This window comes from Cupressus sempervirens, chromosome 10, assembly GCF_028749045.1.
Source record: "Cupressus sempervirens isolate cs-2001-9-10 chromosome 10, ASM2874904v1, whole genome shotgun sequence".
NCBI classification, from domain to species: domain Eukaryota; kingdom Viridiplantae; phylum Streptophyta; class Pinopsida; order Cupressales; family Cupressaceae; genus Cupressus; species Cupressus sempervirens.
Window position 1 is genome coordinate 179,865,522 of NC_143127.1, and position 144,179 is coordinate 180,009,700.

The 144,179-nt window shown below is 37.2% G+C and overlaps 1 protein-coding gene across 1 annotated transcript; it reads right to left on the reverse strand.

Annotated features, from left to right (window-relative positions):
* Nucleotides 1-15,895: 15,895 nt before the first annotated feature.
* SFGH (S-formylglutathione hydrolase) lies at nt 15,896-111,623 on the reverse strand. The gene is made up of 7 exons (XM_089804298.1): nt 111,371-111,623; nt 70,865-70,982; nt 70,671-70,718; nt 70,250-70,446; nt 69,972-70,070; nt 69,779-69,844; nt 15,896-16,457 (listed from the first exon to the last, which is right to left on the reverse strand). Exons 1-7 carry the CDS (start codon nt 111,509-111,511, stop codon nt 16,275-16,277), a joined length of 852 nt encoding a protein of 283 aa, XP_089660424.1. The 5' UTR covers nt 111,512-111,623; the 3' UTR covers nt 15,896-16,274.
* Between the last annotated feature and the right edge of the window lie 32,556 nt (nt 111,624-144,179).

Sequence of the window (144,179 nt, forward strand, 5' to 3'; positions counted from 1 at the left end):
CTATTAGATCTATAAATAGAAGTTGAGTCATAGATGAGGAAGGGTTCATGGAAGAACTCTTCAATCTTGGCATTATTGCTTTGGGTTCCTTTCTCTTTAAGATCTTCAATAGGGTGGTATGTTCTAAATTCCCCCCATCTTGGTTGCAACATATCATTCATCTAATTCACAAGGTTGGGTTAGTCATAGATCAGAACAACTACAGGAAAATTATGATTGCACACACACTCTATAAGCTATATGCTATAATATTGCATACTACTCTTTCAAGGGTGTTGGATCGACTACATCTCAAGGAGAGAGGTAAAGTTAGTTTCAAGGTATACTTTCACACTATGGATGGCATTCTAACTCTATGGGATACCATTGAGGATTCTAGATACCATTCTATGAAAGTCTATTATTGCTTGCTAGACTTTTATAAAGCTTTTAATATTGTTCCTCGAGTTGTATTCTTTTAGAGACTTTGGAACTTGGTGATTTTGAAGATTCTTATGATGGTCATTATGAGGTTATATGAGAACATGGTGGGTAGATTTAGGACTCCACAAGTTTTTTCAAATCCTATGCATAGAACCATTGGGGTGAAGCAAGATGTCCCATCTCCCCTACCTTATTCAATATGTATATTGAGGAGTTGGAGGCTTTTCTTTGTGATGCAGGAGCATCCTAGGCATGCTTGCATTAATCCTGCATGTTTGGAGGGATTTTGGCTTAAAGTTGTGGAGCTCGGCAGATACTAGTTTTCAGCATGGTCTGGGAACTCAGCATGGTCTGGGGAACTTGGCATGGTCTGGGAACTTGACATGGTCTAGGGAACTCGGCATGGTCTAGGAACTTGGCATGGTCTGGGGAACTTGGCATGGTCTTGGGAACTCAGCATGGTCTCTAGAACTTGGCATGGTCTCTAGAGCTTGACAATGCTTGGGAATTTACTGGTGCTCGACTTGGTTTTGCTAACACTCAATTTGATCTTGGTTTCTGTTGATTTTATCTATGAGCTGAATTTTGACATCTAATTTATGTATGGGTATTTAAGTTAGTGTTGTAGCCGACTTGTAGCTGGGCCAACTTGTGGCTTAGTTGGGTATAAGTAAAGGTTTTTGTAGAGTCTTTGGGAATTTTTTATCATCTAGCTTGGAGAAGGGGATGAAGGGTAGATGCAAATTTTGAAGAGCTAGGGTTGTGGCATAGGAACCAAAGGATTGCTTAGTGGACCTGAGGGTACAAGTATGAATTCTTCTTGGTGTTCTTATCCAGTTTTGAATCTGGACTGGCTGGAATTGGTGTGTGGTAATTAGATCCCATGGGATCTTGCAAAACTGGTATTGTAATTATTGTTTGTATTTGACCCTAACTCGGAAGGCCATATAGTCAGGCATATTGCATGTAATCAATTATTTTATGAATAAAGAGTTGTGATTTGGTATCAGATCTTGCATTGTTGTTGCTTTTTGGTGTGTTTCCAATGTGTGGTTATTTATTGGGGGTTTGGAAATCTCCTTTGGGGATTCTCCTCCCTTTCACTACGTTAGGTGGTATCAAATCCAAGGCTATTCTTGAGTGTGCAAACAGATCATCGAAGCTGAGGCAGTTTGCATCAGGATTTGTAAAGGACGTTGATCTTGTGGAGTTGATTGATCTTCTAGATTGGTGAATCTATTGCTTAGGGTTTGTGAATATTTTGGAAGATGCCTCCAAGAATATTGGACCATAGGGAAATTGATGATATTAGTGATTTTATGGAAGAAAGGATCTCAAAGAAGATTAGAGCAGAGTTTAGATATGAGATTGTATTGATGAAGAGTAACATGATTGTTGAAATTGTGAGTGTTTTAGGTGTTGTACCTAGGCATGTGGGTACTGAAGGAAGTTATGAGGAAGTTGTTGAAGACTTTTAATTTGTTGGATCTAGTGGTGAAGATAGAACTAATTGCATGGAGAGACCTACTAGAACTAGGGTTGGTTAGTTTGCTAGACCTGTATCTTAGTTGAAGCTAAAGCATAAGATGGAGATTTCTAATTTCTTCGGTACTTTGACTCCTAAAGACTTGATTGATTGGATTGGTGAATTGGAAGACTACTTTGAGCTTAACGATATTGAGGATCCACTCAGAGTGAGGTTGGAACAAACTAAGTTGAAAGGACATGTTGCTCTTTGCTGGAAAGAACTACAAAGAGACAGAGAAGAGGAAGGTGAAATGAAGATCACTAGATGGAGATTGATGGTGACTCAATTGAACGCTAAGTTCATTCCTGGTGATTATGAACTTGATTAGTTTAAGAGGTTGTAGAATTAGAAATAGAAAGATATGCCTGTGAAAGATTATACCGAGAAGTTCTATAAGTTGACTATTTGGTCTGGTCATAGAGAATTGTCAAAGGAAAAGGTAGCTTGGTACATTAGTGGTTTGAGATTCAATATTTAGGATGAGGTTGGTATGCTGAATATTTCATTAGTTGAGGATGCTTATTAGTATGCCCTAAAAGCAAAAGATAAGTTGAAGAGGAAAAGTCAAGGTAATGTTAGAGGGAAGGAGAAGCAAGATAGCTTGGCACAAGCTAAACCGGGTGTTGAAGGTGAACTGAAACCTTCTTATCAGAAAAGGAGGACAGGTACAGGTGAGTTCATAGGTAATTGTTTCAAATGTGGGAAAGAAGGGCATAGGTCTTTTGAATGTCCACTTAGCAGGACAACTGTTGTTTTGAATGAGGTTGTAGTTCAAGACAATCAGCCTAAGCAAGGAGAAATTTTTTTTGGCTTGGCAAGTACTAGTTGGTGAGAGGACATTGGATTTTTGTCAAAGGAATAGTTTGTTCAGGACTTGTTTTAAGTCTAGTGGTAAACTCTGCAAGGTGATTGTTAATGGTGGTAGTACTCTACAAGGTGATTGTTAATGGTGGTAGTATTGATAACCTTGTTGCTAAGGAGATGGTTCAAAAACTTGATTTGAAGAGAATGAGACATCCTTATCCTTATAGGATTGGCTGGTTGCAAGGTGAGCATGCTTTGGAAGTGAGGGAGCAATGCCTTTTTTATTTCAAGATTGGGTAGTATAAGGATCAAGTGTTGTGTGATATTGTGGACATGAATAGTTGTCATGTGTTACTTGGTAGACCTTGGCAATATGATTGTAGGGTTGAGCATGATTGTGTTAGGAATGTGTTTACTATTGAGAAAGGTGGCAGGAAGTTTTCCTTGATTCCTTTACAAAATGAAGAACTCAGTAGGAGGAACCTGAGTATTGGTAGCCAAGTTGAGTTGGCAGATTCTGAGAAGGTTGGAGATCAGCATGGAAGGCAGACCTATAGCACACCAAAGATGGATGTGAAGAAGCAGAAAAAGAACAAAGGAAAGAGTGTACAAGTTGAGGACTTGGAGGATATGTATGTGAAGAACCAATTTGGGATTTATTTGTTGAATCCCAGAAGATGTTCTTCTAGCTACTAAGAAATGTTTTAGAACCTGGAGTTTCTAATGCAGGAGTATCCTAGGCTTTCTTGAAATCATGCATGTTTGGAGGGATTTTGGCTTAAAGTTGTGGATCTTGGTAGATATTGGTGCTTGGCATGGTCTGGGAACTCTGCATGGCCTAGGAACTCAGAATGGTCTTTGGAACTCAGCATGGTCTTTGGAACTCGGCATGGTCTCTGGAGCTCAGCAATGCTTGGGAATTTGTTAATGCTCAGCTTCATTTTGCTGACACTCAGTTTCATCTTGGTTTCTATTGGTGTCGAGTTGTCTGTGAGCTGACTTTTGGCATTTAATTTATGTATGGGTATTTAAGTTAGTGTTGTAGCCAACTTGTGGCTTGACCTAAATTTAATGTAAGGGATTTAATTTAGTTTGTAATGAGTTGGGTAGACTTGTGGTTTAGTTGGGTATAAGCAAAGGGTTTTTTTGAGTCTTTAGGAAGTTTTTATCATCTAGCTTGGAGAAGGGGACGAAGTGTAGATGCAAATTTTGAAGAGCTAGGGTTGCGGCATAGGAACTAGAGGATTGCTTGGTGGACCCGAGGGTACAAGTGTGGATTCTTCTTGGTGTTCTTATCTAGTTGTGAATCTGGACTAGCTGGAATTGGTGTGTGGTAATTGGATCTTGTGGAATCTTGCAAAACTGGTATTATAATTTTTGTTTGTATTTGACCCTAACTTGGAAGGCCTTACAACTAGGCCTATTGAATGTAATCAATTATTTTATGAATAAAGAGTTGTGATTTGGTATCATATCTTGCATTTTTGTTGCTTGTTGTTGTGTTTCCTTTGTGTGGTTATTTTCTCAAGGCTTGGACATCTCTTTTGGGGATTCTTCTGCCCGTGCACTGCATCACTTTGCATGCACTCTCTCAAGGATAATGGTTTCCTCTTACATCAGACCTTGATCTCCATTTTTATTTTTGTTGATGATGTATTTCTCTTAGCCTCCTCCCTAGAGTTCCTTCATCTGCTACTTGTTGGCATGGTCTCCTTTATTGACCCATGGAAATTGGTGGTTAACTTGGGAAAGACTTGGTTAATGGTCTTCAACTGCCTCAAGACCTCTCATCTCAACTTTTTCTTCCAAGGAATGAAGGTTGAGATGTCCTCCTCCTCCACATACCTTAGGGAGAAGTTATTTTATCCTTATTTCAGCACAAGACCTATCATACAACCCTACATCAACAAGGGGTATGGATCCCTCACTTTGTTCAAGAGATAGTGCTTATTTCATCATTTTTTAGACACAATGTTGATGTAGACGAACTTGTGGTTATCTCAATATTAAGCTTAACTAGCTAGCTTAGTCACAAAGCCATCCAATGGTTAAGAATCTAAAGGGCCTTCCCAAGGTCACCCTAAGTACTTTTCTCATCTTCCAATTTTTCTTGATGACAATCCTTTTATACTCTTAAGTTTCTATGCAACACAACTTTTCTTAACTAAGAAACTTGCTCCTTCCAAAAGGAATCTACAATAATTCCTCCACCAACTAGGACCTATGGTTCTAAATCCCTTCATGGAACTCAAATAAGTGGGACTCAAATCCTTCATTCAATATTTCAATGGGTACTAGTCAAACTTACCCAATACTTCAAGGGGCTAGGAATAGTCCTAATAGGCCTAATCCAATTAGCCCTGCATACTGAGTTTTTGGCATTTAACTTTTCAAACATCATAATAACTTTAACATCTAATGGAATATTATAACACACATTTTGAATCTCTATACAATATCCTATAATTATACTTGGTTTTTAATCCTAGTTATTAGAATCTAAACTGAGCAATTTTAGGGTTGGTAATCAATCTAGACATAGTTTTACCAACAACGCTTACAAACCATCACTAAACTCTTTAGCTTTGGGTAAATGCATTTGATTCAAGTTTTTAAATATTGGAAACCTAATATATCATTAGTTTCCACCTTTTAATCCGATACTCCTTGCAAACAATGTATCTTCCTTGTTTCTTAGTTCACCACTACCCAATGCTCAACCTAGGGCATCATGGTAAAAATAGTGACTAAACTTTTCTAAGCCCAAAAATGTTAAAAAAATGTAACCTATACAAATATACCTAGCATTCCAAGAAAGCGTTTAAGTTTTGACCATGGATTGCTAGGGGAAAATGCATTTTTATGTACAAACCCCAAAAATTTGAGGGTTTCAGAGTTATGTGGATTCAAGAACACAACTCTCTTCACGTATAGTACTTAAAAACCTCAAACTCGGCGCATTAAAAAGCTAAGAAAATATTTTATAATATCCAAACACTAATTTCACCAAATCAATCAATGTGAAATGAGTTCAATATGGAAAATTGTTGAAAACTAGTAAAAACAGAGAAAACAATTTGAAATTCTTTCCTTGATTGATCCAACTAACTCCAAAAATAGTTTCCAAGGCATTTTGATCTACTCTTGGATCATTTGTACCCATTCCCAACTTATTTTTGGGCTCCAACTTTCATTCTTGCAACATTTTGCGAAAAATTGCAAAATTGTAATTTTGCAACTTTTGTGCAACTTTGCATTTTTGCACTTATACTACTCCAAAGTTATCCTAATTGAACCAACTCATCTAGATACCATTATAAACACTTAATTAACCTTGTACTACCCTTCCTACAAAAAAATTGCATCATGAACACTCTTCATGGCACAAGACCCTAGGATTGACTAAGTTCATCAATGAGGGTACACAAACCAAAATGGGTCTAATGAGGCTTAATGTTACAATATTTGATGCCTTTATACCTTATTACACCTCTAATTACAATTCACTACAAAATGGTTAAGGTTCTCCTACACCATACTCCTAGGGTGGGAAAAACCCAAGTCCCTTGAGTGGACAAGTCTTGAACAGTGGTTTCGTTCTCTATGATGTCTTCTTTAGTCATCCATGTGGCTTCAACCTCAAGTAAGTTATCCCATTTCACCAAGTACTCCTTATAAACTCCTTTCCTATTCTTCTTGATGACCTAGTATCCAGAATGCACTCCAACTGCAATGGTTGGCGAGGGAGATATTTTACCCATTCTATTTCATTTGAAGTTGCAACACCAGTTTTTCCTATATCTGTGATGTTTCTTTTGAAAGGATACAAATCACTTACATTAAAAATAGGTTGAATGCCTAATTTAGGAGGAAATTTCACTTCATATGCATCATTTCCAAACTTATACGCTATCTTCAATGATTATACCTTCTTCATATGTATCATTCTAGTTTGTCCCTAAGGCAACCTTTCTTTTCTTAAGTAAGCTATTACTAGATCACCTACTTTGTAATGTACTCTCTCCTTGTCTTGTCTGCTTGATCTTTGTATTTATTTGCACTTTGTTGCAAGGTATTCTTCACCTATTCATGTATCTTTTTCAATTTTTTTGCCAAGTTTTCTCCCAAATCACTTCTCTTATCCATTATTATCAAATGTCTTAGTTCCATGATTACCCTTGAATGGCATCCATAAACAATTACAAATGGATGCTTGCTAGTACTTATGTTGACTTAATTATTATATGCATATTCAGCTTGACCTATAACCAAGTCCCACATGTGGCCATGTTGTTTGGTAAGACTCCTCAATAAGTTTCTCAATGATATGTTTACAACTTTAGTCTGACCATTAGACTATGGATGATAGGCTAATGAGAAAGACAAATTGGTTCCTAACCTTTTCCACAAAGTCTTCCAAAAATGGCCCACAAACTTTGAGTCTCTATCACTAACAATAATGAGTGGAAGTCCATGAATTCTAACAATTTCTTTAAAGAATAGTCCTTCTATGTATGAGGCGTCATTGGTAATCCTACAAGGGATAAAATGTGTCATTTTACTAAATATGTCCACCACAACATACACATTGTCAAATCCTCTAATAGTTTTAGGCAATCTTTGGAAAAGTCCATACTAAGGCATTCCCAAGGCCTAGTGGGAATAACCAATGGTTGATAGAGACCTTCATCTAATGATGTTCCTTTTTCTCTTTGACAATTTGAATATTGTTCCAAAAAAATTTGACATCTCTGTGAACCTTAGGCCAATGGTAGAATCTTTTTACTTTCTCTAAGGTCTTGTCTAAGCCAAAATAACATCCAAGACTTCCTAGATGTTTTTCATTAATGACGTTTTTCCCTCATTCAAAATTGATGAATGCACAAAAAATGTCCTTTAAACAATTTTCCATCCTGCAAAATGAAGTCAGATTAATCAACATGGAAAGCATTAGTGAGTTCAGTACACACTTTATGGGCTTTTGTAAAAAAAATTCATCCTTATACAATTCTTTCAAACCATCTAAACATGCACTTTGCAATTGAATCTCCTATATGGTAAGGACCCTTCTTTGCAAAGCATCTACAACCTTATTTGTAGTACCCTTCTTATGTTTGATGATGAAAGTGTAATCATGCATTTTCTCTACCCACTTTAGGTGTCTTTGGTTCAACTTCTCATGTCTATTTAGTAACTAAGGGCATGATTGTCAGTATAAAAAATATACTCTTTAGGAAACAAGTAATGTCTTCATCTCTTTAGGGATTGTACCATGGCATACAAATCTAGGCCATAAGTAGAATACTTGTTTTGCATCATTGCGGTTCCCTGAAAAGAATGTTTTTGGATGGTCCTATTGACTTAAAACTTCTCCTATGGCCAACTTGCTTGCATCACACTATACTGGAAATACTTTGTTAAAGTTTGGAAACCTTAAGGAAGGTAACTCTGCAACTTTCTTCTTCAAGTTCTCAAAACTATCATTAGCTTTATCACTCCACATAAAGTGACACTTAACTCCACCTTTGATGGTATTAAGGATAGGAGCACATATATGGATAAATATTCTTATAAACCTCCTACAAAATGATGCTAACTAATGAAAAATCCTCACATCCCCTACTAATTTGGGAGTGGGCTAATTAAATATGGCCTCCACTTAGAGGTATCCATTTTCAAACAACCTTGTGACATTGTAAAGCCAAGGTATATCAATTAAGTTTTAAGTTCACTTTTTTCCAAGTTGATCATAAGCATTTCTTGGTGTATCTTCCTTGGAACCATGTCCCAATGCTTGATATGTTCCTCCTTAGTCCTACTAAATCAAAATGTCATCAAGATACACTATCAAAAAGTTTTCAATAAATTCAACAAGGACTTCATTCATTAGGCGTATAAAAGTACTAGGTGCATTTGTGAGCCCAAATGGCATCACCAACCATTCATACAATCCTTCATTAGTTTTGAAAGTTATCTTCCGCTCAACCCCTGGCCTAATCCTTATTTGATGATATCTTGATTTCACATCCACCTTAGAAAAATAGCTTCCTCCACCTAAGCAACACATTAAGTCATCTATCCCAAGCATAAGAATCTTATATCTAATTGTGATCTTATTTATGGCCCTTGAATCAGTGCACATCCTCCATTTACCATATTTCTTAGGTACTAACACTGTTGGGATTGTAAATGGGGTTAAACTATTTCTTATGATTCATTTATCTAACAATTCTTGCACTTGTTTTCCTATTTTCTCATTTTGTGTAGGTGCCATCTTGTAGGTAGACTTGTTAGGTAATATAGATCCTAGTATAAGGGTTATTTGATGACTAATATCTCTCATGGGAGGAAATACATCTAGTAATACATCTGGTATTTCCTTGACTGCTATATCCTTATACTACTCCAACAATTTTTGGACTTTTGCACGTACTTCAGGTTGAACCTTTATTTTCACTATCTTTTAAGGTTTGACCATGATAGCATAACCTTATTCACCTTCTGATTTCAAAACCTTAAGTAACTCTTTACCACTTAGTAGCATGATACTAGAACCAACATGTTTGTCTTCTTCTTGATCAGGCAAAGTATCCATTTGATATTTCCTACCCTGATAAAATTAATTTCCTACCCTCTTTGGTTATCATATAAGATTTTCTCTCCCCATCATGTATGGAAGGCATCCATAGCGAGTATGCCACATAACATTTTGTCCCTATAATCTCCAATCTCAAATTCTACCCAAGTTTGTTCATATACAAGGACTTGTTGACCCTTATTGAGCCATGACACCTTATAAGGATTAATATGAGGTAGTCTCTTCAACTTTAACTTCTCTAGTACCATTTGTAGGGGTACAATATTTTCAATAGAACTTGAATCACCTATAACTTTACATATCTTACCATGGGACTTGCATGTACTTATGAAGAGTGTCTTTCTTTGTGGGGTCTCCTTCTGTTGTGTTACCTTCAACAATGTCCTCCTTAGCATCAAGATCTCACCTTCCATGACTAGTCCTACTTTCACTACTAGTAAAATCACCCTACAACCATCTTCCTCTTGAACTAGGTGAGTTCTTCTTTCCCCTACATGTGAACTAGAATCCCTTTCTGGACATCTCCTCATGGTGTGTCCTACTTGACCACAGTTGTAACCCCTGTTAATGAATACCGTGGTAGCTCTATTTTGATTTCCACACATCTCTAGAGTTACTTCTTCCTCTATATCCTCCTCTATAAGATCCATCTCTAATATTAACTTCTCCATTGTCTTCTATTTGTATGGTTTCTCCACCTCCATAGACATGTTACCTCTATCAAAATTACCTCTATATCTATACCATCTACCACCTCTGCTTCTTTGGCTTTATCCTCGTCTTGTATTGATTTTTTCTTCAACCCTCACTATCAATTGAAAACACTTGTGAATGGTGTCACCAGCTAGGGCACTTATCTCATCAGGATATTACCCCTCAATCCATTCAAATACCTAGATAGATTCTCCATTTCATTCTCTTATTTCTTGGCCCTCAAACTAAGTTTGTGAAAATCCTCTATGTAAGTATTCAAATCCAAGTTTCTTTGCTTTAGTTTTTTAATCTCTTGTGCATCTATACTTCATAATCTATAGGCAAGAATTGGGTATTTGATTTAAATTGTGTTCTTTTCAAAGAATTGATCTTCTTCAATCGAGCTTTTACTATTTCTTCTTGCATGATGTTCCACCATACCAAGGTAGAACCTTTCAATCTAGTCTTTGCAACACTAACCTTATTGTCTCCTAACACTCCTTTATAGTCAAAATGAGGGTTCATTGCATCTATCCAATCTAATAATTCTTGCCCATTCAAATTACCATGGAAGACAAACAACCCATCAAAATGATCTTTGCTTGTGGATTTAATGCATCTATGAATACCTTATATTCTTTGGCTAACTTTGGAAACACAATCACCTATATTGTGGGACTCTATTCTTCTTCATTATTTTTTATATCTCCCCATTCAATTGTCTTTCCTTCTCTCTTCTCCTTATCTTTCTTGGATTCTTGTTGATGGGCTTTAGTAATCATTTCTTGCACCAATTGTCTTTGGCCTCTGGATCCATTTTTTGGGGAGGCATTATGCTAACCTCTGAGATTTATGGGAACATTGATTCTTGAGTGTTTGGCATACACCAAACTGATCACACCAATATTGGCTTTGATACTAATATGATGTTGAGGAACTTGTGGTTATATCACTCTTAGGCTTAACTAGCTAGTCTAGACACAAAATCATCCAATGGCTAAGGATCTAAGGGATCTTCCCAAGGTCACCCTAAGTCTCACCTTCCAAGGTTTCTTGATGACAATCCTTTTATACTATGAGTTTCTATGCAACATTACTATCCCTAACTTAGCAAGTTGCTCCTTCCAAAGGACAACTGCCACAATTCCTCCACCAACTAGGACTATATGTTTCTAATACCCTTCATGGATTTCAAATTAGTGAGATTCAAATTCTCCGTTCAATAATCAAATGGGTTCTTCTCAAACTTACCCAATACTTCAAGGTGCTAGGAGCAGTCCTAATAGACCTAATCCAATTAGCCTTGCATATGGAGTTTTTGGCATTTGACTTTTCATCCATCTAAACAACCCCAACATCTAATGGCATTTACTGACACCCATTTGGGAGCTCTATACAATATCCAAGAATTATACTTGGGTTTTACTTGTAAGTCCTATAACCTGAACTGAACAATTTTAGGCTTGATGGGCAATCTAGACATAGTTTTACCAATAACACTTACAAACCATCACCAATCGCTTTAGCTTGGGGTTCCATGCATTTGACAAAGGTATGTAAATGTCTAAGGAAACCTAATATGTTATTAGTTTCCACTTTTCAATCCACTGCTCCTTGCAAACACTTTATCTTCCTTTCTTCCTAACTCATCATTACCTAGTGATCATCCTAGGACATCATAGCAAAAAATAGTGAATCAACTTTGGCAAGCCCAAAAATGGAACAACTATAACCTATACAAACATACCTACCATTCCAAGAAGACATTTTAAGTTTTGACAATGGAATGCTAGGGGAAATGCATTTTTATGTACAAACCCTAATGTTTTTAGGGTTTCAAACCTGTATGGATTCAAAACCATGACTCCCTTCACAAACAAAACTTCAAAACCTCAAACCTTGTGCATTAACTAGCTAAAATAATGGACTTTAAGATCCAAACACAAATTTCACCAAATCAATCAATGTGATATGAGTTGCAATATGGAAAAGTGTTGAAACCGGTAAAAACAGAGAAAAAAACATGAACTTCTTACCTTGATTGATCCTAGTAACTCCAAAATCAGTTTTCAATGCCTTTTATATTCTCTTGAATCGGGTGTTCCTGCTCCCAACTAAATTTTGGGCTCCAACTTGTATTCTCGCAACATTTTGCAACTTTTGTGCAACTTTGCATTTTTGCACTTCCATTGCTCCAAACTTCTCCAAAGTGACCCAAATCATCGAGAGACCATTCCAAATACTTAATTAACCTTTGACTACCCTTCCTTAAAAAAATTGCATCATGACCACTCTTGGTGGCTCAAGACCCTACGATTGACTAAGTCCATCAATCAAGGTTCACAAACCAAAATGGATCTAATGATGCTCAATCTTACAAGATTTGTTGCCTTTAGACCTTATTACATCTCTAATTACAATTCACAACAAAATGGTTAAGGTGCTCTCACACCACACGTCCAAGATGGTCTTCTTGGACACTGATTAGACCAACTGTACTTTACAGTTTTGTGATTTGGGGGCCTTATCTCTTAAGAGTCAGAGGCTTTTGTGGAGAGGGCCTAGATGACTCTTCTTAGATGTACCATCAGATATCATACTTCCACTCCTTTCAATATTATTTTGGTCAAGTTTGGGGTGCACCCTCTCATACTCAAGACCACCTTTGACATGTTATGTTTCCTCCATCATCTTCGATGCTTTGTGGACTCCACTAAGAGGTGGCACAAGTACTCTTACCTAGCCTCTCATTCCTCGAACACAATTGTGGACGTTGATTCCACTGGCCAAACTCAGTGTTGGTTTACCCATGTTTTAGCTCTTTTGAGGTTGGCGAGATTGAGATGGACTGCCTTCCTCCTTTTTGGTACTCCTTGGATGTGCCCACTCATCTCCTCCCTTCCCACCAAGAGCTAAATAGGTACATCAAGATGCATTTATAGGTACTATATCTATAAGACTTTGGTATATCCCCATGGTGGGCTGCAACCAAGGATGGCCATCAATGTTGAGCAATTTCTTGACTTACAGAATAGGGTTATTGTGTAGGCTTCTTACCTATCCCAACATTGGACACACGTACTTTGTATCTCTTTAAGGTTTTTCAGAGTGGGCTCTCACTAACTTCATCTTTAGACAAATTAGCAAATTGACAGGGAGGACCAAATTTGTTGGCTTTGTGACATGAGAGAGCCTGAGATGGAGACACTTTATCTTTTGTTACCCCATTTTCTGTGAGATTAGAGGGAGGTTCTACAGCCTTTTTAGAGGGTGTCGATCTCTCTCCTTCAAGTATATCAATCAATAATGGTTGGCCCTTTACCTTTAGGAGATTCCAAGGCTTTGTGGCCACACTCTTGAGATTCAAACTTAGTGTCCTTCGAGATAGACCACAAACTAGCTCATCAACTCTTTCTTCTCAGTGGTCTCTTTGGCTCAGGATACCAAGTGCTCACTTGGTCTCCCCACTCCTAAGCACACCAAGTCTATGAGACCTCGCAGAGGTTACTCATGGTTGTAGCTCTACACTTCTAGGTGTCCTCAGCGGTGGCATAAGACTTCCTCTCACCCTAGGCTACATCTGACAATGTTAGACTTCTTAGCAACGAGGCACACCTAGTTTGTGATCAATGGTGTAATGTCCCCATTTTGAGCAAGCATCAAAGTCAATGGATTTAGCCATCATTGGGTCCTTGTAGGCTAATACAAATGATTAGAGGGCCTTGTTGTGGATTTTGGCTTTGTTTTGAGGGACTTGCTACTTATAGTAAGTCGTGAGAGTTTGTTACTATTTATAGTAGTGCAAAATGGTGACGCCTTGGGTCAAACTATCTTAGTTTTTTTTTAGAGCTTTGACAATAAGAGCATAATAAAAGTTATTAATTAAGTTTGGCTTAATTAAATAAGTTTAAAAGCTTCTTGTTTTGATTGAATGGTGTTGAAGAAGGCTCTTTAGTTAAAAGTTTGCACAAGAAGACTCTAGCCATTAAATTATAAAGGAGTTATTATATTTAAAAGTTGAATATGCTTCCAAATGCAAAATCATAATTTAAGTGAAAGTGTGAGCATAAAGCCTTTAGAGTGAAAGGTGTGAAGGAGAAGCATTTTAGATTGAAATGTTATGAAAGCAAGGCTCTTGAGATAAATTCATTGATTCTATTATCTCTATGCAATTGTTATTTTGATGAAATTAAGGAGGGTTTGAAGTTCGGAGAGAATTGTGAGTTCTCCTCATTATTTTTTTTTCCCTTGAGCTGGAATTTGATGCCAATGAATTGTGCATGCTACTGATCTTATTTGGTCTTGAAATTCAAAATCAGTCGACGCTTGAACGCTAACGTGACTACTAAGAGAGTAGTTAGATGTTTAAAGGCATGAGAGTTTGATGTTGGTTGTTAGAAGTGACAAATTCTGTAATTATTTTGCACTCTGAATTGGCCACCAATGCCAATGAACCGTGCTTGTTTCTACTACTATGGACTAAAGGTAATTGTCTTGAAATTGCATTTTGAAATCTGTAAGTGTTTGGGCATTCAATGGTGTTGTTGAATCGTTGTTATACCTAGAGGCCACGTTGAGTTTTTAAATCAATTTATGTGAGCCTGGAAGTGGTATGGATAGACATCGTTCTGAGTTGCTTTTTATTTGTTGTAGCAGCAATTACTTCTTTCACATCTGTGATCTTTTTAGAGCAGCTTTGGGGGTTTAGAAGCAGTGTTTGATCCTATAGTGGCAGTGTACCACTTCTTTGGGCTACGATCAGATTTCTGGTATTGACGTTTGGAGTTAAGAGGAGTTGTGATTGGTGTAGGCACATTTCATGATTGTTCATCGCCAAACTTGCAACGTCAATCTTCTTAAATCAGGGTCTATTAAATAAAGTTGTTTTGTATGTCAAGCTTGCATTATAATAATTGCAAATTTGGTTGATTGCAATTAAATTATTGAGCTGGCATTTCATATCAGTCTTTACTTTGAGTTTAGTATTTCAGCATTTCTACATATATGGAAAAGCGAAAAAAAACATATATCTCCCAAGAAAAATTGCAAAACTTCAAAAAGCAAAACAATTCTTCAGCATAATTTTAGAGTCAGCCAGCAGGGCTCATTACAGATGGTTGCCTCTGGCTCTTGTTTGTTTGTTGTTGGTTTTGCTTCTCCCCGAGCACTGTTTGGTGTTCCTATTGTTTGCTAGCTTCTCTTGTGTTGTAGTGGCAGTCCCTTAGACCCTCTTTCTGGTCTCTTATTGGACATTAATAAAGTTATCCTATCTACATATATATAATTGCTATTTTCTACTGAAAAACAAAATATTAGGCATGACCACCAATCAACATCTGTAAGCCTATATCCAGAAAAAAAATGTGTTTAGATATATTGATGAACGTAACTCTTTACGTATCACATGGTAAATCACTGAGCATTTCCTGATGGAAAATTGTGACTATATTCTTATATTTTCAGATGTTGAAGATTTAATTAGGTAAGCAGAAAGCCAACCCCACAGTGAACTCACAAGATTTTAAAAAATGCAGCTAGCCTTTCCTAAAGTATACAGTGTGAAACCTATAAAGTGAATGCAACAAATCTGTCCCCAAATATGCAGCAGTGAAACCTAAACCTACAAAACAAATGCCACCAGTCTGTCCACAAATTCTGAAGCTAATGAAGTTTTGACTAGAAAGTTATAATTATACAGTTCCACTGACCTAATTTCTGATGCATTAGTGGCTGACATAAACAACTAAATATATTGGTGTAACTTTAAAACTACAGAAAGTTACAACTAGAAAGTTACAATTATCCTGACTTCATATCCGATGGATTGGAGGCATGCATGTACAACTACATTGTTATATAATGTTTTTGGTCAGCTTATTTGATGCACATTGTTCCATTCTATTATACATGGTATTGGCAATCACTGTTATAAAATTAAACCATGATATGTAGCTTTCACAACTAAAATGCTCCTAGAGGAGTCCAATTTCACTAATGCCAGTAGACTATAGAGCCTTCATAAACAGTGATGAGGAGATCATAATCATCTCACTAGCTCCCTCCAATTTCGAAACATTTTCTATAAACATCAATAAGATAAGTGATATGCCACTTCTGCATTACATATGTTGCAGAAAAGCAACTCCAATATACTTTCATAAAGGTCCGTAATGTTCCATTACTAGAACTTTGCAACTGATGTTAATAAAGAACACCTAAACTGGCTATTTATGAAGCATGAAGAGCTTTTGAATGATGATGAATGTGTTCATCAATAAAGGTCGCAATAAAAAAGAACGAGTGATCATAGCCAGGCTGCAACCTAAAAATCACTGGAACATTGATACTCTTACATGCCTCCTCAAATTTATGTGGCAGCAGCTGGTCTTTTAGAAACTTATCTTCATCGCCCTACAAATCAAAAAAAAAATTCTTAGAGATTAAATCAACTATCAAGATAACCAAACAGAAAAATGCATCCAAGAAATCCAAATAGTTGTCTTACCAATATCCATCATATCTTTGTTTTCCAAAAACAAAAAGCAAAAAAAAATTACAGGATTTACAGCATTTTATATCGGAAACTTGATGAAATTTGATGCACAAGAATCATCAAAAAAGAGTGCATGTATTGCATAATCATGATAAGGTAATGTTAACAAAATGATGCTGTTCAGATAAGAAGCTAATTTCAAAGAAAATCGGTTTTTTCCTTGGTTAGAGGTGACCTGACATTATTTGGGCTGGTTAAGGCCAACCAGATTCGATTATAAGCACAAATCAAACTAATATGTGCGTGTGTGTGTTCAAGGTTAGGACTTTCTTATTTCTTCTTTTGCAGTAGTCTTCTAAAAAGAGCAGGGACACAGCGAACTCTACTTGCAGTAGTTTTGTTGATGGGTGTTTTGTGACCACACAAACACAAGATAAAAAGCCAAGGTATCCTATCCTCTCTTGAGCAAAATCTTGTGTATGCTAAGATTGTGAAAGATCGTACAGGTAATTCCAAGGTTCTTTTTATGTCAGATCTTGATATGTGAACACACTCAATGCTTGATACAAAATGCTGGTTACACAAAAGGACTCACATTTGAATCATTCTTCACCTTTTCCACATTGTTGGCTATAACAACTTCATCGAATATTGCAATCTCATGATGCTTCTTCTTTGAATGGCACAATTGAAATGTACTAAAAGTTAAAGGGGAAAAGGGGGAAAGAAATCTAGCCTTATTCCTAAGAACAATGATAACAATGGATAATGCTCCAATGGACAAATTCCAAGATAATCAAGGTGTGCTTTGCTCAATCAACTACTCGTCTACAAGAAGTGCAATCTTTCGAGGGTTATGCAGAAAAAATCCATATCATAATGTACACCATCATAATGAACAATGCACATTTATTGATTGAAGTTGAGTGTTAATATAACAGGGGTGCGAGCTAACTTTACATTGCAACTTATAATCGATAGATGCAAAAAGTGTGGGCCATGAAAATTCATCAAACACCATAACAGTCTACATTGAAATCAAAGCACTTTATCTAACAATTGAGAAATTGGAAGAACACCATGCAGTGAGATAAATAAATATGAATCCACCATATCTTTAATGAAATCAATTTTTTTTACTTTCCTAAGTCTTACAACAATGTCTTCGTCTTCTCCTATCCTACTTCTAGGAGCAAGTGCTCCTTACTCCTAACAAGCTGACAGAGATATGCCCATTTTCTATCTGTGAATGACAAATGAGAAGACATGGCCTTTTATAGAGCTCCTTTTACAAGTGAATGGACAAGATTGGTTTGGAATCAAGGGCCTAAATTTGGCCACCTCAGCCCTAAGATTAGGTCATAGACTGAGAATTTGTCATAAATAAGCAGGTCCACATCGACCAATAAGAAGAGGTCACTCACTTAATGGAAGAGTGGTAAGTCACCCCCTAATGAGGCAAGATTCCCACCAAGTCATTAAAGCTCTTTCTACCAGAATAGGCTATGCTTGATTCCCTTTTCTAAATGCAAGGAACCTGGACATGTCAACTTGAATACCCTCGACTGATTGGTGAAGACGGTTGGGTGCCATGTCAGCATGCTACATTCCATATAAATTTGGTAACATATCATGGGCAATATTTTCTAACTGCATCATTTTGTGACCAAGGTCCTAACTTTGATGGACTCTTTTGAAACTCTCTCTCCTTAACCATTTTCTTTGTTCCATGTATTTGTTTGGGAATTCACCTTCTTGAAATGAATAGGACTCCCCTGTCGATGATTCATTTTGGAACTTCTCACACAGAACTGCCTGATTATGATCTTGGATTTTTGGAGGAAAAAAAAAGCTGTCACAATCTTCCTTCTACAATTATACTTGAACGTTGATCTTTGAGGTCTTGAACCTTGAATACCTTGAACTGGATTGTCTAGAACTGGAATTCTGGAATTTTGAAGTCTGGAATTTCAATGCCTTGAACTAGATTTCTCATGTTGTCCTTGTATTTCTTCATCCTGGATCTTTCTTGCATGGATCTCTTTAGAGAGAGGGGGTTTCCAAACCTAGCCAAATTTAATCCATTCCTTCCATTTTTTCCCTTGAGCACACCTTAGACACTTCCAAGAATTTTCCTTGGTTTTGGGCATACATTGGATATGTATGAGGAATCCATACTTAAGGCAAATTATATTGTTTCCATGCATGCTATGCCTTGAGAATATATGAGGTAGATGAAAGGATTCTCTCGACATTGAATCCCTGTTCATGGTCAATTCCCTTCCTTGGGCACAGAGAGGACAAGGAGGTGGATTTTGACTTTTAGACAAATTCCTCACACATGGTGAATTAGCGCTCTATGGCACAAATTGGGCATAAGAAACAATTTTGCAAATTTTGGAGAGTTCCATGGACTCTTGAAATCAGCGCCCTTGGGAATATCTTGGGCTTGGAGAGGGATTTTTGGTTTTGAGTGTGGATTCTTGCGTGTGTGGAATTAGCACTCTAGGGTGCATATTAGCATTGGAGGTGGATTTTTGAAATTTTGGAAAATTCCTTGGCTTCTAGACATTGCAGCTCTTGGGAGCATTTAGAGCATGGAAGTCGATTTTTCCACTTTAGAAGAATTCCTTGCACTTATGAATTTGGTTCTCATGAATTCCTCTTTTGGCTGCTTTCAAGTATGTTCTCAGACAATATATTTTTTAATCAACAGCCTGCTCACGCTTCCGGATTTAGAACTAGATATCTCTTTGCATCTTCCCCTGTAAGTGCTCAAAATTAGGCCATTTCAGGATGTAACGAAACTAAAAATGTCCTTACTAGAAGAAAGAAATATCCAAAAAAAAGAAAGTTCACCAAAGCATTCAAGATTTCACTAGCATTCCCTTTGCAAAATCAACTTTCTTTTCTACTCAATCAAATTCACTATTTTCACAATTGTTTCTTTGTTTACCGTATGGGGTAAATAGATTAATGCATACAGACAATAGACAAGAACAGTAGTACTCTTTTTATTATTCGCATATGCCAAAGAGATTACATATTGCTTACAATGATGATTACAATGATCTTGGATGGTGTACATATACTTTCCGAAAAACCTTCCCGAAGGGGTCCGTTGGCTACATAACAAGAACCTTCCCGAAGGGACCTGTCAGCTACATAACAGTAACCTCCCAAAGGGACCCGTCGGCTACACAATATCTACCGACAACATCATCCCCCCCAAAAGAAAAAAAGTCGTCTCCGGACGACAATTGCAAAATATTCGAGATAGATCAACAAAACGGGATACATTAACTGACTAACTATAACAAGATAGATATGTTTCCGTCACACCACTTTCACATTTGTCCTGTGTTTGCACCAAATTGATCTCCAAAATACATTGCATCTACAGCCTTTGCTAACACAATACTGTTTCCTTAGCTAACCTTAATAGCCACCCATGCCGCTTTCTCTGCTTCCAACTCCTGGGTACACTGAGCCAAGTGTCGCTATACCTTCAACTGGATGATCAGCTCCTCCCGAGCTCTCTATGCATCCACCAAGACAGCTTCACGTCCAACACCTACTCCAAGTGCCTCAAAGCATATCACCCTTTAAAGGCTTGCTCTAGTTCTCTCTCTACCTCTCATACACAGACACTCTATGCCTACAGCAGTTCTAGGTCTCATCAATTAGTCACACTTCCCATGACTGATAACTGCACCGACTGGGGGTCTAGGGGGCATCGCCTGCAGCGGGGTCCAGGGGCAACACCCCCACTGCCAAGACCAAATTAGCAGTCTGAAAGCTACACAAAACTCCATGGAACACACCATTTTTGGCATTTTCTTCCGATTCCACTCTTTCTGGCAACTGCTTACATTTTACTACTTGTTATCGTCTTTCCCTTCCCTTGGGCATCATGCATTATTCATTCTGAACATTTTTTATGTCATTTTTTTTTTTCATTTTTTTTTCTTTTTTTGACAAAAATTCTACTGCTCCCTGCTATTCATCGACGACGGAACAGGTCGCGCCTGATATATTTTCAATTTTGAACCATTCACCATTTCTAGAATTTCTTGCCCGTCCAATGTCCACAACTTTATTGCTCCATTATCACCTACTTCCCAAATCTGGTATGGCCCAACCCATTTGACTTTAAACTTGCCCGGTTTGATTTCGTTCCATCCGTCATACTTCAATACTAGCTGGCCTGGTTGGAACTTGTTTAGTTTCAAGTGTTTATCATGCCACACTTTGCGCCTGTTTTACGTCACCTTCGTGGCCCATTGTGCCAATAGCTACTTCTCCTCAAGTTTGTTCAAATTATGCAACCTTTCCCTCAGGCTTTCCATGTCACCCAACTTATTCTCCCACGCGATCCTCAGACTCGGTATCATAAATTCTATCAGCTACCACTCCTTGCCGTCAATAACTGTATTCTTGATTTTAGAACCTTCATTCCGTACTGCTGAAGCTTTTATTAAAACCTTACTCTTTATTTCCTGTGCAAACCATATGATGTGTTTTCCTTGTTGCTGACACCTTTCTACTATATTTGTGGTTTGACGTAACATTTTCTTTCTACGCAGTCCATTCACTGTGATCCGTACGGTGGAATCTTTCCTTTTTCTGGGTTCGTACTATATGTTCTTCCCTTCAGCTTCAACTTTAACCGCCTTTCCTTCTTCCGCTTCTCTGTATTCCTTCGGACATTCATTTCCCTCTTCTTTCTCACCTTCGTCGACCCTTAACATTTTATAGCTCGGAAAGAGCTCGTAATCCTCCATCTGCTATTGTTAAAGGTCGTTCACCGAATCCAAATCATCGTCCGCCGATCCACCTTCCAACTGTAGGACTCCTTCCTCATTGGGTTCCAATCGTTTCTTTCCTTCATCCTCTGCTTTGGAATCAAATGATATGGCTTCTTCGCCCACCATTTGTGTGTGTGAATCAATAATGAATTTTCATCCTTTGCTTTCCATTGATACTGTATTCTTCTTCCAGTCATGCTTAACCTTTGCTTGTACGAGCCATCCTCGGCTCAGAATGGCGTCATATCCTTTCCTCTTCAACAAGATGACAACGAAATCAAGCAAGAACGGCTGTGTTCCAATAATCACTGGTTATGCCATCAGGATTCCCAATGGTTTGATCCCGTGCTGGTCTGCCGTTAGTAATTGGAACGTAGGTGGCCACAACGTTGGCTGTCCCAACCTCTTCCAGGTGTGTCTTCCAGTAAGACATTCACGCCTGACCTGTCATCCACGATTGTGTCTGTCAGAACAGTTCCCAAAATTCTCATCTCAACGACTGTCAAATGTTGTTCGAATTAGAGGGCTAGCAGCATTGGATACTCTGCACTTGCACCACTTTCCTTCTCCCTTCCTTGTTCTGCTAGCAATTTAGCAGTTGGACCGATGTTTGTGTCGATCGGAGTTGAGGCATTGTGAGCAGTAGATCGTTTATTTTGACTGGTACTTCAGTTTGTAATATCTGTCGTACGATGTTTTGTTCCGCACAGTTCCTTGCTGAGGTACTGGTAGTGTCCTTCAGGTGTGCTTTCTCTGCCTGCGTTGTTTTCTGAATTTCCGCCCATGCTTCCTCTAATCTCTTCTTTTCCTCCGTCAGGTCGAGATACAGTTTTGCTTGCTTCCGTGTGATTGCTAGAACCTCCTCTTCATCTGTCCCGATGGTGATCAGATTCACTCCTGATTTTTGGCACTTGGCATCTTCATGATCTCCAAGACCGCACCATCTGCATAATAACTTCGATGCATTTTCCGTTGTACAGTCTCGAGCAAAGTGGCCCCACAAATTGCATGCTTGGCATTAAACCATCGGGCGGCCGTTCACATCCTATTGAATTCGACTGCGGCTCCCATTATTATTGTTGGCATTGTTGTTTTGCCCTCATCTATTATTTCTGTACCCTCCTGACATGGCACCCTCATTACTGGTGTTTTTGCTCCCTCTTGACGCGGAAGCCTCCTGGGTCAGGAGCACTTGTTGAGGTCCTCTTGTTTTCATATTGAAGGGGCATTCTTTTGTGGAATGTCCCATGATCTGGCAAATCTCGCAAAATTGGTTTTTGGACAAGATCCCTTCGTGTGACCTTTTGTCTTACATTCTATGCACCATAGCTCATTTCCCTTCGTCTCTTTCTGCATGTTCTTAAATTCCTTCATCATTCAGATCATATTCTTCTGGAGAGCTCGGACCTTCTTGCTGCCCTTTCGTCATCGTTGCTCTCTTCTTCCGAAGACGCATCGTCATCGAAATCAGATGAGCTACTCTTCTTTTTTGTTTTCTGCTCACTTTCTAAGTTCATCGCAAGATTGTAGGCTTCAGTGTATGACGATGACAACACAATCTTCATTTTCTTCCGTAACTTCGATCGTAGTCCTTTAATGAACCATCTCTTTTGCAACCCATCTGTCGGCTTACTTTCCATTTTGTTTATTAATTCTTTTAATTTTCTGGCATATACTCGAACTGTTTCATTTTTTCCTTCTTGTGTGTTGTATACCTCTGCTACAATCTCATTGTCGTCGTGCAACAATTGAAATTCGGTGATAAATTCTTTTTTAACTTCCACCCAATTGGTTGATTTTTGGAAATCTGTGTCGGCAAACCAATCAATTACTACACCCCTTAGGGTTGCCAGAAATTGTTAGACCCATTCATTTGTGTCTGTTATGCCATTCACCCTCCAAATTGTTTCGCATGTCTTACAGTGTCGGATTGGATCGGCTATTCCATCACCATCAAACTTTGGCAACTTTTCCTTTGGTCCCGCCATTACTATTCAAGGTTGAGGGATTTGTTGTGTACCTACATTGTTTTGCACTCCCGCACTGTTCTGCACTACCGCACTGTTCTGCACTCTCGCGTTGTTCTACACACCCGCGCTGTTCTGAACACTCACGCTACTTTGAACACCCGCACTGTTTTGAACACCCACGCTGTTTCGGATAGTCGTTTTATTTTTGACAGTCGTGCTATTTGGTGAAGAAGGGTTTTCGTCAAACAAAGCTGTCCGTTCCGGAAGTGTATCTCGGACGAAGAGTTCACTCCGCACTCATGCTCCCTCGGCACTCCGAGCCATACCAATTAATCCCCTTCCATCTGGATTCTCTTCCCTCGGCGTATGCAGGTTAAGAAATTCCTCCCTTGCTTCTTCCACCGATTCCAACCGCTGTCAAGTCTCTTCTAGCAATTCCTCAGTGCTTCAGTGTCCGTCGGCAATCTGCTGAAACCTTCGTCTACATTCGGCCTGTTGTGCTAAAATTAAATTCCCTTGTGTTGTGCGTACTTCATCCTTTTCCTTCAGCTTATTCTTGTTTTTGTTCAACTGATTCAGCATTAGTCTTCATTCCTCTACCTTCGTTCCAGGTCCATCGAGCAACAACGCCAAATGTTTACCGTATGGGGTAAATAGATTTATGCATACAAACAATAGACAAGAACAGCAGTACTCCTTTTATTATTCGCATATGCCAAAGAGATTACATATTGCTTACATGATGATTATAATGATCTTGGATGGTGTATATATACTTTCCGAAGAACCTTGCCGAAGGGGTCCGTCAGCTACATAACAAGAACCTTCCCGAAGGGACCCATCGGCTACACTATCTACCGACGACATTCTTCTCAAACAAAAGACAAATGAAAGCTAATTCCATACTTTGCATGAATTATCAATGTATTTCAAGGGTCATTAGATGACACTAACTGCAAAAGAGTTGGCTTATCAATAAAAAGAAGAGGTCCCCATTTACAATGGTGTGATCTGTGAAAAGGTCACAACAAGTCCCTCATTCATTTTCCTGCAACACCTTGAAAATGGGTCATTAATAGGAGACAGTGAACTTTCACAAGTTTTGAAGACTCATATTTAAAATCTCCCCTAAACAACAATGAGCAACTAAACACTTGTGTTTCTATTGAAAGGAAACGTGCTATCAGAGGTTTGTATTGCAATATCCTAGCCCAAATGTTGCAGCAATGTGGATTCTCACTGGGCATGTCCCTAGGACTGGCACCTCTTGCTGCCAGTTCTGTGACCACTTCAACATGCAGGATGCAACACTTGTTGGCGTTTTTCCTTGATGTCATTGATGGTTTTACCGTCATTTTTTTGTGGAAATTCCTTTGTCATTTTCACATGAACTTAATGGACAGCTGGCACATGTTGATCATTGACAATTGAAGAGAAACATAAGTATTCAAACACGGTATTCACCTGCCATGTGTACACCAAAACACTCATATCTGCACCCACCATGGTTTTAGCATTGGAACGTTTTTATTCCTTGGTAATGGCAAGCAGATAGTGAACAGCAGGGGTATTGAGGACACCTTTCATTAACACAAACAGAATATTTGTTTAAAATAAGCATCGTTCTACCAGTGATTTGGATTTGATGCGAACTGGCATTGGAATCATTTTCTACCGAAAAATCCTTGCAGCAGTTGCATGTTTACTTCCAGTTATGCATTAGTCCCAAAAATATGATGAAGGCCTGTTTCGGCATCGAGTTTTTGGTAGAATGAATGCTGCATATCAGTGAGAGACTGAGTGCAATAAACGGATTTTGATTAGTCTTTATAATCGCTCCCAGAAAATCATCTGTCAAAGGTAATTGATATGAGTTCAAACCTTTCTCTGTATGTTGACAGCAAGTTGGTAATGTCATGTGTCTCAATTTTTGAAAAATGGCAGGCAAAAAGGATTTAAAAGTGCTGCAAAATGGGGTCCTTTTGAAATACAAAAAATTATATTCAAAATGATGCAATAAAAAACGAGATAAGAGTGTGTGCAGACAGAAGTTGGTGTGTGATTTCTTGTCTTGAACTAAGTATGTATGTGGGTGTCAAAAATAATTTTGTTTTATGTAACAAGCATTGTTAAAAATCTGGGTGAAGAAAACAAGTTCTGGGTTAAGTCTATTAGAAACAGTATGGATGCCTATAAGTTGTAGAGGTGATATCGGGAATCAAGCACTCATTAAATTCTTGGTCTTTTGTTGAATAAGACTAAAGGTAAAAGACAAAAAAACTTGAGCATAGCTAGAGCACTCTACGTTGAGCAGAAAAAGAGTTGCTTTGATTAAGTACCTCATCCACTATTAGTGTGGAGAGGTCCTTTGCCTCTTAAATGGCAATCACTATTGCATCCAACTTTGAGGGTAAACTTTGAGGAATTTTCTCCAGTATTCTCCTCTCCTCCATGATTCCTCCATTTCTCCTCAACTAGTTCAACAAGAGACTTGTGTGTAAACATGAAATGGACTCACTGTCCTCCATTTGGAGAGTCCCACAAACACTTTGAAGCATCTGGAGCTTCACCAAATCGACATCATAAGTCCCTTTGTAACTTGTCTGGAGAATTTCCTAAGCCTCTTTGGCAAAGTTAGTCGCTGCTATACTGGGAAACATTGCCTCTATCAAGATTGCTTCTCTCAAACTCAATGCCTTGGCTTATTTCCTCTTTTACTCCTCCGACTAGGTCTTCTGGTTGTTTGTAAAGCAACTTAGTTGGGTCAGTCACCTCCACAAACCTACTAACCTCAAGCTCCCACAAATAGTTTGCAAGCATGATGGCCTTCATCTTCTTTGCCTAAACATCATAATCTTGTCTATTAAAGATAGCAGTTGCTGCCAGCTCTTTTCTTCATCTCCAACAATGTCCCCTACACAAGAAACTTCAACATCTACCCAAACTCACAAGAGTTTAGGGTCAAATAGGTCTGATACCAACTGTAGAATTTTAAAATCCATAAAATCTAAAACTACAATATTCTAGTACCAGAACAAGAACACAAAATGCAGAAATTGCAGCTTTATTTGACAATCACTGGCAATGCACAACGGAAGACCAAATAAAATAGAGATATACAACTTCCTTTGTTGCTTTCTATTGAATCACAAATTAAAACTATTACAAAATTAACAAATGACAAAACTCCAAAAAACAAACTACAGATAATAAGTTGTTTGCAAAAATCTGGAGCTGCACCCACCTAACAAAGTTTGGAATAACCACTACTCTATGCAAAACTCTTTACCCCCAGCTGCTGCTGCAAATTTTCTTTTCCCCAATCAAAATTGTTGTTCAAGAAAACAGTCTCTAGACCTTCTAACTACTGGGAGCATCCTTCCCATTTGTCTCTTGTTGTTTAGACAAAAAAATTCCCCATCAAATTCAAATTATAAACTGAACTACCACAATAGATTCCTTTGTAATATATGGTTGTTGGAGCTGGAATGTGAGGAGCAATTGGGAGGATGCAATCCTAATGTCTGCAGGCAATCTCTAGGTTGCATTTACTCCTGACAATTAGTTGAGTCTATGGGAGCGCAAGGAGAAGCTCAAGGCAAATAATATATAATTTCAACATCACTACCTAATAAAGAAGTTATTGAATGGACACACTATTTATAATCACCAAATATTTCAGTCACTAGACAGAGATTATTAAAAAGGGTTATCACAAAAGTTATTAAAAGGGGTCATCACACTTCAGGTATGGGATTCTAAAAAGTAGATTTTCTTATGTATTTTATTGGTTTTGATTTTTAGTTGACATATTCCAATATATAATGGCAATTTGAGAGTGGAGACACCAGTGAGGTTGAGCATACTGCCCCGCATGAAGATCTGGGGGCACTACTCCGCAGCACCCCTGGTGGGGGGTTTAGAAGAACTGCCCCCAATAAGATCGAGGGGCAGTGCCCCAGGTGCCAAGGGGTGGAGCTCTCGCCACCTAGCACAAACTAAGGGCTTTGAAACCTTCAATAATAAAAATCACAATCTTTTAACTGCAGGCAAGAAAAATAGATCATATTAATTTTGGATGAGTTTTTAATGCGGAACTCACAATTTTGTTTACTCTTTTATAAATAAAAATCACTGCAAATATTTCAGAAACTTGATGGGGATCTTTTGGGCGCCAAGAGTGCTCAAGAGTAAAGAGTTTATGATGAGTTTAGCAACCTTGGTTTTTAGTAAGAAATAAAAATTATAAAAACAAAAATAAAGAGATCTGCATTGTTATCTGAAAAGCCACGTAACCAGCTTTCCCTCAAGAAGTTGGGAGATTTCCATAAAATTCATGGAAACACAAAAAAAATTATTAATATTTGTTTTGTCCAAATTTGGATTCATTGAAAGCATACAATTTTGGTAATAAAACTATTAAGTCCAGAGAAAAAAAAAGAATTGTACAAATTTGGAATCATGTGGATCGATATTGAGCATTAGTGAAAGCTTTCCAAAGCATTAAAAAAAAATTGCGCTTTGATCAACAATGAAATTTCCCATCCAATAAGAACTCATCTTTTTATCATTTTTGTAAGTTCTACTAGACTACTTTAGTTGGCTAACTTAAGACTCCAACCAATTGATTATAACTTATTTATATATTGTAGCAAAGATAGTGACCCATTCACAAATGAAATATAGATGACTAAATTAAATAAATCCCTTCAAAGCATAATGTAATGTACCTAACTGTATGGTACCTGAATTTTCCACCGCATGTCACATACCACAGCACTCGAGGGCAAAGTTCCCAAGGGAAATACACAAGGGAAGCACCTGAGGGAAAATACCCGAGGGAGATACCCGAGAAGAGCACCCGAGGGAAAATGCCCAAGGAAAACTCTCGAGGGAATTACCAAAGGGCAAATACCTGAGGGAAAGCACCCATGAGAAAATACATGAGGGAAGTACCTGAGGGAAAGCACTAATGAGAAAATATCCAAGGCAAGCACTCAAAGGATGTACCTAAGGGAAGCACCCAAGGGAAACTACCCGAGGGAAATACCTGAGGGAAGAATTCGAGAGAAAATACCTGAGGGAAGCATATGAGGGCAAAGTACCATCGACACCTTTGGCCCTCAATCAACTGCACTTGGCACTCTTCGACTTTGGATGGTAACGTTCCACTCTTATCATAGATAATTACTCCATCACAAGATTACTGCAATATAGCAATGAATCGTCAACATAGAGTATACACCAATGACATTAAATAGTCAAGAACTTGATACTTACAATTAACACGGTAGAGATAGACCTGATAATAAAGTACAAAGTGAAATATCTTAAGTGATATCTCCAATGGCATACAAGGGTGAGGAGTTACTCCCACCAAAATTGCAAATGCAGAATAGAGAGGATCTTGCACCTTCAAAACTGCATGCAAGCTACCTCTAGCCTTCAGTTTCAAAAAACAAAAGAAGACTCAAATGCATTACATAGTTATTTATAATGCCCAATCATCTCCTTATAAAGGCATCCAAGAAGTGTCTAAAGATTTACAAGAGGCTGTAATTATTTTATTAATTTGGGTCCCTTTTTTATTTAATAATTTAATTAATTAATTAGATAAGTCCTTATGATAGTTAAATTTTTGGACCACTTAATCAATTAAGCTAACTAAGACACTTATGCAAATTGGGGACATTATAAATCCTCAAGCCCAAAGATTGCTTGCCCTCAAGCAATCCGCCATCAAACAGTTTGCCAACTGGCAAAGCAATTGGGTTCCAAACCAAGCACAGGCATTGGTAGTAGTATCTGTTGAATGCTTGATTTTGCACCACTATCAAGCATCACCTACAAATCTCTACCAAGTTTCCACTGCGCCATTAGGATCCCATTGAATCCAGTCATCAAGCACATCAATGCAAAGATCCAAAGCTTTCATGCTATCACTCTTATAAAATCTCATAACTTCGATAGATCTGGTTTCCATGAGGAAGCCCCTCACATGAAGAGATTGTAATCATGCACATCTAACATATAGTTTTCCCGGGTCTTAATTAACAACTAACATAACCAAGAATTACAATTATTACTTCATTTTAATAGGAAGACAATTAAATCAGTTACATTCACATGAATGAGATTAACGATTAAATTCAGTTGAGCAAAATTTCATTACTAAGAATTGAAAACACCATCAATGAATTAAAATCTACATACCATGAAATTCGAGACCAAAATCAATCTAGGGATGGTTCTGCAACCACCCAAGTTAGTCCACAAACAACCACCCAAGTTAGTCCACAAATACCACTATAACAATATCAAATGACGACTACCATCCAATACCGCTATATCAAAATCAAATGACGATTATCATTAAATACCATGATATCAATTAAGGCATCACTTACCACTATATCAATTAGGTCATCAATTACCACTGGATCATTTAGGGCAGCAGATACCACTGTATCATTTAGGGCTTCAGATACCACTGTATCATTTAAGGCTTCAAATACCACTATATCATTTAGGGCATCAATTACCATTGGATCATTTAGGGCATCAGATACCACTGTATCATTTAGGGCTTCAGATATCACTGTATCATTCCTTTTCTTCCGATTTGCTAAACTGTGGCATTAACAAAAGATTAGAAAATATGCTCATAATCATTATTCTTATATATGAAAAACTGAAATAACAATCCTATAGATATATTCCATATTCAATTAGAAGATCAACTGATCTAACTGGCTGCCAATTATATTGACGATAAGAATTGCTTTCATTTAAAGAATAACTGTAACGATGATACAACTCAATTAATTTTACCTTCTACTTGAACATACATCATAAAAATAAAAAATACCTATTTCCGACATACGTTTAAATGCATAGCTTATCTTTATCTAATGCACGTCCGACATCTTGTGGGGAGGGGAAACATTATCAGGGGCTTAACAACCCAACCTCGGACCATAACTTATCCCTATACAATCTCTAACGAGAAAAGCCCTCCCTACCCAGAATAGACAGGGAACATCTTGTCAACCACTAAGTATCCTAGTATCTAATCACACCACTCGACTTGACAGTAGGAGAATACAATAAACATGATCATACATGCGCTATTAAATAATTCATATTAAAAATGATAAACATTGTTATGTCACATCTGATTCTGTTTCATGTTATTGCAGGTGCCTTTTTCTCACCTCTTCACCCTTTTCCTTGGCTATACAGTCGAGTGAGTCCCAGGTGTTTGAATCTCAGAGCAACCAGCTCTTTCTGTTGAAAAAATATTATATGTTTCCAGCTCATCACAATCTGTGATTCTAAGAATGTTATCTCTAAGACTTGCAAAATAAATATCATTGATTCTGACTTTCAATGGTATAGATAGAATATGGTAGCATGTCACCGATACTTGGCTTTATTCATCTTAACTAATGATATTATAAACAAGGATGATTTGCTTCATAATCCGGAATTGTATCTTAGTGCTATAAAATCAGATTGCATTAATAACTGATTAAGAAAATATAATGCTATGTTTGGATTTTTGGTTAATCACATAACCTCGAATAATCTGAAGGGAAGAATGGAGTTTTGCTGAATGTTCAATAATCCGCCTCAGAAAAGATCTTGGCAGCAGTTTCAGATTTTATAAATTGAACATATATTTGTAACTTGCAGCCCCTAAACTCTATTTCTTCTTTGAAAATCTGGATATGGTCAATCCGATGGCCTTAGTCTCAATGTACTTCAGATCTGATCGTAATTGCTGATTAATATCCTCCACAAACTTGGGCTTGTTTGAGTATAACATACAGCTGATGAAAATCGCACTACTTTGCTTCGACTCGATCTGCCCTGAAAATAGAAGTTGGGTGCCATGAAAATATAAATCAGGTGCCATGAAAATAGAAGTTGGGTGCTTGGAATAAAAAAAATACTGCCTTCCATCTCCTTTGACTTCAAAATGTATAATGAATAATGTGACTCCTTGGCTTCCAAGAAGTCGTAACATAAAAGAAATGTAATGGCCCTAAATGTGCCAAGTGTTCAATCGGTTTCAAAACAAGAAAAAAATAAAAAGGATGGAAGAAGATTTGAAGATTATAATTCGAAAAAAAAATTATGGTTTATATTTATCTACATACAAAGATATATTTGTCAGGTGGCATCATTTTATTATTAAAAAAATAATATTATGGTGTCACTTTATATTTATCTCTGTGTACTTACATAGGTATATATTAAAATAATATTGTGAAAAATCATTTAAAATCTTTGGAGGTACATATTATATTAAATTATTTTAATTTTAATTATTTTATGTTTTAAATTATTTATTTAATAGCTCATGCGGTTTCATCAATTGTGTCTTGATGTTCAAGTCGCCAGGTCCTCAACCAATTTGCCCAGTGATGGTGATGCTTCTATGCCTAATTCTTTTCTGACAATGCTTCCACCCCTTCGACGTGCTTCTTAAAAGAAATTCTCTGCAGTTAATCATATTAACAGAACAAGTTATTTAATCATAAATAATCATAACAGCTAACCACCTTTTCAATTCCATGAATCCATGATAAATAAACAACTAGCATGCTATCTTCACATGAAATTATAATGACTAAACATCTTACCATTTGCAAGATTATAACAAATTTAACTGTCATCTGACTTCATGTGAACCTCAATGGCTATATTTTAAATTAAATCAAAAATTGGGATGTAACAACACACCTCATGCTATGATGTCCCCACTCTAGGCCAATGGGAGTAAGAGTGAGACATGGTGTTTGTTGCCATGCAACTTTTTAGGGTTTCCTATTTTTTAGAGACCAAGTGAATTCTTTTTACTTAGTCTTGGAGTCACCAGCTAGACGCACTGAGGCCCCAGCTTCTAATGGATTCAATTTTGGAGTTGTTTTAAGGGGGGTATGATTTTTTATAAAGTTCTTGCAGCCAACTAGCCTTTTTAATAAATTAAAATTAAATGACTTATTAAGTCATTTTAATTTTTATAACTTAAAAATAATGTTCTACTAAGTTTGTGCCTAAGTGGAAAAGGGAAATTAGGGTGAAAAGGGGTTTTCCCAACCCTAATTAGGTTGCAGGTCAGCCCTATATGGGTCATTTTTGCTCTTGGAAAGGACATTGATTATTTTGCACGCATAATATTTTGCTCTCATTCTTTCACCCTTACTATGGCGGCTTGGGTTTGGAGTCTTCCTGGGAACGCATACTCTGCAGGATTACAATGACTTTGAGTTGTGAAAGACCAAACAAATTGTTGCAGCCGGTCAGCTTCATTTCAGAGGTCAAATTGGAACTGTTTTATTGGAGACTCGGATTTCTACAGACTGAATTTTTGTTGTGGTTTCTCATTCATTTATTGCTGTTGTTATTTTTTACTATGGTTTGAGGTCTCTTTTTCCACAACACAGCTGCTCATTTACTTGACATCATCTACCACTGGTTGGGCGTCCTACTGTTTAAATAAGAGCAGATCTGAACATTTTTGCTGAAATTATTTCAGATTTGTAATTTCCAGCACTTTGATTGATTGCTTCAATAAAATTAGGCTTTGGACACGGGTAAGTTGGAATTCAATTGTTTTTATTCAGTATTCAATATTTGTATTTGAATCTCAGCTTGTTATTGTTTGGACAGCTCGAACTCAATTCCAAAATAATCAAAAAAAACCTCATTCTGCAACTTTTGTCTGATTCTGAAAGATCACACAACAAATCAAAAAAGGAACAAATTTAATTTTAAAAAAGGTACAGAACAAGGGTTGAACTGATTGGGTTCGTCACAGTGGTATCAGAGCCAAAATTGTGCCATCCTATAGGGTTTGAAATATGCGTGACAGAAATGAGGAAGATTGAAAGGCCAGGGAGGTGCTAAGGGGACTCATGATAAGGCAGGTTTAAGTAGCTGATGTGCTTCAGCAGTTGAGTGCAGCGGTACAGGAATTATCAGGACACGGAAGATTTGGTCCAGACCTGGAAGAGGGCAGCGTTCATGGCATACCACGTAGGGCGATAACGCCAACATGCGCCTTTGATAGGCCCACACACCCAAATTTCATTAGGGATGAACCACACACTGAGGAAGGTAATATTGAGTTTGTTGTTAATATCATGACATTGCATGATAATCACCTCAACCAATTAAGGATCATGTAATGCCCCCTTCTCCGCGCTAGCCTTAATGGCACCTAGTTGGTCTATCTTTCCATCTAGATAGGCTAATGGCATATGTTTTAGGATGCCAGCCAGTAATAGGAGATTGGGTTTCAGTTGAGATTTAAATGGGAAATCCTAAGGTTTTACTCACTTTATTTTATTGGATTGTAATGTAAAGTACTTTATTATTTAAAGTCACTTTGGGCCAAATTGACTTAAGTAACTAAAAGACGAAATAGTTTTTTATCCCATATTGCTTAGTTGTTTGCATCTCCCCACACTTCGAAGTGATAAAAGGAAGCCTATTGCATTGGGATTCACACAATGAATATATGATAAATATTAGCAAATTGCTACAAGCAGTTGCTTTAATGTGAGTGGCAGTTTTAAGGACGAAACCCCTTAAAACAATAAGGGAAGTTGGACATAACCCCAACTCCTCTTAGAGATTACTTACAGGTTGGCAAAAGTATTGGAAGAGTGATATGTTATTCCAAATCAGGTCTGTCCAGACATTAGATATCTCTTCATATGCAAGTGGGGAACCATAGGAGTCATCAAGGAAGAAGAGCAGACCTGTGAAAGATAGATAGGTATTGCAACAGTAAGAATTATCACTCAAAACTCGTGATGTCAATTGTAGAACGATAGCAGGGAAGTTTGGTTTGGTCAGCTATCATCTTTTCTACGTGGTTAGGAAGAAGTAGTTTAGCTTTGAGTATGGTAGTGGCAGTTGTGGGTGAAGCTAGGTGGTGCAAAGGCGTCCACTGGAAGTAAGAGTTAGCAGGCGGGTGACAATCACAGGCCCAGGGCTCACGGCAGAGGCTCCACACTCCCATGACGCATGCTCATCATACAGTAGTGCTTTCGCATTATATTACAGGGACCGTTGTGGGATAGTAAACCGACAAGGGCAGTTCGGTTGGAACTGGCATTGCAACATTGGGCAGTCACAGTCCACTCCAAGGTGACGGATTGGATCTTTTGTAACCGCAGCCCGTACAATTGAGCATCCACTACGACATACTTCTGTGGTGAAACTAGGTTAGTATACTGCATTGTCTAGTGTTGGTGACAAGTTATGTTGTGAGTGAAAGATTAACTCTATTGTTTCTACTGCATATTCGTTTAAGACAGTATGTTGTTGTTGGGCTTGAATTTCTTATATCAATGCAATTCTGGAGTTAGTAAGTTGTTGTGTTGAATAATCTTGTTTAAAAAACATTCTTTTTGGATATTAATCTTGGAAAGAATACTGCCATAGTATTAGCACATTCAGTGTTCAATTCGCACACCAACTGTTTGTTAAAATTCCCCGAATATAAATTTCATTTCTTCAACAAGATTAAGGGTGGGAATATTTCAGTGGTATCAGAGCTACAGGTCCTGCCATCTTGTGGGTTAAATAGGGAATAAAATGACAGCGGGGTATGAGGAAAAAACTCTATAATTTTAGTCACCTCCAACCGGAACAAGTAGGGTCTTCTAAACAAATTGATATTGAGGATAGTTATTTAGTAGATGAGGAATTGATTTTTGAACAGGTGAACAATCTAAACAGACTAAACAAGTTGATCAGTTTGAACAAGCACAACAGGTAAACAACATTCAAATGGCATGTAATGAAATTGAAGCGGACAGGAAAGTGAGGGAAACATTGCTGGCTATTAGGGATGAGCAGAATAACATAGTTGATGCTCTTCAACAACTTGCAGTCAATATACACCAATTAGCCCCTATTAACAAGAGAGCTCCGAGCCATTACAGTGGTGGTAGTAGTGTAGCGGGATCACCCCAGGCTATTAGGGCTCCCAACGAAACACTAATAGGCCTTTAATGCCATTTTTTAATGCAAAGGAAGAGGTAGCACCACCAGCAGCACCAAATTTACTACCGAACAATGTTATGGCAATGTATGATGAATGGGATTTGTTTTCTGATCCTATTAAACAAAATATGTCCTTTGTCCAATATCTAAATCAGAAAAGGGAGTGAGATAGACAGCAGCAAGATAGGAGGCCTAGAGCACCGAACAGAGACTTAAAGCATGCTATGAAGAAACTATCTCTCCCTACTTTTGATGGCAGCAGTAAGACATCTGTCAAAGCTTGGATTCACAAGCTAGGCACGTACCTAACGCTTAAACCTATGTGAGAGACAGAAGCCATCAGATTTGCTACGATGCACTTAGAGGGAGCGGCATATGATTGGTGGCACCACGGGTTGGTTACCCAAGATCATGGTCTCATTACATCATATGAGACTTTCCGCTCTAAGCTGATTACCAGCTTTGACAGGAAGGATATAGAAGTCTATTACAGGGATTTGGCACAGCTACAATAGGGTGGATCTCTAGATGATTTCATTGACAAGTTTCAGCAGATCTCGGTGATGGTTCCTGACATGACAGAACAACGTAAGGTAATGTTGTTCATCGAGGGTTTACAAGATAGATATAGAGATTTGGTTAAGGTACTTAAACCGAACACTCTGGATGATGCTATTAAGATCGCACACGATCTAGAGTCACCCTCTTCGATATTATAGCCTCCTAAGAAGACGTGTAAGGGGACCACTTCTTTCCAAAAAGAACAAAAACCAGCATAAGACTACACCTCCCAAGATGGACTTTGAGACACAGAATGAACTCAGGAGGAAGAAGCTATGCTTCACTTGCAGAGAGCCATGGACACCGGATCATAGATGCCTTGGCAAAGGCAAGATACATTATGTAGAGGTGCTTTCAAAGAAGGAGGATGAGTAGCAGGAGGGTAGTGATGTTGATGGCAGTGATGAGGAGAATGAAGATCGACCATCTAGAGGGAGGACAAAGGAAGGTACCCAGGTGCAACCTCCTATCATAGCATCACTTTCTAGCGATCCCACGGTACACCCTTTTCGTATGAAAGGAATTGTTAGAGGACAGCGTATTATATGTCTCTTAGATACAGGTGCCTCGCATAACTTCATAACCTCACTATGGGTTACCAAGAGGAGGTTACAGATTGTCGACATACCTAAGTTTGAGGTTAGGGTGGCAAAAGGTGAGAGATTAAAATGCGCAAGGAAGGTGTCAGGACTTCCGATTCATTTTGATGATTTCCTTCTTTAGGCAAATTTTTATGTGGTGGATTTAGATGGACTCGATGCCATGTTGGGGAGATATTGGTTACAAACCATAGGCAAATATACGATTGATCACGAGAAGATGCAGTTGGAGTTCTTACAGGATGGCCGACAGGTGATCCTCAAGGCTATGCCAGAAGGGGAGCCCAGGTTGATTTCAGCCCACAGGATGGAGGCCATTATGAGGCATGATGACATGGAGTGGGCAGCACACTGTTTGATTTCCTCCAAGGCTACCTTAGACTCAGGACAGCAGCTTCACATTGACATTCAGCCAGCGCTTGATAAGCACCAGAGGGTTTTTGAGGACATTCCTCGAGGTATTCCCCCAGACAGAGGGTTCAAGTATATCATTGAGTTGGAGGAAGGTGCCAAACCCGTCATCACAACACCTTCTCATCATCCTAGGCATTATAAGTAGATAGAAAAGATGATTAAGGAGCTTCTAGACATGGGACACATCAGGCCTAGCTCCAACCCCTTTGCTTCTTCAATTGTATTGGTGAAGAAGAAGGATGGCACTCTACGCATGTGTATTGATTGCTGTGCCCTCAACAAGAGGACCATCAAAAACAAGTACCCAATCCCTTGCATTGATGAGCTATTGGATGAGTTACATAGGGCAGTTTACTTTTCAAAGATAGATCTCAGATCGGGGTACCATCAAATATGGGTTCGTGAGAAGGATGTGCATAAGACAACCTTCTGATGTCATTATGGTCACTACGAGTTCCTGGTTATGCCATTTGGACTCACTAGTATGCCAACTACATTTCAGTCATGTATGAATCACATTTTTCGTAACCAACTATGGAAGAGTGTATTAGTATTTTTTTATGACATTAATTTTCAGCAGAACTTGGGAAGAGCACTTGCAACATGAGGTACTCAGTATCATGGAGGAGCACTCTTTGTTTGCAAAAGAGTCCAAATGTGAGTTTGGATTTACTGAGATCCTCTACATTGGTCACGTGATTGGTGCAGATGGGGTGAAAGTGCATCAAGAAAAGATTCAGGCAATTCTAGATTGGCCACCACCGAGGAATGTATTAGACTTGAGAAGCTTCATGGGTCTTTTCTCTTACTACAAGAGGTTCACTAAGGGTTTCTCTCAAATAGTGGCTCCCCTCACCAACCTCACACGAAAAGGGGCTTTCAGATGGACAGCTAAGGCAGAGGAGACCTTTGATAGGCTCAAACAGGTGATGAGCACATGCCTAGTCTTGGCGCTTGGGTCTTTGCTCTTACTACAGGAGGTTCGCTAAGGGTTTCTCTCAAATAGCGGCTCCCCTCACCGACCTCACACGGAAAGGGGCTTTCAGATGGACAACTGAGGCAAAGGAGACCTTTGATAGGCTCAAACAGGTGATGAGCACATGCTCGGTCTTGGCACTACCGGATTTCTCTCGGCCATTTGTTTTGGAATGTGATCCTTCAGGAAGGGGTATTGGCGCGGTACTCATGCAGGATAGGCATCTGATTGCTTAAGAGAGCAGGAAGCTCAAGGATGGCGAGAGATTATACTCCACTTGTGATAAGGAGATGTTGGCTATTATCCATGCTCTAGTGAAGTTCAAACAATACCTAGTAGGGGTCAAATTCACAGTTAGAATAGATCACAATAGTTTGAGCTACTTCCTAGAACAGAAGGATCTTAATGAGAGACAACAAAAGTGGGTCAGCAAGATTCAGGCATATGATTTTGACATTGAGTACGTCAAAGGTAAGAACAATGTAGTTGCTGATGCACTTTCCAAGAGACCCTTAGTAGCAGAATGTTGTGCTATATCTGAAATTTGATTGGAAATCTCAATTGTTGGTTGAGTATTCCAAGAATACTCAAGCATGCCAGATTATGGATGGACAACTTCAGGACAGCAGGTATAAGGTAATGGATGATGTGATTTTCTAGAAGGATCGGATTTACCTCATACCAGGGTCTAAACTCAAAGGAAAAACTATGAAAACTCTACGTAATGCTCCATAAGTCGGTCACCCAGGGTTCTTCAAAACCTACATGTTTACTGTACTAGGTAAATGAATCAATGCATACAAACAAGACACATGTAATAGAAGAACTCCTTGTATTATTCGCATATGCCAAAGACATTACATTATGCTTCTGATGATTTACAATGATCCCGAAGGGTGTATAAATACTTTCCAAAGAACCTTCCCGAAAGGGTCTGTCGGCTACATAACAAGAACCTTCCCAAAGGGCCCATCGGCTACACAGTATTTACCGACGACATACATCCTAACACACACCCTATCGGCTACACAATATTTACCAACGACACTATAGACAAGTCAGGGAAAGATTTTCATCGAAGGGCCTCAAGGACGATGTCCTCCAACATATCAGGAAGTGTTAGACTTGTCAGCAAAACAAGTCAAAGCATGAGTTTCCAGTCAAGTTATTACAACCTCTCCCCATTTCGGAACAAAAATGGGAGAGTATTTCCATGGATTTTATTACAGGGTTGCTTAAGGTGCAGGGCAAGGATTCTATTTTTGTGGTAGTGAATAGATTAACGAAGTTCACTCACTTCTTTGTCATAGCTGCAGATTGGTCAGCCTCACAGGTATCTAAATTATTCCTTCAGGAGGTTTTTTGTTTGCACGGTCTTCCTCGCACCATTCTGAGCGACAGGGATAGCAAGTTCCTTAGCACTTTCTAGCAGGAACTGTTCAGATTGACTAGTATCAAATTGACACCCAGCACAAGTTATCACCCCTAGACGGATGGACAGACTGAGATAGTTAACAAATGGGTGGAAGGTTATCTCCGAAGCTATTTAGCAAGACAACAGAGAGCTTGGATTAAGTATTTGTATTTAGGAGAGTATTGTTACAACTCTTCCTACCACATGTCCATTCAAATGTCTCCATTTCAAGCTCTCTATGGCAGCGAACCCCTATCATTCGTAGACCTAGCTTTGCAAGACAGCAAAACACCTCTAGCAGGTGATTAGATATAGGGTCAGCAGAATATCCTTAGATCTCTTCAAGAGAACATTCTACAAGCCTAGAATCAGCAAAAGATGTACGCTGATTGCCGTCGGACTAAGCAGAGTTTTGAGTTGGGTGACGTGGTTTATCTCCGTCTCCAACTATACCAGCAAAGTTCCTTGAAGAAGAGTGGGGCTCAAAAACTACAGCCCAGATTTTTTGGTCCATATCGCATTACTAGGAGGGTTGGTGAGGTCGCCTATGAGCTAGATTTCCCTAAGGACAGCAGAATTCATAATGTGTTCCACATTTCATGTAATGGACACCCTAGAAATGCCCAAAAACTAAACCAACTGCTAATAGGAATTTAGTCAAATAATTTGCATCCAACTCTTAATTTCTCCGTTAAATGTTTAAACCCCTTTATGGCTCCGAAAATAAAATGTTTGTTTGTTTTCATGTCTTTGCATAGATTTGAAACCACATAACATGAACAAGAAGGAATTTATAATAATATGCAAACTGAAGAGTGAACTACTGCTGAAATAATATTAATTTTCAAACTAATAAAACCAAATACATAGCAGACATTTCAACTCACTAATTACTCCAGCATTATAACATAATATTACAGTAATGACTTCCCATCTTGCTGCTACAGTAACATGAATAGTGTCGTGCTACAGTGCTGCTACAGTAAAATCTGCCTTCAATCAGTCCATGACCTTCATAAAATCATCCCTTCACAATGGCATAAGCATCGGACAAAAAGCGAAAATGATAATGAGCAAACAACCAATCTGCCTGTAGCTGGAAATCCGCCCAATCTGCCTGTTAATGAAGCTGATAGCAATGAATTCCAAAAGCCAAACCCCCAGGGAATGACATCTAGAATGTCACAAGAGAGGATAGACGTCCTCTAATGCCAAGAATGGATTTGCAACTCACACATCAATTTTCTTCTCATATTCAACCTGCCAAATGAAGCCAATAACGCTCCCTTTTATTCTTTCTCCAAAAGTCGATTCAACTCACATCAACAATGTGGGATAAAAGATATGCAATATAAAACATATTAAAATAATCACTTATGTCTCCCTTAGGAGCCCCTTTTTTATTTGCACACATTCCCATAAAATAATATTAAAGTAACTTTAATATTTTACAACTAAATTAAATTTTACTTTAATAATATTTCAGGCATAAAAATATATTAATTATCAGACTCCAAATAGCATGAGTGATAGCTCGTCAGAAAGCTCTTGCTAAGTAGTATTAGATTCAATCACCAAAACTAGCCTCCCCTGTGTCCTGTTGGCTTATTAAAAATAGTAAATATGCCTGAGACTAAGTAAATCAACTCCGTTTTGGCCCAAATTGGAGATGACTAAGACAAAACACTCTAAGATCTCTTTAAACCTTTGTTAGCCCTCGGGACCATGTAGAACTAGGCTAATGAACACACACTTGGTCATGTGATATTTGGTATTGTAACAATACTCCCCCATGTATAACCACTTGACCCATGCTCTCTGCTGCGAAGTCGCGTAGTTCTGCAAATAGCCTTCCACCCATTTATTTACTATCTCCGTCTGCCCATCTGTCTGAGGGTGGTAACTCATACTAGGTGTAAGCTCTATACCGCACAGCCTAAACAGCTCTTGCCAAAAGGCGCTCATGAACTTGCTATCCCTGTCACTAACAATAAATCTCAGTATCCCATGCAACCTGAAAACCTCTCTAAAGAATAAATCTGCCACCTGAGCTATTGTATAAGTAGAAGGAATAGCAAAGAAGTGAGAAAACTTTGTCAATCTGTCTACCACCACATAAATACAATCTTTTCTCTGCACTTGCGGTAAACCAGTGATGAAGTCCATAGAAATACTTTCTCATTTCCTATCCGGGATGGGCAAGGGCTATAGTAAAACCTACAGGAAACGTGTGCTCTCCCTTATTCTGTTGACAAACTGCACACTGCCTAACATACCTCTGAGTTTCATCCTTGAGCCCTCTCCATGAGAACCACTTTCGGATTTGCCTATAGGTCTTGAAGACCCCTGGATGCCCAATTGTAGGTGCATCATGAAATGCCCTCAGAATCTACTCTCTAAACTGTGATGTAGGGATCAAATAAACCTTGTCCTAAAATCTAATCAACCCATCCACCACCGCATACATGTCATCCTGAATGGTGCCTGTAACTATCCCAGAAGCCCAATCATCTCCTGCATACTCTGCTGCAATTTCGATCTCTCCAATCTCCTGAAACCTCTGCCAGAGCACATAAGCGAGGTCTCCGAGATAAAGCATCAACCACCACATTTTTCTTACCTTTGACCAACTCGATATCAAAGTCATACCCCTACAATTTAGTAACCCATTTCTATTGTCGATCATTAAAAATCATGCAGGCTCATGAAGTATTTAATACTATTGTGATCAGTTTTGATCACAAAACGTCCACCTACCAAATATGATCGAAATTTGGCCAATGCATGCATTATGGCAAACATTTCCCTTTTGTAGATAGAATAACTCCTCTCAATTCCTTGGAGCTTCCTACTCTCAAATGCAATGGGGTGTCTCTCATGTATCAATTCTGCTCCTATCTCATTTCTTGAAGCATCACATTTAAGCTCAAATGGCTTCGTGAAATCAAGTAGAACTAGAACTGGGCAAGATGACATCACCTGTTTGAAGTGGTCAAAACATCTTTGTGTTGCCTCTGTCCATGTGAAGGCTCCCTTCTTGGTAAGATTTGTCAAAGGTGCGGCAATCTGTGAGAATCCCCTAACGAACCTGTTGGTTCCCAAAACTGCAAATTGGAAATCCAAGAGCCTGCCACTTCTCTGATAGGACTTCTCAATCAGTTCTGGCCAACGAACGGGAATACTTTTTGATTCCCCTACACTTCAAGCTCCGTTACACCCAGGTGGGTAAACCTTCACCTCAACACTGACTGTCTGGTTCAAGGCTTTTCTAGAGCGAATTTAAGCTTCTGGAGTTCTTCGGCTAGCAAGGTCCTTGAACTCAACGAAACTGAAACTGGATGCTAGATGATAGTTGAATGTTTTGTATATAGTTTGTTAATAATGAATTTGATGCTTGTCGAAGGAATATATAGATTTTCTGACTTCAATAATAAAAAGACCAATGCCTCTGCTCATCTAGGCAATATAGTCAACTTCAGTGAATTATCATGTACAACTTTATAATGCTTTACACACTTCAACTGCCAACAATTAAATAATTGAGATGCGACAGATCAAATATATATATGCAATCTTAAATTAGTCCAGATTGAACTTTAACTCCTCTGGGAGACAAACTGGACACAGATACGGAAACAATTATTTATTTCACAATATCTGTGATGATCAAATTTAAAATGCTAAATGACCATGTCCACTTATCCAACATTTGAATTGTATACAAAATTCCAAAAATAATTACAAAGGACGATTCACCTGTAGTTTAAATCTCCATGCCTTTAATAATAAACAAAGAACATTTTATTTTATTATTAAAATAAAATAATTGGATTTACATTATAAAATCATATTTAGCCCTTATTCCTCCATACAAGTAGATAAAAAATACTCCTTGAGAATATCTTAATGTTCTCCTAATATGTGTGAATGTTCAGATATGTTGTTTTTCTCTTACAATTCATCCCATATTTACATCTTTTAATTCCAAACGATGTGACTTTTAAAATATTTTAATATGTCCTTTTATTAGGAATACTCAATTATCTGATTAGTCCCACCTTTTCAAATGAATTGAAACACTAACAATGTTAATCGCACCCTGGATTGCGATAACCATTCTTTGAAATAAGATACGAATTATTGTGCCACGATGTAAGATGATATGGCAAAGACTTATTGTATTTCCCTTTGAACCGGTGTGTCAAGCTACTCCCAATGCCATATACTCTATCGCAGAGATGCCGAGATTGATACTACAAAATCACTCAACCAATTTGTAGCATCAAATACAATATCTGTTGGTGTTTCCCATCGCCGAGTGTATCCATAACATTTTGAAGGCATCTACATTATTGCCACCTATAGTGACGTGGATCTTCATTTTGACATGGAACCTCGGCCTTCGCAAGTCTCGCTCCTTCATATTCGCGCTTACTGGTCCATGCCGGAGTCACATTACTTGTCACATAGATAGTCACTGCTTCAAGCATGAGCAATCAATTATTACCAATACCTTTTTGTTTCCATGATTTCTTTGATGACATTATTTTTGTGGATGATATGTCTTTTGCATTTCTAGACAACATTCAATGTTCTCAAAACATTAGTTTATATGATTCAATAATCTAAAAATTTCCACACCACATGTTACTGCATACATAAGTATTAATCTTTTGGTGTTACCACTTTTGTGTATTTTGATGTAGACTGATGATGATTGATAAACAACACCCAATACATCTGGCAGTACTGGAGGGCAACAATATTTCATGTTCGGAACGCATGATTGGGGGTCACCTATAGGACTCATTATTGTGCTCACAAGGATTCTCTTCAGGCATCTTCTATAGCACTCGATATCTCACTTCCTTCACAATGGCATAACAGATTTCTTGAGAGGCTTGTCTTGATAATCATGCAACGCTATTGTGTTCCAGAGTCATTGTTCTATAGAGTCATTCGATCCAGTGATCTCTTGGGCAAACAAAGTCATCACATAGGTTGTTGCAAGGAGAGAATAAGTCGTTGAGCTTCTTCTGAATAAACATGGGGTCTCCTTACGATTACCAACTACATGTTGTGATTTCCAGTTACGTGTAGTATGGTTTTGCCCATTATGAATTAATTGATCCTTAAATTCCTGTTCTAAAACCACAATATCTTCATTGAGCAAGTACTAACTTTGAATGCCCCAACATCTGATCATATTCTCCACAACAATGGTGGCATTAATCTTTCTCTACTCCATGTGTTCATCTATCTACAACAGTTTCACCATTTATAGTAGACTTTCATTTCTTTCATCTTCCTATGTGACACTTGAATATTATCTGCTACACACATCCCAGGTTGGAGTATTTTTCATTCTGCTGTTAAGTTTGGTATTTTCAATTCTGAAGGCATCAAGAATGCAATAGAACAACCTCCAGTTATAAAACAGGTTGTATGCCCAACACAATGACTATAAGATGGTACATCTTCTGGGCAATCCTCCTAAATATCCCAATCAATAGTTGGGAAGTCCAAGCTTCTTGAAGCAATATCAGTTGCAAAAATATTGTTCCATTTGTAGAGTACCAATAATCCTTGACTCTATTTCACGTGGCAATGAAGGCATCTTATTTGAGCACCAAGATGTAACATCTGAAAAGCTTCATAAACAAACTTCACCATGGACAGCTATATGCTCTGGACCTTTTAACCTGTATTGATTATGCCTGAGTTACAGAGAACATCGAAGTTGACATTTCTTCTTGGAAGTTGTGATAGGATTACATTCAATGATGTTGAGAACCCCATACCAAAATGCGGTCTGCCTTATCAAATACCTGCACCTGGAGCTGTGAATAGTTAAAGAGAGGAGTCTCATCCATATGCTGAAGTGAACAAATATTTGAGGTGTGTATAACATATGTGCAATTAACATATAGAGCTATGCTCTGAAACCTTAGCATGAAATGGTTACAATAGGGAGTGTGTACATGGAGGTCCTAATTTGCAAAAAATTTGGGCTCCATCAGAACCTCCTGTAAAAACCACATAAACCAAAGAACCCCTTAAGTTGTGTGAGGTTTGTCGGAGTAGGCCAATCCACAATAGTTGTAATCTTTTCAGGATCAACCCGAATACCATCGACACTAATGATATGCCCAAGGTAAAGGAGCTCGGTCATACCAAACTCGCATTTTGATTCCTTGGCATACAATGTCTCTCTATCCATAATAGATAATACCTCCTCCAGAGGCTGCAAGTGCAACTCCCAGATCTTACTGAAGACCAAGATGTCATCAACGAAGACCAAGATGAATCTCCTCAATTGCTCCCTGAACACCTGGTCCATACAACTCTGAAATGTGGCAGATGCATTGGTTAGCCCAAATGGCATAACCATAAACTCGAAATGGCCATAGTAACATTGGAAGGCTAAATTCTTGATGTCCTCTGCTCTCATCCTGATCTGGTGGTATCCGAATCATAAATCAATTTTGGTGAAGAAGCGTGCACCATGCAACTCATCAATCAGCTCATCAATCCTAAGAATGGGATACCTATTTTTAATTGTTTTCTTATTCAATACCCTGTAATCAATGCACATGCACATCTTCTCATCCTTCTTCACTAGAACTACTGTTGAAGCAGAAGGGCTTTTGCTAGACCTAATGTGCCCCATCTCCAATAGCTCCTTAATTGCCTTCTCTATCTCATCCTTGTGTGTTTTAGGATGACGATAAGGGGTAATCATGACCCATTTGGCTCCGTCCTCGAGTTTGGCTCCCTCAAGTTCAATAACATGCTCTATTCCCCTGTCAGGAGGAACCTCGTGTGGGATATCACCAAATACTTTGGCATGCTTGTCAAGTATCTCCTGGGTATCTGGTGGATAACTCTTTACCTGTGGCTCTTGTGGAGCTGGCATAATGAAACATTATGTTGCCCACTCTATCTCGTTATGCTGAAAAAGTCTTTGCATTCTCCTTAAGGAGACTACTCTGCAACTCCCATCCGAAAGTCTTCTAAGTACAACAGTTCTTCCCTCATGTTGGAATCTCATCTCCAATTTTGGTAGGTTGAGTGTGAACTCAACTAGCGAGGCCATTCATGTCATGCCGAGGATGACATCATAGTCTCCCATGTCTACTACAGAGAACTCATCCTCCAACTCATAGCCATCTCCAAACCTGAAGTGAAGATTAGATATCTTCCGAGTGCATAATAATTTGTCACCATTAGCTACCATGACTCTAAACCCAGCATGTTCCTCAATCTATAAACCTCTTATGGCTACCAACTGTGCATCTATGAAGTTATGTGTAGCCCCAGTGTCAATGAGAGAGATCACTTTTGCCCCTGGATAGTACCCCTGACCCTAAATGTGATCGCCTTTTGAGCCCCTGTCAATCGTGCCAACAACCTATCATCCTTAGGAATACTATTCTCCTCTGGAGTACCACTCTCATCTGAATCAAAGTCTTGATCCTCCCCCTCTGACTGTTACTCCTCCACTAAGAAATACTACATTTGATTTACCTTAGCCTTGAGAGGGCACTTATGAGATAAGTTCCAAGGCTCTCTACAATGAAAACACAACTTCTTCCTCCTAAACTCATTCAAGGTGTCATTATCCAACTTCCTATTATCCCCTTTTGGTTGTGCATCCTGGCAAAAAGGTTTTTTGTCCTTATCCTTACCCTTCTTCATATGTGAATCCCTAGGCTGAAATCTGCTCTTAAAAAGTTTTAAGTCACGAGCCTTCATAGTGACCTCCTGTAATGTAGCCGGGTCATGCCCTTTGACCCAACCCCTTAAGGGATCTGAGAGTCCATCCATAAATAGCACTGCTTGAGCTATGCCAAATCTTTAAATTGTAACTCGAGATCTTTGGTATCAAATCTCTCTATGAGTCTCCCAGTGAACTCCTCGTAAGATGTGATCTGATTATGCCCCATGGTTACCATACCATGGTGCGGTGCTCATGCACTGGACCATCCAAATGAATAGCCGCATACTTGATAGCCTCCTCAGGCATAGGATTCAGCTGGAAGTATGTATCTACCTTCTACACCCAAGCTCGTGCAGTCATCTTCCCTAAAGCATCATAATAGGGTAAAGAAAGTTTTCCAACTTTCTTTTTCAACTCAAAGTTTTGATTCCTCCCTCTTGCTCTAGGGATGTGTCTCATCCTCACATCCATATAATCTCTAAGTGAAATATCTGCCTGAAACTCTGGTCCACTAGCCTCCCAGTCCTTCCTAAACTAATCCTATAACTCGATAATTAGTGGTTCATTTACTGGTCAAACCGGATCTCTGGGTGGAAAGGTGGATAGAAGAGGTCTCGAGCTCACTGTCTGAGCTAAGCGAGCAACCTGTCTAAAGCTATAAGCCTCATTCCCATTGTTGTCATGTCCATTATTATTACCATTAATGTTATTCTCAGGACCCTTGTTGTTGCCTCAACCTCCATTATTATCATTGCGCCCATTTCCATTGTTTGCATCACCTGGATTAATGTTGATGCCCATCTGTCTAGCCATAAGCTGCAACATCATATCCATTCTCCTATTCTACTCTTGTTGCATATGCTGCCCCTCCTCTAATGTACCCAGTAATCGTTTGAACAATACCTCCTCCTAATCTGGACCGACATTCCTACCTCCGCCTAGTCTTGTATTCCTGTCATCTCGATCACCCATACCGCTATCTTGTTCAAAAAATATCTCCTTTGTGTCTGTATGACTAGATTCTATGTCCACCTGCACGGATGAACTAGATTGCTCACTCTGTGAGTCTGAATCTTTGTTTTCTTGCTCTGGTATGGCAGAAGTGAATGGCCTCTATCGCATCCTCAAACATACAATTTTAACCTTTTTTATTTCTGATTTTAGTGTTTTGACATTTCATCAAACACTTTTCCCTCTATTCGGTTATTTCAAATTCCCTATAAGGCCTCCATAGGATGGCAGGACTTAAAAGCTCTGATAACACTGTAATGGACACCCTAGAAATGCCAAAAAACTAAACCAATTGTTGATAGAAATTTAGTCAAATAATTTGCATCCAACTCTTAATTTCTCCGTTAAATGTTTAAACCCCTTTATGGCTCCGAAAAATAAAATGTTTGTTTGTTTTCAAGTCTTTGCATAGATTTGAAACCACATAACATGAACAAGAAGAAATTTATAATGATATGCAAACTGAAGAGTGAACTACTACTGAAATAATATTTATTTTCAAACTAATAAAACCAAATACATAGCAGACATTTCAAATCACTAATTACTCCAGCATTATAACATAATATTCCAGTAATGACTTCCATCTTACTGCTACAGTAATATGAATAGTGTCGTGCTACAGTGCTGCTACAGTAAAATCTGCCTTCAATCAGTCCAAGACCTTCATAAAATCATCCCTTCACAATGGCATAAGCATCGGACAAGAAGCGAGAATGATAATGAGCAAACACCCAATCTGCCTATTAATGAAGCTGATAGCAATGAATTCCAAAGGCCAAACCCCAAGGGAATGACGTCTAGAATGTCACAAGAGAGGATAGATGTCCTCTAATGCCAAGAACGGATTTGCAACTCACACATCAATTTTCTTCTCATATTCAACCTGCCAAATGAAGCCAATAACACTCGCTTTTATTCTTTCTCCAAGGAAGCTGCGTAATAGGGCCATCAAGGAATATCCGATTCGCTGGAAGGATTTACCTTAGTCAATTCAACTCACATGAGCAATGTGGGATAAAAGATGTGCAATATAAAACATATTAAAATAATCACTTATGTCTCCCTTAGGCACCCCTTTATGATTTGCACACATTCCCATAAAATTTAATATTAAAGTAACACTTTAATATTTTACAACTAAATTATATTTTATTTTAATTATATTTTAGGCATAAAAATAGATTAGCTATCGGACTCTAAATAGCACAAGTGATAGCTCGTCGGAAAGCTCTCGCCGAGTAGTATCAAATTCAATCACCAAAACTAGCCTCCCCTGTGTTCTGCTGACTTACTAAAAATAGTAAGTATGCCTGAGACTAAGTAAATCAATTCTGTTTTGGCCCAAACTGGAGATGACTAGCACAAAACACTCTAAGATCCCTTTAAACCCTTCATTAGCCCTCAGGACCATGTAGAACTAGGCTAACGCACACACACTTGGTCGACTACTAAAGTGGGGACATTACATTTCATGCCTCAAGAAGGTGATTGGCCAACATACAGTACCATCCATGGAGTTGCCTTCGCTTGATGAGGAAGGGAAGTTTGTATTAGTTCCAGCAGAGGTGATAGACATTAGAGAGAGGAAGCTGCCTAACAGGGCCATCAAGGAATATCCGATTTGCTGGAAGGATTTACCTTATGAGGATGCTACTTGGGAAAGTGAGTCAATCTTATAGCATCTGGCATTGAGATTGCTTGACGGCAAGCAATCCAGAGAAGGGAGGACTATAGTGTCCCCTTCTCCGCACTGGCCTTAATAGCGCCTAGTTGGGCTATCTTTCCATACGGATAGGCTAACAGCATATGTTTTAGGATGCCAGCCAGCCACAGGAGTTTGAGTTTCAGTTGAGGAGATTTAAATGGGAAATCCTAAGGTTTTAGTCACTTTATTTTATTGGATTGTAATGTAAAGTATTTTATTATTTAAATTCACTTTAGGACAAATTGACTTAAGTGACTAAAAGACGAAATAGTCTTTTATCCCACATTGCTTAGTTGTTTGTATCTCCCCACACTTCGAGGTGATAAAAGGAAGCCTTTTGCATTGGGATTCACACAATGAATATATGATAAATATTAGCAAATTGCTACAAGCGGTTGCTTTAATGTAACTGGCAGTTTTAAGGATGAAACTCCTTAAAACAATAAGGGAAGTTGGACGTAACCCTAGCTACTCTTAGAGATTACTTACAAGTTGACATAAGTATTGGAAGAGTGATATGTTATTTCGAATTAGGTCCGTCCAAACATTAGATATCTCTTCATATGCAAGTGGGGAATTGTAGGAGTCATCATGGAGGGAGAGCGGACTTACGGTAGATAGATAGGTACTGCAACAGTAAGAATTATCAGTCAGAACTCATGATATCAATTGTAGAACGATAGCAAGGAAGTTCGGTTTGTTCAGCTATCATCTTCTCTATGTGGTTAGGAAGTAGTTTGGCTTTGAGTATGGTAGTGGGAGTTGCGGGTGAAGCTAGGTGGTGCAGAAGCGTCCGCTAGAAGTAAGAGTTAGTAGGCGGGGGACAATCACAGGCCCAGGACTCACGTTAGAGGCTGCACACTCCCGTGACGCATGCTTATCATACTGTAGTGCTTTTGCATTATATCATAGGTATCACTGTGGGATAGAAAACCGACCAGGACAATTCAGTTGGAACTAGCATTGCAATGTTGGGCAATCATAGTCCACTCCAAGGTGACAGATTGGATCCTTTGTAACCGCAGCCCATACAATTGAGCATCCACTATGGCATTCTTCTATGGTGAAATTGGGTTAGTATACTGCATTGTCTAGTGTTGGTGACAAATTATGTTGTGAGTGAAAGATTAACTCTATTGTTTCTTCTGCATATTGGTTTAAGACAGTATGTTGTTGTTGGGCTTGAATTTCTTATATCAATGCAATTCTGGAGTTAGTGAGTTGTTGTGTTGAATAACCTTGTTTAAAAACCATTCTTTTGGATATTAATCTTGGAAAGAATACTACTGTAGTATTAGCACATTCAGTGTTTAGTTCGCACACCAACTATTTGTCAAAATTCCCCGAGTATAAATTTCATTTCTTCAACTAGATTAAGGGTGGGAATATTTTAGATCACCTTAACTTTGATAGGTTCATTAGCCAAAGGAGAGATCGCAGTTGAAACCAAAATAATAGGGGATCCAAGATTGGGAACTATGATTTGAAATGGGCTACTAGTAAACCAGTGTTACCCAGGAGCAGGGGTGCGGCGGTGTGGGGGGACGTCGGGACAAGTTTCGGGTGCGGGAAAAGAATAGCCTCAATTTGGGGACGCCGGGGGTGCGGCAACGAGGGAGCCGGGGGGGGGAGGGGGGAGGAGAGGGAGTGGGGGGAGGGGGTTGCATAGTATATATATAATATTATTAATATATATGATTGAAAATGCTAATTATGAAATGATACTTCAATATATTATATAACAATGTAACATTAACATACCAAATATAGTTGACTACAATGAATAGAGAAAATTAAAATGTGATTCACAAACCATAAGTTCAAACTTGAAACTTGAAATTTCATAACCATTACTATTACTAATGACCATTTCACAAATTAACTTAGTTCAAGATGCAAGATCCAAAATTCATTATTCAAATATGATTTTATGAATATCATATATCATAAAGATGCTCATGATGACAATGAGCCGAATAGCATGAAACAGTGAAATAATAATAATGTATCATAACCATATCAAAGTGAGTATAATCAACAAATGCCAATAATGAGAATGGAATCATCTCAAGTGCTCTCTAATCATCCCCTATGCCGAAGTCCTCATCACTGGAACTACTAGACTCCTCATGGGTAAGATCCTGATCCTCTAAAGGAACACCAACTAGCCCTACATTGGCTTCTGCATCGGCATCCTCATCAATCTAAGCTAGATCCTCTAGCTCCACATCCCATCGTGTTGCAAGGCTCTCCTTGTACTCGCATGTCTTGCGATCTTTGAGCCGCAAGTAACCATGTACAGCAACCAGCTTCTCCACTCTCTTAGAGGTAAGTCTGTTCCTCTTAACAAAGTGAATGAAGCTATAGGTGGACCAATTCCTCTCTGCAGCTGAGGAGCTAGAAACCTGAGATAACAAAGTTGAAAGTTCCAACTTACAAGTTACAAACAAATGTTCATACAATTTGTAACAAATGATAAATGATAAATCGATGATTAATAATTATTGAATCAATGAATCATAAATTAAAATCAGCAAGGTAAAACTCTTCAAATTAAGATTGTAAAGGGCTGGAATTAGTTATTAGTATTACAAACCTGAGAAAGCAGTCGAATGGCTAGTGAGGTGATCTTTAACTTTTGTGACCCATGACATTTCCATCACAAAATGAGATTCTTTTGTGCCATGGTTTTGAGATCCACCTTTGCAGTATCCAAGTATCCTACAAGTTACTAGTTTTAAAGTTTACAACATAATATTAAAATTATAAATAACTTAAATAAAGTTATAACTTATAAGTAAAGTAACAATTAATTATTAAAAGAACTTATGATTATAAAGAGTTTAGAGCACTGAATCAAGATTTAAGGATTACCTGAAAGACTAGCAAATTCAGACCACTCGGTGCGAATCTCACTAGCAGTCTCAGTATCATACATTTTGGCAATGCATGAAAGAACCCATTCTTCACCTCATCATCCCGAAGTGGTGTGACTCTACCAGGCCTAGGTATGTACCACTTCGGGTTCAATGCATAGGCAGCCATGTGCAAAAGAGTGTTCAACTTCTCCCACCTGCAGTGAATGATAGGCTCAATGTGCTCCGTATAGAATGCTAGAGTGGGGTCTCTCTCACGCACAGTAGCCATCATCTGCCCAAGCATGGAATCAATGCCCTCATAAACCTCTCCAAGGCTAGGTGAATCTGCATCTCCATATCTAATCACCTGAAACACTAGAGTAATGATGGAGACTGTGTATTTTGCATCACTCCAAAACTGATCACTCTTCACTGTCTCCTTTACCCTCTTCCCCTGCTCTGTTCTAGACTCAGGCCATCGATTCCATTCTTGTGTCATAACCATGAGTTGCAATGGCTCTTGCAACTCAATCATTCTCTCCAAGAGAATATAATATGATGCATACCTGGTCTCAACTGGTTTTAGGAATTGCTTCTTTGCGAAGCTCCTGAAAAGTGCATGTGATGTATAGTGATTGCAGATAAACATCTGCACCTCTCTCCCATCATTAACCACCTTTCCAATCCACTCTATTTTTCCCATGTCTTTGAGTGCATTGTTCAAGTGAGGAGAATGATGGTGTAGGTGACATAGTCCCTGTTCTCTGATGCAAGATACGAGTAGATGTATCTCGCTGCCCCTATAACTGTTGTATATGTTGTACTTGTTGCCTAGTAGACAAAGATCTAGGCACTGGAATATCACTATCATCAGGAATGCCCCATAGTTTATTCACTTCAATTTTGTATTTGACATTCTCAGGATTTGACAAGAACATGCATGGGTTCACACCATAGCCACTCCAAAAAAAGAGGTGTGAATTAACTCTTGTAATGCTGCCAAACCATTCTGCTCTACATATATTGCACTTCCATTTGCGTGTGCCACTCCTTGAAGGTGTAGGGCGTGTAATTTTTGTAGCAAACTGTTTAAGAGGGGACTTTGGGTCATAAGGACCCCTAGCATACTTCCTCGAAATCTCTGAAGGGCAATCAATAGAAGGCACCCCTGGTGCAACATAAGGAGGCTCTTCCTCAGGCTCAAATTGACCACCTACATCAGCCCCATGATCACTTCCTTCAGGCTCATAATCAGATGCACTTGGCTCATTAATTTCCATGTCTTCTGCACTTTAGCTGGATCTAGAGGCCATTTATAAAATTGCATTTCACAAAATGAAAATAAAATTATAAAAATGATCATGATACATTTCAGCCCAAGTAAAAATAATTTAAAACTTAAAACTTTACTATTTAATTTCAGCATTTACTATTTAAAAATTTAAAGTATTAAAAAATGAAGCTAAATACTAAAAGTAAATACTAAATAAAAATATGGCAATATGGCATATGCTGAAACGTTTTACTAAGTTACTTTCAAGTTTCAAGTTTCATTCTTGAATCTTGTTGATAGTTGAATCTTCTTAGTTCTATGATTTTTTATTTTATTATCTATATTAATTTTTAATTTTTTTCATTGTTCTTAAAATAAAAATATGGCAATATGGCATATGCTGAAACGTATTTTAAATAAAAATATGGCAATATGGCATATGCTGAAACGTCATATGCCATATTGCCATATTTTTATTTTAAGAACAATGAAAAAAATTTAAAATTAATATAGATAATAAAGTAAAAAATCATAAAACTAAGAAGATTCGACTATAAAATATGTTTCAGCATATGCCATATTGCCATATTTTTATTTTAAGAACAATGAAAAAAATTAAAAATTAATATAGATAATAAAATAAAAAATCATAGAACTAAGAAGATTCAACTATCAACAAGATTCAAGAATGAACATTGAAACTTGAAAGTAACTTAGTAAAACTAAATACTAAATTTAATAATTATAAATTGATTTTTAAAACCAAAAAAGCTAAGTAAAATTAAAAAAACCCTACCTTGAAGGCTTGAACTTGAGGAGACTCTTGCCAAATCAAACTTTCTTGCTCCTCTTGATCTTGCAATCCCTTGCAAAACCACCCACTAATCTCTCACAAGCTCCTCCAAACACTCTTTCTCACTTAGCTCCTTGCTGCTCCAAAATGGTGAAATGAAATGGTGAAATGAAAATGAGATCTATTGGTCTTATTAAGCTTTCAAATAGACCACATGGGACCCACACCCAATTAGGGTTAGCATACTTAAAAAACAAAAACAAAAAAAAATGCAAAAACTATTTTTTTTTTTTTTTTAACTTTTTTGGGCCTCTTCTCGGCGAACCCATAAGCACCCAGGAAGCACCCGCGCACCACGTCCCACCCGCGTGCTCGACCGGTGCGGCGGGGGTGTGGCAGCGGCAAAGCTACTGGCGAGGGTGCTTGGGTGCGTGATGCACCCGCACCGAGTGCGCCGGGGTTTTGACCCGAGTGCGCGCGCACCCGGGTTACACTAAGTAAACTCACATTGGCCAACTTTGATGGCAGCAGTAAGATCGCAGCTCGGTCTTGGGTGAGTAAGCTAGACACTTTCTTGACACTAAGTCAATGGTAGAAGAGAACGCCATAAAAATTGCAGCCCTACATTTAGATGGTGTAGCCCATGATTGGTCGCACAATGGCATGATTACTTTACATCATGATCAGATTCATACATATCAGGAGTTTACAGATAGGTTGGTGGAAAGATTTGACAAACCAGACCCGGAATTGTCTTTCAGAAATTTGGCCCAGCTCAAACAAGTGGGCAGTTTGGATACTTACATAAGTGAATTCCAAAAGTTATCAGTGATGGTTACATGAATATCAGAAAGGCGGCTGATTATACTTTTCGTGGAAGGGCTGTATGAAGTTTGAACCTATGAGGTTGGATCAAGGCTTTTGATACCCCTAGTAATGCAAGAGGACATGAATAAGGCATGAAACATGGAGTTCACAAATAACTTTACTCCAAGTGCATCATCCTCACCATTTAATAACCAACAGGAAAAAAGGAAATCTGATAATGAGGATCAAAAGAAGAAATTTTCAGCCCCTCTGGATAGGGAGAATTTAAATGACTTACATAGGAGAAAGCTATGTTTCTACTGCAAAGGTCCCTGTGACCTTAACCTTGAATGTCCACTCAGACCCAAAGGAGCTAACAAGCAGATGGAGTGGTTTTATGAAGAAGAGGACTGTGCTGTTATGACAGAACAGCAAGCTGGTTACCATGATTCTGAAGCTAAACATTTAAAAACAGGGTAGAAGATGGAGTTTTGCACCCACAGGAAGCCCATCTATCTAGCATGCAGCGGGAGGGTTATTCAAAATGCAGTGACTCTCAGCTAGTCAAGAGTCATTTCCTTACTGGATACAAGTGCAACACATAACTTTATAGATGCACGCCTTCTAGAGAGAAGGGGTATACAGAGTACAGACACAAGGATTTGAGGGGTTTCGGGTGAAGTTTGCAAATGGCTACACTCTCCAATGTGAGAGAATGGTTCCGGATTTACCAATGAAACTCAACAATTTTGAGTTTAAGGCTGATTTCTAAGTTGTGAATATGGGTGATACCAATGTGATCCTTGGCATGAGATGGCTACATGCAAGTGGAGAATTTACACTGCACGTACAAGAGATGGAGATGAAGTTTGAGAATGATGGGTCTACACATATCCTTAAGGCCATCAAAGAAAGTAATTTGAAGACCCTTTCACTCAAGAGGATGGAGAGATTGATTAGGCACAACACTGTGGAGTGGGAAGCAAAGTTTAGAGTGAGGCCTTCTACAAATGAAACTCACAAAACAGCACACCATCCAGATATTCAGTACCTTAGAATTAAGCATTCCAAGGTGTTTAGTAATAGACCACTAGGTAGACCACTTAACAAAGGACGTTAACACATCATCAAGCTGGAGAAGAGCACTAAGCGCATCATAATTACACCATATCGGCATCCTAAGCAGTTGAAGGATGAGATTGAAAAGACAATTAAGGATAGCTGACTGAGGATGCTACATGGGAGAGTGATAGTATTTTACAACATCCAGCTTTGAGTTTGCATGAGGACAAGCAAATTCAAGAGGGGTGAACTGTGATGTCCCCACTCTAGGCCAAGGGGAGTAAGAGTGAGACCTAGTGTTCAATGCCATGCAAATTTTTAGGGTTTCCCATTTTTTTGGACCAAGTCAAATTTTTTGACTTAATCTAGGATTCATTGGGTGGACTCACTGAGACCCCAGCTTCTGATGGATTCAATTTCTGGTTTTTTTTGAGGAAGTTACGATTTTTTATAAAGTTCTTGCAAGCAGCTATAGTGTTTTTAATAAATTAAAATGAAATGACTTCTAAATCATTTTAATTTTTATAACTTAAAAATAAAGTTCTCTTAAGTTGGGCGCCTAAGTGGAGAAGGGAAATTAGGGTGAAAAGGGGTTTTTCCAACCCTAATTAGATTGGATGCCAACCCTGTATGGGCCGTTTTTGCTCTTGGAAAGGGCATTGATTGTTTTGTACACTTATTATTTTGCTCTCATTCTTTCATCCTTGTTATGACGGCTAGGGTTAGGAGTCTTCCTAGGAACACATACTCTGCAGGATTACACTGACTTTGAATTTGTGAAAGATTAAATGAATTGTTGCAACTCGTTGGCTCCATTTCAAAGGTCAAATTGGAACTGTTTTAATGGAGATCAGGGTTGTTACAGGCTGAATTTTTGCTGCGGTTTCTCATTCATGTATTACTCTTGTTATTTTTCACTATGGTTGGAGGAATCTTTCCCCAACACAGTTGCTCATTTCCTTGACGTCATCTACCACTGTTTGGGCGTCATTGTTAATTCCTTGTAACTTTGACAAGATAAGTATTCTGATTTTCAGATCAGTCTGATCTAGATGCATGAGTTCCCTTAAGTATTGGTCACTAGAACATATTGTTCCCTCTAGATAGATTGGCATCTTCCTTGTGCTTTTATAAGCCTTCTTATTTACTAATGTGGTTAGTTAGTTACTAACCATTAGTAACTCTTGGAATGGACACCAATCTTGAGGAAACAATTATGTTGTTAAGTAGGCCACCCTAGAGAGGGACATGTCCATTCAATGAACATGCCCCTTGAGTTAGGTATAAGAGAGGGTTAGATTGCAGATTAGAAGACACTGAAATCTATAAGTTTGCTCTTCTAGCAATCTGCCCAAATAGAATCAGTAGAGGATTGTAAACATTTGTAGAAGATCCATGAACTTAACATGGTATCAGAGCCATGCTCAATTCATATGCCTATAGCAAGGACAAACAATATCTTAGACTTCATCAATGGAAGATCCATTCTATATCATTATAAGCACGATTGCAGAAGAGTTCAAATATCTATAAAATATTGACGTCAGTTTGCAGAGAGCTTATCTCAGTGTAAGGTTTGACTTTGCCAAAACGTCAAGGATTTATGTCTTGGGTGGAAACATTGATATCTACGGAAGGTGAATTTCCTAAAACAAGAGCTGGAGTTCAAGCGGCATCACCTCGAATCAGATTTTGGAGGAAGAAATTTGTGAAAAGATCTGAAATTGAGTGCAAAGAACTTGACTAGAAAAATGCCCACAAGTACAGGCTGTCAGAGGACTACACAATGGTGAAATCCAAATTTGGAAATCCCATCATTCGGTATCAGCAAAAGCTCTGTCAAATTGAAGGAAGTTTTCGTTGGGTTGGTGCTCCCAAGGGCCGATGTTACCCACCATTTACACGTCTTAAAGAAACCAATAACCTTTTTTTGGGGGGGAAGATGATGATTTGAGACTTGACAGGTTTAAATCCCTATTAAAAACCGAAATTTTGGATCCTGCTGAAAAATTGCCTTCTCTATTCCATTCTTCAAAAGTGGAGTTTTGCCTCAATAAGATGTACTTAAGCTTCTCAAACAAATTGATCATCACAGCTATAGTGTCAGAGGCCAAAAGCAATAGAAATGACTGTGGAGATCATAGGGGTAGAAGTCGCTAGTGAATAACAACTCTCATACTGCAATCTACATTATTTATTTGGAGTAGATTTTGATCACAAGGTTACAAATTAATGGTCGCAAGCCAAGAGTTCAATAAGAACAAAGGAATATGAGTGGTTGGGGTCTTTTGCAATGTTCCGGACAAAATTATATATATAGTTTAACATTCTACCCATCACCTCAACTTCAGGTTATGACAACACCAAAACAGATGTGCGGTCATGCAAACTTTTGTTGGGAAGGGATCCTCCAATATTCTCTAAAATAGATGCTCTTAATCAATATGAAGATAATGACCACATGATGTTGAATATGCAGAATGACTTTATCATTCAGTAGGGGATACAAATGTATTGAGAAAGTGCCTTGGCTTTCACATTACACGTTGAAAGAAAGCAAGTTGAAGGAAAAGATCATTCGGTGAATGGCCATTCTTGACGCACTTGAGAATTTTCTTTGAATAAGTTCCATATTTGGAGATGACTAGACAACTAGGCAACTATATTTGAGAAATCATTAGTCAAGCCAAATATTGCTTGTGGTTGATCAAGAACAATTTTTGGTTTCCCTATCCTAATCCAATCTGGATTCAAATTAACCCCAAAGTTGAATTCATTTGGCTGGAAGGATTCCTTTGGCTTATGAAATATTAGAGACTCTTGAAGCAGCTAACGTGAAACCCTTTGACCCATGTGTTTTGATTGTTACATTTGTAAATTCACAAACAATCTTAGAATAGCAGTAGTTTGCAAGTTTTGAGTGTCAACAAGCAACAAGGGTCACAAATGAGGGGTACCTTCGATATTCTTGGAAGTCTCAGTACTCTGACTAGCAACACTTTACATTTTAATGGAAACATAATGAACTAAGATGGGTCTGCACTTCAAATTACTTCAAGATCAATACGAGTAAAGGATTTCAAAATATACTATGGACTGGAGCATGTGATCTAGTCTGACTTCTATGTTGCTGAATGCTTATATCTGTTGACTGCGGACGGACCAAGAAGTACAAAGAGATAAGTATTCTTTATGGTTGAATAATGCTCTTCAATCCTTCATGTTGTTATTAATTCATGCTATATTATTTGGATAATGAATCATGAATGATTCAAGCATTGATATTTCTCTTGGACTGTTATTAATCTCTGTGAAAAGCTTTCAGGATGGCACCAAGGTTAGAGTACCAAATGTATCTAAGTATTCTTCTACCAAGCAGCAATTACTTTTCATAAGAGGAATGCAATGGGAAGATGAGAGATATGTAGACTGCTTCATTGATACATTTAGTTGTATCTCTCACCCTCTATGGGCAATGCTAGGTAGATCCATCCTTTGCGAGTATGCAAGATGGTATCATAGAAAGTCCATGATGTTCAATATCACCCTCTAAGAATGCCATAGTGATTATGTGAATATTTTGAATGTTTTGAATCCTCCCTAGCTAAGAGGGAGTATTGAAATTAGCTAAATCAGATTCTAGCATATTTAATTCTATGGTATTGGCCAAAAATGAAGGTTGTGATCTCTAGATGGGAGATACATTTGGTATGGCTTTGTCAGGTCAGGAATATTAAAGGAGGATACATCAGGCTGCTGGAGACTATAGTCAAGCACAAAATTCATTGTAATATTTGGTGACTATCTACCATTCTGGAAGGCTATTACTCAAAGAGTATTTGGTGAATATCATTGATATTCTAGGAGGCCAATATTCATGATATCATATGTGATATCAAAACATTTTACTCAAGGCATTTCTAATCTTTCCTCAAGTCCAAGAGGTAGTGTTAATGATTGTGGACTTAGAAAAGATGCATTCTATATAACCTTATGACTATTCAGATTATTAGTATTGGTTCTCTTAGAAAGGAGGGAATAGCTGTGACACTAAGATCATTAACATGGTATGCCTTCCTGACAAAAGGAGAAGCTAAATGATCTGCAATGGTGAATCTTGACTTAGAGGGAGTAGACCATGTTTTATTGATTCCTGAGTAATAAAGAATATGTAGCAGAGAATCATAAGTATCATCTTATAAGAAGGTTATATGTCAGAGAGAGTACCTAGAAGATCGAGTTGACTCCCCAGGATCTAGGTTATACAAACTCAGACTGAGTGTACCATGTCAAGATGGTGTATACTCATAAAGTACAAAAGCTTTCATCAAGGTTATGATGGAAAGATAAGTATCTATTGTACTCGAGCTCTTCTTTTACCTTATGTCTATAATATCTTTCATTTGTTTTTTTTTATATATAAGAAGAGTATATGCATTGATTTTGTTTTCTAAAGAATGTTCTTGTAGGAAAGAATTTTGGATTCAGAGGGAGTCTAACATCTAATCAAGGCAATCTTGAATAAGCAGCTCGGAAGATTTGATATCCAGTAGGAGTCTGGAAAATCTAAAGTAAGCAACCATTTGATGGGCCTACCTTTATAAACATCTGTTTGGAATAATAGAAAACAATCCTCCGGCACGAACTTGCAGTGATAGCAAATGATCTTATGGTGTTTTCTTCGGTAGAGGACTACTGGCAAATCTTGAATAGATTCAAAATTGTGTTATGAAAGAGACATTTCAATGTCTATGAATCACGACTTGGATAAAGAGAGAATTTAATTATTCTCTAGATTTTATCCTTAAGTATTGGAAATTAGAAAGCAGGTATTTTTATCAAACCTCTCTAAGAGTGATCATCTCAGGAAAGATCCAGGTATGATTGAATTGCTTTGTATTCTTATGATAATCTATATTATTGTCAGGATTTTGATTTGTGTTTGTTATTTAAGAGGTGACGATCTCTGAAATAATGAACACTTGTATAAAGACATTATAAGAGGTGACGATCTCTGAAATAATGTTCTAACCAGTAGAGAACTACTAGCAGATTTGGATGAATTTAAGATCATGTTGTGATGGAGGCATTTCTATTTCTATGAATCACAACTTGGATAAAAGAAGAATTTAATTATTCTCCGGATTTTATCCAGTGTACTGTCAGATCTTAATTCAGGATCATGTTGTGTGCCTATGAGTCACAACTTGGATAAAGGAAGAATTTAATTATTCTCTAGATTTTATCTTGTGTAAGGCATTCAAGTAATGGATTGCTGGTAGAGTCTAGATCTTGGACGAAATTAAGATCATATTGTGACAGTGACATTTCTAAAACTCCAGATGTCACAACTTGGGTAAAGGGAGAATTTAATTATTCTCTAGTCTTCATCCTAAGTATTGCATCTATGCAATACTGTTATCACAAGTTCAGGTAATACTTCATATCACAAGCCTTGTCAAACATCCTGTGTTACAAGCCTAGGTGATTTGATAGTTTGTATTACGAACGATGCTTAGTGATTTGATCACAAGCTCTGATGATAGCTTATATTACAAGATTTGTAATATGATGTGTTTTCAGGTATCATTTGTATAATGATACATCATGCTTGAAATTCAGAAAGGTATAGATTGTATATCTATGCTTAGTCATCTCTATTGATGTTGCTAGATATGTTTCTATCACTTATCTTATCAAGTTAAAAGGGAGTGTTAATTCCTTGTAACTTTGACAAGATAAGTATTCTGATTTTCAGATCAGTCTGATCTAGATACATGAGTTCCCTTAAGTATTGGTCACTAGAACATATTGTTCCCTCTAGAGAGATTGGCATCATCCTTGTGGCTTTTATAAGCCTTCTTATTTACTAATGCGGTTAGTTAGTTACAAACCATTAGTAACTCTTGAAATGGGCACCAATCTTGAGGAAACAATTACGTTGTTAAGTAGGCCAACCTAGAGAGGGACATGTCCATTCAATGAAACATGCCCCTTGAGTTAGGTATAAGGGAGGGTTAGATTGCAGATTAGAAGACACACTGAAATCTATAAGTCTGCTCTTCTAGCAACCTGCCCAAATAGAATCAGTAGAGGATTGTAAACATTTGTAGAAGATCCATGAACTTAACAATCATGCTGTTTAAATAAGAGCAGATCTGAACATTTGTTGTTTGCTGGAATTAATTCAGATTTGTAATTTCCAGTGATTCGATTTACTGCTTCAATAATATTAGGCTCTGGACACGGGTATGTTGGTAATAAGCCTTAATTTATTTTTATTTAGTATTCAATTATTGTATTTGAATCTCAGCTTGTTATTGTTTGGACAACTCTAACTGAATTCCAAAACAAAACAAAAACCTCAATCTGCAACTTCCGTCTAATTCTGAAAGATCACACAAAAAATCAAAAAAATAATAAAATTAAATTTTTAAAAAAGGTACAGCAACAGGGCTGAACTAGTTGGGTTCATCACAGCCACCAAAGGATAAACTCCATAATCAACCAACTGTAGTTGCTCTTACAAGAGATCATCAATAGCATCTTCATGAAGTTTATTAACCACTAGTAGAGCCTGTCATTCAAAGTGTCACCAATAGAGCCCACATTTCAATCAAGTTGATTGTCGGGTACTAGTTCAACGAAATTTGTGCAATCTTCACCCTTCAGGAAATTCGGATGTGTTATATTTGAAGGGACAATTGCTGACTCCTTTTTGTCTAAATCCTCCTGTAGTTGTAGACTTCATTCAAAGGGCTCACAATGCTAAATACCTCATTGTTTATCACCCGACTGAGATTGATGTCACAAGTCCTATTACCCTCAAAAGGATGAGTACGTCCTTGAGGGATATGTTTGTCTGCCATCTGCCATCAATCCAATCCTTCTTAATTTTTTTCAGCAACTCAACCCGATCCATTTCTCAAGTGTTCCACAGGCTGGTAGGAAATTTGGCTCTGATACTAGTATAAAACTGTATGGTACCTAAGTTTTCCACCGCATATCACGTATTATTATACCTAAGGGAAACGTACTCAAGGGAAGTACTCAAGGGAAATACCAAAGGGAAGCACCCAAGGGAAAATACCCGAGGGAAGCACAAGAGGGTGAATACCCGAAGAAAGTACTCGAGGGAATTTACCGGAGAAAAGTACCCGAGGGAAAATACCCAAGGAAAGTACCTAAGGGAAGTGCCTATGGGGAAGTACCCAAGGGTGAACACCTAAGTTAAGAACCCAAGGGAAAAGTACCTTCAATACCTTTGGCCCTCAATCAATTGAACTTGGCACCCTTTGGCTCTGAATGGTAATATTCCACTCTAATCGTAGATAATTACTCTGTCATAAGATTATTGCAATATAGGAATGAATCATTGACACAAAGTATACACCAACAACATTGAATAGCCAAGCACCACATATTTATAATTATAATTCCATAGGAAAGAGATAGATTCAATAATGAAGTATAGAGTGAAATAATTGTAGTGGAATCTCCAAGGGCAAACTAGGGTGAGGAGGTACTCCAACTGTTTACCGTACTGGTAAAGAAATCAACGCATACAGACAATGGAACAGAATAGCAGAATTATATTCGCAATAGTAGATGAATGATGATTTACAATGATCCCAGACAGGATATAAATACTACCGCCGAACCTTCCCGAAGGAGTCCGTCGGCCACAAATATTCTATCCGCTACAAACTATTCACCGACGACGTCGGCTACAGAATACAGAAACACAACCGGACATCACCCCGTCGGCTACAGAATACAAAAACACTGCCGGACATCATTCCGTCGGCTACAAAAACACCGCCGGACCCATCCAGTCGGCTAACACCATCCCCCCCAAAAAGAAAAGTCGTCTCCTAATGACAACAGAACAAAACTCAAACAACAAATACAACAGTATTGCTTTGCCACGTCACTTTCACATTCATCCTGTTGCATCTATAGCCTTTGCTAACACAACACTGACTCCTCAAACTGACTTTGATAGCCACCTGTGCCGCTTTCTCTGCTTCCAACTCCTCGATACCCTGAGCCAAGTGTCGCTGCACTGCCTCCAACTGGATGATTAGCTCCTCCCGAGCTCTCTACGCATCCACCAAGACAGCCTCCCAGCCAACACCTACTCCCAGTGCCTCGGTACACAAACAGTTCGTGCCTGCAGCAACTTCAACTCTTTTGAACTGGTCAGACTCCCACGACTGATATCCGCAACGACTGGGGGTCCAGGGGGCAACGCCCCCAGCGGGGTCGAGGGGCAGCGCCCCCGCGAGGTCCTGGGGCAGCCAAGACCAAATTAACACTTTGCAACCCACACAGAAATGCACGGAACACACTATTTCTGTCATTATCTGCCGATTCTACACTCTTTCTGGCAACCATGGATGCGTCCCCTTCCCTTTGGCATCATCTGTCACTCATTCTGAAGAACTTGATTCTGTCATCGTTTTTTTTTTTCTTCTTTTTACTGCTTCCTCTACAATCCACCACAAATCCCTCTGCACACAGAAATTCTTCTCCTTCTGGCAGAACAAGCACTCTTTATGTCTCTGTTTCCCCGCGGAAGTCTGGCTGGAGGAGGGAATGGAGTCTGAGGCTTGCGTTTAGCTTCATGCGTTCCGATGCCTCCGATGCTTTGTTCAGATGTTCTCAGTGCCTCCTCATCCCAACCGATCCGTCTCAAAATCCTGTGCAATCCTTTTGTGCGGACTCCTGTGGTTCTTTCTCCTGGCAGCAAATGGCAATATGGAACAGAGGACCACGTGCAGCTCCAAGGCGCACGAATGGAATGACAACGTGTTTGAGACGGGGAGTAAAGAAGTCTATGCCCACGGACCTTTCCTTTACCGGCGGAGACTATTCTAAGTTTGGAAGAAATGATTACAAGCCCGCGGGGCTCTCTTCGGCAAGAAAGTGTTAAAAAATTTTACGCCCGCGGGGCTTTTAACAGCCCGCAGACAGACTGTCCGCGGGGACCTCCGCTTTTGTGCCCGCGGACAGGCTGTGGTCCGCAGGACTTTCTCTGCCCGCGGACAGGCAATGGTCCGCAGGACTTTCGCTGCCCGCGGGCCTTTCTGTCCGCGAGGTTCACTTTTTTTTTTCTTTTTTTTTGGTTTTTTTTCTTTTTTTTCTTTTTTTTTTTTTTTCTTTTTTTTTTTTCCCTTCATTTTACACATCAAATGACAGAGGTACCTCCAGATGACGTCGCCGCCAAGGAGTCCTGTAATGACGACGATGGAGGATTCAACGATGGCGAGAACTTTCCTACGCGATATAGTTTCAACTTAGATCCGTTAACTGATTGAGCCATCTCCTATCCGTCCAAGGTCGCCAGTTTGATTGCTCCATTGTCGCCAACCTTCCGAATCTGATATGGTCCAACCCATCTGCCCTTAAAACTTTTCCACTTTGATTTCATTCTGACCGTCGTATGGCTTACGTTTGTTCTGTGCCACCTCCGTCGCCCAATGTGCCTGCGGTCGTCGCGCAACTGGATTATTTCCTTGTTGTTGGTGCCCTTCCACTAATTTTATGCTGCGGTGTAACCTTTTCTTTCCGTGCGGTCCATTCAACATGTACCGAACAGTGGGATCTTTCGTTTTTCTGTGTTCAGACTGTATGTTCTTCCCCTCAGCTTCAGCCATGGCAGCTTTTCCTTCTTCCGCTTCCTTGCATTCCTCCGAACATTCATTTTCCTGTGTTTTGTCACGTTCGTCGACCGTTAACATATTGCAACTCGGAAACAGTTCGTAGTCTTCTATCTGCCAGTGGAACAAGCCATTCGCCGAGTCCAAGTCGTCGTCATTCAATCCTCCATCAAGTCTCAATACTCCCTCTTCGTCTGGTTCCATTCTCCTCTTTGCTTCGTCATCACTTTCGCCGTCACTTTCTGAATCTGACGATGTTGCCTCCTCACCGACCATTTGTGTATGCAGGTCAATTGTGAATCTTTTGCCTCCGCGCTCCATTGATAGGGTATTTCGTTTCCAATCATGTTTTACTTTTGCTTGTACCAACCAATCTCGTCCCAGAATAGCATCATATCCTTTTCTTTTTAATGGAATGACCACAAAATCCAATAAAAATTGTTGCGTACCAATTGTTACCGACTGCGCTTTCAAGATTCCCAACGGTTTGATCCCGTGTTGGTCTGCCGTGAGCAATTGAAATGCAGGTGGCCACAATGTCAACTTTCCCAACTTCTTCCAAGTATCCTCCGGCAAGACATTCACGTCGGACCCTCCGTCGACAATTGTGTCTGTCAAAACATTTCCCAAAATCCCCATTGCGACGACCGCCGGATGCCGTCCGGATGTGAGTGCCAGCAACATTGGGTCTGTTGTCATCACTTCCCTACTATCCCTTCCTGTGTTCTCCGGTGCTTTCGGAAACGATGTATGATTCAGAATGGCCGTCCGTAACTGGGGCATTGTGAGAAGGTCACTTATCTTGATCGGTATCTCCGTTTGTAAGATCTATCGTACAATGTTTTGTTTTGCGAAGTTCTTTGCCAAGGTGCCGGTGATGTCCTTCAACTGAGATGTCCCTGCCGACGATGCCTTTGCAATGTCCGCCTGTGCTTCCCCCACTTTTCTCTTTTCCTCTGCTTGCCTCCTTGTAATTGCCAGAACCTCCTCTACATCCGTGCCAACAGTGATCAAGTTTACTCTAGCCTTTGGACACTTGGAATCTTCGTGATTGCCGGGTCCGCACCATCTGCATAATAATTTGGGTGTGTTTGCCGCTATACAATCCCGCGCAAAATGACCCCACAAATTACATGCTCGGCACTGAACAATCGGCCGTCCATTTGCATCATACTGAGTTCGACTTCGGCTCCCATTATTATTGTTCTTGTTTGCATTGTTATTATTTTGCCCTCTGCTATTATTCCTATACCCTCCGGATGTGGCACCATCAATGTTTGCATTTCCATTACTGCCCGACGGGGAAGCCTGCTGCGTAAGAAGCACCTACGGAGATCCTCTTGCCTTCATGTTAAAGGGACAGTCCTTTGTCGAATGGCCCATGATCTGACAAATGTCACAGAATTGGTTCTTCGGACACAATCCCTTAGTATGACCGTCAGTCTTACATTTCGTGCACCACAATTCACTACCTTTTGGCTCCTTCTGCATGTTTTTAAACTCCATCATTCGAACCATATCCTTCTGTAGGGCCCAAACTTTCTTGCTGCTGCCTTCGTCGTCGCTGTTATCATCTCCGATAGGCTCGTCGTCATCAGAATCAAAGGAGCTAGTTTTCTTCTTCTTTGTCTTCTGTTCACTTTCAAGATCCAGTGCTCTGTTATACACGTCCACATACGACGACGGTGGCACAATTTTCATTTTCCTCCGCAATTCTGATCGTAGACCGTCCACGAACCATCTTTTCTGCAATCCGTCCACCGGCTTGCTTTCCATTTTGTTTATTAAGTCTTTTAATCTCCTGGCATAGACACAGACAGTTTCGTGCTTCCCCTGTTTGGTATCGAAAATTTCTGCTACAATTTCATTATCATCCCGCAAGAGTTTAGACTCCGCCAGGAACTTCTTTTTAATGTTATCCCAGCTATTTAGCTTTTGTGGATCCATATCCGAAAACCAATCAATTGCCACGCCCTGTAGGGTTGCCGGAAATTGTCTCATCCAGTCGTCTTCATCAATTATGCCATTTGCCCTCCAGATCGTTTCACATGTCTTACAATGTCGAATGGGATCGGCCGTACCATCGCCATTGAACTTTGGCAGTTTCTCTTTTGGTCCCACCATCACAACACAGGAGATCTGCACTCCTACACCGGCAATCGGCACTCCCACCCTGGCGGTCGGCACTCCTACACCGACAGTCTGAACTCCCACACCAGCGGTCGGCACTCCCACACCGACGGTCTGCACTCCCGCACCGGCGGTCTGCACTCCCGCACCGGAGGTGTCGACAGCTGCAAACCTTGGTGAAGAAGAAGGATCCTCTGAAATTGTTTCCCGCGGAAGTCTATCCTGGACAAAGAGATCACTCCACGCTCGTGCTCCGTCAGCACTACGAACCGTGCAAGTTGATGCTCTTCCGTCAAAGTTTTCCTGCCCTAGCGAACACAAGTTCAAGAACTCCTCCCGTGCTTCTTCCACCAATTCCACCCACTACCGAGTCTCTTCCAACAATTCTTCCGCGCTCCGGTGTCCGTCGGCAATCTTCTGAAATCTCCGTCGGCGTTTGGCTTGCTGTGCCAGAATTAAATTCTCTTGCACAGTACGGATTCCATTTTTTCCCTTTGCCTTATTTCAATCCTTGTTAAGCTGATTTGGCATTAATCTTCATTCCTCCCACCTTCCAGATTCATAAGGCAACGGCGCCAAATGTTTACCGTACTGGTAAAGAAATCAACGCATACAGACAATGGAACAGAATAGCAGAATTATATTCGCAATAGTAGATGAATGATGATTTACAATGATCCCAGACAAGATATAAATACTACCGCCGAACCTTCCCGAAGGAGTCCGTCGACCACAAATATTCTATCCGCTACAAACTATTCACCGACGACGTCGGCTACAGAATACAGAAACACCGCCAGACATCACCCCGTCGGCTACAGAATACAGTAACACCGCCGGACATCATTCCGTCGGCTACAGAAACACCGCCGGACCCATCCAATCGGCTAACACCAACCGAAACTGCAAATACAGAATGGGGAGGATCTTGCACCTCTGAAACTACATGTAAACTACCTTCAGCCTTCAACTTCTGAAAACACACGAAGACTCATACATTCCATAATGATTTACAATGCCCAATCATCTCCTTAAAAAAGCCTCCAAGAAGTGTCTACAGATTTACAACAGGCTGACAGTATATTATTAATTAATTATTTTATTATTTTGGGTCCCCTTTTTATTTAATAATTAAGTTAATTATTTAAATAAGTCAAACATGCTGAAATGAATATTGCAAGTTAAGAAATGTAAAGGAATGGAACCATTTGGATAAGTCCAAACAAAAATCAAGGATACCACCACAAAAATGATTCAATTAGGTGACAAAATAAAATGGTATTGTAGATTTAATATGAATGTCTCCTTATTAGACAAAGGCTTTCAATTAATGTACTTGGTCTAATACTTTACTTGAAAGCTTCTATGTAATGAGGAGACATTCATATCAAATCTACTGTGCCTCATTTTATCATTTTATAATATGAACTGAAGGATGTGAATGATTACCTGATCAATCAGGATGGTAGTTGATAATTTATTGCATTTGTTCACTAGATAGGTTGCATCATATTCCTGTAGAACAAACAAGAAGTGAACACAAAATTTTCAGTGCAATCAATTCTGTTCAATCATAGAAACACACTGAGCAGAAAAATCAGTGAGTGGATTGATTTTTGAAAACATTAAAATAACAACTCACCTCCCAGCTGGATTTGTCATTGCCCAAATAATTTGAAAAAGCCTTCTGACCCCATGGACAGTCAATAGGATTGGAAATAGGTGCAAATGCTGACACAGACTGCATTTATCCAACAGAATTTATGAATGGCAAATGTCACACAAACTACATATTAGAGTGTGATACTTACAACAATTGTATTTATCGGAACCACTGACATGAAGACAAGTTCTCTGTTTGTCTGAAAGCAATAAATTCACTCTGAATAGATGATAAAAATGAAAATCTTGATATCAAACCTTATATTTGTCTGGATTCTTTAAATAAACTGTAAGAGCTCCATGTCCCCCCATTGAATGCCCAAAAATAGATGCATTTGAAGTGTCAAGCTGATGAAAGTAAGCACTCAAGAGTTTGGGGAGTTCATCAACAACATAATCATACATGCGCCAATTTTTCCATTTTTCTTGGGTGGCATTAAGATAAAATCCAGCACCTACAAAATTCAGGTTGATCATTGCTTCTGGTCACCTTTCTAACAGTAACATACATATCTTAACATACTTTTGTACTACTTATCTTTCAAGACATTCAGTTTTAGAATTCTCGCTTCTATAGCAAAAAAGGGAAAGATTGTGAAATATAGAAACATCAAAAAACATGAAGTGTCTCGATCTTCAACTTCACAAAATAGAGATTGCAAAGCTTAAGTTTACACACCTACGCCAAAATCCCAGCTTTCAGACTCCCCTTCAATATTTAGGCCTCCTGTTTAAAATCATCAACAACAGAATAAAAGCCACAAACAAACAAACAAAACATATCAAAGATTCCAAATACAAAAAAGTCAGGAGTAGCAAGCAATAAATCCTTAATATATCATTTTATGCAATATTTATGACAGGTAAACTTACTTGGAGATGTATCAGGAGCAACCAAAGCAACACTGTCTGTAGATGCAGCACGTTGGGCTCCAGATTTTATTATAAAATTCTCATCAGTGCAGGTAAGACCAGAAAGCCAGTAAAGTACCTGTCAAAATTAAAATATTGTCATTCAAATATGAGATATCTATCAGAATAACAAATAAATAAGTGTTTCTCTAAGTTTGTAGGACGGAAAGATGCAGGGATGCAATAAAACTTTTAAGATAAAACTAAAGAAAAACAAAACATAACAGACCATCAATTAGCTCAGCACCTTTTCCGAAGTTGATAACCAAACCAGATCAATCTGTTGTTGGGCACGATCAACGCAAAGTTCAAACAACTTGAGACTATATTCATATCCGTGCTGGTAAGTCAAAGGTATATTGTCTAATTTCATCTATATTTTTATTTTTCAGGGAAAATAAGAAAGGGAGTAATATTTATATTTTATTTCCTTGATTGGTATTCTTGCTTTGCTTGCTTTCCAGCAACTTCAATTTGAGGTTCTCCTTGATTGCATTTTGGTAGCAGGCGCATATTTCAAAAATAGAATATCTCATGCAGAAAAATAATTGTGGTACCAATCCACATTCTTGTCAGGTCTTGTAGAAATAACATTTGTAACTGCCATTTTAAATTTTTAAGTGTAGGTTCTGTTCAATTCTTTATAGAACTACACCCTATTAGGAGGCAGGAACTAAATCCATCTTGACAAGCCAGATTCCATTTAAATTTTAATAGCAAAATTTAATATGTGAGAAATGCAAATATTAATCTCAGAACAGATTTTATGCCAGTTCAACAGCTGTTACAATTCCATCAAACTGTGCACACTTGGTGTTCGTAAAAACTTTATCACCAGGTTGACCGTCATACAAACATATGAAATGGTAATTCACACCCAAATTCATAACCTTTGTATTTTTAGCTTTAGTTTTTATCTACAAGTCAAGACTACAATTGTGCAGCTTCATTAAACTTGTGTTGTTATTTCCATATTATTGCTTTTGTCTTTGTTTTGGTATGCGAATGCCAGCATTCATGACAACAGTCTAAAAGCCTAAAATTGAAATTTCCTGCAGATCAATATTTTTCAGCATTGGTCAACAGACACGCTATGAATGAATCAATTTTGACTGATGCTTTTACAGATGAGATTTGTTAACCAAAATGACGAGTGTCTTGGTAAGAGAAGTGACCCCGAAAATGTAATGACGACTGAAAAATAGATTCATTAAATAGATGGGATGTTGAACTACCACAAATTTGAAAACAGTCATGTAGATTACTGTAACAAACTTAGCTGCTCACATACTAACTGATAGGGGCATCTGAGATTTATAAACTATGGATGTTGGAAGAGCTTTTTCTGATCCTTGTTTAATACATTTAATATTCTGTATGTTACATCTGTTTCTCCAAGCTCATGAATGCAAGCTTCTTGCATCACTGATCCCACAAACTCTAATCATATTATTTATTCATAGTTTATTTTTTAAAAACATCTTTTACTGGTTTTGAAAACTATTTACCAACAAAAGGAATGAGCCATGCGACATGCGAAGAGACATGCATTTAGAAATATGAAGAGACTTGCATTTGGAAAATGAAGAGACTTTCGGTTATGATATGAAGAGCCTCTCAATTCAAGATATATATCATTGCTTTGTGTGATGTGAGGTGCATCAATTAGAAGCATTGTAATTAGACCTCTATTATTTAATAAAAGAGATATTTTTTGGTGTGGCTGGGTTTTTTCCCTCAAGTTGGAGGGTTTTCCTAGGATGAATTGTTGTATTTTTGTGTCTTAGTCTTCATTATTGCTTATGTTCTAATGTTTAGTTGTTTATCTTCATTCCTGGTCCAAAACATTAACATGGTATCAGAGCATATTGGATAACAGAAAAAGGAATTATTTGTGGGACTCTCAGGATAATCGAAGAGTCACAGTAGTTCAAAATCTCTTGCGTGCAGAGATCTATCTCGAGGAAGATTAGACAGTAAATAGATATGTATTTTTTATTATCCCTTTGAATGTTGTTTATGAATTTTATGTAGTTAATTCATATAATAACATAGGGAAGACTGAATCATGTATGCTTCTAGCACTAATTTGTATATTACTCTTCGGGACATAGGTTATAACTATTACTAATCTCTTCAAAAGGCTCCCAGGACAGACACTGAAGCAACAAGATGATGAGAAATTACATAAGAATTCAAGGGAGAGCTTGATAAGCTGAAGAGGGAGGACTTCTTTAAGGCACAATAAGATTTAGAGGCAGCTTGTGTGGCTGAGGGAGAGTGCCGAGTTCTTTGCAGAGGATCAACAAGCTCATGTAGCAGTGAGACTGCAAAAGATCCTTGTTTACTCAAACATTGGAATCAATTAATTGTGATAATCAAAGTTGTATGTTGTCTCTGTCAAGAGGGAGTCTCAATGAGATGGAGTCTAAACATTCAGATGATCTTTTATGTGCTTTAATTAGTTCTTCCATGTGAGGGAGAAGTTAGAGGTGTAATCCCTTGTTAATGAGCTCTTCTCAGCAAGGGAGATGTTCGAGGTGCAATCCCTTGTTAATGAGTTCTTCTCTATGAGGGAGAAGTTCAAGATGCGATCCCTTGTTAATGAGTTCTCCATGAGGGAGAAGTTCGAGGTGCAATCCCTTGTTAATGCATTCTTCTTTCTGAGAGAAGTTTGAGGCGACAGACCTTGTTCCACCCTCTAGGGGTAGCTATAGTGGGTCCAACCTCTGGGAGTAGCCATGATGGAAGTCAGCTTGGAAACTCCATGACTTCAATTTTTGTTTCTTCATCCTCTGGGAGTAGCCATGGTGAATGTCATGCTGAGATGACTATATCATGTTGAGAGAATCTATGATAAAGTTTTGTTGTTGACCCACATGGGTGTAGCCATTGTTTTTGTCATGATAATATGATATCTGCAAATGATATCTTCTTTGGTAAGAGGAAGTGATGATGTTTATAGCTGCAAGAGATATTTTGATTACTCACATGGTACTCTTTCATATACACGTGTTTGGTAGTATGAAGAGACATGTGACATGTGAAGAGACGTGCATTTGGAAATATGAAGAGATGCATTTGGAAATATGAGGAGACTCACATTTGGAAAATAAAGAGACTTTCAGTTATGATATGAAGAGTCTCTCAATTCAAGATATATAGCATTGCTTTATGTGATGTGTGGTGCATCAATTAGAAGCATTGTACTCAAACATCTATTATTTAATAAAAGAGATATTTTTTTGGTGTGGTTGGGGTTTTCCCTTCAAGTTGGAAGGTTTTCCCAGGATAAATTGTTGTGTCTTTCTATGTCTTAGTGTTCATTACTACTTATGTTCTAATGTTTGGTTGTTTAGCAGCTAGCTTCATTCCTGGTCCAAAACATTAAAAAGGATATTATTATGTATTTTGTTTTGGGTTTAGAAGACAGGGAAGGTGAGGGGTTGTTTAAAGTTAAATTGTAGGCCAATTGAGTAATTCCTTTATTTTTTAGGTTTTTGGGGATGGGTAGAAGGCAAAACTATTTCTAAAAGTCTCATAGACACAGTATTTTAGTTTAAACCAATTGAAAATATAAATATTTGAGATGTGCTTCGAACAATGGTTTGACAACGATCAAAACAAGACAAGACAACTCAATCCCAACCTACCTGGAAAGTTAGCTATGCATCTTTTGGCATTCAACCAACCAACAGGTACAATGTCAAGCAACTTAAAATTGGTTTCGTATTGGCATACATACGTAATTGACTATGCAAACACATGCATATTCTAATTTATCGTACACATGTAAACATTAGAAGTGAATTTATAAGTTGTGAACACAATAAATAACTTTAAAAAATTAAATGGTACAACATATGGAAAACTGTGTAGGCTCAAGGCTTTGGTTTGCCCGTGATCCTAGCTAACTTCATCAAGCATATTTATATAACACCATAAGTAATGTCAATTGCTAATCTAGGATGATGATGACAAAATTGTTGGCAATATGGCTAACATAGTAAGGTTAAGGGTTGTCATTTATGGCAACATATGATTCAAGAATAGAAGGCAGGACTTACAGCTGAAAAATCCATGATTAGAGATAGAAAATTGTCTAAATGTTAGACAGTTTTGATATCAGTTCAGAGGCAACTTCAGTATTGCGAAGTCTACAGTGGTAATCAGCACATGCGCAGTTAAGGACAGGTAGAACAGAGTGTCATGATGACATACCTAAGTGCGCAAATCAGTACGGTAAGTATGGACAAAGTTAGATAAAACACCAGTAAAGGCACTAAACTCAGCAGAACAGAGCACAGTAGAAACAAAGGAATTATTTTGGTCGCGAAATAATTACTTAATAATGTAGGGACACAATCCTAGATGTTTATCCTAAATTAGCATAACGTGTGTAAGCATCAAGCCGACTGCACAAGTGTTTTGTGAAAGAAAAGGGTATAAGTAAAGAGTCACTACTTGCGAAGAAAAGATATGCGATGTAATGTGAATGTGAAGTATAATATGTATATGTGAACTGAGTATGTGATATGCAAACTTGTATGAGAGATCTATGATGCGAATTCTGATGTAAGATCAGAGATATGCGAAGTACAGCTATCAGCAAATAAGAGGTTATTGTATCTATCCTATTTTGTTTAAGGAATTGAATTGCATAATTGCATGTTTGGTGGGCTCTTCTTGCATACATATGTAATTGTAATACCAACTTCTAACAGGGTTGAGGCTTTTAATAGAGCTTAATCCTCTAACAAGGATAGAGACACTATATGTAATTAATAGACTCCTAACAGGGTCAATATCCTTAACAGGATTCTTTTGTTTAGTGGATCATTTTGTGGGTGTCATCCCCACCGAGGTTTCCCCTTGGCTAGGGTTTCCCTTGTTCACAAAATATGGTGTTATGAGTTCTCTTTGTGTATAGTTTTATTTACTGTTCAGCATTATTGATTTACTTTCATATGCATGTTGCAAAGTAATTAATAATATCTAGTTGTGGGCAAAAATTTATAGAATACTGATTCACACTCCCCCTTAGTATTATCTATTTCTAACAAAAATATGGTGTTAGGATCAAGCAACACTCAGAGGGGGGGACAAATCAGTGTTGCACCAGTTTTAAACCAATTCAACACTTTATAGCTTAACCATAAGCATCCACAAAGCACAATGCATAAAAGTAAAGCATACATCAAAAGAGAACTCATAACACCATGATTTTGTTCTCAAGGAAACTCTGGTGGGGATGGTACCCACAAGATGATGCGCTAATCTGAAAATTCTCTACTAGCAGATTTAAGCCTAGTAGGAGTCATTACATAGCATTTAGTACATTGGTCGATGTTAAAGTTTAATAGACCTTGTTAGAGGCTTGCAACCCTGTTAGAAGCTAAGAACAAAAAGGGAGCACACTTGCTCGAAAATGAAGGTTAAATCCACCTTTTGGACTCATTGTTCAAATACAACGAAAGCATTACAATAATACAAAACTATACTTGACATCACAATGTCTGATTAGTCTCAATGAAGCTCACATTTGTTCTGATCCAGCATCAAGGCTAGCACATCATATACCACACACACCATATATAATAGCTTTTATGCTCACATACAAAATAAGTCCTTCCCTTTATACCCTTGAAAATAACTTAGCCTCCCAAATTACAAAACTCTTCAGCAAATGTGTCCACACAAATTCAAATAAGCGAAATAGAATCATGTTATCTAAGAGTTAAAACCTTGGATGTCGTCCCTTCATTGCCAAGCAATTGAATTTTCCAAACAGTTCAATTAGCTAGGCCAAAACGCTCGATCACATAATTTCGCATGTAATACTGCTATACTGAACCAGTTATACTTTGCACCACCAAAACAAATGCTAAACATCACACAAACATAAGAAACCATGGTACAAGGATATATACACTATATATATCATACTTCCAAAATTGTAGCTATATCTGATAACTTTGTTGTCGTCACTGATGAAAACTGTCTGACTGTATCTTGAATTCCTACTCTGAACTTAAGCATTTCTCATATTCAATCCTTAACAAAATTGATTGTCAATCCAGGCAACAATGTAAATGAGATATGTTGTCATCAATGACAGCACCTGGGCTCTCATTCAACACTCACTTGACAACATATGGAAAACTGTGCAAGCTTCAACTCGTAATTTTCTACCTGATTATAACTAGATTCATCAAGGATATTAAAACAACATCACAAGCAATGTCAATAACTAATCCAAGGGGCCAAATCAGTTTTTGGTTTGTAAAGGAATGATGAAAATTCTAATGCCGGAAAGAAACCAACATATATTTTACTCTAAATATTTCTTGTTCAAATATTACTGTTGCATTGAAGTGATGCCTTATAGTGCTTTAATACCTAGAAGTGAACTAATGATGTAATATTACTTTAAAGCCTATGTAATGGTGTGCAGATTTGTTGCAAATGAACCTAAATCAACTAGGCCACTGATTTCGTAACTTTATTTAAAGAGGTTGGTTGTATTAAAACTATAACTGATGCTACGATGCGGTGTAATTGAGGATACACACAATGCATTAATGAAGTCAAGGTATGTAATGTACTCAATTCTTAATTCATTTATTTGAGTGTTACGACAATTTTTCATTCCATACACAAGTCCTTTGTAGAGTGGTAACATGATACTACAGTTTGGGTTTGGGAATGAGAGCATAGCTTGTTTTTTTATGCAGGTTGTTATAAAGAACCTCAACCAGTTCTACCTTCAATTCTAGTGGTTTGACATTTTGTCAAACACTTATCATGCAAGCTTTGATACCATTGTAAGAACCCCTGTTGGTTCTACATTTGCAAACTCAAATCTAGATGTTTGTCATTCCATCAAATGGTTGTCCTGCAAAGTCTTTACCTGCTGTTCTTTGTTTTAGTATGTATTGTTTTGAGTTTGTGCGCTGCATATGGTATTTTGAATACTTCTAAAGATGCGAAATTGATTGGCAATGTAATAGAGATAATATGCCATCTTGTTTTCAACCTTTCTCATACATATGGGTGAGTCAAATCAACTTTAACAATGAGTTGACATATTGTCAAACACTTCCCATGCATCCTAGGAAAAACAAATATCCATCTACAGCAAAGGGCATCTTTACAAACAACATTTGGCATGCAATCTAACTTGCACACTAACTTCATTTTGCAATTGATCAATAAGAAGTATTAACAAAGGCTCACTAACATATGCAATAAACCTAATTACTTAAACAACCTGGATCATATAGAAGATCAATTTGAGTGCTGGAAACTATCTTCAACAGCTACTATAGTCTTCAGCTGCAAATGCTACTCCCTGAATATTAACTGCAGCCTTGAGATAGACCCCACCCCCATATGTGAATAACTTCAAATGTATAAGCATGAAATGCTGCTACATCAGTGAGATCGCAGCACCATAACAGTGGATGCAGGAGTTGTTGATGCCACCAAATAACACCAAATGCAGACTTGGAATGCAGTCATATAAACCCTCAGCAAAGACATCACATCTCAATCAGTTTGCAACCAGTATAGTAATATATTTGCAGATCACTACATCCCAGACTGTAATCAATTTGTGGATAGAATAGCAGAAAATTACACATAATTTATTGGCAACTTGAACCAATTCAAAGTGTTAGCAGATTAGATGAAAATCCAGACTTCCTCAAGACTCGTGCCAAAATCCTTGGTCTCCAATTCTCAAAAAACAAATGCAATTAAGGTATAATTTGATTCAGCAATACAGTCCAAATTCGCAGCAGTATAAGGCACAATTCATTGGTATGAGAATTCACCAACTCAAAGTGTTTGGGCTAGACAGAATTACCAATTCTTTCCAGCTTTAGAATTCACCAAACCCTCAAAACAAGAAATATCAAAGCTCATAGAATGAATTGCTTTCTGACAAAGCATGCCTTTAATAAAAGATGTCTTCTTCAAGACACCCAAGCAAGTAGCTTCTCTCACGCACTTTTCACTAAAAAGCCTTCATCAATAAACTTTTCAATTAGAAGGTTTCATTTAATAATTTTGAATTTATGATAAATAACTGCTAGGCTAAAAGCTTCATGAAACACTTTTCACTTAAAAGGCTTCTTCAACACACTTGTCATTTAAAAGCATTACTTTTAAGACTTAGGATTATATTCCATGTGAAATAATGATTAATACCCCCACTAGGCACCCAAAAGCAATTTATAAAACTTTAAAACAATATATACCACTAAGAGTGTCAATATCATCACCAACTGAATATAGCGCCTAGGTCTGCCAGAAATGGAAACTGTCATTACTGACTTACTAAAAATAGTAAGTCAATCATCCTATACTCTCTAAACATCCTGCCAAACCACAAGGATCACGATGATGGGCTGGCTTCACTAACTACCTCTCAACTACTAAAAATAGCGGACATTATAGACCTCGCTCCCCAAGATTCTTGTCTTCAAGCAATCATCGGAACCAAAGGCACATATCGATACACCTGGATCCCAAGGAAAAGTGTGTGTAATGTCCCCAACATCATCTACAAACTCTTGAGGTAATAACTCTATCCACAAGGCTATGTTGAACTTATTGTCACCATGCTAACAATGGTGACTCAACCAATCCGTAGTGCCTATCTCCATCTGGATCCGAATAGAGATGTAACTCACATCCATCCACAATCAGAAATAATGGGTATCCAATATCAAGTGATGGATCAAATCTCCCTGACACCCTACCAATCTGCTCTAAGGATGAAGCCCATCCATGCAATAAGGAAAGAACTCCCTGTTAGCATGAATGTTGATGATAATACATTGGGGGAGTATCCTAAGCATTCAAGAATATTGATATGTTGCATTCATGACTGTATTTGTCATTGATGTCAACATAGCAGTAATTATGTTGAGACTGGAAGAATAGTGATCAGTAATCTTGGTATGCGCAAGAGCTAAGGAAGTTTCAGATGATGCGCAATGGAAAACATGTTCCTGAGGTTGTCCTGATGACGTGGTTCAAAGGACTAAGTCTGATTCAATGCTGTATGGAAGTTGCACCTATTTTACTAGAATTCGTGCAAAAACAGAGCATTGGAAAACGGAGTTCTAATGATCTATTGCTATCTTTTATCTGAGATGTAATGAAGGTGATGTGCAGATAATAGTGATAGAGGACGATCGTGTGGTGACGCCAGCATGTGCGCAAGACAAGGTTTCACACATGTAAAGTTTGACTGTGAGACGACGGTGTTGTAATTGTGAATTAATTAATTATCTTATTTTAATTAATTGGGAAAGCCTCGAGGCCGACTCAAGGAATTATTATAAAGATATGGTATAAAGGAAAGTTGTGTTTCGTGTTTGTATAGAGACTTGGATTTAGAGGATCAAGAGGAATGCGAAGTATTAGTGCGCAACTCAAGGAGGAGCAAAATGCTTACTAAATGCATGTAAGCGATCCAAGGGATCATTGGATGCGCAGTATGAGATTTGGTTACAAGATCTGAAGGAGCAGAAGTACAATTGACAAGACAGATATAGAGGAGGAAGTACATTTCAGTTCTATTATTCTATAAGGAATAATACAGAGATCATTTGGACAACGGGTTCTTTGATCTCTTCCACAACTCCTAACAGGGTTGGAATCTCTTGACAGGGATTCAAAGTCAACTAATAGGGACTCATATGTACTAAATGTTGTAACAGACTCCTAACAGGGTCTATCCTCTAACAAGGAATATTTATATTAGTACATCATCTTGTGGGTACCATCCCCACCAAGGTTTTCCCCTTGATCAAGGGTTTCCCTAGTTAACATATCTGGTGTTAATTGTGTATGAGTACTTTGTTGTGGTTTCAGTGTATATTACTCACATGGTTAAGTTTGTTTAAGAGTATTGTTTGTGATGATACTTGTATAACTAATTCACCCCCCTCTCAGTTATATCAGTGGACTATATATTCTAACAATTGGTATCAGAGCATTAGGTCCTTGAAGATAAGGCTTAACATCTTTGGGAGATCAATGGCGAATATGTTCAGGAAAGATAGTCCAAGATTTGATGGGGCCAACTATGATAGTTGGAAGGAAAAGATGAAGACTCATTTGTTGTGCATGGGTCCGAGTTAGTGACTTTTGACGAAAGCTAAGAAGGCAATTGTTGAAGAATCAAAGCTAGAGGAATGCAGTGAGGGAGAAAGAGATATGTTCATGTGTAACATGAGAGCCCGAGAAGCCCTATTATCAGCTCTTCCAGAAAATGAATACAATCAGGTAAAGACATTTCAAACTTCTCATGAAATTTGGAAAGCATTAGAAGTTACTTTTGAAAGTGATGATCATGCAAAAAGAATGAAACTACAAAGTTGGATTTGTGCATTTCAAGATGCTAAGATGATGGAAGATGAATCCATCAGAGATTATGTAGGAAGAATATCAGAAATTGTTGCAGTTATTCAATCTCTTGGTGGAACTAAACATGATGATGAGGTTATATGGAAGATCTTGAAAAGTCTATCACCGCCATTCAAGCAAACAATTCAGATGATTCAGCTAGTAATGCCCTGCACCAAAGATTTCACAAAGGAAACTTTGCTTGGAAGATTAGAATCAGTAGAAGCAAAAAAGAGACAGTCTGGAGAATTAACCAGAGTTGAGACAACTTTCAATGCTATGCACATTCGACCTAATCTATCAAGAGGTACAAGCGCAAGAGGAGATTTTGCCAGTAATAGCAAATCTGACAGAAAATAAAGATTTTGTATGCAAACTAAAGAAAGCACTATATAGTCTGAAGCAAGCACCTAGAACCTGGTATGCAACGTTGGACAAGTATTTATCAAAGCTTGGATTTATTAAAGGTACAGCAGATGGTAATTTGTACTTGAGGAAATCTGATAATGGTCAATTTATCATTGTAATATTTGTGGATGACATAATATTTGGAGGAAATTATGAAGAAAGTGACAAGTTTGCTGAAGAGATGAAAAATGAATTTGAAATGAGCATGATAGGAGAAATGAAGTTTTTCCTAGGATTGCAAATTGCGCAGAACAAAGATGGGATATTTATTTCACAAACCAAGTATCTGAAAGATTTGTTGAAAAGATTTGGTTTGGAGAGTTGTAAACCTATTGTTACACCCATGATAACTGATCACAAGTCATCCAGTAAAGATGATACACCTACAGTTGAGCAGAAGAAGTATAGATCTATGATTGGAGGATTGCAATATCTGACTCACACTAGACCAAATATAGCTAATGCAGTTGGGATTGTAGCAAGATTTCAAGCTAATCCAAAAGAGTATCATTGTGCAGTAATAAAGAGGATATTCAGATATTTGAAGGGTGCATCTAACTATGGAATATGGTATGACAGATCAAGTGATTTCACCTTGTGCGCATATACTAATGCAGATTGGGCAGGCAGTATAGATGACAGAAAGAGCACCAGTGGTGAAGCATTCTTTCTTGGAGGAAGATTGGTTTCTTGGTTGAGCACGAAACAAGATTGTATATCTTAGAGTACAGCTGAGGCAAAGTATGTTGCAATAGCAAATAACTGTAATCAAGTTATGTGGATGAAACAAATGTGAAGGATATTGGAATTGCGTTTACAGAACCTGTTATCATTTACTGTGGTTACACAAGTATAGTAAGTATGTCTAAGAATCCAGTATTGCATTCTAAGACAAAGCACATATCCATAAAGTATCATGTTTTGAGAGAAAATGCAGCAGAGAAAGAAATAAGGTTGGAGTATATAAGCACTAAAGATCAGATTGCAAATATCTTTACAAAGCCTTTGCCTAAAGATACTTTTGAGTACCTAAGAGGTATGCTAGGGGTTATGCCCCAACCTACTTCAGAGTAGTTGATGCAAGGAGTGCACCAGTCTTGTGGTACAGAGCACTATGGTTAGATTGGACTGAATGTTGATGCTTCCTATATGGGGGAGTATCTGATATGTACTAAGTCATGAAGGACTCTAGGTATATGGTATTGAACAGTGTCTTTGGACACTCGAGCTGATTGATGATTTGAGCAGCTTATTAGCAATTGGTATGTAACAATTGGTATTGTGATTGACACCTTTGACATTGATGTCAACAGGGGAGAGAATGTACATGAAAAACATATTGAGTGAATGTACATAAGAAGAGAAGCAACTGTGGAGATGGTAGTGGGGGTGATTTAGAAAGATTCATGTAAGTGCGCAAAAGGATGTGTAAGTGCGCAGATGCAGCCAGAAAGTATTGTAAGTTGTTTACTGTGAACAACTGTTGCTGACCCTAAAAGAAGAAAAACAGTACAGCATTCTAGAAGATCTCAGATTGATGAAGAGGATTTGAGAAGAAGACAGAAGCAGAGTACAGTTCGGTATTCTTGGAACTTAGATGTTTTTCATCTATGTTGCCATCAATGCCGAAGGGGGAGATTGGTAGCATGAATGCTAATGATACTACATTGGAGGAGTATCCTAAGCATTGAAGAATATTGATATGTTGCATTCATGACTGTATTTGTCATTGATGTCAACACAACAATAATTTTGTTAAGACTGGAAGAATAGCAGTCAGTAATCTTAGTATGCGTAGGAGCTGAGAAAGTTTCAGATGATGCGTAGTGGAAGACATGTTCTTGAGGTTGTCCTGATGACGTGGTTTAAAGGACTAAGTCTGATTCGATGTTGTACGGAAGTTACACCTGTTTTACTAGAAGCCATGCAGAAACAGAGCATTGGAAAACAGAGTTTTGATGATCTATCGCTACCTTTCATCTGAGATGCAATGAAGGTGATGCGCAGATAACAATGATAGAGGACGGTCATGTGGTGACGCCAACATGTGCGCAAGACATGGTTTCACATGTGCAAAGTTTGACTGTGAGCCAATAGTGTTGTTGTAATTGTGAATTAATTAATTGGGAAAGCCTCAAGGCCGACTAAAGGCATTATTATGAAGATATGGTATAAAGGAAAGTTGTGTCTCGTGTTTGTATAGAGTATTGGATTTAGAGGATCAAGTGGAATGCGAAGTATTAGTGCGCAGCTTGAGAAGGAGCAGAATGCTTACTAAATGTGTGTAAGCGATCCAAGGGATCATTAGATGTGTTGGTTATCAAAATCGTTGATTAGAAACCTACGAGCCTTGCCTGCTCGATGCTAGGATATGTAATCGGTTTTCGCCAACTTGACAGGGTCAATCAAATTGACTTAAATCGTCCGCGCTTTTGGCTTCGCTAGACCAAGGCCTGTACACTTGATCCTGGATTGCAAAACTTGGATCCAAGATGTTTTATAGTGAATAGATATAATGCAAAGGTAATCTCCTTAAATGGCAAGATTCTAAGGAAAAACTTCTGGATTACAAATGATGAAGAATCTTCGAATTTTAATTACTTTAGTAGAGTTGTGAATTGCTGAAAGGAAAATTTAAAATGAATTACCAAAACAGATAAGTATCAAATCCTTCGAAGAAAGAGATTAGGAAATCGCCAGCACATGAATTGAGAAGTATGAACAGTCAAATGATCAATACCAAATTTCAAATGGGCAATAGAGTCAATAGTATGCTTTCTCACATACAATTTTATGATATAAAGTATCTATAAATAACTCAGTTATCACGATGCATCAAATTATTCCCTTTCATGCGTATTTAAACTCGTTTATAATGTTTTAACCAATAAAAGGACAAAATAGATACAAATATGAAAACAATTTTATTTTACTGTACTTGTTTTTATCAAGTTCAAATAGCAATGAATAATTTGATCTACTTATCATGATAATGAATTGTTGATAAAAATAAAATGATCACAAAAGACGGATTATATAATATCTAACTCTAGCGCAAATGAAATTCTTACTAGTTTTACTGCAAAAAAGTCATGTTGAAGACATCCAATTATCAACACTCCATTCAACACAATCTCTCACAATATTTGAAATATATATCCAACAGCCTCAATATGCAGGAGCTTAGTTCGACTTTAATCCTTTCAGAAAATAAATTTGATAATATATATCTCAGAATATGCAAAGTACCTTTTCAAAGCAATATGAATTGTTACCTTTTGAATTTCTATCACACATATTTATAGATACTCAAAGGGTATCGGTTGCTTTGTCCATACATTGCAACCCTTCATAAAAGAAAACTAACTAATGTTTATATGATTTTAAACAAAACCAACAACAACTGCCTATTTAATCATTTGTTTTATATATGTGCAGTGGCAGGTGCTTATGACTTTTGTATCCGCTATCATTGCGTGTAACTCCATCCTTTCCCTCATACGTGTCCTTAGTTCAACATTCGCAAGAGAAAATCCCATCCAAAGCTCCGCAAAAAGGAAATCTGATCGTGTGCTAAGACCTGCAAGGCACAAAAAGACAATCAATATTATTTAAAGTGTCATTTCCAACACAAAAGACAATTTTGTATTGCTTAATTTCCGCCTTAACCCTGACGTGGCACTTGTCTGCGGTATTGGCATTATTTACTTCATTTAATCCTTATCGGGCTTTCAAACCTTCCGTTCAACACCTTATTACTCGCTTCTCCAATATCGATCATGAAAAGATCGAACACATCAAACAATAAGCTTTGAACACAATACAACAGTCTCTGTGATAATAGCAGGTGTCATCAGTAATGTTGAACAAATACAAAAGTCACTCTATTAATAGTCTCCACAGGTCTCATCAAAATACTAAACAACTATTTCTAAAAAATAGTCAACATTAACAAGGAGTCCCGTCAGTCTTCTATTTCATGTTTTATGGGGCTCCTTTTAAATTTCATCTTCCTTCTATTAATCCACCGCTTTTGATTCTTGCCTTATGCATATTTTAAACCTTCTATTAATCCACCGCTTTTGATTCTCGCCTTATGCATATTTTATGGTATTGAATGTAGAAAGAAATGGATAGCATCTTTGTTTTAAACCATCTGCATCTACCCTCGACATCACCCCCGAATCCCATCAAATGAAATTTTTTAGACTATTCTGGCATTATTTATGAAGCTTTGGTAAATAACAAGGAGGCATATATCAGTGCAAAGACTTCCTTTGCTCAACCAGAGTTGTCTTCCATTATGCGGCACCAGTGGGAGAAATGGCGGACAAAGAATTCAATACCTTCTTTATTCAATTTAAAAATTCTATGTTCTTCATGGTGTTTGTATGACCTTCAACTGGATTGCTCTATTTGTTGACATTGGAGACAAATCTTTCCTTCATCGTCACTGCTTCACCATACCAGCGAATTGCATCTATAGTTCCTTGAGATACCGTTTCTCAATAGTAATATCTATAGAATAATCACATGTATCATATCCTCATTGTTATTTTGTTTGGACTTTAATCTTTGCTCTATAAGGATGTGCGCAAAAAGATTATTTCTAATTCTTTATGTATCACAGTTTATAGAGTATCCAGACTTTGCATTGTTTGACCATCAAACTCTGTATATTCATCTATGCTGCTACGTAATCATGAAGTTATTTTCACAAAATCTTTCATAGACTCATACCAGGATCGAGTATATGTGCATTTCACGTATATACAGGTTGCTTCTCTTTCATATCAACAGCAACTTTCATTTACAGTATATATTCCCAAATCATGACTGAGGAGATTCGACCCTGTTCAACTTTTGCTTTCACATGACTGGCTGCTACAAAACTAGTAATCATAGAATCTTCTTTTTAATTCTTTATACAATGTTTGTTGATATTCATCCTCTTGCTACCGCTGGAGCTATCATATTGTTGTCTTTAGAAAATAATGTCTCAGTCTTATTTTTGTTGTCAAACCTAATTGTCAATGATTACTCCTTTCATTGGATATTGCTCCTTATGCACATTTTCCTTTTATTTCATCTGAAAGCTTCTCTCTGCTATTTTTAACATGCTGCTTGTCCTTATTTTTCAAGTATGATGCGACTTATATCTTCACATGCTTAATCATGGAGTTTGATATTCAGAATTGGAAGTGCAAAAGTTTTAAATTTTTTACTCCATCAGGATGCACAGTATGAGATCTGGTTACAAGATCTGAAGGAGCAGAAGTCTGGTTGACAGGACAGAGACGGAGGAGGAAGTACATTTCAGTTCTATTATTTTGTAGAGATCATTTGGACAGTGGGTTCTTTGATCTTAACCTTGAAGCTATTTGGGCAGTGAGTTTAGTTGTCTTCCACAACTCCTAATAGGGTTAGAATCTCCTAATAGGGATTCAAAGTCTCAAAACAAGGACTCATATCTACTGAATGTTGTAACAGACTCCTAACAGGGTCTATCCTCTAACAAGGAATATTTATATTAGTACATCATCTTGTGGGTACCATCCCCACCGGAGTTCTCCCTCTGATCAAGGGTTTCCCTAGTTAACATATCTGGTATTAATTGTGTATGAGTACTTTGTTGTGGTTTCAATTTACATTACTCACATGGTTAAGTTTGTTTAAGAGTATTGTTTGGGATGATAGTTGTATAACTGATTCACCCCCCCCCCCCCTCTCAGTTATATCAGTGGGCTATATATTCTAGCACTCCCAAAAACAACTCTACCGAAACTCAGATATCCATCCTCTCCAAAACCATCATACACATGTTGACCTTGCAAGTGGCCCATCACAAACTTACAATAACTAACCCCATCAACTGTTGATGGAGTAAACCCATGAAATAAAGGATAGTAAGAAACTGGAGCTTACCCATACCGACGCAAAACCAAGTCCTCTACCTATGGGTCAAAAGAGAAATGATGAGCACTCCTCACTATGTAATTGAGGTAAAATGTTCCAATCTTTGTCAGAGGCTCATCAAAACCAAAATGAGAATCAAGAGATGGCTCCAATCTCTGACTCAGAACAACTAGTCGAGTAGGGTCCTAAATAACCCTCTTAGCAAACCTAGCCACAAAATCCATGCGGTGAAGCAATATAGCCAAGGTCACTACAATCATTTCCACCAAGCATCGAATACCATGAGAACCCCAAATGAGAGTACCCTCAAAAGCTCTGTATGGTCCCTCCTAAAATTCTGCACTCTCAAGCAGATACTCCATAAATGACTTTGTGCAGTAGAAATTATGTGAAGAGCATCAACTAGCTCCCCTACTATGGGCAATTGATCCCTTTGAAATTGTGGCACTACCATCTATCGCAATTAGTTGTATGAGATGAAGTAATAGATTTGCTTTTGGCAGAAGGAAGCAAATTCCCATGAGAGCTCATCTCCAAATCCAATGATACTCTCCTGAGTCATGTTTCGCATTATCTATCAGTTTACTAACTACTAGGGGACCTAGTACAATAGGAAACTCTCTACAGTCTTCCACTAATGCACTCATCTCAATTGTAACTACTGCATTCATATCAAGGATGGATGTAACTACATCCTCATCACATCCATCATCCCTATCCCTAGAAGTCAACTCACCTCCAGCCACTATTATATGTAGTTGAAATGGATCTAGGGCTGGTGTAGACTGTACATGCTCCAACTCCACAGCCACTTCTCTCAATTGCAGTTACAACTCCTAAAGAGCCAATTGGGTGCTCTCCAGCATCCTGGAAGTTTTCTTAAGCTCATGGATGAGCTTAACAACCTCCTCTTTCTCTAACAATGCCTCATAACAAGTGCTACCCCACTCAAGAAGGTAATCCCTGTCATCTACCAATTGTAAATAGTTAAGCTTCAAGATCCTGATAGCCTCTCGAAGTGAATGAATCTCTACTAGGGAAAAGCAACTACCCTCGTGCTCATCTGATATAGGAACACCCCAACCAAATACAACTAACATCTGTTGGATAGCATCATAATTCTCAAGAGCTGAAAAGATATCACTAGCGCTCACCTTCAGTTGTCTAGTCACATGATGTCTCTACACATTGGCTCCTACGTAAGCTCTCTAACTCATTAATCACATTGTGGTAGGAAACTCTAGCTACCAAGCCCACCTCATGATCCTCTCCTTGTGTGCACTAACAACATCGCACATGTCCACCAACAAGGTACTGCCACTAGGTACCTCTACCAATACCTCCTCTAAATAAGTGGAGTTCATTGTTCTATCAAACTTCTTGTGTGTCTCTGCTTCCCCCTCATCTATAAGTCCTTGTAAATCACGATCTTGAAACCTGGCATCATCCAATAACCACTCTAAGTCATCATCAAACATTTGATATGATATACCAGACTCATTATAGCATGAATCATCGAGTGAAACATCAAAGGTCCCCACATCACTAGAATCAACAACATCCAATTAAGACCCCTCTGCTATCACCTACTACTACATACATGACTCAATGTCATCATGTGAACCAATAACACTAGGGCATAAATCTACATCACTTGATTCCTCTGTAACACTCAAATCATGAGTGTCATAACCGGGTAGCTCCATGCCCTCATCCTTCTCACCTGAGAAGACTATTGTCTCTTGTACTCAATCAACACTATGATAGCTGCCATAAAAATCAAAGTTGTCATTGCTCATATCCTCCTCACGGTAGCACTCTCATCGAGAGAGTTTAAAATAGTGGCGGTATCAATAGCCTCTTCTGCATTCGCCTTATCACCAACACTATCAACATGATCAAATAAGAGTCTGTTGTTCTGAGAATCAAACCTTGTGTCACTGACATTTTCATAACCACTAATTGAGTGAGGTTCTCATCAATGGTAGTGACATGTCATCATTATTTTCATGTTCACTAACTCTAGTCTCATCAAGATGTTGAAACTCGGTGCGGCTGTCCTATAGAAGGGTCACCAATATCATGTTCACAAGATGGACTAGTAGCTGCCCCGCTAAGCGCAAGATCATCTTCACCATGATCACTGGCTGTTGAAAACTCATGATGAGGACTTTTGGATGTCTCACTCGTGAAAAACTCCAATTTCTCTTCCTCAATTATTGGTGAGGGATACTTTTTTAAAATGGAAACCATATACGCAGTTACTCAGTCAACTGTCGCTGAATATGAAAGTCTTGCATCCATCCTTTCTAATTTTGTCCAAGCTTTTCCATACTTTCAACCAGGGCATTTGTTTGCTTCCTAAGATTACCCCTGCTATTCAACTAGTTTTCATATTTATTAGTTTTCCTGTATTTGTCCATAAGTGAAATTACTGCAAGAGTGTTGGTCACTTAAATAACAACAGCAGGAACATAATAATATTATTTTCCCCTATCACATAGGATGGCAAGAAACCGCTCCGATACCATGTAAAGAACCTCAACCGGCTCTACCTCCAATTCTAATGGTTCTACATTTTGTCAAATACTTATCATGCAAGCTCTGCTACCACTGCAAGAACCCCTGTTGGTTCACTTTGCAAACTCAAATCTAGATGTTTGTCATTCCGTCAAACAGTTGTCCTGCAAAGTCTTTACCTGTTGTTCTCTATTTCAGTTTGTATTATTGTGAGTTTGTACGCTGCAAATGGTGTTTTGAATACTTCTAATGATGCAAAATTGATTGGCAATGTAATAGAGATAATATGCTACCTTGTTTTCAACCTTTCTCATACATGAGTGACTGAAATCAGCTTTAACAATGAGTTGACATATTGTCTAACACTTCCCATGCATCCTAGGAAAAACAAACATCCATCTACAGCAAAGGGCATTTTTACAAACATTTGGCATGCAATCTAACTTGCACACTTACTTCATTTTGCAATTGATCAATAACAAGTATTAAAAAAGGCTCGCATACATATGCAATAAACCTAATTACTTACGAACCTGGATGATAGAGGATCAACTTGAGTGTTGGAAACTATCTTCAACAACTGGTATAATCTTCACTGGCAAACACTACTCCCTAAATACCAACTGCAGCCTTGAGATAGACCCCACCACCATATGTGAATAACTTCAGATGTATAAGCACGAAATGCCTCTACAGCAGTGAGATTGCACCACCATAACAGTGGACACGAGACTTGTTGGTGCCACCAACCAACATCAAACGCAGACTTGGAATGCAGTAATATAAACCTTAGCAAAGACGTCACTTCTCCAATTAATTTGCAACCAATATAGTAATATATTTGAAGATCAAGATGTCCCAGACTGTGATCAATTTGGGGCTAGAATAGCAGAAAATTAAACGTAATTCACTGGCAACTTGAGCCAATTCAAAGCGCTAGCAGATTAGAAGAAAATTCAGACTTCCCCAAGACTTGCACCAAAACCCTTGGTCTCCACTTCTCATTAAAAACAAATGCAATTAAGGTACAATTCGCAGCAGTATAAGGCACAATTCATTGGTATGAGAATTCGCCAACTCAAAGTGCATAGGCTAGAAAGAATTACCAATTCTTTCCAGCTTCAGAATTCACCAAACCCTCACCACAAGAAATATCAAAGCTCATAGAATAAATTTGCTTTCTCACAAAGCATTGCTTTTATAATAAAAGATGTCTTCTTCAAGACACCAAAGCAAGTAGCTTCTCTCACACACTTTTCACTAGAAGCCTTCATCAATACACTTTTCAATTAAAAGCTTTCATTTAATAATTTTGAATTTATAATAAATAACTCCCAAGCTAAAAGCTTCATGAAGACACTTTTCACTTAGAAGGCTTCTTCAACACACCTTTCACTTAAAAGCATTGCTTTTAAGACTTAGGATTATATTCCATGTAAAATAATGATCAATACCCCCATGTGAAATAACGATCAATACCCCCACTAGGTGCCCAAAAGCAGTTTATAAAAGTTAAACTCAATATATACCATTTAAAGTGTCAATATCATCACCTACTGAATATAGCACCTAGGCCTCACAGAAATGGAAACCGCCATCATTGACAAAAAATAGGAAGTCAATCACCATGGACCCTCTAAACATCCTGCCAGACCACGAGGATCACAATGACGGACTGGCCTCACAAACTACCTGCCAACCGCTAAAAACTGGTGACATTGCAGTTGTTTGCAAGAAATGGGCACAACGAGTCTTAACAGGTGTGTCTAATTTAACTTGTTGCCAGTTTTTGGATCTGCATGTTTTGCAGATTTCTCATGGCTCCGATTTTTTCTCTATTTTGAGTATTCAAATTTATTACAGATCTATGTTTTTCCTTTTTCAGCACTTTGGATCTATGACTTCATGCAAATCTAAGGTTCTCCAGTTTAAATCTGCATCTATTTTCAGATTCAAATCTGCCTCATTGTTTTCACATCTGCAAATTTGGTTTTGTTTTTTCACCTATAGCTCTTTCAGGTCTATCATTGCACATGCAATAGTTTGTAGAGGCAGTTCCATGTTCTAGGTGTCTCTACTTTGGCAATGTCTGCAGGAGATCACATGTGCAGATCTGAGGTATTCAATAGTGGCAACTGTTGTGTACCCATATTCTGGTGTTTGGGACATGTAAAGGTTGAAGAGGAAGCATGCCAAATTTAGTGTCTTTAAATAACAGGGATGGAAGTGCCATTTTTTATACTCTTTTCCATGCATATTAGAGCTGCACACAGAAGAAGTGCAGGCTGGAGAGTTCTATTTCTAAAACTGCGGACTGTGCAGTCTGAGAACATATTGGAGGTGAACTTTCTGTTAAATTTGAACCATAATATATATAAAAGCATTGATCTGAAACACAAAACACAAATAACAAAGAACACAGAAAACTATCCTAGGGAAAACCTCCACTTGAGGGTGAAGACAAGCCAACTAAAATTTATCCTTTATTGAGTTCTTCAAACAACTATGATAATCTTCCTGCGTATGATTGAATTCTCTGATCAGTCAATCAATAAGCTTTTAATCACTTGAACACAGAATGATCACAAAAGAATCATTCACATCACTCAAATACAAGAGCAACATAACAGACTTACCAAAAAATGTATAGATCTTATGTAGATCGAATATATACAATAAATCAGTATCTTTTTGAAAAATCAACTTCAGTAATTTTATCTCACAGATAAAAGAAAAACTCAGATACAATATTCCAGATGTGATCATGAAAGTTTGATGAGCCAATGCACATATTGCATTGAGTGTTCCTTTAAAATCTTCCCCTCATCTTGGACAGGCTTTCCAAGAATCGACGTCTCCATGCAGGCACACAAGGAAAGAGACAGTTTCATAGTAACTGAAGTCATCAATTTGTTTGTGGTAGAATAAAGACCTGAACCAGCGACAGCCAACTGAGTCCACATCAGTCATCAAACACAAGCCACCTCAATGCATACTCGGCACCATGTCATGCTAACTCAGCAGTGAGAAAGTTATTAATAATAATATTTGAAAGAAGCAGCTCTCGAAAAATGAGCATAGTCGAAAAATATGAGAGAAGCAGCTCCCAAAAATGAACACAGTCGAACACCTTGACCACGATAAGAAGTTGAGCAGCAATATTGTTGTTACACTTTTCAAATGAATATGAATCTTTTACAATAAGTTACAATAGATAGGGAACGATAGCATCTCTGAGAAAGAAACAACTCTCAAGAATGCAACGACAGAGAAACATTAGTGAAGGAGAACATCAGATGTATGAATAATGTCTATCACTGCTATCAGAGATTTAACACTCTCTCTTAGCAAGAGAGAGATTATTCATGTCACAGCATCTCTCAACATGACAAACATAAAAGGCAGCATCAAAAAAAATGTCAATAATAAAGCCTCGTCACAGATTTTCTTAACATGATATTGTCATCTCAGCATGACATTCACCATGGTCACTCCTAGAGGGTGAAAGAAAACGGAAAAGCTAAGTCATGTAGTCTGTCACACGATATCCACCATAGCTACTCCCAGAGGGTGGATCCACCATGGCTACCCCTAGAGGGTGGAATGGGGGCTTTCACCTCAAACCCTTCTCGCAGAGAAGAATGCATTAACAAGGGCTTGCACCTCAAACTTCCCTCACAGAGAAGAATGCATTGACAAGGGCTCACACCTCAAGCCTCTCTCGCAAAGAAGAATGCATTTAAAGATCTTGACTGCCAAAAGTTTACGAAAACAAAAGTCCTTTCTCAATGCTATAAGCCTACTTCCTCTTGATAACCACTTTATAACTACCTTTGCATCTTCAGGTTAGAAACCACTATACTTTCATGCAAATGGGGCTGAGCTAGAAATTGCTTAACTTTTGACTTTGACAAAAGTATGACAGAATGTCACACTAACCATAACTGGTGACTTTTTACGTCTAATTACAAGTAAAGATATATAATTTGATCATATGAGAATATCTAGGCTCATTTTTCCGTGCTGGCTCTGTCTCTCTTAAAGGAACACTCTACCTTGCAATTTGCCTTTGTTGGACTGAGATTTCACTTTGAAAGTGCTGTAAGACTTGAGAGCCTCTACTAAAGTTTAATTTTTAGGAATAGTCAAACTACTTATTCTCAAATTTGAATAGCATGATTTTCCTAAACATCATTCAAATCCTAAAAATAACCAAAAATACTAAATGCATCTAGGGTAACAGAAATGACACTAAGCCTTTTCATCATATAAGCACTAGGAGCTTGCTTGTGAAGAGCACACGATTATACTAAGAGGGAGGGGTGGTGACTCAGTATAATAATGAATTTGTCATTTTAAACTTTAACCCAAACAATTAACTTCAAATGCTGAAATGAACAATTATGCACATGAACACAGTAAACACAAGATTTACATGGAAACCTAAAGCGGGAGAAAACCATGACAATAAATGCTTTTCTATAAACTTTGTTCTTTTACAAATTGGTTTGTAGGCTACAACCTCTATGTTTATGAGCATTGACTCACTGGAAGCTCCAACTCCCCCACTTCGTAGGCTTTGACCTACTGGAAGCACCAACCTCCACTTTTGTCTTCGTGAGCACCAACCCACTGCACACAAACTTTTCTTCCACCTTCATAGTGTTGCTTGCTCAACTAATGATGGACACTTAATTCACTCCTTTATTCTCTTTTTTATATTTTTCCTTGCACAAATCCTCTTTACACATTGCATCTACATGTATTATTCTTCATCTATACTAACATAAATATCTCCCGTTATATATCTGCATAAATCCTTTTATCTTCTCTGAACTATCTCATGCTTTTAGATACATAAACAGATTTAATAATCTGTCTATATATATATATATATATATATATACACATTTTGCCCTTTGACTCTATTGGCATATATTTCATTCACATTTTTCTTCATTTACCTCTCAAACAAAACCTATTTTTATACCTTGCTTGATGCCCTTTCATGAATAGATGCAATGTTTTAGGATAAGTCTTTTCTATTAAAATCGAACCTTTTATTAACTAATCACAACTCTTCTAAATCTCTTTCTTTTATTAATTACATATTGACTCCATTATTTAATCATTGCTATGTGTAATGTTCTCAAAGTACGGAGGGCCCTGGAAAGGTACTTAGTCACACGACGATGGTTGCTTGAGGTCTGTACAAAAGCCATATGGTGGTGAAAGGATGAATGGTTGTACAACGATGCTTGGTCGTACGGAGTGTCTTGGTAGAGGCAGTACGATGTGTTGGTGTCCTTGCGTATGATGGTGTCCATACGATGGAAGTGACGGGGAGTTCGTATAGTATGCAAGATAAAGGAGGGGCCGTGCAATAGTCACTGGAGAAGCCGTGCGGTTGTGATGGAATGGCCGGTTATTCTTAGGAGGCCGTAGAGTGAGGAGGGAGATATCGTGCAGTGATGGAGATGAAGCGTGCGATGAGGGTAATGAAGCCGTATAGTGAGGAAGCTGATGCAGTACAGAGCCGATCTTTAGATTTACTAGCGCTATGTCCTCCAAATGAATTGACAACTCAAGGAAATTGTACAAAGAGACACCAGAGTGTATTTGAGATAAACACAGATAGATATATATATTCTAGACTAAAATGGTCTTCCGGATTTGCCAGATCCGAAGCAAAGTAATACACCAATGGAATAGGGTGAGGGTTGAATCCCACCAAAATCGGAGAAGCCAAGTAGGGAAGATCTTTCACTTCCGAAACAGGAATTCGCAGTACAAAGAAATAATCCAAATCGCATACTAACTACTACCTACATGTCGTACATAAATACTCGTCAGGAAAATTTTCCGAGGGTTTACAAAGATAGCCGACGGCCACACCTATCTATAGAAGCAATAAAAAATGGGTCCGAGATATACTAAATCAATCGGCCCATTAACAAAGGTTTGATTAATTATTTATTTTATGAAGGGAACATTACACTAACCCTCTTGTGTATTTGCATGACATGATGTATCTATTTAAGGGTGTTCTTATGGATTTAGGTCCTGACCTATATGTCATAATACGTTTTCCTATGTCTTGGAGATTGTTGATCAGATAAGTCAACTTGTGGTTGGCAATCTTGTATATAAGTAGAGTAATAGTCCTTGTTTGAGGGGGGGAGTTAGTTGATAGAGGATAGCTTGGAGGATTGCATTCTGGTTTTTTTAAATAATCAAGCCTGTATGCCTAAAATGTAAGAAGGCTTATGGTCTTAAATCTGTAATCTGCATTTGCAGGCCAACTTGATGATAATTGAAGTTCCTGTTTCCTTATTGGCTGGTGTTATTATTGCTTTGTGTTGTTATTTCCGCTGAGGTGTTTTTTGCTGCAAGATTTGAAATCTCCTTCTAGAGACTTACCTCCGACTTGACTGCATCACATACTCCTTGCTAATATCTGTGAACTGTCTCTAACTGACAATCTGAATATAATACTCAGAGAAACTGAATTGAGTTTGACTACCAGTGCATCTTCAATTATTCTCACCTCTCGACTTTCCAGATGGTTACTCTCATACATTCTAAAACAAACTCAGGGCATCAAAGAACTATCGAATATGCTGCTGAGCATGTGCCAAACCACTATCCAACAATCTTTGTGCCAATAGAGATCTTTTATTATGTGTCATTGATTCTCAAAAGTCTCGAATGCTACTATATCCCAATTTTCTATGGAGTGTGCACTCAAGAGCGGAAAGCAAATCATAACCCTGATACTTATACCTCGTTTCCTACAAAATCTGCCACTGTTTATAAATTAAGATTTTGATGGAAAAACTGGCTCTAAGGGCACCTTGCTTGTCGACTGAAACAATTTCCCCAACTCTACAAATTTACTCCCATTAAACTGCTCCTGGCAGAAATTGGAGGACAGAAACCCAAAATTTCTCACGCGTAACTTCAACAGAAATCACCATTGTGCTAAGTTGACTGATCTTCTAGTAGACATATTAAAGTACCAATTTAATAGCATCTGTTGTTTGTCATAAAAAAGATTGTGATCTTTAAAAGAGATATCTAACCGTACAAATTTGATTAATTATCAGAAAAACTAAAATGGCAAAATGATAATTTCCAGTGCGTATATTAATGTGTAGAAATGAATAAAATAAACTTGATTAGATGTTAACAAAAAATTCCCTCCCGAAGATGAAAAATTCAAACAGGACATTACACTTTTAGCAAGCTCTATCCAAGGATTGCAAGTGTGCTTCATCAGACTGATTTTCAAATTTTAAACTTTCAGCATGGTGTGAGATTTCTATGATTGCTCAGTTTATCCATGTTTTCTCTCAGTATTGTTTCAGTTTTGGGGGTCTATGGAAGCATAATAATATTAATGTGATTATCCATGTATTAGTTTTGGAGGGCTAACACCTTGCAAGCTGTAAAACTTGTGAAGAAATCATAGACTTAAAGTCTGAAGAAAATTGTACTTTTCAGGTTCCCCATCAATAGCCCATACATTTTATGAAATGCCTCGCCTGGGGTTAATAAAAATGGCAGCCTTTGTAAAAAAGAAATCACAACTTCAAAGACTCTTAAATATTAAGAAGTTCCCAATTAAGAATAACAGGAAGCCGACCAAGCATCACAGGGAATTAGGATTAAACAAAAAATGATAAGGTATTAAGAATTGGCCACAAGAAGGCTGACTCGCTATTGAGTAAAGGTACCAACAATTAGCATATATGACAGCGATCAGAAGGAAATAATGACATTTTGATAGGGAATTAACACATAATAGCAAGAAAAGCAGCAACTTGGGAAAACTTGTGTCCATTCCAAGGATAATACCCCTTGAAGAAGACACTAAGATATAAAAGGAGGAACCATGATGGAAGGGAGGGCAACATAGTAATAGAGAAAAACAGTGGAAATTAAATAAATACTCAGCAAAGAGCAGACATAAGCAGAGTTAAACCCTAAAAGCAGCAATTTTAATTAGAAGCTAATCACAGGAGTATAAGAAAGGATCTCATAATCAGTTTGAAATAAAAATAAAGACTAATATTTAGAAGACAGTGTTTAGGTAGTGCTGTGATTTATGAAGGCTGTGTCTACTTCTCATGGAATTGCAGCCTCCAAAAGAAACCTTCCTTCATGAAACAATTAAGATATATATAGAGAGGTCTACAATGGAAAAAGGAGCAAGAGAAATCATCAAAAAGCAGCAGTTACAGGAATCAAAGAAGAAGAGTCATTGGGCATTGGGTCTAATCAAGGTGCAGAACTCGGAATATAATAGATAGATAGACAGATAGATATACTAGAAATAATGATTCCCTTAAAATTCTCATCCAATTCGCCATCCCCTTTTGCTGAGATAATAAATATGAGGAATGGAAGTACCTAGGAAGCCATTCCGGTAGAGACCCCCAAGTAGGGCTGGGAGGCCGAATGCTGGTTGTCTTTCCAAGCTCCAGGGCTGGGTGGAGCAGGTCGAGGTGCCTTGTATGATCTCCCAAATGGTGCTCCATAATAGCAAATAGATGTTTGGGTGGAACGTTAGAAAATCCTTGTGTACACTCTGAATATTAGACTAGCGGATTACAATTCTATTTGCAGCATTGTTGGACTAAATATTTATTTATCTTTTGAAACTAACCTGGTTGCGGGCTCTAAATCACGGAATCAAATTGAAAATTACATTTCCCAACGTCATCCATGCCTTATTTGGGAATTCAATTTAGAGTAAAATCCCAATAGGGGACATTACGTTTCTCTGTTGTTACAGTTTTTGGGTAATATGAATCCATTTATTTGATAATCTTCATTGTATGTAGTTCATTTAGTCAAATCTATAGGCCATACAAACTCTGAATAAGTTGTATCTATGTGGAGCGGGTAACATAAAATCATTAATGTATTTTTATGTGTTGCTTCTTATGGAATTTAGTTGTCTTGCCACCAATATCTTCCAAGTAAATTCCGTTATCCTCATTCTAGTTTCTATATGCCCTTATCTTGCCCACAAAGGAAACTTGGTGACCCAAATGGGTTGTAGAATGGTCATCAATGCACAATATACAAAACAATATAGCATGGACATTTAGTCAAATCTATAGGCCATACAAACTCTGAACAAGTTGTATCTATGTGGAGCGGTTAACATAAAAGCATTAATGTATTTTTATGTGTTGCTTCTTATGGAATTTAGTTGTCTTGCCACCAATATCTTCCAAGTAAATTCTGTTATCCTCATTCTAGTTTCTATATGCCCTTATCTTGCCCAGAAAGGAAACTTGGTGACCCAAATGGGTTGTAGAATGGTCATCAATGCACAATATACAAAACAATATAGCATGGATTCAATTGCATCAATATGACATTCATTACTAGTATGAGAATACCAAAATGGCAAGGAAATGTTATTACTTTATTGATCACCAAAAACATGAGTACATCATCCATATTCCAAGGTTCTTATATAATGGTCAGTTGGTTGGGAAAACCAACCAACGCATCCCCTCGCCTCCTAACTACCCAACCCAACAAAGCTTAACTAGTTCTAATTACAACATTACTTTATTACCTACTACATTTATCCCCCAAAAAAAAGAAGTCGCCTTCCAGCCGACTACCCAACAGAACAAACGGAAAATCAGATTTCAAGAAGAAGGTTGTGAAGACATCCTTGGACTCGGGGCTCCACGAAGGCTTAAAAGATCTCATTTAGCCGCCTTCTGTTTGGCACGGCCTCCCTATAGAGTACGCAATGCATCCATCTATTTCGCCTATACTGTTGTGAATCTCTCTTCTAGGGAGGCTTTCTCTATCCTCCATTTTTCTTCCAGGGCAGCTTTTTTTGTCTTCCACTTTTCTTCTCGAGCAACTTTTTCTACCTCCCATCCCCTTGCCAATCGTCCTGCCACTTCCTTTTCCTACTAAAGTTCCCAGTATCTCCCTCTAAATGCTACTTCCATTTTTGCAAGTGCATGTATTAGAGGTGGTTATTCCTTGGCTAGGGCTATGGTGTATCCGGTAGTCAACTCCACAACTATTTCCTCCTGCTTATACCACCTTGGTGAAGTAACCCCCAATCTGTATGGCAATCTGTCTTCATAAATGCTACCAAGGATTCAGCTGCTCGAACCATGGCCTCAAGGTTCTGACTCTTAGCCTATTTTATAATCTGCTTAGTAGTATGTTTCATAACTTGTAACTTGTGGAGAAATGTTTCTGATTTGTCTTCCAATGAAGATTGGGAAGGTCCAACTTTCTCTTTTTTGCATTTTTGTTATGATCTCCCCTTGTATCTCCAAGGGAGTCGGCAAGGGTGGAGATACCAATCCCAACTTCTTCAAGAAGTCTATCTGCCTCTTCTAAGACTGCGTCCTCCCTCGATATATCCTCTCCCGATGTGTCTTGATGTTCAGTTCCGAGTTCTTCCATGTGCTTCTCCTGCTCTGCCACCAGTTTTCTTGCAAGTTGTACCACCAAGGTAATAGGGTGTGCTAATTCTATACCTTTCGATGTGTGTAGTCTTACCTTGTGCCCACATTTTTCCTGACACCTACGATCTATCACCTTAGTACGAGTCTGCTGGTCCGTAGGAACCAAGTTTGCCACTCCTGGCAAGGAAAGTCTTGTTACCCCCCGTTGAGTAACCTCTTGCTCTCTACTGCCTTCTCCCCCTATGTTCTCCTTCCCTGTATGGCTGCCCTCCATGGTATGTACCTCTATACAGACGCCTTCCTAGGTGGTATGTCCTTCCCTCGTACTCAGCATAGTATGGATGCCTCCCTCTATACCAGGGGTACAAACGCCATCCTCCGTACCAGTGGTGATACACCCCTCTTCATGTTGCTCATCTATACTTATATAGGCCTCTTTGGTACTCTTAACTTGAGCACTCAGAATATCAGCTTGGTGAATCTAGCCATATTCGAGTACCCCCCTTGGCGAATGGTCCCTCGGTTGTTGGTAAAAAGGTGATATATCCAGGCATTCCCTTCAAGTGGCTCAGACGGATTTCTTCCTCTTGGGAATCTGAAGATGTGTATGTAACAGTCTCATCCTCCTCTAACCTGTCCTCTCCAGTCTCCTCCTGACTTGAACTCTCAACAAGTGCTACTCGTTGTACCTGCGCGACTGCCTGTCTTGGTTTCTTTTTCCATGGTTCCCCTCCACCTGACCCTGCCCCAAAGGTGTCTAGGTGAACCCAATATGTCATCGCTGGTTTGTAGGGTTCTGCTCTGTTAGTTGGAACCAATGCCCCTCTATGCTTAATGGCCACCTGAGTACAAACTACTTCCAGAAATAAGGCTATGGCATGATGTGGCATGTAGAATGCCTTATACTTCAACTCCATGAATTCTTGTAACCTCTCTGAGATAAACTATTCCCAGTTGTACACCTGTCCCCTATTCAACCCATCAACCATAGGTAACATTCATAGAGAGATATTTGATGTGTGGCTTCCAAGTGTAAGTTTGCTTTTAACCAAGTCTAGCAGGCATCACCATTCTTCATTAGCTATGAAAAAATTCTTTAGGCCCCGACTAATCTTTTTACCGAGAATGCTCTCTCGCTCTTGTGCCATGAGATCTTTTTTGCACATCATTCCCAGCCACTTCTTTGTTTCCTCCATTTTCATTAGGGTTTTTGTCAGTTCATGTCCTTTGTTGGGAATTCCAAACACCTTAGATATTTCTTTAGCAGAGTAAGAGATTGTTAGAGTTTGATGGAAATATTGGATTACTGATTTATGAGCTTTCTTCTCATAGCCAACCACCATGGTGCGTAATATAGATTCAAACTCCTTCAAATCAAAGATGGGCACAGAAATTATTTTGTCTACCTCTACTCTGCGCAGCACCTCTTTCAGAGGGTGATTGTCCTTTGTATTCTCCCACCAGGTGCGACATTCGCTTCTCAATACTCTTTCAAAAGAGACATTAGTTGTGGTAGTCTTTTCTGTAGTCTTACCTTTGTTGTTGGACATCTTCTTTAATGTCGTTCTATAGGAGTAGATTTTGCTTCTTGGAATCGATGATTTTTCCTCTACTAGGATTCCCAACACTTATCTTTACCATTTTCAAGTAATGTGCAAGACCCCAACTAATATTAGTCTTATGTCTTTCCACCAACCGTTTCTTCAATCCACGTGGTAGGAAATGATTCCTGTGCTACCTCCGAGTAATTCCTCCTCTCTTCCATACCTCCAAAGACCACCTTGCACCCGTACCCTTTTGAAGGAATTTCTGCTCCACTTGTTGCCTTGTACATTAGAAATAGTCTATATGCGGGTTGAGGCTAGTCCTTCAGTATGTGCAACAGTTGTGGGAACAGCTCGTACTTCCCTTAGCTCGTGTATGCTTGAAAACATACGTACCACTCTGCCTCCACTCCGTACTCCACCTCGTAGGGCTGAAACAACTCCTACACCTCCTTATATGCCTGTGCCAAATCCCGTATAAACTCTTGCCAAGTTGTGGACTTCTCGTACCCCCTTCCCTCTTAGCATACGCATTGGATCTTTGTCTAGCCTATGAGCTTCAGCTCATACTTCCTCCTTCCCCACTCGTACATTGCCAACAAGTACCTCCTTCCAACTCGTACACAAGCGGCCGCCACTCTCTACGCCCAATGCGATCTCCTCCCAACTCGTACACTAATTGCCACTACTTTCACTTTCTTGTAACCGTACGCCCAAACTCGAAGTTATGCCACATACAAGTTATTTTTCAAGTGCGTGGATATTAGGATTCGGCATTAGTGGTTCCCCTATAGTGCGGCTTTGTATTTCTTCTTTTATTTCCTTATTTATTTCTTCTATGCCCATAGAATATTCTTTCTCTACCTTTCTTGGTTCTATTTTATCTCCCTGACCTTGTATTTCTAGCAAATGAATAGAAAAAGGTTCCCTCCTTTATAAGGCTTCAATTTTGATCCATTCACGAGGTCTTTTAGGGGTTTATTGTCCAAGGTAGATAACCTTAGTGCCCCATTATCTTTGATTTCCAAAACCTTGTATGGCCCCAGCCATCTTACCTTAAACTTACCTGGTTTTATTTCATTTTTCCCATTGTACTTAAGTACCAAATGTCTAGGTCTAAAATTCATCTTTTTTAAATGTTTATCATCCCAAAATTTTCTCCTCCTTTGTGCTACTTCAAGTGTCCATTGAGCTAGTGTCATTTCATCCAGTTTTATCTAAGTATTGAGTCTTTCCTTTAAACTCTGCACATCCCCCCAACCGGTGTTCAACTACTATTCTAGGCTAGGTACTGCATATTTCATTGTCATTACTACTTCTTGTCCATAAATTAAGTGAAAGAGGGTTTTCCCAGTGGTGGCCTTGTAGGTAGTCCTATACGCCCACGCAATTGTTGGAAGTCTTTCCTCCCAACCTCCTTTTTCAACTCCACAAGTCTTGTACAAAATTGTCACCAATATTTTATTTGTAGATTCTGCTAGACCATTTGCCCTTGGATAGTTTGGACTAGAAAAAGAGTGAAAATTTATGTACTCACTAGTCATTGTTCTAATTGCCTGATTGACAAAGTGCACCCCTCTATCACTCATCAACTGCAGCGATATACCAAATCTTGTTACTATCTGCTCATAGAGAAATCTAGCCGAACTCAAGGCTGTATTGTCCAGGAGTGCTTGTACCTCTAGCCATTTTGTAAGATATTTTGTTGCCACCACTATGTATCTGCATCTATGGTTACTGCTAGCAGGTAAAGGCCCTACAAAGTCCAACCTCCAACATTCAAATTATTCTTGTTGCTATGATGGAAATAACGGCATTGAAATCTCTTTTTAGGGGTTTGCCTGCCCTTTCGCACATATCATAGCTCAAGACCAATTCTCGAGCATCTACATGCATGTGGGCCACCATAGTCCTGCTAATAATACTTTTCGAGCTGTAGCATCAGGTCCCATATGGCCTCCTGCCAGCCCCTCATGAGATTCTCTCAAAACTTAGAGGATTTCTTCCTCCATGACCTGTCTCCTTAATACCCCTTCCGGCCCCATCTTATACAACAATCCTCGATCAACTAGAATGTCCTGCTCGTGAGTGCAATTTTCCTCCTCTTTGTTGTTGGCATTTCCCTCGGAAAGGTAGCAATTGACAAGTACTATCTGATCCTTTCATACCACTGAGGTAGTATGGCAATTTGAAATAGATGGACATTAGGAAAGTCTTCATTCACTCCACTTCCAGAGGCTTCCCCTAACTTGATTCTTGATAGTTGGTCTACAATTACATGACTTTTCCCTGACCGAACTATAATTTTTAAAGTAAATTCTTGCAAAAGGATTAGCCATCTACTCACTCTACCCTGAATCATAGGCTTGTTCACTAGATACATAAGTGCTTGATGATCAACAAAAAATGTAAATGGAGTAGCTAATAAGTAATGTCTAAATTTCTACACTACATAGACCATACCTAAAGCTTCCCTTTCGGTGGTGCTATAATTCTGCTTTGCCTTTGATAACAACATGCTTGCAAAGTACACTAATTGGTCTAATCCTTCATTCCCAATTTCTGCCAGAGTGGCGCCTATTGCATAATTTGAGGCATCCACAAGCACATGGAATTCTTTGCTCCAGTCAAGGTATATGAGAATCGGAGCACCCACTAGTCTCTTCTTTAGCTCTCGAAAAGCCTCTTCCTATTCTTTCTCCCAGCAAAACCGTTCCCCTTTTCTGCTTAGTTTTTTCTAAAGGGAAAGACACTTTAGCAAATCCTTTTATAAATCTCCTATAGTACCCCACATGCCCCAAGGACTTGACACCAATTACATCTGATGGGTCTTCCATGTCTAAAATGACCTTGATCTTGTCCAGATCTATTTTGAATCCCTCCTTACATGGTATATGGCCAAGAAGTCTGCCTTGTGGAACCATGAATCTGCATTTCTTGGAATTCAAAGCCAACCTTTCCCTTCTACACCAATCCATGCATTTGCCAATGACCTTAAGGTGTTGCTCTTTCCCACTATAGATTGACCAATCATCAAGGAAGGCCTTGAAGTTCCCTACAGACATCCTGTCAAAGATATGCAATATGATTCTTTGGAAGGTGGTTGGTGCATTGCACAGCCCAAACGGCATCCTGTTATAGGCATACACCCCATGTTCAACTACAAATGTGGTTTTCAGCTTATCCTCCTCAGTAATGCTGATTCGGTTATATCCTGAAAACCCATCCATGAAGGAGTATATTTCATAGCCAGCCACCTCTTTTAGGATGTTATCAGTAAAAGGGATTGGGAAAGGATGTTTTATAGTTACCACATTCAAGCATCTAAAGTAGACATATCCAAATTTGATTCCTATCCTTCAATGATATGACTATAGGGGATACCCACTCACTAGTTTGTACTTTGAATATTATCCTAGCCTCAAGCATTTTCATGATTTCTTTTTGAACCTTGGTTGCATAGTTCCCATTCATTCAGTATGGTCGTTTGTGCACTGCTCTTGCTCCTGGTATCAGTGGTATCCAATGGACACACAATTGTGGGGGCACTCCTTTCAAGTCCTTGAACGTCCAAGCAAAGACATCCTTATATTCCAAGAAAATTTTAAAAGCTACCGCCTTCAACACCGAATCCCAATCATTCCCTATAAGGATCTCCTTGGGTTGGTCCTTCTCACCTAGGTTTATTGTCTGCAACTTAGCCTCCTTGTATTCTACTTTCTTCTCAAATATATGTCATGGTTTATTATTGAGGGTTGTGATACCCTCTTTCTATTCCTTATAGCCTTTTGAGTACCTTTCTTCTGATTCGGTTTCTTGGATTTGCAACATATTACATTGTGGCTAGAATACTTCATAGTCTTCCATCTACCAGTGAAACAAGTTGTTGAGGGATCTTGTTTCATCTTCTTAGCACTCCCCAAGTTGGAGCACTCCTTCATCTGGTTCCACTCCATCTTCTCCCTCTGCCTCTGAATCTGATGCCAGGTCCTGACTTACAGACTAGTTCCTTAGATCTATTGTTTACTTTCTACCGTCTACCTCTATGGACAAGGTATTTCTCTTCCAATTATGGGTGGCCTTTGCTATGAGTAGCTATCCTTTCCCCAACAACGCATCATACCCTTTCTTCTCCAAGGTAATCACCACAAAGTCCAAAAGGAATTGTTGTGTACCAATTACTACCTTTTGCCCCATGAAAGTTCCTCTTGACTTAATTCCATGCTGGTCACACCCACCAGTTGGAATCATGCTGGTCTGCACCCACCAGTTGGAATGTGGGTGGCCAAAGTGTAGGTCTCCCTATTGCCTTCCAAGTCTCCTCAAGTAGGACGTTCATGTCGGAACCTCCATCTACGATAGTATTTGATAGTTTACATCCCATTATTTCCATTTCCAACACTATTGGTGTCCTCCCCATTCCTATGGTGAACAAGTGGTGAACAAGGTGTTGGTTTCTTTTCTCGCTTGCACTTCCTCTTTCTTCTCCTCCTTGGAGGGTACTCCTTTAATACTTGCTCCTTATGTTATTGCTACCCGCAATGTAGGTAGTGTTTCTAATAGATCCACAATTTTCACACGGATGGTGGTCTCTAGTACTTGTTTCATGATGTTTGGTACTGGTCGAGTGTTTGGGAGTTTAGCCGTACTTGGTTCTCCTTCCTTTTGTCATGTTATCTCTAATGCCTTTTCTAACTTCCTAAAATCTTTCTTTTTTTGTAGCTGCATCCAGATAATCAAGTTTCCTGGCCTGCATTCTTGTGATGGCTAATACTTTGCTTTCCGGTTCTGCAATATCAAGCATGTTCACCCCTTTTTGTCTAGGGCGATTAGCATCCTCATGATTACCCAATCCACACCATTTACACAACATCCCTTCTTTTTGTCCTCCACCATTCTAGCAGTCCCGTGCAAAATGGCCCCATTAATTGTATCGCTTGCATTAAAATAATGAATCTTCCTATAGAATCGCACTGGATTGCTCTCCCAATTGTGTTGTTATTGCTTCCACACCTATTGTTTCTATACCCTCCAGGTGAGGCTTCTCTATTTGTGTTTCATGGAGGGGTGGAAGGCAGTGTGGATTGTTCTCCTTGGGTGAAGAATACTTGTGCATTCTGTGCCTTTAGATTGTAGGCACAATCTTTGAGTGTGTGGCCAAACAAAGACAGATTTCACAACAAGCTTTGTGCGGGCATGTCCCTTTTGTATGTCCTTTGTCCGCAACTTGTGTACCATAGTTCCCTCCCTTCTCTTTTATCATCCTTACTTCCGATTACTTCCTTTATTAGCCTCATCATTGATGCAGTAGCATCCTGGGTTGCTTTGTTATCCTGCTCATTTTTGTTCATTTGCAAGTTGGTGCCGAGTTACTATAGCACTCAGTTGGTGTCGAGTTACTGTAGCACTCCTTCATGTGCCGAGTTACTATAGCACTTGGTGCTGAGTTACTGTAGCACTCCTTCATGTGCCAAGTTACTACAGCACTTAGTTGGTGCCGAGTTACTGTAGCACTCCTTCATGTGCCAAGTTACCTAGTATATGCCGAGTGTCGGTATTTGGACATGATTTCTGCGAGCCGACTTGCGGGATTTATTTCAATCGCGACATTTATGTTAAGATCCTTTCTTGGGATGAGTCCAGACCGTTGTTGGGTCGGCCTTCCTCTTATGTAATGATTCTAGAATGATCTGTAAGCCATTTTGGCAAGTATATATAGTGTTTTGGCTTAGAGTTGAGCAAGTTTTTTTTTTAGAAGAAGATTTTAGAGCAGAACTGAAGGTGCGAATTTGCTGTTGGATCTTTGAATATGAATGTATTGTAATTGGTCGTAACCCAGACGGCCTTACAACTGGGCATGTATGAAGATATTTTGATGAATCAATAAAAGTATTCACTCTTCTTCCTCCCTTGGTTGTTGTTCCTTGTGTTTGCTTCCGTTGTGTTAACTCTTGCAGGGTGGTTTGGATAGTTGGGTGAGCCTTTGGCCCTAGTTATTCACCCTATTGTCTGCGTCAATCGTATCTTTCCTCGAGGCTTGGATAGTCTTAGATTCATCCCCACTCTCTTTTGAACTTTCACTCCCTCTTCCATGTCTCTTGGCTTTGGAAATTTTGTTCTCACTTTCTATATCCATTGCACGGGTGCACGCGTCGGCAAAAAATGATGGTGGTACAATTTTCATTTTCCTTCTTAAGGACGGGGTTAATCCTTCGATGAACCACCTCTTCTTCAATAAATCGGCAGGTTTATTGTCCAACTTTCCTATCAATTACTTGAATCTCCTGTTATACGCTCTGACGGATTTGTTTTTCCCTTGCCGTGTATTATAGATTTCCGTGACTATCTCATCATCGTCACGTAGAAGTCTAAATTGCTCCTCAAAGGCAGTATAAAGGTCCTTCCATGTGGTCTTCTTTGCAACCTCCAAGTCTATATAGCATTCAATAGCTATTCCTCTCAGCGCAGTTGGAAATGCTTTCAACTATTCATCGGCATCATTTTCTCCATTGGCCTACCATATAGTTATACATGTTTTACAATGACGTGCAAGATCCTCCAATCCTTCCCTGCTAAATCTAGGGAGCTTTTGTTTGTCTAACACCATTTTCCTACCACTCTTCCCTCCTACCAAGACGTTCCCTCCTATTGGGATGCCCCCTCCTATCAAGATGCCCTCTCCTACTGAGCTAGATTCCTAGGTTCTTTTTCTAGTGATATCTCCTTCACCTTCTAATTCTCCTTCCCCTTCTATGTGGCTTAAGCTTTGTTCCTGTCGATGTTCTCTTCATATGGGGGTTTTAGGATTCTGCCACCCTTCCTTTGCGGTGCTTCCGAAATAGCCAAGTTGGCTATACCTTCTATTGTGTTTTCAATCAACCTTTCTTCAATTTGGTTTGTACTCCAGAAGTGGTTCGCCAGTCCCACCAAGTTGCGACACCTTTCCTCCTATTGGTGGAGGAGGAGATTTTGGGAGGGCGGCTTCCTCCTCGATTTCTTCTTTTGGCACTCGCCTGGAATATTTATTTGGAAGCAGGGGCATGAATTGTTTGTGTCTGGTTATCTTCCTTGGATTGTCACACTCCTCTAGTTCTCGTGTCCTCTCGGCAAATTGTTGGAGCACTTGTTTGTCTTCTTCAGTCTCTTTCCGTTTCTACTCTTTCTTCCTCCACGCATACCAAATTTCTTGCCAATAGTCGAGGGATTTGTCCATGTAGATCGTACAGTGCTGGTGGTAAGCTCATCCTACACCGTGCTCTCTGGAACCGCTCTCTCTCGAACTTTCCTTTGCACGTATTGGTTGATTGAAACTTCCCAGGCCACGACTTTATCTCGTGTCACCTAATCTTCTCTTGTTATTTCCTCCTCTTCTCTGTCACTGTTTAATACTTGTATACGTGGTAGGAAAGGTCTTCCCATTACTCCATTCTACCTAGTTGACAACCTCTAGGTTTGGACTTAGGCAACGGAGCCAAAATGTAGAATGGTTGTCAATGCACAATATACAGAACAATATAGCATGGATTCAATTGTATCAACATGACATTCATTACTAGTACAAGAATACCAAAATGGCGAGGAAATGTTATTACTTTACTGATTACCAAAAGCATTAGTACATCATCCATATTCCAAGGTTCTTATATAATGGTCGGTTGGTTTTCCCAACCAACCGACGCATCCCCTCGCTTCCTAACTACCCAACCCAACAAAGCTTAACTAGTTCTAATTACAACATTACTTTATTACCTACTAAATGAGCTAGGATTTGAATGATCGCAAAATTTCTTTTGGATTTGGGCTAAAGCCTTATGGGTGTTATTACAGTGTACCTAGGCCCAAAAAAAGCTCTAAACGGACAAACTAGTCTCTATGGTTATCTTGCCAGCAATATTTTTCAATTAAATTCCTTTGTCCTCACTCTAGTCTTCATATGTTCTTGTCTTGCCCACATTAAAAAATTGATGATAAATGAGCTTGGATTTGAATAATCCAAATGATAATCACAAAAAATTCTTCTGGATTTGAGCTAGAGCATTATGGTTGTTATTATACTGTACCCAGCCCCCAAAAAACTCCACACCAGCAAACCTACACCCCCGCCCATACCTCTACCCTTTCCATTTTCACAAATTAGTAAATAAGTGATGGTCAAACCCAAAATAGCTTACTATTAACCACATTTCCCTTTCAGCCATGAGACAAATTCAATTTTTAGAGAAAGCCCAGTTTTCTAGAAAAACTACTAACCTAAAACATTGATTAGGCAGAATAAGATTCAGTGAACACAAATCTAGTTGACTGGGAAGAGCTTAAGCGGTAAATCACTGGTATTTGATAGTAGAACGTTGAATTCAAATCACCAAGAGATATTTAAAATTCAAAATGGTTAAAATACCATATTCAACATTGATCTGCAAGAATGAACTAAAAAGAACGTGAATCTATTTAAATGGAATGAGCCTAAATGGTAAATTGTTGCGGCTCTTGTAGAGAAACTCTTAAGTTGAATTTTTGAATGGACATCTAAATATCGAACCTGGATAAAGTTGCTCGTCCAAATGAAAAAATTTAAACTATCATTTTTCTGGTAAACATATACGGTTCAAGGCCCAGCTAAGATACATTGATTACAAGATTTAGACTCGGAAGACAAGATACTGAAGTAAAATTCAGTTAAGAAAAGGTTGAGCAAAATTCAGTTTTAAAAGTTTTCAAGGGCAGGTTTTTTCCACGGTCTTCACAGTCGACCTACGGGTATGCATATTGCTCGCCAAGATTTGGACTTAAATGAATAATCTGAGGAAGTTTAATGAAAAAATATAACCATTTTCCTAATTAATCGGTAAAAATTGACTACACGACAAAAAAATATAGATAAGAAATTCTTAAACTCAAAAAACCTAAATCCGAAGAATATTTCACCACCAATAGAAAAGATAATAACATTTTCTAATTCAATAATTACAGTTCAATTACATGAAAATAGAAAGAAGGATGAAAGCTACTATACCAAATTGAGCTCAGCAGACATGAATCTGAAACGAATCTCGAAAAGAAAATAATAACTAGTTTTTCCGGTGAATAGATGCAGTGAAACTAATGAATAAAAACTTATTGAAAACCCTTAATAAAACTCAGTAGACTTGAGAAATTTACAAAAACATAATACAGTTCATGAAAGAAGAAAGCATAAGACTCACAGGGACTGTTTGAGATACTGCTGCAGGAGGAAAATAAATAGTAAATGTCATGTGGCAACCTAATGTAGAACTGTAATGCTTGTATCGTCTGTTGAACCCATCAAACATTTTGCTGCAGCTGATCTCGGTGGGGCCTTCCATTTTCAAATGCCCTAACAATAATCTCAGTCTTCTTCGCTGATCTTCCACTGTGATTTTCTTCGTTCTGCTGGTAATCTGATGGGCTTGACTGTATAATTCTTCGTTAGGGAGTGATCACATGTAAGCCTCGTTATGGGCATAATTAGATCCCGATGAGGTCACATCCGAGAAGAATCTGGCCCGTTGTGGTCGCCAATAAAGTTTATCTTACGTCCAAGAGTCTAGGGATTGGTTCCCCTTTGGAGTATGTTCTTTGGAAAAAAAAAAATCAAAAGTAATTTAGTATTCCCTTTTCATTGATCACTAAAATCTCAGAAAAATTATTTATCATATTTTTTCCTCATTGATCATATAAAGAGGAGGCAGTACTTGAGCACCTTAATTTTGGAGGTTCATGTGGCATACCATGTGGATCCAAATATCTAATTTTTAAATTGGTCATGTTGATTGTTAATCTGGTCTAAATGAGAAAACACTTCTCATGGACTCTACAATTTTCCATATGTTTTGATCATATTCATCCAAAATTTAATTGTTAAGTCATTTCAATACATTGACTGAAATGCAACTTGACCCACACCCTCAACCTACTTCATATGCCTTATGAAGGGACGAAGGTAACCTTGTATGGCTTTCCACCAAATGGCCACCCAATCCACCACCTGGTATGTATGATCTTCATGTCTACACCTTCAAATTTGCTTTAGAGTGGCATTATCTTGCATCACCTCTCTTTACTTGCGTCTATAGGCTTGTATTTATCAAATATACTCCATTCAATTCCCTTATGTTTCATTCATTTCTACCTTGTGTATTCTAGACTCTTTTGTTAGGATATAACCACGGACAAAAATAACAATTACATACAAATATTACCAATAACAAAAAAATAATAGATCACACAGAAAGAACACAAGACACCAAAATTTAGCGTGGTTCATCCAAACCCTGGGCTACATCCACCAAATAGCAAGTCCAATACTATTACAATCCAATGATTACAACCTGATTACAATTCGTAATCCCTTATAGCTCAATACTGCCGCAAGAACCAATTTGTGCATCACATCTTATAAAAATGCCTAACCCTAAGCCCTTTTATACAAGTAATTTTATGCCGCTTTAGGGTTACAACATGTCGGTCATATGTCGACCATACATCGGCCACAACGTCGACCCGAACCCCAAAGAATTTATGAAGTATGTACAGTACTTCCTTGATTAGTCACCACAAACTAACAATCTCCCACTTGGGGACTGATCAGACTCCACACTAGACAACAATCTCCCACTTGGAGATTGATCCTATAGCAATATCACTACCACATAGAGCTCCCACTGGATCAAACCACCCTGGACTTTATTGTTATTTTATTCTATTTAGTCTAGAAGACCAACCGAAGCTGAAGAGGAATTCAGCTTCTCCCTTGTCACTACCTTTGTAAACATATATGCTGGATTGTCATATGTATGTATCTTATCCAGCTTTAACTGTCCATCATCCAAAACTGACTGAATGAAATGGTACCACAACTGAATGTGTTTTGTCTTTCAATGTAGAACTGAATTCTTTGCAAGATGAATGACACTCTGGCTATCTATAAACAAATAATTATCTCTTTGAAGGTGTCCCAGTTCTTCCAAGAAGAACTGAAGCCATATCATCTCATTGGCTGCCTCTGTAGTAGCAACATACTCTGCCTCTGTAGCGGATGAAGCATTAACCTTCTGTAACCTAGAAATCCAGCTCATGGCTGCCCCACCAATAGTAAATACATAACCTATAGCACTCCGCTTGGTATCCATATCCCCTGCCAAATCTGAGTCAACATATCCCTGTAAATCAAGAGTAAAGCCTCCAAAATGTAAACACTTACTGGATGTTCCTCTCAAATATCTGAGAATCCATTTTACTGCATTCCAATGCTCAATTCTTGGATGATTCATATACCTGTTAACGACTCCCACTGCATGTGCAATATCTAGCCTTGTACATACCATAGCATACGTCAAACTTCCTACAGCTGAAGCATAGGGTGCCTTGGACATCTTATCCTCCTCTTCTTGTGTCTTTGGACACATCTCCTTAGTCAACTTCAAATGATCAGGTAAAGGTGTGTTGATAGCTTTAGTATTTTCCATAGAGAAACGTTGCAACACCTTCTCAACATAATCAACCTGAGATAGCATCAATTTCATGTTCTTCCTATCTCTGCAAATCTTCATACCAAGGATTTGTTTTGTTGCACCCAAATCCTTCATAGCAAATGCATGTGCTAACTAGCATTTCGGCCCCTTAATGTGATCCATGTTAGACCCAACTACAGGCATATCATCAACATATAAACATAAAATTATGTAGTTGTCATCATCCAACCTCTTAAAATAAACATAATGATCTGAATGACACCTACTATATCCATGCTCATGCATAAAACTGTCAAATTTCAAATACCATTACTGAGGTGCTTGCTTCAAGTCATATAAATTTTTTTTCAATTTGCACACTAAGTTCTCCTTAACTTTGACCTCAAATCCCTGTGGCTCGGTCATACATATCTCTTCATCCAAATCACCATGAAGGAAGGTTGTTTTAACATCAAGCTGCTCCAAATACAAATCTTCAATAGCCACAATACTTAAACAGTACGGATAGAAATCATTTTAACAACAGAAGAGAATATCTCATCAAAATCAATGTCTTTTTTCTATATAAATTCTTTTACAACTAACCTGGCTTTAAATCTTTTCTTACCTCCATCCACTTCTTTTAACTTCTAAACCCATTTATTCTGTAAACCCCTTTTACCTACAGGCAACTTGCATAAATCTTATGTCTTGTTTTTTAGCAAAAAGTCCATTTCATCTTTCATGGTAGACTCCCATTGAATCTTATTATCCACCTGCATAGCTTTATCATAACATTCAGGTTCGCCAGCGTCAATAAATGAAATAGAATACAAGGAAGGAGAAAATCTTTCTAGAGATCTAATTAGCCTTGTTGACCATCTAATATTCATGGGTGTGTGTGGTATTTGTTGTTGCACATCATGAGGAATTGTTGGAACATCATCTTTTGGAGTATCATCCAGCACTACATAATCATCTTCTTTCTTCTCATGTTGCTACAATAGATCTGTGTACAACACTTTCTCATTGAATATGACATCCCTGCTTCTTACAATTTTTCAATTTTCAAAATTCCAAAGCCTATAACCAAATTCATTAATGCCATATCCAACAAATACACATTTTTTTAACTTAGCTTCCAGCTTGGTTTTATTTTCAAAGTCTATATGAGCAAATGCTTCACAACTGAAGGTTTTGAGAAAAGAATAACTCACCTTCTTACTAGTCCATGCTTCCTCTGGAATACCACAACCCAAAGGAGTAGAGGGACCTCTATTAATCAAATATACAACAGCATTGATAGTCTTTGCCCACATGTGTAAGGGAAACCTAGCATGCAACCTCATGCTTCTTGCATGCTCCATTATAGTCTTGTTCATGCGTTCAACCACTCCATTTTCTTGTGGAGTCATTGAAACAGTTTTCTATCTACGAATACCATTAGTGGAGCAATAATCTTCAAATTCATGACTACAATACTCACCACCATTATCAAATCTAAGACATTTTAATTTCTTACCAGTCTCATTTTCAACCAAGCATTTCCATTTTTTAAAAGTTTGAAATACATCAGATTTTTGTCTAAGGAAATAAACCCATACTTTTCTAGTTACATCATCAATAAATGTAACATAATAATGAGAGCCACTGAGGGAAGATACTTGGGCCGGTCCCCATACATCTGAATGCACAAGCTCTAATTTCTCCTTTTTATTTTCCTTACTAGTCTTCACAAAGCTCAATCTCTTTTGTTTTTCATACACACAACTTTCACAGAAATCCATATTAACACATTTCAAACCTAGTAAAACTTTTTTTGAATGAAGTACTTTCATACCTTTCTTACTCATGTGCCCAAGCCTGTTATGCCACAGCGTTGTATCAGAATCTACTACAGCTATTTGTTCTCCCTACTCAACTGTAACAATTGTTCCTGAACATTCGTTTTTCTCGAAAATAATCAAAGTAGAAGGAACAATATGACCTATACAAAGATATAAGGTGCCTACTTTCACACCTCTTGCTACTACAAGGGAACCTTTGGAAACCTTCCAATTTTTATCATTAAAAGTAACTACCCAAACCTCATCACTGAGTTGTCCTACTGAAATTAAATTCCTACTCAACCTTGGAACATGTCTTACCTCATGTAGTAGCCAATGATTCTCATTCTGCAACTTAATCTTAACTTTTCCCTTTCCAACAATCTGACAGGGTTCATTATCCCCCAAATAAATAGGGCCAAAATCCCCTCAGACATAATCAATAAAATAAACTCTATGAGGTGTAGCGTGAAATGAAGCACCAGAATCTAAAACCCATGAATCATCAACACTTTCTAAAGACAGAAGCAAAGTATCTTCTTCGAATTTTTTACTTACCACATTTGCTTCTTTTTCTCCATCTAGTTTATCTCCTTAATTTTTCTTTCGAGTCCAACAATCTTTCTTTTTATACCCTAGTTTCCTATAGTACCAATAGGTGTTCGGTCCTCTCGATTGAGACCTCCTCCCCTTTGACTTTCCTCTTGATTTCCCACGATTTTGAGAATTGTTTCCTCTCTCGGTCATTCTACCTCTACTTTGTGCATTCAAAGCACTTCCTGATGTAGACCCACCTAAGGTTTTCCTATGAGTTTCCTCACTCAAAATAACAACGATCACATCATTATATTTTAGGGTGCTAGATCCAAAAACAAAATTACTCACAGTCATTACCAAGTCATTTTAGTTTTCAAGTAAAGAACAAAAAATCAAAAGAGCCCTAATTTCTTCATCAAAATTGATACCCATAGAAGATAACTGACTAGTAACAATATTAAACTCATTTGAATGATCTACAATAGATCCACCTTCTGTCATTTTCATATTAAATAAATACTTCATGAGAAATATCTTATTTGAAGTGGAGGGTTTTTCATACAATTTTGCTAGGGTTTCCATGAACTCTTTTGTCTTCTTCACTTTTGTAATATTAAATATCATTGATGGTGTTAGACATAATCAAATGCTTCCAAGTGTCTTTTTGTCTAAAAGACCTTAGTTATCATTTGACATAGATCCTTGATTCTTGGTTTTGTCTTCCAATGACTTTCATAAATCTTTCTAATAAAGATAGTCTTCCATTTGCATCTTCCATAAGTGAAAGTTTTTCCCATTAAATTTGTCAACCCTTAGCTTACCCTCGTCTGCCATCGCTCCCACTCAACCGTGAGACTTTCCTGCATAAGGTGTCATGCCCACTCGTAGTTTTCTTTTATGTTCTAACTGTCAAATTCTTTTAGGTCGATTTTATGCATTGATTGGTTTTAGAGATACTAGATTTACAATATTATGATATTATTTCATGACTTGGATTAGCAATATATCAGTGATGATTACTTGGTTGACTATATTACATGTGTTGTTTAATAACTGTGGTTACTAGTGCATTAATGACGCTCTAATAATTTGTAGTTAACAAATGAGATTTATTTCATAGCGATGTGAGATGATGTTTTTAATGATGACTATTTTATATTCGTAATGATGCATTGTTATAACTGAGCATTTGATGTTTGACTCATGATTTATTATGATACTCACCCCATACTTGCATGTGTATGGTGCATGTGTCTATTTTATCTTCTATCTAATGTGTTTGATATGGTTAAGGGAGGGAGTTGTAGTCACCTGCTAGTCGGGATCTACACGATGTACCATTCCCTGCCATTGGCTATTTAGTTTAGATATATTTATATACATGCACATGCTCGTCTTTTATGCAAGATGCAGGTATTGGGCATCGACTTTCCTAAATTGCCAAGATGAGTGTGCCCAATTACAAATACTCAAATGGTGAGAATGGGAAGATAATGATCAAGTCCAACCCCAGACATAGCTTAAATACTTGTCCTGCAAGGAGGACTCGTAATAGATTGTCTACCCTTTTTAAACTCGTGAATTTATCTTTGTCTGTGTTGTTTGATTTTGAACTTTGGTTTATTTAGGTAATGTTACTTTTATGTGGATTTTGCTATGTGATTGATTTGGTAAATGATTTAATTATAATATTTCGGTTAATCATATAATATTGAGAATTATTAAATATTATTTGATTAAAAATATATTAAAGCATGAGAATATTTAATTAATTAAAAAATCAATTAAATATGTGCTTAAATTTAAAAGTCTAATTAAGAAGTCTAAATTTAGAAAATTGGTTAAAGAGAAATTAGAATATAATGATATTTAATTAATTAAATATTTATTTCAACTTAAAGATTTGATTAAAAACTCTAATTTAAGAAGTTGGACAAAAAAAGAATTAAAATATTAAAATATTAAAGATTTAATATTATTTTATTATAATTATTTATTTAATAATAATTAAATTAGAGTTGCATTTAAACAATGAGCTTTGATAATTATTATTAATTTAAATAATAAACTATGTTTTAATTAGTACTTGCACTAATTAATAAACTGGAGTAAAATAAAATATAAAAGAATGAAATTCAAAAAATAAAGTTATAGTTCTAATTGTGACGTGATTATATTTATTTAATTTAATGAGAATTATTTAAAAATTTTATTTTAATAATAAACTCTAAATAATGTTATTAATTAAATTAATAAATATATAGTTAAAAACACTTTGAAAATTAATTAAATAAAGAAAATTAATTAATTTAATAAAGATATTTTAATTAAATATCTAAAAAAGTTATGCATGAAAAGGTAAAAGATAACAAGTAATAAACAATAATTGATGAGTGAGTTCCCTCTCGTGATTGTACAATCAAAACTCCAAGTTAGGGGAGAACTCTTTATTAGAGATCTAGAGCTCATTTTGCAATTACACAAGTTTTGAGGAGCAAAATTCAGAATGAGATTAAAAGAATTGTTGAAAGTTTAAGAGAGTTTGGATTTGCATGCATTCACATATTGTCTCAGATTTTAGTTGTGGTTTTGAGGTAGGGTTTGAAAATCCATTGTAGAATTTTATTGAAAGGTCTGTTGCATATTGCTTATTAATTTACTGTATTGATTGTTGAATAAAAAATTATGTTGTAGATTTTGAAAAAAAGAAAACTTATTAATCAAGAAAACTTGACTGAGAAATTTTTTAGAAAAAATGTAGAAAATTATTGTGACTCTATTTTAATAAACCCTTTTTTAATATAACAAAAATTTAATTATTGAAAATTGGAAGAAAACAATAAATTGAATAGTTAGGTTTTCAACTTTAAATTTGTCATTAGAACTATGTGATTATCATGAATTTTCTAAATATAGATGAATATTATTTTTATATCTAAAATAATTTAATTGCAATATTTATTTGGAAAGCTAAAGATTAATTGAGAGGAAAACACGTGACTAAACATATACATGTATGTGAAAACAAATATATTAAAAATAGAAAGCTAAGTATAGTATGGTTACATGGATGTGAAAACAAATATACTAAAAATAGAAAGCTTAATATAATATGATTACATGCATGTGAAAACAAATATGCTAAAAATAGAAAGCTAAGTATAGTTGGTTACATTCATGTGAAAACAAATATGCTAAAAATAGAAAGCTAAGTATAGTTGGTTACATTCATGTGAAAACAAATATGCTAAAAATAGAAAAACTTAGTATGATTGCATAATTTGAGATATCAAAGACATGCGAAAATACTAATAGCATGTGTAATTTTATTTTATATAATTTAATTTTTAGATTTATTTATTTTTATTTTTTTCAATTAATTTCTAAAATTAAATAAATATTATCCATTTAATTATAAAGTGAATGTTAATATTAGTGATTATTTAAGTCTAATTAAACTCTTAGCTGCATATAAATAATTTTATATTTATTAATGCAAAAGAGAGGTTAATAAATAAATATTTAGAATTTTATTATATTTTACAAGAAGTTGTGGTAGGATTCACTTTGTAATCATCTAATTTAATAACTATTTCACTTTGAGAGAAATTATAAATAATTCAATTAAACTTATAATTTTATCTCTAGTTGCATTATGAATTAAGGAAAAGTAAATATTAATATTGGACTTAAATAAAAGTCAAATTAATATTTTAGAAATAAAATTGATATTAGTATTTAATCTAATAATATACATTTATGTTAATTATTAAGTCATTTATGATTTAAGATTATTTAAATTAATAACATGATAATATTGCATAATAGTTTATATGCATAGAAAGATTGGATATTTAAATATTTATTGTTTTAAATAAGTTTATTAGCATAACAATTTATATTAACATGTATATTCTTATTTTATTTTTAAACACATTTTTATGACCCAAATTAAACAAGAGAAATTGGTGAAATTAAATCATGTGGTTGAAAACTATGTGTTTTCTAATATTCTATTTATAATCTTGTGATGTTTATTTTCTTGATCATTTTTCTTTGTGGGTTGTTTAGTTGGCCAAGTTAGGATGTGCACTAGAGGTTATTTTTGTGATTTCTTTTATGACGTATATTTATTCTGAATATTATGATGAGCTTGTGTTTTTAAAAAATCTAAAAGAGCATTTATGAGTTTTTCTATGTGGTGCATTTATGTCCACTTGGGTTGGGAGAACCAACTTATTTTCGAGTTTTCTGTTAAGGAATCGGGTTTGATCATTATGGGTGTTATGGTATGGGACACAACTGTGTTTTATGTACTTAGGAGAGGTTGTCTAGGTACATGTCTTTGGGAGTGGCTTGCAGTAGAGGTCCAGGACCCAAAGCTGTCAGTGCTAGGATAATCTATTGTAAGTTATGTAATAAGTGATAATCTAATAATTAATATTTTGGAGAAACACACTAAAAAGATAAGTTAGAGATATTTTCCCCGCCCATGCCTTGAGTGTTTGTATAGACTAAGGATGGGAATAGAATGACAATATGATTGGTTTGCCTCGTCTTATTGAGAGGCTTCTCTAGTTTTGTATGTGTCACATTGAGGGTTTGGGGTTTAGAGTAATTAGTCCAGGGTAATTCAACGCTTGCGGGTTTGGGGTTTATTGAGAGACTAGTCTAGGGTAACTCAAGTAGTTTGACCATGTGATGACACTCCCTAGAATGTAGCATGAGTCTCCTCTGTAGATTTTGTTTGTACCTCTGGTGGTGTACTTATTGTTGGATGCATTTAATGTGGTTATTTACTTTCATTGATAGTGATTGGTGGTTTATGGATAGTGTACTTTTGTCATGTGGTCCTTGACTTGAGGTGGATATCTTTCATTGACTTTATCTTATGATTTTGGTGATTTGATATATTCCTAGTATATGTATGATGTTTTTTATGCAATGCTGGTATTGTATTGAGTGCTATTTCTTTTGAAGTATCTTATCTTCTTAAGTAGTATGTGTTACCTTTGAGGTAGTTTTAGCTTTTAGGATTCCTATGCTAAGAATGCTTTATGTTTGATTAGTCATTTGTGGATCGTTCATTATCTTCCCTGCACGGTGGGAGTGGAAGCCTGACTAGGTAACCATGTGGTTGGGAGGTAGTGTCTTCTTACCATTTGGGTCCCCCTTACATTTCTAGTTGTTGGATGTTCTGTGATGTAATTGTTACCTTATCATTCTTATTTCATATCTCAGAGACTTCTTTTCAATTGATGTATATATGTTATCATGTATTCTAATGTATTGTATCTATTCTCACATACCCTATGACATGTGCAGTGGATATTATTTATTGGATGTACTTTCATTGTATTAGTTATGCATTTTCTTATGTGATTATGTATCTGTTATTTTTTTATGCTCATGAGACATTGTACTTGAAACTTAAACTAATTAATTTAAATTTATTAAATGTGACTTAACGTAAAGGAACCTTTGAGGAATTGAAATTATATCTGTAATTACTTATGTGTATTTGATGTGCATGTTCATATCGCTTCTACATTAATGTTATCTTGATGTTTTCAAACTTTTAAAAAAATAGTTCATTAAATATTGTAACATAATAAGTTTATTTCTCTTGGGTTCCTGAGTGGAGCGTTACAGAGGGTAACTAAAAAACAACCTCGCTCTAATACCACTTTTTAGGATTTAACCACAGACAGAAATAACAATTACATGTAAATATAACCAATAATAGATCACACAGAAAAGAACACGAGACACTAAGATTTAACGTGGTTTACCCAAACCTTGGGCTACGTCCACCAAACAATAAGTCCAATATTATTACAATCCAGTGATTACAACCTGATTACAATTCATAATCCCTTACATCTCAATACAGCTGCAAGAACCAATTTTCGCATCACACCTTATGAAAATTCCTAACCCTAAGCCCTTTTATACAAGTAATTTTATGTCACTTTAGGGTTACAACATGTTGCCCATATGTCATCCATATGTTGGCCACAACATCGACTATGGTCCAAAAAAATATTCAAAAGAATTTATGAAGTATGTACAGTACTTCCCTGATCAGTCACCACAAACTAACATCTTCAACTACTTTCACCACACTATGTATTCGATCAGAGACTTTACAAGTTCGCCTTTGGATGAAAATGTGCTCACTTGTTCATAAGTATTGCATGGTTTCTTCTTCACATTTACTAGTTTTTGAACTCATTTTCCCCATTATTTTGCATTTACTTACTAGCATGTTCACCTCGCAGATGTGGAGATGAATGGCTATGAGAATGAGATTTTCCCATGAGTTTTGACCCAGGTTTCAAGAGACAAATGGCAAAGATAGTGATATGAGTGACAAACCTTTTGTTCAACCTAGGTGAGGATGTTTCTTCACTAAGGCCCACCAGATCCCATTTTGGGCTTTTAAAAAAAAATCTAAGCGATTCCAAGTTTATCCTTCGACTTTTCATTGCACTCTAGCTCTAATGTCCTCCATTATTTTATTTATTTTTTCTATAATATTTGTAGGGTTTGTGTTTATGAACACTACACTTTGTGTTAATAAACACATATACATGACTAAGGTCTAACCATACTTCTTTGTTCTAGCTTCAATGGCATTTTAAGAATGTTCTTGAATTTAATAAAAATTCATTACAAGCATCGTTATTAATTTGGGCTTATGGGTTTCATCTTCACTATTTAAGGTTTTTAATTTAACTGTTAATATTAGGTTTAAGTTATGCAATTTTATTATTTAAAGGATTCAACTTCATTGTTCCAGGCTTTTAATTTAACTATTAACATTATGCGTTTAAGGGATTAAATATGCCTCTTTAGGGGTTCAAATTTCATTGCTAATATTGGGTTTAATGGTTTTTGTTTCAGTGTTAAAATTTGGTTCGAGGATTTCAATTTCATGTTTACAAATGCAATTAAGGGTTTAAATATTTTCATTTTATTTCTACTAATACATTTAAGTTTTCTATTTCACTTTTGAAGGATTTCAATTTCATTGTCAATTATAGGTTTAAGGGTTTCCATGTCAATGCACAACATTTCAATTTAAGTGTTGTTGGGATTTGATTTTATTGTTTAAGAGTATACAATTTTACTAATTATGTAAGGATTAGGGGTTTCAATTTCACAATTAAAGGGTTTCTAATTTCATTGTTGATATTTTGTTTGAAGGGTTTAAATTTCATTGTATAAGGGTTTTAATTTGATTATTAGTATAGGGATCAAGGATTCCAAGTTCATTGTGTGAGTGTTAATTTTATTGTTTAACGGTTTAATTTTCACTATTCATATTGGGTTTGAGGATTCAATTTCATTGTTTGTGCATTTAATTTCACTATTTGTGGATTTCAATTTTATTGTTTCAAGGAATCCATTTGACTATTGATATTGGGTTGAATGGGTTTGTATTTCACTATCTAAGGGTTTTCAATTCATTGCTACTAATGGCTTTAAGAGTTTCCATTTCACCTTTGAATGGTTTTAATTTCATTTATTTAATTAGGTTTAAGGCAATTAAATTCAATGTTGAAAGGTTTCAAATTAATTATTTTAGGGATTTGATTTAACCATCTAAGAGAGTCAATTTATTGTGTAGGGTTTTACAATTTCATTATTAATATTTAAGGACTTCAAGAATTTAATTTCACTGTTTCAATTGGGTTTAAGGGGTTTCAATTTCAATGTTGAAGGGTTTAAATTTAACTATTTTAGGGATTCACTTTAACACTTTAAGGGGCTCAAATTCATGTGAATATTGTAAACTTGTTGAATGGACATGTTGACTTGAAGTGCCATTGTAATGGGGGCCTAAAGCCTCCTCCCCCAACAAGTTCTCATATGTATGTGAATATATACATATGAGTATGTGTATGAGTACAACAAAAATATTTCAAGAATATTCTTTTAGGGTTGGGGTTAACTTTGGTAGCCAACTTTGTAAACCACCTCAAAAGGCTTGATAAATAACTGGTTGTGTGATGTGAAAATTATCATGTTGTAGCTTTGTCTTCATTGGGTAATAAAATAAGTGGATGATTATTTATCTGGGGTATGTATTTGGTGACCACGGTAAATCTTTGTGTTAATTATTTTTATCTTCTCTATTTTTGCATTATCTTATTACTATTTATTGCTTGTAAATGCCCAAACCCTAACGACTAATATTAGAAAAATGTATATTTATATTGATTTGACTAGAAACCTTATATTTGAGTGGGAGAAATAGCAATGGATGGAATGATTAAGGGTGAAAAGTTTAATAACCAAAACTATTAGCTATAGAAGGTGTAAAAGAATATTTGCTTGTTATTAGGTCGAAAAGAAAAGAAGTTGACAACTATGTTAGATGAAAAATGGGCAGTTCTTAATAGGAAGGCATTACAAGCAATATGGTTGTGTATGACATTGCCAATGGCTTTCAATGTATCAAAGTAAACAACAAAAGGGCATCTAGTGAAGGAATTAAACAAACAATGTGAGAAGCCCTCGTCCTTAAATATGGTATTTCTTATGAAGCACTTATTTAATATGAAGATGTTAGAGGTTGGGTCTGTTAGTGATCATTTGAATGCTTTTAACATGGTTGTTAGTCATTTCAGTCATGTAAAAGTAAATTTTGATTATGGGCTTAGGGATCTCTTGATTTTATGCTCATTGTCTTGAAGTTGGAATGACTTGGTCATGGCTATAAGTAAATATGTCTCTAGTTCAAACACTTTAAAGTTTGGTAATGTTCTTGTTGTTATCCTTGATGAGGAAATGCAACAAAATTGCACATGTGGAACATCAGATAATGCTTTGACTAGTGAAAATAGGGGACAATAAAGGGAAAGAGGAAATAGTTCAAGTAATCATAAAAAATCAAGAAAGGACAGATCCAAATCTAGGGTAATGTGGAGTGTGTGTATTATGGAAAGAAAGGACATTTGAAGAAGATTTTTGGTCATGGAAGGGAAAACAAGGACATGGACAACAAGAAAATAACAAGGAAACAAATCTAGCAGGTGATGTTTTACAAGATACTTTGATTCTTTCTTTGGATAATATTACTAATTCTTAGGTGTTAGATTCAGGGGCTTCTCTTCATGTTAGACCTCATGGAAAATATTTTGTAGACTATGTCTAAGATGATTTGGGATGGATTTATGTAGGTGATGATGAATCATGCAAAATTATTGTAAAGGAAAACATATAGATAAAATTACCAAATGAAAATTAATGGTTGTTGAAAGAGGTGAGACTTGTTCATGGTTTTAGACAAAATTTAATATTTGTGGGACAACTAAGAAGTGAAGGTTGCATATACATATTCACATATAATTGGTGGAATGTTACTTAAGGCTTATTGGTAATTGAAAAAGAGGCAAAGGTAGGTGCATAATATTTATGTACTAGTAAAATTATATATATATATATATATATATATATATATATATATATATATATATATATATATATATATATATATATATATATATATATATATAATATATTCCTGTAGCTTTGACATGCCTAGATACAATTATATGGTACAATCAACTTAGGCACACAAATGAGAAGGGGGTGAATTTTCTCCATTCAAAGAACTAATGGCTAGGTTTGAAACAATTTGATTTATTTCTTCGTGAAAAATGTGTTTATGGAAAATAAAAGAGGGCCAAATTTCTTAGGGTTGGTAAGGAAAAGAAAAGTTAGAACTTGTGCATTATGACATATGGGGGCCATCCCAAGTACCATCTCTTGGCGGGTCTAATTTTATTGATGGTAAAAATAGGAGAACTTGGGTTTATTTTATTCCCATATAGTTTGATGTATTTTAAGTCTTTAAAAAATAGAATGTAATGCCTACCCCTAGTTAGCTTTTAATGTTGGATTGTCGAATTATTTTAGGCCTATTTTATGATTTGCAGTACTTGGTTACTAGATTTGATTTGATGTTATTTTAGACTTGGTTTACATATGTGATGAGTTACTTAGTTATTTCATGTGTTCATGATTATTTCGATGATGATATATGTATGTCCAATTAGTGTTTTTTAGTTATCTCATGATGCTAATTAGATGTGTGATTTATATGTGATTTTAATGGATACTTACCCCATACTTGCATGTGTATGGTGTAATTGTATGTTTTACTTTATGTTTGACATTCCTAATGTGGTTGAGGGAGGGAGTCATAGTCACCTGCTACTCGGGATCTACACTATGCACCACTCCCTATCATTGCCTATTTAGTTTAGATTATATGTGTATGTACATGCTCGAATTTTATGCAGATTGTAGGTACGAGCATTGACTTCCCTGAATTGTCAGGGTAAGTGCACCTTATCGTAGTATCTCAATGGTAAAAGAGGGGAGATAATTCTTGAGTCCAAATCCTAACCCTAAGCTAATTGTCCTAGAGAGTAGGACAAGTATCTGAGTTATTTACCTTTTAAATTTGTCACGTGACGTGAATTTTGATTTTGACCCTGGAGTTTGAATCTATGCTTTGTTCTTTATGATGGGTTTTCGTATTTAGTTTTGTGGGTCTGTTGTGATTTTCAGTTATAATTAAATCAATTTAAAAGATAATTTAATAATTCAATTTAATGAAAATTTTATAAATAAAAATTAATATTTAATTATATTTAATTAATCGAGAAATTAATAAAATAAAATAATTAAATTTAAAAGATTTAATTAAAGTTCTAATTTTTTGTGTAATTATATTTATTTAATTTAATAATAATTTATTTAAGAATTTCATTTTTATAATAAACTCTAAATATTATTATTAGTTAAATTAATAAATATTTAATTAAAGATTTATTATGATTTAATAAGAGAAAGAAATGAATTGATTTAATAAAATTTATTTTAATTAAATTGCAAAAAGGTTGCACATGAAAATTAAAATATAATAAAATATTAAGAAAAATGTTTCACATGATTGCAAAATCGAAGCCCTAATTTGGGGAAACTTCTTTATTAAGAAATTAGAGCTCATTTCTCCATACACAAGTTTGGAGGAGCTAATTTCAGAGAAGAGGGTTTCAAAAAAAAAAGGGAATTGCTTGTGAGTTATGTAGTTTTTGTTCTTTGAATTCTCTGTGTTTGAATGAAATTGTTTTCAGAAATTAATTTGGGTTGAAACCCTTGTTTGTGTATTTATGGTTTTTCATTTTGAAAACGTCTGTAAATAAATTGAAGATTTGAAAACCCTTGTTTGGTAAATTAGATGATTCATAGTGGATTTGATTTTAATCATGATGGGGGTTTTGGAAAAGAGAAAACTAGGTTTGTTTTTATAAGTTTTGATTGTTTAATCTGGGTTGTTATACCATATTTATATTGGAAAAAAAAAAAAAAAAAAAAAAAAAATATATATATATATATATATATATATATATATATATAATTATCACAGTAATTTATAATTACTGTGATAATTATAAAAATATAAATGAATAAATAAAAAGAAATTTTAATTGATTTTTGTTATGCTTTGCGCATATGGTGAATTTTTTAAAAGACTCAAAAAAGGGAGGTTTTATGATTAATCAAAGAAGCAGACCTCTCGCAAAATATATTAGATCCCAGCCGCTAAAGGATAAAAACCCTAAAGATAAATGGAATTATCTAGATGTAGTGCAACATTCTCGGCATTAAAATGTTCATGAAGGCTTTAACTATGCAACCAATACCTCAAATATGTTCTCCATTTTAGAAGGGATTGCAAACCTAGAACCTCAATGTTAGCAATCTCAATCCCATTGATCCAATGCTTTGCGGCAGGAAAATAGATAGGAGAAGACAAGAGGACAGTTACAATCCACGTCAAAGCATATTATCAATAACTGGACCAGACATGAGCCAAAGAATTCCTTGAGGTCTTCGCTCCAAAACCAAAAAAGATCGGTCAAGAATATCCCCACAAGGAGGAAAAAGGTTTGATTCAGACTAATCAACCCAAGTTTGTCTACTCCCTCTACCCCTTAGGGCTATCAGGGTTTCTTAGATCCCACCCCACTATTTTCTCTACGACAAGCTTTGATAATTAGATTAGGGTTTTCAACCTCACTAAATATGCTCAAATTAATCAGAATGAGTTGTTCTATAAGTAGAAAGGATTTCTATTAGATGCACCTCTTGATACACCTCTTCAATTTCAAACCCATTTTAATAAGTTGGATATTCCCAGCACCCAGTCTCCAGGTGTCCCACATAGGTCATATGTTCCCCTCATCGGAGGGTCTTGGATGTCAATTCTCCTAGTGCATGTCAGTCCTTTAGATCTTCCCTAGTCTCAACCCCTCCATTCTTTGAGGATAATACCTTCATCATAAGTAATTAAGAAAGTGAAGATAGATGGTTAGATTGCCAAAGGGTTGGTATATTCACTTTTTGGAATGGCCCCAAGCATGAGTTGCTTAACCTCACCAATTGGCTATAGGATTTTTGTGAGGATTAGGTAAGTATTTCTCACTATTCAAATAGATTACTTTATATACACTACAATGATGAATATGTGAAAAAAGACTTTCTCTTTGCCTTTGACTATTTTTTCAAAGGATATGTTGTTAAATTTTTAGAATTGTTTCCAGATTGCAAGGAAGGGGTGCTTGCTTTTATGATTCCATCATGGTTTATCATACAATCTCTCCCTCCTAAAATTTTACAAATAGAGATTATTAAGAAATTAGGCTCATCTATGAGCGAGTTGATTGGTATGGATTCTTCCTTTCATTTGTGTAATAATGTAAAACTACTTATCAAAAGCAAGATTAACAATTTGGATTCCATGTAAAAGATAGTGATTACTAACGAAGCCATCTATAATCTAGACTTTCATAATTACGATGGTAAAATTTTAGAAATAATAAGATTAGATGATGGTAGGAAAATCATATTCAAATCTCTCCAACTTACTTCAAACCTCAAGAGTACTTTCCCTATGATGAAATGTAGGAATCTTAAGGAACTTCAAATGATTTCTTCCAAAAAGTCTCCCATACATTCTCATGTAGACCCACTGACTCAAACATAGCTTATCCAAGTGGAGGGGGCATCCAAAAAAGATAAGAGCAGGAAGGTGCATCCATCAGGGGCTAGAGATTCTCCCATTTTAGATAAAAAGATGGTCCAAAGGGAAGCTTCATAAACCAATCAAGTAGATAAACCATCAGATAATTAGAGGAAGGTAAAGAAGAAATACACTGCACCAGATAGCAGTAAAAGCAATACTAAGATATCAAATATATGAGTTGAAAAAAAAATTCATGTGGACCCTAACTTGTAGCTTTCAGGTGGAAAGAAGAATCCCAAAGATGTGGAAATGGATAATACTAATGTCCATGAAAAGATCAATACACAATCACAGGTAACACCTAGTAATAGTGAAAATATTGAGTCCAAGAAAACAAGTATCCAGATTGTGGAATTAAAGTCGTCAAAGAACATAGAAAAGCAACATATTGAGAAGCCAATTAGCAGTGGGGATATCAGCATAGAAGAATTAGAAAACTCCCTTTTATTTGAAAGGGAGATGGCAAGAAAAGAGGAGGACAATAATCTAGAAGTGGATTTTAGGTCTCCGCAACATCAGTCAAAAGATAATGGGGAAATAAGGGGCACTCCCAAAAAAGAGGCAATCATCAGGTTATCTAAATTTTGGCAAACACAACATCAAAAATTGGCCCTCCTCCTTTGGTCAGCAATCAAAAGGATAAGAGTAATGAACTTAACAGAGTAGAGAGACAGTTGACATAAGAGTTCCACAAATTTTTGCATAGGGATCTGATTTGGGATGAAGATTTGGAAAGTAGGAGTATGACCAAGTCTGAAGAAGACAATCTAGATTCTTTAACCAAAGAATTAATACAAGTTTTTAGTTTTCAAAATATAGACAAGAGTACGATTGTTCAAAAAGAGAACCTTATTCAAAGGATCTTAAAATTAGGTGGAGAAAATTACACATGTGAAGATTTAAGAAGGGATCTAATAAATATAGAAAGTGATGATAAAGATGGGAAAGCTTCACAGATAAGGACAAATACACTATGCATAGAGAAAAGTGAGGCCCCTGAGGGGAATGACATATGGAAATTACCTTGTTTAGAAGATAATATTTCAAATAATAAGCCAGATATATTGAAGTAAATTTTACAAGAATTGGAAAGTGAAGACAATGAAGGGAAAGTTGAAAGCAAATTAGATGTTGTCCTAGATGCACAAAAAAACATTGATCAACTAGGTATCCAAATGAATCAAGAGGGATTAAACTCCCCTGAGTGTGGAAAAGCAAAAGCAAAAAGAGGAAGAAAATCTCTCAAAGAACTTAGAGAAGCAGATGGTCAGGACAGAGAACAACAAAAGATTGATAAGATATTTAACAATGGGAAGGAGCAGTGCCTTCCCAAGGAAACAAGAAGATTACAACGTGGAACACTAGGGGTTTAAACACCCCTAGCCGAAAAAGATTACTAAAACAAAACCTAAATCTATTTGAATCTAAAATTATTTCATTATAGGAAATGAAACTAAATAAGATAGAAGGAATTAAATTAGGTAAGAACTTAGGTAACTAGAGTATCACTCTGCAAGAATCTTTAGGTGCATCCGGGCGTTTAGGCTTCATTTGGAACCCTAGGAAAGTAACCTTAGACATCTTAAATATAAACAACAATTGGATCAGCGGTACAATCAAAAGCTTGAAATCCAATCTCAAGTTTATTCTAATAAACATTGATGGTCCAACAAATAATCTAGAGAAAAAATTAATTTGGGAAGAAATCAACATATTTATGAATGATCATAAGAATAGTCTGATCTTATTAGGTGGAGACTTCAATACTACTCTAAAATCAAATGAAAAAATAGGGGGAACTCAACAGATCTCTCAAGCTTCTAAAGAATTTTTAAAATGGTGTGATTTTCATAATATGATTGATATCCCATTTAATAATGGAAATTTCACATGGAACAGCAAAAGGAAGGATTTTGCTTATATAGCTGAAAAACTAGTTAGGTTTTTCATTAAAGCAGATCTGGATGTAAATAACTTGAATATCCAATCATCTATTTTGTCGATTGCCGGTTCAGATCACTTCCTAATTAGAATTGAATTTTCTGAGCCATATAAACCTCTAAGGAACTCGTTTAAATGTGAAAAAATGTGGTTTTTAGATTCTAGCTTTCTAGAAAATATTAAAGAATGGTGGTCTCAAGGTAATTTTGAAGGATCTAGGATGTTTATCTTTGTTTCAAAAATGAATATGCTCAAAGAAAATATTCTCAGATGGAACAAAGAAGAATTCAATAACATTTTTAAAGAAAAATTGGATATCGAAGAAAGATTAAAGGAATTAAGTCTAGAAGTAATTTAGAAAGGTATGAATAATGATAGCCATCTTTTAGAAAAAGAATTAGTCGTTGAACAAGAGGATATATTATCCAAAGAAGAAATTTTCTGGAGGCAAAAGTCATGAGAGAGGTGGCTAGATGAGGGAGATCGAAACACAAAATTCTTCCACAGCTCTACCCTTTATAATAGAGCTAAGAGTAAAATATCTAGAATTAAAAACCATCTAGGTATTCCAACTAAAAATCTGAAAGAAATTTCAAAGATTTTCATGGATCATTTTCAGAAAATATTAAATAATTTTGAGGGGTTAAATAGAGAAGCTCAAACCAATTTGCTCGAAGTGATCCCCAAAGTAGTCTCAGCTGAAGATAATAAAGCACTAAATAAACCTATTACTTTAGAAGAAGTCAGATTGTTGGTATTTAATATGAACCCTAATAAATCACCAGGTCCAGATGGATTTCAGGCCTTTTTTACCAAAAATACTGGGACATTATAGGCCTAGATCTATGGAAAGCCATAGAAGAATTGAGAAATGGTGGATCATTGTTATTCAAAATTAATTACTCCTTTCTCGCTGTGATCCCTAAAAATGTAGAGCCTGAGAGTCCAAAAGACTTTAGACCCATCGCGTTGTGTAATACTATTTATAAAATCTTATCCAAGATTTTAGCAAACAAATTAAAACTTATCCTTCCAGAGATTATATCTAAAGAACAAACAGATTTCATACCTAGTAGATCCATTATTGATGGCATTCTTATTATCCAAGAAACTATTCACTCAACCTATAAGAATAAAGAGGTGTGGATGTTCATGAAGCTAGACATCCAAAAAGCCTATGATATGGTTGATTGGCGATTCCTTTGCAAAACTCTAGAAGCTTTTAGTTTCTCTCACCAATGGATCAACCTTATTTTTAAGTGTATCTCCTCAACAAAAATTTCAGTTCTTATTAATGGGACCCCGAAGGAATTTTTCAAAACCTTTAGAGGCATTAGACAAGGAGATCCTCTATCTTCGTCTCTTTATATAGTTATGGTTGAAGCCTTTGGGAGATCTCTCACTAAGGTTTACAACAACCAATAGATTAAAGGTATTACTATCACAAGGAATATTCCTAGCATTACTCACCAACAATACACAAATGATACTATTTTGCCAGGAAAAACCTTAGTTAAAGAGGCGCTAGTTTTAAAATCCATCATAGAGCAATACATGAATGCATCTGGTCAGAAAGTGAATGAATTGAAATTTGAGATTTATTTCATTAATTTGGAACCAAAGGTGGAAAAATAGATTTTCCATATTATGGGATATAAAAAAGGTTTATTCCCGTGCAAGTACCTTAGCATTGAGTTAGAGAAAGGTATGAAGTCCAGTAAGGTATGGAATAGTACTCTGGAGAAATTGGAGGCTAGGATTGGTAGCTAGAAAGATAAATGGCTCTCAAAAGCTAGAAAAAAGCATCAAAATAAGTTCAGTTTTATCGGCCATCCCAACTTACCCTCTAGCTTGTCTCCCATTACCCAAGCATCTCCATCATAAGTTTGAGGAAAAACTCATAAATTTCTTTTGGAATGATTGTGAGGAATCCAAAAAATTGGCTCTCATAAAATGGGAAAATATATGCAAACCTAAGGATATTGGGGGATTGGGAATTAAGAATTTACACTGGAAAAATGAAGCATTAGGGGCTAAATTAATATGGCACCTTTTTGTGGAAAGAGAGCATAAATGGGCCAAGATTATGTATAATAAGTACCTTAAATCAGATGGCCCTTTATGGATTTTCAGAATGAAGACCCTTCCTAAAGGGTCGGAGAGTTGGAACTTTATGGTTAAGTGTCACCACCTTGTTAGCAAATACCTACTTGGGATGTTGGTAAGGGTGATGAAGCCCTATTTTGGGAAGACTCTTAGGATGGGCACCCCCTGATAGATAGCAGTAAAATCCTTGGGGACCTTAAAGAAAAATTAGTCAATCTTTGGGGTAGTAAGGTTAGTAACTATAAAACAAAGATCACTATGGAAGGAATCTCTAGATGGATATGGAAACCTCTGAAGGACATAGAAGTGGATCCAACTGCAATAAAGGCATACAAAATGATCACACAAGACAAGAAAGTTAAGCAGCTCAAGAGGAATGACAAGCTCATTTGGGCGGCATCAAACGATGGCAAGTATAGTGTGAAAAATGGATACAAAGCTCTGATACATTCACAAAGATGGGATGAAGTGGAAATTCCACTTAAACTTTGATGGGACCTCACTTGTTTTTCGAAGGAAGGATTTTTATTATGGTTGGCATTTCAAAATAGGACTCTGATGGTAGATAGATTCCGTAAATTAGGTTTTGAAGGTCCTTCAAGGTGTGTGCTATGCAAGCAAACCAACGAGGATACTAATCATCTCTTATACAACTATCCTTACTCTCAAGTTTGTTGGGACTGGCTTAGACATATGTTAGGTTGGTCTTCCCTGTTGTCTAAATCATTAACTAAGCTTCTCAAAAGCTGGCCCACCAACCTATGTAATGGCATCTATAATAAATTGTGGAACATTTGCCCTTCCATCCTTGTGTGGGAAGTTTGGAAAGAAAGGAATAGAAGAATTTTCCGTGATAAAGAGTTGAAGCTAGAAGAGATAGTAAAAAAAATAGAAGCTAGCATAGTCGAAACAATTAATTCCCATCTCAGGAATTCTAGGAAAGAAGAAGGTTCTTTTTATAATTGGGATGGTCATATTAAAAAGAAATGGCCAAACTTGATTAATCCTCCACTTGTCTATTTTAAGAAGAGCAAGTAGGTAAGGGAAAGGTGTAAATGGACTCCCCCTCTGAAGGGTTGGGCAAAGCTTAACTTTGATGGGGTAGCTAGAGGCAACCTAGGGACAATAGGAATTTGTTGCATCATTAATGATGATATAGGTAAATGGATTGCTAAAAAAGCCAAGTCTATTAATCCTACCTCCAATAATATGGCAAAACTCGAAGCACTAGAAGAAGGTCTGTAGCTATGTCAAAATTTAAGATTATTGAATATCATCATTGAAGGTGACTCTCAAATTGTCTTAAATGTGACAAGAAAAAGAGCAACTCCCAACTGGGTCCTTAATTCTAAGTTAGAAGAAGTCCTTAGGCTTCTGGATCGATTTGTAGAAATTTGGATCTGTCACATCTTTTGGGAAGGTAACCAGAAGGCAAACCATTTGGTAAATAAGGGAGCTAATGGTGAAAACTCCTTGGTATACAAAGATGTATTATGAATATTTATAGTCATAGTTTTTATTTTAAGCTTTAAGTTTCTTCTCTATATGGGGTGGTCCTTTTAAATACGCTATAGATTTAATTCAGGTTAGTGAGTTTGTGTAGTTCCTATCTAAGGTTAGTTGTAATAAGGGGAATGAGTAGCTCATAATACATCTTATATTATAAGTTCCCATTGGTTGTATAGTAGTTAGGCTAGTAGGCAGAGGGCTAGGGCTTGTTTCTTCTGAGATACATCTTCATTTAATATAAATTTTTGGGACTCTTTAATTCGATATTTGTATCAAAGTGCAAGATATTATTGTAAGCTTTTAAAATAGGCCCATCCCATCACCCATAGTATATTTAGGTCTTTTTTTCATCATTCCTTTTAATTATGTATGCTTGTCTCATAGCTGGGGTCTGTCCACATCATGATAGCTTCTAGGTGATGTCAAGCTTCTTAGATAATGTAGCCAGAGTCTAGGTGTTTCTAGAGCCTTTGCAAAGTTTATTTGTTCCTTTTTGATTGGAGAATTGCCCCGTCTTTGTCATTCTGCACGTAATCTTCTAGACATGGATACGTTCATCTGCATTTTTCATACCTTGGAGGTCTGCACAATGGCCTTTCATGGCAACATAAAGCTAGAAAGGTGGAATCGGGTGCTTAGGCCAGTCGATGGGATGACTCATATCGTGGTTAGCAAGGCTATAGGAGAGGGCTTCTTTAAATATTATTTCACCTCGAGGATGAATAACAACATCATAGGTACCTTTATTGGGTGTATGGCTAGAGCCAAGATTAACAAATGGGACATGGTGAGACTTTGTTTGAACATTTTTTATTCCATTTGGTGTCAAGGCTTGGTAGAAGCTATCATGAACTTGGATAAGAAGTTTAGAGAGCCCCTCCTTGAAATGTACATGGATCATCCACCAGGGAGCTTCAACTTGGCAATTGTACCTAGGCAGCCTGCATTGGTAATAAGTGATCTGGTAGCCTTCAATAAGGTTTGGCTAAAAATGAAATCTTGTTTTCAGTTCCTCCTTAGATGGAGAGGGATTATGATGGATAATGGACATGAATGGTTCATCAACTACCTTGGCCTGTTTAATGTTTATATCCATCTAGGGGTAGGATTTGGTAATCTGGATGCACTGGACTTTTGTACACCCAATATCGAGAAGTCTAGCAAGGAAAGGTTCTCCTTCGAATTCTCTCCCCTTCTTTAGTCGGAGAACCCTAATGACATTGCATAGGTGGACTAGGTTTAATGTTAGGCTCCTCCAATTTTCGTCGGGTATCTCTGTTTGCCCTATTCTAAGATGTTGGTTGGGTCATGGTTAGTCATCTCCTTCCTTGGCTGAGAGTTTTGGTTGGTTCTTGTTATGTTCAAAAGTACTATAGTTCCAATAGTTCATAAGTATCAATAGCTCCAGTTAGCTATCTACTAGCCCTTAATAGGGATTTTGTTTCAGTTGTAAATGTTTTGTATTCCTATATCGTAATCTATCCAGAGGATGGTTAGATTAGTTGTTGTTTGTTTTGAAGATGCCTTTGCATATATGTAATTAATTGTACTCATTATATATAAGTCATTATACTTTCAGTTTGTCTGCTATGACATATGATTTTTACATTCTTTTTAGAAATATTTATCATGGCCTCCATTAGGATTTTGTTTCTTTATGAGCACAGTATTTATCTTTGATTGATTAGAGTTGCAATGATAAATTAAGAAGTAGCATTTTGATTCTTAGATGAGCAGATTAATTATTTATTTCTAAGATTTTAAACAACCGCTGTTAATTACAACAAGGTTAAATTTATGCACTTAGAAGAGTATTCTGACATTAACAATCCTAAACTGGATGGTTTTTTTATGATGTATTCCTTCTTCATTTCAATTCAAATGTATGTTGACTTACCTTCTCGAGCTTAGATTATTAAGTCTATAAAATCTCATGTAATAGTAATATGGGTAATCAATTTAAGTATACAGCTTAGGTCTTTCCATTTAGATTAATCCTATCTTAGCTTGCTCTGTTTGGCCTTCTTGAACATTGCTCTATCTATAGCTTGATGTTTAAGCTGTCCGTCTGGTAGCTTTGTAGGAAGAGATCAATATATTGTGCTCTTTAGAGTTAAGTTGGGGTTTATCTTTCATCTTTGGACAACAATGGAATCTAAGTGTAGTAATAGGATAATTTAGGAACTTCTTAGTATACTATGAAAGGTTATTTAAGCAAGTATTGAATTCAATAATAGCTTTTAAGTATTAGATTAGTCAATCAAGGGTAACTATTTTTTGGAAGGCATTTCCTATTAATAATTTGATGATGATCTTTATGGACTAATTAAATGGAGAATGGTTATCTTATTTTTTATATTTGACCAAGGAGTTAATTTATATGCTATTACTAATCACTCTGATTGTCAAGTTAGTAAGGCATTGGTGAGTTTAGCTTTCAGTAATGGATGGGTGCATAAAGTATTGGCTAGTATGTTCCTCCAACAATAGGTTTCTATTTGGTATAAGATTCAATAGATTACTCACATTCATTGGACTGTGGTCCACTATATTGTAACAATAACAAATTTGTAGTAATTCAACTGGGGTATGCCCCTTTTATGTTGTAATAATAAAGGACCATGGTGTCGGGCTAGACTGGAGGTTTTCTTCTCCATTCTTTCCTACTAGTGCCCATTTGAACGAAGGTACTCCGATGTATGTTATTTATTTTAAATTAATATAATCAAGGCTTAGGTTGTTTACTGATAAAAAAAAAATTTAAAAAAAAAAATCCTATGGGGGCATGCATGGAGTTTGTTTTAATTAAAAATATATATTTATTGCTGGGCAGGGGCCATCGTCCCACCCTCCTCCTTTTCTCCTCCTGTTTTCCATAGTCGATAACCTCCGTTTGGGACTGCATGCAGTAGTCCTGCTGTGGCAGCATGTCATAAGGCCGATGAGCCCTAAATGCTTATTAAATTATTATTTTTAATAGTTTTCTTTATAGTATTTTTAATTTATTAAATTTTTAATTTAATAAATACTTTAATATTTTTTAAATTTTTTTAATAATAAATTAAATTAGTTTAAAATTTTAATAATATTAAATATTAAATATATATTATTAGTAATAGTAATTATAATTATTAATAAATTAATATTATTTATTTATGGTTTGCGATTATTATTTTAATAATTAAATAACAATTAATTAATTATATATATAATTCAAAACACGTTTAGTTAAATAAATCACTTATTTCAGAAAATGGGGTTTTTAGTGTTAAATCAACTAGGGTATAATTGAACTATTTATTTTGAAACTAATATTAATTTATCTAAATGAACATGATGAACTTTTAGGGTTATATTTTAAATGAAGTACGTAAACTTGAACCCTACTAGTTATTAAAAATTATATGTTTTCAAAAGCAAACAAAATCTATGAAACTACACTACTATGTTGTATGAAATTCTTTTGTGTTGGGTTTGCGGTTGACTTAGAGTGTTGACCAGTTTTGGGTGTTAACTAGAGGCTTGGGGGTTTTTGTTCTGTCATGATGTTTTGTATATGATCTTTTATACCCAACCATGGTGATGTGTCACATATTTTCTATGATGAGTTTGTTTGGATGTTTGTGGTGCTTTCTAGTTTTCTTGTGTAGAACTGAGGTGAATGGTGTGAGTTTTTTGGTGTAACCTTTGAGTCTTTGATCAATTATCTTCTGATGCTTTTCAGTTGCTTGTGTAGGACTTAGGTGACTATTGTGTTTTATCTTTTGGTGCTTTCCATTTGCTTGTATAGAATTGAGGTGATATTGAGATTTGTCTTTAGGTGCTTTCTAGTTGCTTATAAAGGACTGAGGTGAATACTATGTTTTATCTATAGGTGCTTTCTAGTTGCTTGTAAAGGACTGAGGTGAAAATTGTGATTTTATGAGTTGTACTTTTTATGAATCTAGGGTAGGTAATCTATGTGTACATTGGGAAGTGGCTTGCAGTGGAGGCCAGAGCCCTAAGTGGTTGCCTAGGTAACCCATTGTAAGTTGTTTTAATAAGTGATAACATTTCATTAAATGGATTTAAAATAAACTAATAAGAGTTAATGTTTTTCTTCACCCATACCTCGAGCAGTAATATAAGCTAGGATGGGAGTAGAGAGTATGCTTGGTTGTGACTTTGCTTTGTTAGTATGCCTTGTCTGTATGAAAGGATACTGGTGCCACATAGAGACAATAGGGGGTCGAAGTATAGAGAGGCTACCAGGGTAATGTTAGAGTTGGCTCATGCGATGACATTTGCCCACTTACATAGTCTATTTCCTACGTGTCTTTGTTGCCTCTAGGATTAGATGATACTTGTGTCTTGATACCTTTGAGATAATTTTCTTTCAGGTTTTTTCTTGACCTATATGTTGGTTATGTCTTGTAGATTGATATTTGTATGGGACTTGAGTTTATCTCCTCAACATGGTGGGAGTGGACCATTTAGGTTCCACGAGATCAAGTGGTAGTGCTTTTTACTTATACCATTGAGATCTGACAGTTGGATGTTGTTGTTGGATGTACCTATGCAATTATTCCTTTATTTCTAATATTGTATTTTCGTTGGATGGTTATATTTTGTTATACGGTATTTGTTTATCAAAGATCTTATGAGATGATGTATTTTATTGATGATGTATATTCTTTGAACTTTTCATACGCTTTGACTTGTATAATGGATGATTATGCATTCTAGTTATGCCAAGTGGCATCTTATGTAATGGTCTATTATTTAATTGGATTTGTACCTGTGATTATTTTGTGATGTGGATTTTGGTTATGTGTTAGATTTAATATTAATAAACTTATACATGTGATTCAATGTCATAGAACCCTTAAGAGATGTAATTTGTTTATGATGGTTGTATGTATGTGAGTTATTGCTTCTGCTATGTTATATGTTGTTGTTATTATCTTTATAAAAAAATTTGTTTGAAAAACTTAGTGAAACTTTAGGTTAATTTCTTTTGTGTTCCTTACCGAGGTATTACATGGAAATCTTTGGTTTTGAATAAGAATAAACAAGTAGAAGAATCTTAGCTTTGATAATGGAGGTGAGTATTACATCACATATTTTGATATGTATTGTCCATACCATGATATTTATAGACCAAATAAAGTTCCCATAACCACACAAAAAAATTGGATTGTCTAAAAGGATGAATAGAACAATCATGGAGTGTGCAAGGAGCATGAGATTTCATGTAGGATTACCTTTACAGTTTTGGGTAGATGTTGTAGAGACTTTTATTTTCTTGATAAATAGAGGTCCTTCAAATTCCTTGGATTGTAGTATCCTAAAGGAGGCATGGGCAGACAAAAAGGTAAACTACTCATTTATGACAAACTTTTGGTTGTGAATATTTTGTCCATATCGATATAGAAAATTGATCAAAGGTTGAGGCAACATCTAAGAAGTGTACTTCTATTGGGTATGGTGTTAGTGATTTAAGTTACCATTTATGATATTTTAATTATGACAAAATCATAATAAGTACAAATGTCATATTTAATGAAAGAGTCATGTCCAAGGATTAGATACGGGGAAAGAAGAAACAAGAGGAACACATGGTGCATGATGAAATCTCAGTAAATGTAGTCCCTACGTTGCTAGAAAATATTGAACAACCAAAACCACCATAGGTTCTTAAAATTCTAGTAATAAGGTCTTCTAGGAAACGTAGACGTCATGAATTACACTTTCCTTCATTATATTATGTATTGTTGACTAGTTTTAGTGAACCACAAAGTTATGTGGAAGTAATGTAGGTTGAAACTAGGAAAAAGTGGGACCATGGAATGAAAGAGGAGAAATATTCCTTGATCAAAATCAAACTTGGAATTTAGTTGAATTGTTTAAAGGTAAAAGTGCATTTCCTAACAAGTGGTTTGCAAGTTAAAGGAATATTGTGGATTCAAGAAAAGATACAAGGATATAATTTAGAGAGAGATTTATATGCAACAACCACAAGGATGTGAGGTCAGAGGTAAGGAGGACTCAGTGTGTAGGTTGAAGAAAATCTTGTATGGACTCAAACAAGCTCCCCAAATATGGTATTTGAAATTTGATAAGTTTGTAGTTAAATGAAGGTATAAGATATGACATTCTAATCATTATGTTTGTTTCAAGACAGTTGATGATGGGGGCTATATTATCTTGTGATTATATATCAATGAAATTCTTATTGTCACGTCTAATATGCAACATATGAATGACCTTAAGCATAAATTAGCGTAATCATTTTCTATGAAGGATTTGGGTACAACAAAACAAATCCTTTGTATGAAAATAACTAGGGACAAGAAAAATTGCACATTGATATTGTCTCAAAGTGATTACATAGAAAACAAAAAAATGGTGGAGTGTTGGAGAAATGGATTCTAAAGAGGGTTTGCAGAGGATAACAAGAATATTGAGAGGTTTGGATGGTTTGGAAGGAGCATAGAGCCATTTAGAAGACATGAAGGAAGGTCTTATTGGGGAATATGAATGGGAGATGGCAGGATGGGAACATAAACAACCAAGAAAGCTTTAAATGGAAAATAGTGGGACAAAACAATGGTGAAAAATGATAAAATGGAAGAGAGAGGTAGAGTGTAAATGGCTTGAGAGGTCACCCAATGCAAAGATTCACATCAGTAAATCTTGGAGGGAAAGTGTTTTTTTGAAAAATAGCTAAAAGAATGAGAAAGCCATAGGTCATGAAAAACTCAGAGAAGCTATTGATTGAAGAATAATAGATGACTCGATGCACAGTTGAAAGGGTGGTGTTGGATAGTGGCTCAATGAAGGAGAAGATAATTTTTTTGGAGAGCAATGCATTCTTCTTGAAGTGGGGTGGCCCAAGGCCACCACTAGGTAAGATTAAAACCTGGTGTAATGAAAAATGGGGTGCCGTGAAAGACTTTAAAATGTTAGAAAATGATTTTTGCATGGTTATAGTGGCTATAGCACAATATACGGATTGGATTTTGAATAGTGGACCTTATTTTATAGATGGATTTGGGTTTTACATGAAAAAATGGGTCCCGAATTTTGATCCAACAAAAGAGTTGATAAAGGAACTTCCTCTATGGGTGGGTTTGAGAAATATGCCCCAAGAATATTGGTAGGAACAATGTTATAAAGTGATTAGGAATAACCTAGAAAAATTCATTAAGGTGGTTGAAATGGTGGATAGAGAAACTCTTCAAATGTTCCCAAGAATATGTATAATGTGGAATGATTGCCATCTAATCCCCAAAATGATTGAGATCTTCATTGAAAGGGGAGTCTGAAGACAACCAGTGTCTTTGGAGGAAGGGTTGAAGGTGTGTGAGTTCTGTCTATGTGAGGAACATGACTTAGAAAGTTGTAAGCAAGAAGGATGTCATAAGTGAAAAGAAGAGGAAAGTTTACTCTAGAAGGTTATAGAGATGGCTAGGATAAGAGAAGAGGAGAAGGAAAAGACTACAAATCTCATGAAATGAGATAATGCAGAGGTGGAGAATGAAAGGATGATAAAAATGAGAGCAAATAACTGTCAAGAAAAAGGATATGGGTTATTTGAGAGCCAAGAAATGGCATAGGAAAAAACTTTGGCTGATGAAAGATGCAAGGGCTCACAAAAGACACTACAGATAGGAAAGAATGGCTCGGTGAGGTGCAGCAAAGGAGGTTGTTAAATGATAGTGTCGAAATAAGGGTAGAACAAAGGCAAGGGATAGTTATCGAGGATGGGGCTAATTATAGGATTCCAGATGGGAGGGAACAAAGGGGATGTTTAGGCCTAGAAGGAACTTAAAGGTTGTAGGAGGAGGGATGTAGGGAAGTAGTGATTTCTGAAAGGTTAGAAGAAACACAGAGGGAATGAGAGGAAAATGAGGGGTATATGACTGGCTTGGAAGGAGAAATGGATGGTGGTATGGGAGAGTGTTTTAAGGACATTGAAATCTCTCCAATTAGAAACTTGAAAGGTAGATCAAGAGAATCAAGCTTAGAGGAAAGCTCAACTAAGGAAGTTGATGAAAGGGATGCTAAAGAAGAAGAAGATTTCTTTGGGATGGAGGAAATTATGGCCTTGAAAGAAAATATAAAAACATAGAGAAAACATAAAGCGAAAAACATACAGACCCACATTAGGGAGAGCCAAGAAAGGGGAAGAAGAGCCATTAATGCATTAATACAAATTGCAGGAAGTGCAAGGGGTCAAAGTAAATTGAGAACAGGAAGGGGAAGAACCCCTCTCAGAAGGGATGAAGATCCTTTCATGGAATGTTAGGGGATGTAATGCCCCTAAAAAAATTTTCTTGATCATGAGAGGCCTTGGAAGTTTAGTAGATGGAATAGTCGGTGGGTGGTAGTTAAGGAAGCCTCAGGGGGTTTATGTGTTTTATGGAATCAAGAGATAGTGATTAGAATTGTAATGCAAATGGGTAAGAATTGGCAGTGGATGAAGGTTTCTTCAAAAAAATTAGGATATGATTTTAATGTTCTTAATGTTTATGGTCCAATTCAAAGTAAAGAGAAGAGAGAATTATGGAAGATGTTAACAGAGGTTTTGGAAATCCTACAAGATGAAATTACTATTTTAGGGGGAGAACTCAATGCTATACTCTACCCAGAGGAAAAAAAGGAGGAAGAAGTTGGAGGTTGACTAAATAGGAGGACTTCTCAACCTTTGTAATGGAAAATGGTCTCATTAATATTCCCTTTAAACAAGGAGATTTCACCTGGAACAGTAGGAGGCAAGGGTTTGTTAACATTGCTGAAAAACTTGATAGGTTCTTGTTGGCCATTTTTGGCCCCCATTCAGCCCATCATTATTAACTGATATGAGAGATCTTCAATGGGTTGGATTCTTTGGTGTAAGTCAACACACTTTCAGTCAGGTTAACATCTCATGTTAACTTGATCTCTTCATGTGCCAAGCTAGTTCATTTCCTTCATATGCCAAGCTAGTTCATTTCCTTCATGTGCCGAGTTGGTTAATTTTTCCTTCATGTGCCGAGTTTTAGGTTAACATGCATTTTCTACTAGGGTTAACATTTCGTGTTAACCATTTTATCCATTTTGGAGAATGACTTTTCTACTCTTTCTAGAATTGTGAAATCGTTGCTGCCTATTTAACTGAACATTCAACAAATGTGCTGACCAACAGATTTCTTCCATGTGGCAGATCCTTCTTCTGCTGGGCTACTTCTAATCAAATGGTGGTCATATTTTTGCATTATTTCTTGGGTCTCTTGCAAAGATACGATGCTCGTTAGATTGTCAAGCATCTTGTTGGTATTTTGAGTGCATCTCAGCCATCCATGGTTATAAAGGAAGATATGAATCTATGGTTGGGTTTTATTTACTTGTTGGGGAGATTTTCGTAGCATTTGAGCCAATCATTCCAAAATGAAGATCTACATCAATGGCTCATCTTATTGGGGCAAATAAAATTTATTCCACATGGGTCAACTCTGCATTTTTGCAGTGGGTTAACTTGCGTGTTATCCCATCC

Bases quoted from the DNA above. Each gene is read 5' to 3' on its own strand.
- SFGH (XM_089804298.1), bottom strand. From the start codon at position 111,511: ATGGAAGGCCCCACCGAGATCAGCTGCAGCAAAATGTTTGATGGGTTC. The intron at 70,447-70,670 runs GTGTGTAAACTT...TGAATTTTGTAG, and splicing joins AAGCTGGGATTTTGGCGTAG to GTGCTGGATTTTATCTTAAT. The intron at 69,845-69,971 runs GTGAGTTGTTAT...TTTGTTCTACAG, and splicing joins ATGACAAATCCAGCTGGGAG to GAATATGATGCAACCTATCT.